Raw genomic sequence first — 144,179 nt, 5'->3', positions numbered from 1 at the left:
TTTCTCCGCCTCCCTTTCTCCCGTGATCCAGCCGCGGGTACGTTTCCGGCGCTCAGTTGGAAAGTTTTCGACCGAGGAGGCGGCAGGCGTGTGGGGCTGGAGAGCAGCCAGAGGAGGGCGAGAGATCCACCCCACCCCACCCCCGAAAAAGGCCAGGATTGGTGGGGGGGAAGAGCGGGTCTCTCCCCATTAGGAAACACAGTCGCGGACGAGTCAAGCATCCTGCAAGCTGCGGGCAGGGATGGCCAAATCGTGCCCGGCAGAAACCCGCTTCTGAAGCCGGCCATGGGGCGGAGTTGATGCTGGGGGTGGGTATTTTCTCTTTACCCCCCCCTCCCCGCCCTTGACTAGCCTGTGGATCAAGAGACCTTCCCTATTCCATCCTAGAATTGGAGGATCGTGCGCAGGGGTGCCTGAGGATGCAAGTTTGTTCATTTATTTTTTAAAAAACTGTGTGTTTGTTTGCTGCATTGCAGGGGGTTGGACTAGATGACCCCGGGGGCTTACCTTCCAGCTGTGCAAATCTAGGATTCCTTGTTAAAAAAGAGAGGCAGAAATCCTAAACAGAGAGAGAGAGAGAGCACATAATTGCATGCCACCTGTTGTTGTTCAGTCGTGTCCGACTCTTCGTGACCCCATGGACCAGAGCAGGCCAGGCACGCCTATCCTTCACTGCCTCCCGCAGTTTGGCCAAACTCATGCTAGTCGCTTCGAGAACATGCCACTTAAAAACACTGAAATGCTGAAGAACTGAAGGCCATTTGTGGGTGCCGGCTAAGAGGCAGGGGGTCTCCTTGGGTGCTGCTTTTGGACGGCTGAGATGCTGGGAATGGGTGTTCCCTGTTTTGGGAATGGGCACGGAGAATATTGGTGGGTGGGGCGTTAATTGGCAGAGGCCCACAGCGGAGAGAAGCAAGTCGATTGTGGTTAGAAACTCCTTCGCATTGACAGCAGCCGAGAGCAAGCATGCGCCTTCATTCTGCTGCTTTCAGGAACTGCCAATCTTTCCCAGCCTGCATCTGGATCGGAAATGTTTTGAGAAGTTTTTATTGCTAATCCGCGTTTGCCATCCTTGGTTCCTTGGGGAGGAAATCTTAACAGGTGGTACATGACAGTTCCCTAATGCTGTGCAGGTGTAGGAAGGTTTGGTGGTGATGGGGGAAATAAGGTTTTCACCAGGAAACGGGGGAAACATCTGGGATTTTATGTGTTCAGTTCCGCACATAGCTGAGAAAATATCTGAGATATTGAGCAATTTTTCATGCTTCACTTTGCCACCCCCTTAATCTAGTTTTTTTATTTTTCTCTCTCCAGCATTCAGATCCATTGGATTCAATAGATCTGCTATGTTGTGTATCACCCCTAGATTTTATCCAGTTGTCCCTAGATTTTATCCAGTTGTAGGAAAAACATTAACAGGTGTAATAGGTTTGGAATTTTTAATAGCTGCATTGGCATAAGTAGTAATATCTGGTTTTGTTTGTTTGTTTGTTTGCTTGCTTGCTTGTTTCTTGGTTCGTTTATTGTGCTCTGGATTTCAGCCATGCTCCTGAACTGCAGTCCAAGAGTTTCTAGTTTCTTCAGGGAGAGACACTCCCTTGTCTCAGGAATTTGTGACATCCATGTGTTGAGCAATTCTTGCAGCTCAAACATGTGAGCCACCTTTTAGCCAGAAGCTCAAGCCAAGAATTGATGCTTTTGAATGATGGTGCTGGAGGAGACTCTTGAGAGTCCCATGGACTGTAATAAGATCAAACCTATCCATTCTTAAGGAAATCAGCCCTGAGTGCTCACTGGGAGGACAGATCCTGAAGCTGAGGCTCCAATACTTTGGCCACCTCATGAGAAGAGAAGACTTCCTGGAAAAGATCCTGATGTTGGGAAAGATGGAGGGCACAAGGAGAAGGGGACGACAGAGGACGAGATGGTTGGACAGTGTTCTCGAAGCTACCAACATGAGTCTGACCAAACTGCAGGAGGCAGTGGAAGACAGGAGTACCTGGCGTGCTCTGGTCCATGGGATCATGAAGAGTCGGACACAACTGAATGACTAAACAACAACAACAACAAAGGAAGGATTTCAACCGTGAATTCTGATCACTTGAAGAACCTACCATTTTAACCGTTCTCTTTGCCAGGAAGGATTTCCTGTTCACCACTTGGTGCCTAAAAACTTTATTCCAAAGTGAAAAGCGAATTTACTTCAACACGTGTGTGTTTATCAAGGGCCCCTCCAGACAACCGTTTGACTGGTCATTCGTGATTATTTGAGTTCATAATGGTATCGAGGCATCGATCCTGCATTTAGAATGAACTGTATTCACTTTTATTTATTAAATACATTTATATTCCATTATTCCTCCCAAAGGAGCCCAGGCCTGCAAACGCATCTGTAATAAATGTGCTTTTATTGCTATTGTATATTTTAAAACAACTAAAACAGAGTTAATAGCAGTCTTCTCATCTCTTTAAAGTATCATTATGCCTGCTTTTACATATATGCAAGAGTGCATCTCTTTTAATATCACCTTCATTATCTCAGAGATTATAACTATAGAAACACAAGTATGTTTTCAGCTTTTGAATATGTTTTTTTTAAAAAAAAAAATCTCAAGAATGGCTAGGAAAACAATGATTTGGGAGTGATTTTCTTAATAGATAAAAAGCCTTTCAGAAGTATACATAATATGCCTTCGAAAGTACAATTCTCAAATTGTTAAATGTTAGGCACAGCACTGGGTTTAAATAAATATTATGGGAGCTTCGTGTCATCAGGCTGCTATTTAGATATATTGTACTGATGCTAATCTACGTACTGGTCAATTATCAGTCGACCACAGTAGCTGTAGTTTTGTGGTGAAAATTCTGCTCTAGCTAAGCCACAGAGGACTTTTTGTTCTCTCCGAGGCTGAATCACCTGGGTGCTTTTGCAGAGAGAGCGTGCGTGGTGGTAATTCGTTAGCTGGGTTACTTCCAAACGATGTCGCAAGCGCATGCCTTGGATGTGTGTGTTTGGGTGCGGGGGAAGATACTTTCTGGGATCTCAGCCCTCTTGAGAAATAACGGAAGTGGCTTTCTGCTGAGTTGCATCATTGGCCCATCTATCTCAGAATGGCAGAAACTCTCCAGGGTCTCGGGCAGTCATCCTTCTTCCCAGGCCAACCTGGAGATGTCAGGAATTGAACTCGGTACCAGGGTCAGAAACCAGGACGATTCAAGGTTTCAAAGAGATTGGAGTAAATTTGTGGATTATTTAAGATAAATAAAATCTTTATTACGGTCCAGAGACCCAACAATTTATTTAAGATTGAACCGAGGAAGTTTGAAAACACTAGTAGGATTGGAATAAACCTTTGACAGAGTTCAATAGATTGAAGTGGTAAAAACTGCGCGATAAGATTGGATTAGAAAACCTGCTGACGAGAGGGAGGGGAGTCGCAGCTCGGCAGAGCATAGATTTAAGTATGTATGTTTGTGGATGTTTTATTTGATGTAATTTGATTTAATTGGAAAACAATAAAAATTATTTTTTTTAAAAAAAAAAAGGAATTGAACTCGGTACCTTCTGCTTGCAGTCTCCACCGCTGAGCTTTGGCCCATACCAAAACATGAACCAATGGCTGCCTCCAGCCCAGACATCCTTTTTCTTGTGCATTCGTGACGATTCGTTCCTATGACACCATCTGGACGGCCACACACACTCCTGCTGTCGGTGCTATTTGTGCCTTCCAATGTGTAGGGCGGTCAGAATGCTCTGGTAACCTCTAGGTTAGATTACTGCAGTGGGTGATATGTAGGGCTGCCTCTGAAGATGGCTTAGAAACTTCAGTTAGTGCAGAACTGGGCGGCCAACCTGGAGCAAGATGGTTTGAGCATGTTACGCCGATCCTGGTCCGACTGCACTGGCTTCCAGTTAGTTTCCAGCCCCACTTCAAAGTGCTGGTTTTGACCTATAAAGCTTGAAATGGCTCAGGACCATAGCACCTCAAGGACCGCCTCTTTCCATATTGTAAGACTGTCAGTGGTTGCTCATGAGTAATCAGCCAGAAGCCGAACTTCTAACAACTAAGTTCTTTATTGTGCAAATATTTACAGTGGAGCTACAGTAAAAACGTCCATCTCATCCCTCAGCAGAGTCCGGGAATGACCGTTTCCGGTTCTTGGTCCAGCACAGGAGGCGCGGGATTCTGAACCCCCGCCTCCCCCTTCCACGTCCTTCCTCCCTTCGAGATCAGAGCGCGGGAAAAGGTCCCTGTTCCCCCGCTTCCTGCTTGGTGTTGAGGTTCTGTGATCCTGACACAGCCCCTGCCCCGACTCCCTGCTTCCATCTCCCCCTCCCCACTGGAGGAGTGGTCTCCTCCTCCAGAGGAGGAGGAAGACGAACTGCGGAGAGGGGAAGGTGGTTCCCTGTACCGCAACAGACCTGGGAATGCTACCTGTTGGGGTGAGGGGGGTTTCCTGACACATATGAACCTACCCGGACCCTGAGATCATCTCCTGAGGTCCTTCTTTGTGTGCCTCCTCCTCAAGAGGTGCGGAGGGAGGCAACACAAGAACAGGGCCTTCTCTGCAGTGGCTCCCCATTTGTGGAATGCTCTCCCCGGGGAAGTTCGCCTGGCGCCTTCGTTACACACGTATGGTTACGAGGCAAAAACGTTCCTCTTCAACCAGACCTTTGGCTGATTGCCATCCAGTGTCCTTTTAATTGCGATGTGGGAGAGGTGGATTATGGGCTGGCTTTTGTTCTTATTTTTTATTACCCATTTTGTGTTTATTAACGCTGTGATTTCATGTCATGAGCTGCCCTGAGATCTACAGACGAAGGGTGGTATCCAGGCTTAATAAATGAAAACCAATAATAAAACCACAAATTTCCAGTTAGCGCATGTGACTCTGTGACATTTCCTCTGAGTCGCCTTACAGCTTATAGATGTTTGCGTGCTCCTCTCTTTGCAGATCCAGCAACGCCGAGCAGAATCATTCCTCTTGCGTGGAGCCGCCGGCTGGGGCAAATTTACGTCGCACCTCTGCAGCTTTCCAAAGATGAGTTTGGAAGAAACGGCCTCTTACTCTCATCACGATGGAAACTCAGCCACCTGGTAATGGAGAGATTCTCCAACAAGGCCCTTCGGCGGCCCGCCCACCGTGCTTCGTGAATTTGCTGAAAGTGCACCGGGAGCTGCTGGTTGGCAAAGTCCGTAACACCCAGTGTTTGATTGACAACTTGATCAAGAACGAATATTTCTCTACCGAGGATGCTGAGATCGCGGCGCAATATCCTACGCAAGCCGACAAGGTATCTGCATCCATTTCAGACTTGTATTCGGATTCGTTGGCAAGGAGCTTAGAGGAGGTTGACTATTCTGTGAGTGTTCGTTCCGATTTGCCAGCAGAGAGGTTAGACCATGGGTAGGCAAACTAAGGCCCAGGGGCCGGATCAGGCCCAATCGCCTTCTAAATCCGGCCCGCGGACGGTCTGGGAATCAGCGTGTTTTTACATGGGTAGAATGTGTCCTTTTATTTAAAATGCATCTCTGGGTTATATGTGGGGCAGAGGAATTTGTTCATTTTCTTTTTCAAAATATAGTCTGGCCCCCCCCCCCACAAGGTCTGAGGGACAGTGGACCGCCCCCCTGCTGAAAACGTCTCTTTTCAAGCCCTCTGCACTCCTCCCTGCGTTTCCCCTTTGCACCTCTGACATTGGAGGGGTGGAAAAACAGGGGGACGACTGCAAAGGCTTCCTTCTCTCGCTTTGTTCCCGCTTCTCCGCCATCAATTTCTGCTGCATTGGGAGGGAGGGAAGAACGTCTCCCCTTTGTCTATCCCCCCCCCCCGCCCCTGTGAAGCAAAAGAAAGGATGCCTGCTTCTATCTGACTTCCCCCAGTGGTGGCTGAGCACCCGTGATGCCCACGAGGGATTCTGACAGGTGGGCGGGACAATCGACCTGACAATCACATGACATCACAGTGACATCACGTGGCACGGCAGATTTTGCCCGCAAGACCAGTCCTGCCCGTGGAGCCAAAAAAGGTCCCTCGCCTCTGCAGTACACCATACTAAGATCAGTACAAAAAGTGAGATGGGCCTGTATTCATGTGGATCGAGGACTTCTCACTGTTGTGGTTCTGGGCTCATTTGTCCCAATTGACAGAGCCATAGCCCATGTGAATATTACTCTCCTCCTGGCAACATCCCAGTAAGACAAAGATACTTTATACATGGTTTTTTCCTAAACACAGGTGGCGCTGTGGTCTAAACCACAGAGCCTAGGGCTTGCTGGGCGGTTTGAATCCCCACAACGGGGTGAGCTCCCGTTGCTCGGTCCCTGCTCCTGCCAACCTAGCAGTTCAAAAGCACATCAAAGTGCAAGTAGATAAATAGGTACCGCTCCGGAGGGAAGGTAAACGGCGTTTCCGTGCGCTGCTCTGGTTCACCAGAAGCGGCTTAGTTATGCTGGCCACATGACCCGGAAGTTGTACGCCGGCTCCCTCGGCCAGTAACGCGAGATGAGCGCCGCAACCCCAGAGTCGTCCACGACTGGACCTAATGGTCAGGGGTCCCTTTACCTTTAAGGGAGAGAAAACCTGTAGTTCTGGCCATAACTGACCCTTCCTCCAGCCTCGGGAGTTAATTCTGTTTCTCCAGTTAATAATTGTTAGTTTTCTGCAGCCTCTGGCTGATGGGCTTAAGGAACCAGTTATTCAACATTTGAAATTTCATTCCCTCACTGCGGTCGGACAGGATGTTTTGTGTACTCAGAGATTCTTCAGGGTGCCGATTCTCGAGGCTTGAAATGACTCAGGCTGTGTTTGTGGAAATGCATTCATGCCTTCCATAGTTCTGATTACAGGTAGGTAGCCGTGTTGGTCTGCCGTAGTCGAAACAGAATAAAAAAAATCCTTCCAGTAGCACCTTAGAGACCAACTAAGTTTGTTATTGGTATGAGCTTTCATGTGCAGGACTATTTAATTGCTCATCTTCTAACATTGTGTATGCCATCAAATGCCAACAGTGCCCTTCAGCTTTCTATATTGGACAAACAGGCCAAACCCTACGCCAAAGAATAAATGGACATAAATCTGACATCAGGAATCACAAGACAGAGAAACCAGTAGGAGAACACTTCAGTCTCCCAGGACATTCTGTACAAGATCTCAAAGTAGCCGTCTTATTTCAAAAGAATTTCAGATATAGACTGGAAAGAGAAGTTGCTGAATTGCAACTTATTACCAAACTTAAAACCATGGAGAGGCCTCGTCTGAATAGAGACATTGGATTCTTGTCTCATTATACATGATAAAGCTCTTTTCAGCCATCTCACCCCTTGCTTTTTCCTATAAGACCAATTGCAGTCGTTAACAGTCGTCAAGAGGTTTACCACACCTATCAGCCAATCACCCTTCTGAGTAATACCCCTCCCCACCCTCTCATTATATATTAGCGTCTGGGGACTTCTGTTTCAGTGTATCTGAAGAAGTGTGCATGGACATGAAAGCTCATACCAATACCAAACTTAGTTGGTCTCTAAGGTGCTACTGGAAGGAATTTTTTTATTTTGCATTTATGCCCTTTAGCCGGTGTTCAAACCGATGTGGCAAGACAGGCGGCCTGTTGCCGAATCTAACCATGGTTTCTCTGAAAGTCTGTGCATTTGGGGAGCAGATTAGCTTAATCGTATTCTTGGGATTAAGAGTTTGGCGTGTTTGCTTGTATGGTGGTAGTTCGGTCGATGCTTGTGCAAAGACATCTGGAGGGTCGTTTTCCGCATGTCACAATAATGTGAAGTTGTGGGATCCCTAAACCATAAAACTGAGAAGACACTCAGGTTGCATTCAGGCAGCACGTCGTTCCCTTTGTATGATCATCGAATCATAGAGTTGTAAGGGACTATGAAGGTCATCTGGTCCAACCCCCTGCAATGCAGGTATCCTTTTGCCCATTTGGGGGCTTGAACCCACAACCCTGAGATTAAGAGTTTTCCTTACCTGATAAGGGTCACATTTTATGTGACCTTTCACATGATGTAAACGCCACTTCTGGAAACCGAGTGGACTCCAGTGGAAGTTCAGCACTCGTTTCTGCTTTTTGAGAGAGAGAAAATCCGATTGCACTTCCATTTGGCCCGCAAAAACGTGGGCTGGAAGTTGGGGCGGTATCCCGCGACGTATGATTCTTTCCCACCAGTTTCATGGGTGAATCATGGGGAAACAGAAATGCAACATGTCGAATGATGTCTGCTGTTGTGTCGCGCCAGTTTGTGTCCCTCTACCTGCAACTGGTGCGAATGGAATTTAGCGCGACGTGGCGGTGTAGCCGCAGCTCCGTTAAAAACCATGCATGCAGGGAAAAAAACACATCATTGGGACGTTGTTATTGGTTCTGCAAAGAGGAAGGCAGATGGTGTTGCCCTACAACAGTGACTGGATCTAGAGTAGCTATTAATCCGCTGCCTCTGTAGATCTCTGACGCCTCATGTGATCTTTCCGCAGGTCCGCAAAATTTTGGATCTCGCGCAGAGCAAAGGAGAAGAAGTCGCGGAATACTGCGTCTATATCCTGCAGCAAGTTGCAGATGCTTATTACGAGCTGCAACCGTGGCTAGAAGAGATCGGGTTCCGCCCTTCAGAGGTTGTTGGTAATAAGCCCGTTGAAAATACCGACCCAGGTAGGATGCCCGCTTCTGGAAGACTTTCATTTCCTATAGAAAAAGCTTGCCTGGGTAATCCCATCATTCATTGCTTTAATGTTGGTTAAACGCTTTTTCCAGGAGAAATAAATAATAAAGCTTAACAGGGTGATTTTCTCAGGGTATGCGTCCCATAAACGGACTGGAGAGTGCCCCTACATGTGCAGAATGCGTCCTGCTTTTCGCATTTACCCAGCCTGAAGCTGGTGGCTTGTTCCTCTGTGCGTGAATCGTAGAAGCTCTAGCAGAGTATCTAATGCAGCCTTCTCCAATCTGCTAATAATAATAATAATAATAATAACTTATTATTTATACCCCACTCATCTGGCTGGGTTTCCCCAGTTACTCTGGGCAGCTCCTGACAGAATATTAAAAACAGGATAAAACATCAAACGTTAAAAACTTCCCTAAACAGGGTTGCCTTCAGATGGCTTCTAAAAACCAGATAGTTGTTTATTTCCTTGACATCTGATGGGAGGATGTTCTACAGGGTGGTGCCACTACTGAGAAGGCCCTCTGCCTGGGTCCCTGCAACCTCACTTCTCTTAGGGAAGGAACCGCCAGAAGGCCCTTGGCGCTGGAGCTCAGTGTCCGGGCCAAACAATGTGGGTGGAGACGCTTCCTCAGGTATACTGGGCCGAGGCCGTTTAGGTCTTTAAAGGTCAGCACCAACACTTTGAATTGTGCTTGGAAATGTACTGGGAGCTTTTTTCTTTTCTTTTTTTGTAATGGTTTTGTATGAAGCCCCTCTTCATGCTGGCTCCCCTGTGCTAGAATTTCTCCTCATCATAACCAATGCTACCTTTAGTTAGCAGGTACCGCCAGAAACTTAAAGATGAATTGGGCCGAGACACAAAGTTCATCATGTCGTATGCCCAGAAGGAGGACATGTTGCTTGAGGAGATTTATTCCTCCAACATTATGGAGTTTATCAAGGACAACAACGAGAAACTCGGCGACGTGAATCGCTTGGAGGACTTGCTTGACGTCAACATTGGCCTGATCAATGAAGCTGGAGAGGCGATCTATATCTTTGGCGATGCAGGGATTGGGAAATCCATTCTCTTGCAAAAGATGCAAAACCTCTGGTCCAAGGGCAAACTTGACGTAGGGGCCAAATTCTTCTTTCGTTTCCGATGCCGGATGTTCAGCTGTTTCAAACAGGACGAGGCCATATGTTTGAAAGACCTCCTGTTCAAGTACAACTGTTTCCCAGATCAGGACCCCGAAGAGGTCTTTGACTTCATCGTGAAGTTCCCTCACACGGTTCTGTTCACCTTCGACGGCTTTGATGAGATCCATTCGGACTTTGACCTCAACAGTGTCCCAGAGATCTGTTCCCCCAATGAATCGATCCACCCGCTGGCTTTGCTGGTGGGTCTCCTCAGCGGGAAACTTCTGAAGGGATCTCAGAAAGTCCTGACTGCCAGGACAGGGACAGAAGTTCATCGGAACATTGTCCGGAAGAAGGTGCATCTCCGAGGGTTTTCCAGCAGTAACCTGAAAGAATACACAAAAGTGTTCTTCAAAGATGAAGGGTGCAGGACCTTAGTCCTGAACCAACTGGAAGCCAACCCAAATCTGAGCAGTCTCTGCTTAGTGCCTTTGTTCTGTTGGATTATCTTCAAATGCTTTGACCACTTCCACTCGGCCTTCGACAGCCACGAGCTCCCGGATTTCACCGTGACCTTGACCGATATTTTCTTGCTCATGACGGAAGTCCACCTCAACCGAATCCAGAAGACCAACTTGCTGAAGAAGAACAACAGGAGCCAAGTGGAGACCTATCGCTCCAGCAAAGAGACGCTGTTTGCTCTGAGCCGAGTGGCCCACGCGGCGATGCAGAAGTCTCTCTTTGTCTTTGACCAAGAGGAAGTCCTTGCCAACCTCTCCGAGCAGGAGCTGCAGCTGGGTTTCCTCAGGGCGGTTCCCGACTACGGTGGCTGTGGAGACCAAGTCTCCTACGAATTCCTGCACTTGACCTTGCAGTCCTTCTTCGCCGCTCTGCACCTGGTCACCGACGAGAAGGTGAGCGCCAAGGAACTGCTCCGGTTTTTTGCCGAATGCTCCGCCTCGGATGCCCCTCTGCGCTCTTGCTTCCCGATCGCTTGGCGGAAGAAGCACCGCCCAGCGGGAGAGGACCCTTTCCGGAACAACGAGCACTTCCACTTCGCCAACCTTTTCCTCTGCGGCTTGCTGTCCAAGTCGAAGCAGAAGCTCCTGCAGCACTTGGTTTCTCCCTCGTCCCTTAAGAAGAAGAGGAAGGTGCTCCTCGCCTATTTCTTTGAAAGCATGAAGTCCCACCTGAAGGGGCTGAGCCGGGCGAGGCTGAAGGAATACCGGCAGGTTCAAGTGAAGCCCAATTTCATTTGGATGTTGAGGTGCATCTACGAGACTCAGAGCGAGAAGGTGGGCATGGGGGTGGCCAAGGGCATGGGAGCCAACTACATCAAGCTCACCTACTGCAACGCCTACTCCGCCGACTGCAGCGCCATCTCCTTCGTCCTGCATCATTTCCGGAAGCGCCTGGCCCTGGACTTGGACAACAACAACATCAATGATTATGGCATAAATCAGCTGATGCCTTGTTTCAGTAGGCTGGCAGTACTCCGGTAAGTTCCCGGGCTTGTTGTCTGCCATTAAGGGTCATCAGCCCATCTCTGATACAGCGGTACCTCGGTTTTCGAACGTCTTGGAAGTCAAACGTTCCGGTTTTCGAACGCCAAAAACCCGGAAGTAAATGCTTCCGTTTTCGAAGGCGCCTCAGAAGTCAAACGGCTTCCCCTGAGGGCCCCCCCTATTTTCTGTATTGAATTTGCAGACCGCCCGTTGCGCCTCGGTTTTCGAACGTTTCGGACGTCGAACGGTCTTCCGGAACGGATTACGTTCGAAAACTGAGGTACCAATGTATAAGACTGCCGGGCTAACAAACCACGGTTTGTTGGAGGGGAATCAAACAGCAAGGTTCAGCATGCTTTCTTCCTTTCTTCTATTTCCTCTTCTAAAAAAAATATTTTATTAAGTTTCAATATAAGCAATCAAAACCCAGTTTCATCTTTTCTCTTATTTTTGTCTACTTCCCACCCCGTTTTCCATTTTTTTTTATCCCTTTCTGCTGCACCCTATCTTCTAGCTATCAAATCATAACCACAATATTATAATCTACCGTATTTTTCGCTCCATAGGGCGCACCGGACCATAGGGCGCACCTCATTTCTAGAGGAGGAAACAAGATAAAAAAATATTTTTTTCTGGTTTTCCTCCTCTAAAAGCCCTGTTTTTTTGAGGATCAGCTAAAAGTTTTGCAGCTTTTTTTGCAAAGGGAAAAGCCCCGTTTTTTGATGATCAGCTAAAAGTTTTGCAGCTTTTTTTGGCAAACGAGGAAAAGCAAAGCTCCTTTTGCAAAGGGGGAAAAGCAAAGAGGAAAAGCCCCATTTTTATGGGGTTCAACTCACATTTCTGCAGCTTGTAAAGGAAAGGGAGCCTTTTCTACAGTTTCCAGACAGATAATCTAATCAGCCAGTCACATGTCGCTGGGGAAACAAACAACCTCCCTCTGTAGCACATTCAACAATGGAGGGCGGGGCGAAAGGGAGCCAGGACTCTTATCTCTCTCCCGATTTCTTGCTGATCAGCTGCTGAGCGGGGTCCTTTCAACACCCCCTTTTCTCTTTGTAAAATAAAAAGCATGATCCTCTTTTGGCCCCTGGGAAATTCGGCTCCAGGGACCACCATTCACTCCATAAGACGCACAGATATTTCCCCTTACTTTTTAGGAGGAAAAAAGTGTGTCTTATGGAGTGAAAAATAGGGTAATTGCCGTATTTTTCCATGTCTAAGAGACCCCCGTGTATGAGACGACCCCTATTTTTTTTAACCCTAAATTAAGAATTTTTTGGCGGCCGCCAAACAGAAGCAGAACGAGCAGCTGAAGCGCTGAACCGTATTTTTCCATGTGTAAGACAACCCCCTATTTTGGACTTTTTTTTAAAAGGAAAAAGCATTGTCTTATGCACGGAAAAATACCAGTACCGGTACTTCTTTTGCTTGTAGCTCCAGTCCTGTTCGCGAGTTCATCATACTGTAATATTTCTTTAAGTGTCTGAAAAAGGCATCCGTTCTTCCACAAAACACCCCTCCCTAGATTATCTTTATTTTTCTGTTAATTTTGCCAGTTCTGCACAGTCCATTATCATACTTCTATCTATTCTTCTGTGGTTGGATCTTCTTCCTTCCTTCAGAATCAGCTTTAAGGACGACAGAGGATACCAGTCTGCTTTTGGATTTTTAACCTGTCGAGTTAACCTAGAGAAAGCATTTTGTTCTATTTCTCTCTCATTTTTATTAAAATTTCTGTTTTACAATTTAGAATACTCATTTAAACATCCTTAAATATCAATGACTCCTCTTCCTCTCTTTCCATGGTTCATTTTGCATATCATAAATCCCTGCATATTTTAGGTAAACTAAACCATTCCATATTCCATTATTACATCCATCAAAACTTATTTTCACTGTTGGGTTTATCTTAAGGCTGCCAGCGTTTTCAAGTGCACACAATTCCTACCCATATATTCAATAAACATTTTCCAATCTTCTTTAAACGTATGTTCTTCTTGTTCTCTTATTCTATATGTTAGGTCCACAAGCTAAGCATATTCCATCAGCTTATATTGCCATTCTTCTTTAGTTGGGACCTCGCTCATTTTCTATTTTGGGGCTAACAAAACACAGTCTGCAGTAGTGGCATACATAAATAATACTGTCACTTTAAATCCCCATTTAATGTGGTTCTTCGTAGGTTATTTGTTTTGTTCTATTTCTTTGATGCTGCAACAAAATCTAAAGAGCACATTTTGGTGCCTATTAAAAGAGGATTTCCCAACTACTTTCCCCCCGGTGTATCTCAATGAGCCGTTTATTTTCTCCCGTCTGTCCCTTTTATTTTATTTTTCAGGTTAAGTGTTAACCAGATCACAGACCAAGGAGTCAGAGTGCTTTACGATGAGATGTCCAAGTACAGAATTGTGAGTTATTTGGGGTACGTATGAATGAGGATCTTGGATCGCTGTCACGTTGAGGGCCGGATCCCGATGACCGAAGGGAGCCTCGTGAACCTCGTGTGTTCGTGCGCGACTCTGCCTTGCGCCAAATCAATCCAGCAAGCACCTGGGTGCTAGCCAACACAAAATTCATTGCATCACGGCAAAGCAACGATATTTTAATGGGTTGCGGAGTAGACATAAACTGAGTCTGACACATGTCGCAGGCCCGCTGACGGATTCATTCGGCTTATCTGTTCAAGATGCCATTTCTGCTATAATGAATTGTCCCCTCTATAGGATCCTTTTTCCTTGTCACATTCCCAGTGTGGAGGGTTGACATTTTAGGTGTGCCATTCACATATTTTAATTTGTAGATGTTAAAGAGCTCCAAAGTGAACTTTTTTTTCTTTTTGCTTTGAAGAGAAGTGAAATGTTAAAAGATAAGGTAAGGTAAAGGGATCCCTGACCGTTAGGTCCAGTCGCGGACGACTCTGGGGTTGCGGCGCTCATCTCGCTCTATAGGCCGAGGGAGCTGGCATACAGCTTCCGAGTCATGTGGCCAGCATGACAAAGCCGCTTCTGGCGAACCAGAGCAGCGCACGGAAACGCCATTTACCTTCCTGCCGGAGTGGTACCTATTTATCTACTTGCATTTTGATGTGCTTTTGAACTGCTAGGTTGGCAGGAGCAGGGACCGAGCAACGGGAGCTCACCCCGTCACGGGGATTCGAACCGCCGACCTTCTGATCGACAAGCCCTAGGCTCTGGTTTAGACCACCCGCGTCCCTCTAAGTGAAACGTTGCTTAGGGGCTAATGCTCAATATAAGAGCTCATGCTTTGCATATAGACAGTCTCAGGTTCAATCCTGGCCATCTGTAGTTTAAAAGGACCGGGTTGTAAGGGAGATCTTGGAGAAACACAGCTAGCCAAGAGTAGCCAATACTGGGCCAAACTGGGACCTTCTGGAAGGCAGCTTCCTATCTTTTGTTTTGTTTTGCTGCTATATTGCTCTGGGGAGGGTGGGAGGAAACAGATCCATGGCTCTTTACTGCTCAAGTAGAATCGTGAAATTGTGGAGTTGTAATGGACCACAAAGGTCATCTAGTCGAACCCCCTGCAATGCAGGAAGCTTTCACCCAATGTGAACCCACAACCCTAGGATTAAGAGCAGGGGTCAGCAAACTTTTTCAGCAGGGGGCCGGTCCACTGTCCCTCGGACCTTGTGGGGGGCCGGACTATATTTGGGGGGGGGGGAAATGAACAAATTCCTATGCCCCACAAATAACCCAGAGATGCATTTTAAATAAAAGGACACATTCTAATGTAAAAACACACTGGTTCCCGGACCGTCCACAGGCCGGATTTAGAAGGCCATTGAGCTGGATCCGGCCCCCGGCCCTTAGTTTGCCTACCCATGATTAAGAGTCTCATGCTCTACCGGCTGAGCTATCTAGAAATTGGGGGGGTTGTGGGACATTCCCTTCTTCCCTTGTTAGGGCTTACCTGCACAATATTTATGCTTTTGTGTATGAAACTGGGATGCATGTTTAAAATCCCAGCTTCCTATTTAAAAAACAAACAACCCATGAATTTTAAGGAGTACATTTGCGATGATTCCCGCATTGGACTAGATGAGCCTTTGGGTTTATTCCCACTCTACACTTCTGTGATTCTAAGTTTGCAAATATACAGTATGGTTGCAACTCACACACTCCTGCACCCTTCTTACAAGGCGCACGTGTTTTGCACTTTGTTATGGGAGCGCTGTAACAAAATACCTTGGAGGAAGCTTTTCCGAGTGGGAAAGTGCCACCTAATCTCCCCCCCCCATTGTCACTCCTTCATCAGTGTTGGCCCCAGGGGGGAACTTTCCAAAGGAAAGGCGTTTGGATCCAGCTCCCACTCATTTTCCACCGAGTCTTGCAGTTGTCTTTTTTTAAAAATAATAACTTTATTTATGGTTTCCAGGTTTATACTTTTTTTTAAAAAAAATTAACAGTCACTTTAACATTTCAAAACTTGACTTCCTTCCCCCTCTTTCTGCGGTTCCTTCAGTTTATATTTATAATACCTTCTGCATATCTAAATTAACTTAATTTGTTCATCTAATCATCTACTTTAATATATACTCTTATTACAATAATCCTGCCCATGTTCTTATCTGTTTACAGATAATATTCCATAAACCATTTCCATTCTCTTATAACAAAGCTTGTTATCTTGATTTCTTATTTTTCCTGTAAGTTTCACCATTTCTGCATGTTCCATAAGTTTTTGTACCCATTCTTCTTTGGCTGGGACAATGACTTCTTTCCATTTTGGGGCAAGTGACATTCTTGCCGCTGTAGCTGCAAACATGAATGAGTTTCTGTACAGTCTGGGCCGCCTTGCAGTTGTCTGTGGGTCTTGCTCCCGGATGTGTGGGCACAGTATTGCAGCTGTGCAGCGCAATATTTATTTCTCGGCGTTCTCGTTCTCCGTCTTATCACACGCTGGCTCCAAGCCGGGTCTAGGTGCAGGTAAAGATGGCATTAATTTTCCCTGAATTGCACAAGAAGGCAGACTGGAATAGACACTGGCATGCGCATTCCATTCAAAGCCTCTCTAGAATGTGCAACTGATAAGGATCCATATTTTCCCATCCAGCAAGCAGTGCGCATACAGACCAGTACAGAACATGCTTTGCAGAATTGAGGCAACTGGAGCCTTAAAGCAAACTGCAAACCTCCTTCCTGAACTTGCACAGCTAATTTACCAGGTTCTCGTACAAAATAACTCAAAAAGTTGGAGTTCTTGGTGAATAAATGCGGGAAATAATGGAGTAACAAGAACTCAGGCCACAGTAATGGTTTGATTAGTTTCAGTTTTACAAGTCTTATGTAAAAAACACATTGGTACACGTAGACCTTAAGACTTCAATACTTAATTAGCTGAAGAATTTCCAAAACAGGGCCTTGCCCTGGTGCTTTGTTTCCACTCAACACACAAATACTAAGAAATGAATTTACAAAAGACTTGTAAAACTGAAACTAATCAAACCATTACTGTGGCCTGAGTTCTTGTCACTCCATTATTTCCTGCATTCTCGTAAAAAATGAGGTCTCTGACCCCCAAATGAATTATAGTGGGGGGGGGGGGAATCAGATCCCATGCATAGTCTACTCAGTTTGTAGCTGTTAAAAAGTTACACATCTAAACACCAGTTCCATTTTTTTAACCTTCCTCCCCAGCTTGTACAACAACCAGATTACTGACATTGGAGCCAAGTATGTTGCAAGACTCATCGAGGAATGTCCAAGCCTCATATATGTTAAGTATGTATTTCTATCACCCCCCTTTCTACCGTGTTTCTCGGTGTAGCGAAAGCTCGAAAGATACAAGCAGGACTGGAATAGCACTTGTAGTTTAATGGTGAATTTTGGACATCGTGGGAGATGTAAAAGATCTGGATTATTATAAAAGATACAGGAGGAAATTATTAACAGCAGGAGCCACAAAGGGGAGGAGGAGATTCCTTGGAATCTTGTTTTTTGGATATGTGATTGTAAAACTTGGATTTGAAAACCAAATAAAACAATTTAAGACAAAAGAAAAAGGAAGCTTGAAAGATACAGGGAAAGATCGTTTTTCTTGGATGGAGTCAAAACTTCTGCATGGATAGCTATGATGATGATGTTGGTGCATTTAGAATATTGGTACCCTGCTGTTCAGCCAAAAAAAGGCTTCCAGGGCAGCTTAAAGGTAAAGGTTTTAAAGGGACCCCTGACCATTAGGTCTAGTTGAGGACGACTCTGGGGTTGCGGCGCTCATCTTACTCTATAGGCCGAGGGAGCCGGCATTTGTCCGCAGACAGCTTCCGGGTCATGTGGCCAGCATGACTAAGCCGCTTCTGGTGAACCAGAGCAGCGCACGGAAACGTCGTTTACCTTCCCGCCGGAGCGGTACCTGTTTATCTACTTGCATTTTGACGTGCTTTCGAACTGCTAGGTGGGCAGGAGCTGGGACCGAGCAACGGGAGCTCACCCCGTAGCAGGGATTCAAACCGCCGACCTTCTGATCAACAAGCCCTAGGCTCAGTGGTTTAGACCACAGCGCCACCCGCATCCCCCCAGGGCAGCTTACATGCAGTCAAAACAAGACAGTGCCTCCCCACAGGCTTACATGTTCCCAATCTTACCTTAAATTACCATAATTCACATTTTCTAGCCGTATGGAGGTTTTTAAATATGCACATTTATTTAAATATGAGGAGCCCAAGGGCAGATAATCGGGCGACCAGAAATTCTTTAACCCACTTATTATGTTGTTTGATAAAGCCTTCACCGAAGTATCCCATTGTTGGAACCAATTCATTAACAGCTGTTCCAACGAGAGACATTCTGGTTACAAAACATCAAACACGTGTGGATCTGGTTTTCTTTCTAGAAGTGCAGAAAGAAAACACTAGCTAAAATGGAATTCCGTGGCATTGAGTGTGTTTGTTGGCTTGATTTCTGGCGAAACCAAAACCAAAAACCTACCCACTTGGCATTTCTTTGCAGAATAGGAGCAAACAGAATAACCACAGAGGGCGGGAAATGCCTCGCTGATGCCATCCGGAAGAGTAAAACAATGTATGAAATTGGGTAAGTTGGATCACTTTTCCCCCCCTTGGATTTATTATTTGTTGAATTTATATACCGCCTTATACTCGGGGGTCTCAGGGCGGTTCACAGAATAAAATCAAGATATAAAATCACAAAAGTCATAATAAAAATTAAAACAACAACCCAACAGTCCCCTCCCCCCCCAAAAAAAACACATTTTAAAAGGGCGACTGAGCTAACCTGTCCTGAGACCTACTGGTGGATGATAGTAATACTGTATATTCTGGCGTATAAGAAGAAGAAGAAGAAGAGTTTGGATTTGATACCCCGCTTTTCACTACCCGAAGGAGTCTCAAAGCGGCTAACATTCTCCTTTCCCTTCCTCCCCCACAACAAACACTCTGTGAGGTGAGTGAGACTGAGAGACTTCAAAGAAGTGTGACTGGCCCAAGGTCACCCAGCAGCTGCATGTGGAGGAGCGGAGACGTGAACCCGGTTCCCCAGATTACGAGTCTACCGCTCTTAACCACTACACCACACTGGCTACTTTTTAATCCAGGAAAATCTTCTCAAAAGTCGGGGGTCGTCTTATACGCTGGGTGGAGAATCTGCGGTCGAGTATATCTCAAACTCTATATTTCAACTGGGAAAGTTGGGGGTCGTCTTATACGCCCAGTCGTCTGATATGCCGGAAAATATGGTAGTAATATTTTCTGGGGGGATGCAGGGGTACACATACCCCTAAACATTTTGAGAATCTTTGTACTTTTGTCCATTTACTGTATTTATTTTTCCCAATTTGAACTATAAAATGGTGAGATTTTTCTTGAGTCCAAATGAGAGTACCCCTAAACATTTTTTTAAGAAGAAAAAAAACACTGGTAATAATAATAATAATAATAATAATAATAATAATAATAATAATAATAATAATATGTCCCATCTCTTTCTTTTTGACAGGATGTGGGGTAATCAGGTTGGAGATGAAGGCGCCAAAGCCTTTGCAGAAGCATTGCAGAATCACCCCACTATAACAAACGTCAGGTAAGGCCATATGTGAGCAGGGAACGACGGCTTAAACTCTTCAGGTGACCCATATCTTGAAGGATTATCCTCATGTCAGAAGAGTAAGCACCCCACATTTCAGAACAATGGAGCACCTTAGAATTGTTAAATGGGGCTGGTGAGGCTGGAGTCACCATCCAGCATATTGGGATAGGTGCCAGGGCTCGAGCCCCTCTTGCGGGGTCCACAACTGATAACCGCCTCAGGCGATTGGACCCGGCCATCCTTTTAATTTCCCACAATGCCCCACAGGGATGCTTGGACAGAGGCATTGTGGGAAATTCAAAGGGTGGCCAGACTCCAGGCCTAGGTAAATGGAGTTGGTTGTTGTCAGGATCTGCCTTGGGCAGGAACTGAATCATCCTCACAGTCTGTTGTAGTCGAGCAATACCAGTAGGTTGTTGGCAGAGAACCGGGGAGCCTAATTTAGAGCAAAGACCTTTTAAAAATCAAAGATGATTGATGTCCTAAATGGTGGCGTTACAGTACCAAAACAACATTGCCAGTCCATATTTGGCTGCGAAAAGCTTTAAAAAATAAAATTGGCGTTGGCAGCTGCTCAGAATTCGGAGAGGCGCTTTTAAAACACAATTTTCCTTAAGGGAAAAAGAAAAAGCTTGTCAATCAATTTTCTTTCATCTAACACGGGGGTCAGCAACCTGCGGCTCCGGAGCCGCATGCGGCTCTCTGACAGGTCTCCCGCGGCTCCGGCATGCCCCCCTTTCAATGCCCTTTCAATAATAATTAAATGGTTATCGGCAAAAAAAGGGCCAAAAAACCATGAATAATCCGCATCAACGTTGAACAGCTGGGCGGTCTTTCTCAGCCCTCTCGGGGTTCCTGAGGACAGACCCAAGATTGATGTCCACCTTGACCACTCCCAGAGAGAGGAAGCGACTTCTTCACACCAATAAGCGTGTGGGGAGGGCTGAGTTTTAACCACCTCGGCGTGCCGATGGGCAGGACAGATTGCCCGCCTTGGCGCATAGGCTCGGAGCCGGGGCCTTACCACCGAGGTAGCCACTGAGGATGAAGGCGGGAGGTGGGCACGGGAGAGCGATGCTTCGTCCGGCCAATGAGCCGCTGGGATGCCTGTTCCTGTTTGAGGGGAACATGCCAATGAGGGTGGCGTTAGGGCGGGGAGAAGAAGGAGCTGGGCTTTGCGAGTTATCGAGAGAGAGAGAGAGAGAGAGAAAAGAGTCGGGATAATAAAGGCGGCGGGAGGTGGTGGTGGCGATTGGAGCGGCCCCTGTTCTGAGCGGCCCCTGTCGGGCGGAATCCTTTTCAAAGCGGCTGCGCGGAGGGCGGAGCAGGCGAGCCAGGCGTCGCCGTGACGGGAGGGCGGTGATGGTCACCGACAGGATGAAGTAGAGCTGCTTTGGGGGGGCGGCGGCGAAAACGTCCGGGCTGCTTCTGAAACCTCCGCCAACCGGTGCTTCGCCAGCGCTCGCTGCGGGCGGTGTACATGCTCAAGACGGCCCCAAGGGCGGCTCGGGGGCCCGGAGCCCCGAGGCCGGCACGCTGCAGTGCCTGGCGTGATTCCCCCCCCCAAAAAAACCTGTTTTTTGCTTTTTGGCTTTTTGCCTTGCTCTCCCACCCCCCTCTCTTTTTCTTCCTCCCCTCCTTTTTTAATCCAAGGGGAGAAATCCCATTTTTAAAACAAACAAACAAACAAACGAAAAACAAACACCCCCCACAGCTGCTGCAGCCACTCTATTTGAATTTTTATTATTACCCTTTTCTCCCTCTATCCCCCCTTTTTCTTTTCTCTTCCCCTTTTGTTTTTGTTTTCAAAAAAAGGAAAAAGAAGAAAAAGATTTTTCCCCTTTATTTTTATTTTTTAAACTACTACATATTTTTAATAGATATTCTCCCCACCCCACCCCACCCCCAATTTATATTTTTCCACCCCACTTTTCCATTCCCACCCCCCTTTTTCTTTCTTAATTAGTTCGCTTGCCAACCTATCTTAGAGGGGGAAGCCCTCTCTCCCACCCACCACACCCCCCAAAAAACAACTTTGAGCTGAACCCCCAAAAACGGGGGTAGATCACTGCTGAAAGTAGATCACAGGTACTTGGGAGTTGGCCACCCCTGGTATAAGACATGTAACTAGAATAAAAATTTAAAAAAACCAAGCAAATAATTGTAATAACTACTGTAATAAAGCACTGCTATAATTATATATAATTTCCCTAAAATTTTGGTTTCATTTGCCTTTCCGTAATGAAATGTCACAACCTGAACGACCATGGCTTGCCCCCCCCCTAGTTGTGATCCTGGGTACGCCCCTGAGTCAATGCAAAAAAGTAATAACTTATTCTTGTTGTTTTTACTAATTATACTTTGCATTGGCTCCTATACGTTATTTATTATTATTGCATTAAGGTAAGAAACAATATATGCAGCATTATATTTGTTTTAAATGTCGCAATGGTTTTGCGGCTCCCAGTTGTTTTTTCCCCCTTTGGAAACGGGTCCAAGTGGCTCTTTGTGTCTTAAAGGTTGCAGACCCCTGATCTAACAAAACAAACCTTGACGGTTCTCTGCTAAGGAGAATGGCCGTTTTCCTTCTCCCACAAGATGGCAGACTTTACTGGATCTCATCAAGTGAAAAATCTCTAAAGTCTGTTTAGTTGGGTGAAAAGAGAGGGCCGCTTCTCTCAGCGCAATTTTTCTGAGAGTGCTCCAGTGTCAATACAAAACAACAACACACATTTATGCAAAAATAAAATATCATGCAAGGAAGCCATAATTGTTCCTAGTTCTTTCTGGAGGTACAAACCGTGGCAGACCCATGTCTCCCCATGCCGAATGTGTGAAACAGCTAAGAACCAGAGAAAATGTTTGAGTCTTTTGTGTTTGGAAATCTCGCTTGAACTCACCAGTGATCCTTGCTGGCTAGTTTTGGTCAAAAGTCGCTCTCTGTCTGCCTTGCCTTTGCAATGGTGTTGGAAGGTTCTGAGCTCTTTAGGGAGAAGGCAGCTGCAGGGAATGAATGGATGGGTGATGATGATGATGATGATGATGATGATGATGATGATGATAATAATAATAATAATAATAATACACAGCAAAAGCTTAAGATCCAAGGCATTGCACAGTTGAAGTGTCCAATATTGAATTAGAAGCCAATTGGAATAAAAATGTTTTTAAAAGCTTAAAATCCAAGGCTTTGTGCAGTTGAAATGTCCAGATTTGAATTAGAAGCCAGATGGAATAAAAAACATTTTCACTGCCTGCTTGAGAAAACTCAAGGATGATGGTGCTCATCTAAGCTCTCTTGGGAGGGAATGCATAAGTAGGGGGCTGTCACCAAAAAGGCCCTTTCCAGTTGTCCACGCTCCGCAGTAACACTTTACCCGATTGGCTCCTTGCTTGTCTTTACAGGCAGCAGCCAATGGAGGCTCAGTGAGGGCAGCCGACCTAGCCAGCACCCCAGTTCTGAGCTTGCTTTGTGAAACCTCATTTGGTTGCACCTAAGGGACCTGATGGGAAGCACTTTCGAGTGGTTTTCTTCTTCCAAGCCAGGCTCGAGCAGAGCGAGTGTAATAGTGGCCTTGCAGGATTGCGCTCAGGGAACCCACCTGCATCAGAGCCAGGGCCTTACGCGAGGTGGCCTCGGGCGCAAGAGTCATAAAACGGCAGCACCCCTCTCCATGCCACCTCGCAAACTCCATTCTGAAACGGAGAAGCGTCAAAAGCCATTTCTTGATGTGGCGTTGCTCCCCAAAGACCAAAAATGCTTACAGGTCTCGCTAGGAGACGGTTACAGCACAAATTCTGCAAGCCTCAGTTCCTTCCTCGCTTCCATTTAAGACACCCATTTGAGGAGGAAACTCCCAAGTGACTCGGTTCTCTTGTATATGCGGGTTCTCCTGCTTTGAAGCTTGAGTTTTTGGTTGCCACTGCAAGCCCAACCTGCCTCCCACCTCCTAAAGGGAGAAGGCCCACACCCTTCCATTTTGCTGTCTCTGTGGGGCATCATTTATCCCCCTGATGAGGTGCAGTCGTACCTTGGTTCTTGAACAGAATGCGTTCCGGGAGTCCGTTCGACTCCCGAAACGGTTCAAAAACCAAGACGTGGCTTCCGATTGGCTGCAGGAGCTTCCTGCACTCAGCCGGAAGCTGTGCCGGACGTTCGGCTTCCGAAAAACGTTTGAAAACCGGAACACTCACTTCCAGTTTTTGATCATTTGGGAGCCAAAACGGCACAAATGGCTGTTGAAACACCCACTCACCAGATACAGGTGCAAGAAAAAAATATATGAGAAATCTCAGAGCGGGGAGTGGGGGGGGGGAGGAAACCGCTCTGAGGCGTGTGGAAATAGCTGCTCTGCTTTTTTGGATCCTGGCCAAAACGAACAGCTTTTCTAATCGGCTTAATTATCTAGAATTGTCACTCAAACGGTTCAAATTTTACTCGGAAGAATTTCCAGACCCCAATTATCACGGGGTGGGGCTTTCCTTGCCTGCAAACATTTCCTCCATTGGCAGAGCGAGGCTGTCGGGTTGTACGGAAACTTTCTCTAGTTATGTGACCGTTATTGCTTAGTTTCAGGGAGGAAGTCTTTGCGGCAGATATCTAGGCATTGCAAATGTGGTTAGTGTGTGGGTGTGGGTGTGTTCGTGTTCTCTTCTTCACCTTCTCTGCATTTTCCTTATTGCTTATCTCCAAGTGGATTCTCATTGACTTCAAAATGCATACCCGCCAACATTTCTCCGATGAAAATAGGAACGTCCTATTCAAACAACAACAGTACTAATAGTTGTTGTTCAGTCGTTCAGTCGTGTCCGACTCTTCGTGACCCCATGGACCAGAGCATTCCAGGCACGCCTATCCTTCACTGCCTCCCGCAGTTTGGCCAAACTCATGTTAGTAGCTTCGAGAACACTGTCCAACCATCTCATCCTCTGTCGTCCCCTTCTCCTTGTGCCCTCCATCTTTCCCAGCATCAGGGTCTTTTCCAGGGAGTCTTCTCTTCTCATGAGGTGGCCAAAGTACTGGAGCCTCAACTTCAGGATCTGTCCTTCTAGTGAGCACTCAGGGCCGATTTCCTTGAGAATGGATAGGTTTGATCTTCTTGCAGTCCATGGGACTCTCAAGAGTCTCCTCCAGCACCATAATTCAAAAGCATCAATTCTTCGGCGATCAGCCTTCTTGATGGTCCAGCTCTCACTTCCGTATATTACTACTGGGAAAACCATAGCTTTAACTATACGGACCTTTGTCGGCAAGGTGATGTCTTTGCTTTTTAAGATGCTGTCTAGGTTTGTCATTGCTTTTCTCCCAAGAAGCAGGCGTCTTCTAATTTCGTGACTGCTGTCACCATCTGCAGTGATCATGGAACCCAAGAAAGTGAAATCTCTCACTGCCTCCATTTCTTCCCCTTCTATTTGCCAGGAGGTGATGGGACCAGTGGCCATGATCTTAGTTTTTTTGATGTTGAGCTTCAGACCATATTTTGCGCTTTCCTCTTTCACCCTCATTAAAAGGTTCTTCAATTCCTCCTCACTTTCTGCCATCAAAGTTGTATCATCAGCATATCTGAGGTTGTTGATATTTTTTCCGGCAATCTTAATTCTGGTTTGGGATTCATCCAGCCCAGCCTTTCGCATGGTGAATTCTGCATATAAGTTAAATAAGCAGGGACTAATAGTAATAAATAATAATAATAATAATAATAATAATAATAATAATAATAATAATAATAATTTTACTATTTATACCCCGCCCATCTGACTGGGTTGTCCCAGCAACTCTGGGCGGTTTCCAACAAACACAAAAACATAATGAACATTAAAACCATTTCAAAAAAAAAAAACCTTTCCTATACAGGGCTGCCTTCAATTGGCTTGGGGGGGGGACGGATAACTCCATACCCTCCAACATTTCTCCGATGAAAATAGGGACGTCCTAAGGAAAAGCGGGACATTCCAGGATCGAATCAGGAACCCAGGCTGCTTCTGTAAATCCGGGACTGTCCCTAGAAAATAGGGGCACTTGGAGGCTCTGACATAGGCTAAGCTAGTCCTACTGTGGTGGGGGGGGGGGTGCTGAGAGGGTCCCTACCCCCAAAGTCCAAACCTCATGACATGTAACAGAAGGAAGAGGGTTCCTATGTACTATATCTGTGGCACGTCCATGTGAATTGCTGTTTGTATACTATCCGGTCCTGTAAAGCCTTGTCCAGATGCAAGGTTGTCGCAAACAAACATTTGCCGCTGTTTTGTGTGTTCGCGCGCACATGCATCAAGTTTCCCCCATGTGTGCCTATGAAAATAAATCAACTGAATCTCTACAGCATGTAATGTTCAATTGCCCTATGTACAGTTCGATCCGTGCCGGTATATTAAATCCGATAATTCAGTCTATAGCTGATAAGCCAGTTGACCTACGTCTTGCTTGGGTTCTACAAGATGTGGACCCTTACATAACCCTACAGGTTGCTAGATTCCTAACAGCCGTTATTTCGTATAAGAGACGAAATGGGATGTTAGCTGATTAATGAAATTATAAATATGTTTTCCAAAATGAAATTAGTCACTGATTTTAGTTTGATGCTTCAATTTTAACTTTAAAATTTCTCTGAGATATGCTTTTATGGAAATATTAATATTGGTCCTTGTGAGTTGTGTTCTTATTTGCGGCTTGTACGGTGCCGTTGTTTTATTTGATTCTCTTTTGTTTGTTCTGTTTTGTATTGTAAGATGGGCGCAAATGCCGAATAAACATCTATCTATCTATCATGCATCTTTTAAATATTTGCCCTCTTGTCTTTTGCTTCGCAGTCTTGCGTTTAACGGCATCACCACCGAAGGGGGGAAAAGCATCGCAGAAGCCATGAAACACAACAGCACCGTGAATATATTTTGGTAAGGATCCGCTTGTCGGCAGACTCTGGGGAGGGGAGGAGCTTTGCGGGGCTCGCCTCTCCTTACAAGGAGAGGGGACATGGGTGCTAAACCCACAAACACTGGACGGAAGGGGTTTTACATGGCGGTTGCACCTCTCACAATCCGTACCAGATTCCAGAGCAGGCCAAGGTTGGAGTGGTGGATTTCTGTGCGAGCTACATGAGGGAACTGGAAAGGTCACTTCGAGCGCAGAAGAGGCCAAGGGACGCAGTGAGGATAACAAATAAACCACAGCAGGAAACTTTTCGGATTTTGTTTGGGGCATTTTTACCCTATCGCGTGAGACCAATAGCGGCCCCTCCCCTCCAGGCTGACAACCAAAAAGACGACGCAAAAGGAAAGAGGTTTGAGGAGGGAAGAGGAAAACAAGCAAACCCTTAGAAAGTTACATCCAGGCTGAGGCACAGGTGGCGCTCCAGCCGTGGTCAGGGGCAACTCCTCTTTATCACTGGCTGACAGGGGGCTGTTGGGTGTCAGAGTCGAATGACACCCAGAGGACCACATGTTCTCCACCCCGAGTTATGACATAGCTCTTACGATGACCAGCTGGAACGGAAACAGTGGTCCTGCTTACCCTCTCTCCCTCTGCTGCAGCTGGATAGGCTGAGTTTTGCATTCGGAGATCACCTCCCTTTTCCTTGTAGTGTGAGCCGTGGTCCTGTTGGAAGGAACATGTTTTTTTTGCAGCAGGACAGCCAAGCTAATGTGCCCCAGCCAGGAAGTGGTGTTGATCCAACAGCTTTGTATTTGTGAATTGGAAGAGCCAGTGTCCCCTCCCACTGCCATGTTGCTGAGCTCTCAAGGGCCTGAGAATCTGACCAAATATTGATTGATTGATTGAATTTATATACCAGCCTGTACCCGGAGGTCTCGGGGCAGCTCACAGAATAAAATCAAGATATAAAACCACAAAATACAGCAATCCGTTCTGGAAGACAGTACGACTTCCAAAACATTCGACGACCGAAGCGCAATTGCTGGCCGGCAAAATCCATTGAAAAAATGGAGAAACTCGCCTCAGAAGCCGTTCGACTTCTGAGGCGCGTTCGAAAACGGAAGCATTCACTTCCAGGTTGTTGGCGTTCGAAAGCCAAAACATTCGACTTCTGAAGCATTCGACAACCGAGGTTCCACTGTACATAATAAAAACGAAAACAACAACCCAATAGCCCCCCCAACAAAAAAACACATTTTAAAAGGGCACCCTCCAGACCTCTCAAGGAGGAGGCACATGAAGAAGGGCCCCAGAAGATGCTCTCAGGGTCTGGGTAGGTTCATATGGAAAGAGGTGGTTCTTGAAGTACAGTGGTACCTCGGGTTAAGAACTTAATTCGTTCTGAGGTCCGTTCTTAACCTGAAACTGTTCTTAACCTGAAGCACCACTTTAGCTAATGGGCCACGCCGCCAGAGCACGATTTTTGTTCTTATCCTGAAGCAAAGTTCTTAACCTGAAGCGTCATTTCTGGGTTAGCGGAGTCTGTAACCTGAAGCTTATGTACTGTAACCTGAGGTACCACTGTATTGCGGTGCTGAGCTGTGGTTTTGTGTGTGTGTGTGTGTGTGTGTTTTAACCCACCATGGTTTCCCTAGCATTTCAGTGTGTTCTGAGTAGTTTTGGGAGAGTAATTCACCACCCCAACCTCCAAATTCATATGGTTTCAATTCTTGGTTCCACATCCTCCTTAAGAGCACTTCCGCAGTGGCAGCCATTGCCTACTGAACATCTTTGCTGTCGCTTCTGCCTTCTGCTGATAAGACCCTGCGGGGTCATTCTAGCAGCCCAAGGATGTCTGAGCCAGCAAGAACCGGCATCAGAGCTGAGACCACATCCGACCCCAGGGAGCAGCAGGGAGTTTTTTAAAAAGTAAACACTTTTAAGTATCCCCGGTATTAAAAGCAGCTGATTAAGTTGACTGGCTGATGATTCAATGAATCCAAAATGAACTCAGGAGTGTACGGTGAGAGATTTAAATGTGGAAAGGGGTGGAAGGCTGGAGAGAAACAGTACTGGAGGGGAGTATAGCTAGATTTTTGAACCCCAAATTACAGATCCCTGGAGGAAAGAGACGTTTCCTCCTCCCAAACCGAGTTATCCAGGTAGATTTTTTTTTGCCCTAAAGTACTACACTTGGGCAAAAAAAATATCAAAGGCACAAATACAGGGTGGGTGACACCTGGCTTGAGAGCAGTACATGTGAAAAGGATCTAGGAGTCTTGGTAGACCACAAACCTGACATGAGTCAACAGTGTGACGCAGCAGCTAAAAAAGCCAATGCAATTCTGGGCTGCATCAATAGGAGTATAGCATCTAGATCAAGGGAAGTAATAGTACCACTGTATTCCACTCTGGTCAGACCTCACCTGGAATACTGTGTCCAGTTCTGGGCACCACAGTTGAAGAAGGATACTGACAAGCTGGAACGTGTCCAGAAGAGGGCAACCAAAATGGTCAAAGGCCTGGAAACGATGCCTTATGAGGAACGGCTTAGGGAGCTGGGTATGTTTAGCCTGGAGAAGAGAAGGTTAAGGGGTGATATGATAGCCATGTTCAAATATATAAAAGGATGTCATCTAGAGGAGGGAGAAAGGTTGTTTTCTGCTGCTCCAGAGAAGCGGACAAGGAGCAATGGATTCAAACTACAAGAAAGAAGATTCCACCTAAACATTAGGAAGAACTTCCTGACAGTAAGAGCTGTTCAACAGTGGAATTTGCTGCCAAGGAGTGTGGTGGAGTCTCCTTCTTTGGAGGTCTTTAAGCGGAGGCTTGACAGCCATCTGTCAAGAATGCTTTGATGGTGTTTCCCGCTTGGCAGGGGGTTGGACTGGATGGCCCTTGTGGTCTCTTCCAACTCTTAGGATTCTATGAGTCTTCATCCCATTGCGTTAACATACAAGGCAGACCAATGGAGCTTTTGTAGAGCTTGTTTATTTATTTGTTAGTTTGCTTTTTAAAAAAAGTGATGTTCCACTCTTCATTTAAAAGAAATCCCAGCACAGATGATGACAAAAATCAGCAAGCAGCGAACGATTTAGGTGTGTTCGCATAGCCTTTTGTGGCACGCCTGTAAGACACCCCGTAATTATCGTAAGGAATATCTTGCTACTCATTTGTGCCCCGTTCTCCCTCCTGTGCCTTTGAACCGGTTTTGAAGCAGGGGCACAAAACACTCCACCTGACGCACTGGAAAGCCAAGCCCTCTCTTGTTCCACCATCGTTCTAGCAATGCCTGGCTGATCACAACAACCGCGTTTCTGGAGACAATAAATTATTGTGCTTTTGGAACAGCCTGTCCCGGCGTTGACGGTAAAAGGGAGGCAACTTTGGATTGCTTCCCAAGTGGTGCCCGGGATCTGATGCAAGACGGCAGGCTGCAACACTGTCGATGGCTTGAAGAGCTTGGGTTGAAGGAACAGCACCAGAGCATCCTTTGTGCTAGGCTGCATTGCTCTGAAAAGAGAGCGTGGGGAGCCTATGGGCGGCCATGATCCTAGCTCTGCAAACGAGGAAGAGAGGCAGACTCTTGGAAGTGTAGCTGCTCAGAGAAGGGATCCTTCGGGGAACATGGATTTGAGGGAGAAGAAACAGGACCTGCTAGAACAGGCATAGGCAAACTCGGGCCTCCATATGTTTTGGGACTACAACTCCCATCATCCCTGACTACTGGTCCTGTTAGCTAGGGATGATGGGAGTTGTAGTCCCAAAACATATGGCGGCCCAAGTTTGCCTGTGCAAGAACATACCATCCAAGCAGACTTGGAAGGGTTGGACTAGATGACTCTCGGTGTCCCTTCCGACTCTACAATTCTACTTGTGTTGATAATTCACCAAGGGATTGACATAATAGGTGAACCGGGCAATAGATACAGTGGTACCTCGAGTTACAAACGTCTCGGGTTACAAATGCTTCAGGTTACAAACTCCGCTAACCTGGAAGAGTTCCCTTGAGTTGAGAACTTTGCCCCAGGATGAGAAGGGAAATTGTGTGCCGGTGAAAACACACCTCTAGTTAAGAACAGTTTCAGGTTAAGAATGGACCTCCGGAACAAATTAAGTTCGTAACTAGAGGTATAGGACATAATATAGATTTTAATCTCTGAGGGAAACTTTGGAAGAGCGATCTGAAGTTTACAGCTTGTTATTCCTTGAAGGAGAACTACCTGAAAATGATTTACAGATGGTATTTAACTCCAGGTAGACTTACTCAGATGTATAAGACTGAATTGGATAAGCGCTGGAGATGCAATGAGGTTGAGGGTACGTTCAATCATATGTGGTGGACTTGTAAAAGGGTAAAAGAGTATTGGGAAATAATTTATAATGAATTGAAAAAAATGTTTTAAAGTACTTTTCCAAAACAAAAAAACCTCAGAATCCTTTTTGTTGGGGGTAATTCAGGAGGAAATTCCCAGGTGTCAATAAAGGTTATTTATGTATGTCACTACTGCGGCCCGTGTTTTGCTAGCCCCAAAATGGAAAACGAGCGAGATCCCAACCAAAGAAGAATGGCAACTTAAGCTGATGGAATATGCTTAGCTTGTGGACCTAACATATAGAATAAGAGAACAAGAAGAACAAATGTTTAAAGAAGATTGGAAACCGTTTATTGAATATATGGGGGCGGGAATTGTGAATGTTTGAAAACGTGGGCAACATTAAGATAAATTCAACAGTGTAAATAAGTTTTGATGGATGTAATAATGGAATACTCAGTGGTTTATGTAAAATATGCAGGGATTTATGATATGCAAAATGAACCATGGAAAGAGAAGAAGGGAAGTCACTGATATTTTACGGTGGCTTAAATGAATATTCTAAAATGTAAAATAGAAAATTTAATGAAAATTAAAGAAACAGGACCTGCAACAAAGTGTTGCAGTTTATTCCCACATCCCAAGGGGAGTACTTCTGTTGTGCCAGCCAGCCCTGCTGCCCTCTTGCAGGCTGTGCCGTTCCACCTCCCCTCAGGGTTTTTTTTTTCCAATTTCTAGCTAAAGCTCAACGTTCTGTAGCTTCTGGGCATGTGTGACCCTCAGAGTTGCGCTTCGTCGTCGTCGTTCCCTTGGGTTGGTTGGTTCATTTTTAGGGCTCTCCCGGAATATTGGGGCCTAGAAGGGCTGCCTTGTGCTGAATCAAAGCTATCGGTCCATCTAGTTCAGTACAGTGGTGCCTCGCAAGACGAAATTAATTCGTTCCGCAAGACTCTTCGTCTTGCGGAAATTTCGTCTTGCGAGGCACCTTTTCCCATAGGAACGCATTAAAATTTAATTAATGCGTTCCTATGGGAAAAAAAGTCCGGGGGCCCCTCCCGACCGGCACCGGAGCCAAGCCAAGCCGCGTTTTAAGACTGCAGTGAGCGAACAGCAGCGCTGCTGTTCGCTCGCTTCAGTCTTAAAACACGGCGCCGCGGCTCCGGGAGGGAGGGAGGGGGCCGTGGGATGATGCCCGACATCGGGCATGATCCCACGGCCCCCTCGCGACCGGCACCGGAGCTCCGCGGTGCTGTGTTTTAAGACTGCAGCGATCGCTGCAGTCTTAAAACGCAGCTCCGCGGCTCCGGGAGGGAGGGAGGGGGCCGTGGGATGATGCCCGACATCGGGCATGATCCCACGGCCCCCTCCCGACCGGCAGCGGAGCTCCGCGCCGCCGAGTTTTAAGACTGCAGCGATCGCTGCAGTCTTAAAACGCAGCTCCGCGGCTCCGGGAGGGAGGTAGGGGGCCGTGGGATGATGCCCGACATCGGGCATGATGCCACGGCCCCCTCCCGACCGGCACCGGAGCTCCGCGGTGCTGTGTTTTAAGACTGCAGCGATCGCTGCAGTCTTAAAACGCAGCTCCGCGGCTCCGGGAGGGAGGGAGAGGGCCGTGGGATGATGCCCGACATCGGGCATGATGCCACGGCCCCCTCCCGACCGGCACCGGAGCTCCGCGGTGCTGTGTTTTAAGACTGCAGCGATCGCTGCAGTCTTAAAACGCAGCTCCGCGGCTCCGGGAGGGAGGGAGAGGGCCGTGGGATGATGCCCGACATCGGGCATGATGCCACGGCCCCCTCCCGACCGGCACCGGAGCTCCGCGGTGCTGTGTTTTAAGACTGCAGCGATCGCTGCAGTCTTAAAACGCAGCTCCGCGGCTCCGGGAGGGAGGGAGAGGGCCGTGGGATGATGCCCGACATCGGGCATGATGCCAGGGCCCCCTCCCGACCGGCATCGGAGCTCCGCGGTGCTGTGTTTTAAGACTGCAGCGATCGCTGCAGTCTTAAAACGCAGCTCCGCGGCTCCGGGAGGGAGGGAGAGGGCCGTGGGATGATGCCCGACATCGGGCATGATGCCACGGCCCCCTCCCGACCGGCACCGGAGCTCCGCGGTGCTGTGTTTTAAGACTGCAGCGATCGCTGCAGTCTTAAAACGCAGCTCCGCGGCTCCGGGAGGGAGGGAGAGGGCCGTGGGATGATGCCTGACATCGGGCATGATGCCACGGCCCCCTCCCGACTGGCAGCGGAGCTCCGCGCCGCCGAGTTTTAAGACTGCAGCGATCGCTGCAGTCTTAAAACGCAGCTCCGCGGCTCCGGGAGGGAGGGAGAGGGCCGTGGGATGATGCCCGACATCGGGCATGATGCCACGGCCCCCTCCTGACCGGCAGCGGAGCTCCGCGCCGCCGAGTTTTAAGACTGCAGCGATCGCTGCAGTCTTAAAACGCAGCTCCGCGGCTCCGGGAGGGAGGTAGGGGGCCGTGGGATGATGCCCGACATCGGGCATGATGCCACGGCCCCCTCCCGACCGGCACCGGAGCTCCGCGGTGCTGTGTTTTAAGACTGCAGCGATCGCTGCAGTCTTAAAACGCAGCTCCGCGGCTCCGGGAGGGAGGGAGAGGGCCGTGGGATGATGCCCGACATCGGGCATGATGCCACGGCCCCCTCCCGACCGGCACCGGAGCTCCGCGGTGCTGTGTTTTAAGACTGCAGCGATCGCTGCAGTCTTAAAACGCAGCTCCGCGGCTCCGGGAGGGAGGGAGAGGGCCGTGGGATGATGCCCGACATCGGGCATGATGCCACGGCCCCCTCCCGACCGGCACCGGAGCTCCGCGGTGCTGTGTTTTAAGACTGCAGCGATCGCTGCAGTCTTAAAACGCAGCTCCGCGGCTCCGGGAGGGAGGGAGAGGGCCGTGGGATGATGCCCGACATCGGGCATGATGCCAGGGCCCCCTCCCGACCGGCATCGGAGCTCCGCGGTGCTGTGTTTTAAGACTGCAGCGATCGCTGCAGTCTTAAAACGCAGCTCCGCGGCTCCGGGAGGGAGGGAGAGGGCCGTGGGATGATGCCCGACATCGGGCATGATGCCACGGCCCCCTCCCGACCGGCACCGGAGCTCCGCGGTGCTGTGTTTTAAGACTGCAGCGATCGCTGCAGTCTTAAAACGCAGCTCCGCGGCTCCGGGAGGGAGGGAGAGGGCCGTGGGATGATGCCTGACATCGGGCATGATGCCACGGCCCCCTCCCGACTGGCAGCGGAGCTCCGCGCCGCCGAGTTTTAAGACTGCAGCGATCGCTGCAGTCTTAAAACGCAGCTCCGCGGCTCCGGGAGGGAGGGAGAGGGCCGTGGGATGATGCCCGACATCGGGCATGATGCCACGGCCCCCTCCTGACCGGCAGCGGAGCTCCGCGCCGCCGAGTTTTAAGACTGCAGCGATCGCTGCAGTCTTAAAACGCAGCTCCGCGGCTCCGGGAGGGAGGGAGAGGGCCGTGGGATGATGCCCGACATTGGGCACGATCCCACGGCCCCCTCCCGACCGGCACCGGAGCTCCGCGCCGCCGAGTTTTAAGACTGCAACGATCGTTGCAGTCTTAAAACGCAGTGGCGGGGCTCCGGGAAGGAGGGAGAGGGCCGTGGGATGATGCCCGACATTGGGCACGATCTCACGGCCCCCTCCCGACCGGCACCGGAGCTCCGCGCCGCCGAGTTTTAAGACTGCAACGATCGTTGCAGTCTTAAAACGCAGCGGCGGGGCTCCGGGAAGGAGGGAGAGGGCCGTGGGATGATGCCTGACATTGGGCACGATCCCACGGCCCCCTCCCGACCGGCACCGGAGCTCCGCGCCGCCGAGTTTTAAGACTGCAACGATCGTTGCAGTCTTAAAACGCAGCGGCGGGGCTCCGGGAAGGAGGGAGAGGGCCGTGGGATGATGCCCGACATTGGGCACGATCCCACGGCCCCCTCCCGACCGGCACCGGAGCTCCGCGCCGCCGAGTTTTAAGACTGCAACGATAGTTGCAGTCTTAAAACGCAGCGGCGGGGCTCCGGGAAGGAGGGAGAGGGCCGTGGGATGATGCCCGACATCGGGCACGATCCCACGGCCCCCTCCCGACCGGCAGCGGAGCTTACCTGTGCGCATGCACAGTCGATCCAAAATGGCGGACGCGGACATCACCCCTCCCGACCAGAGCGAAAAGGTAAGCCAGCTTACAGTGGTACCTCGCCAGACGAATTCGTCTTGCGAAAAACAGGCATAGACGAATTCGTCTTGCGAGTCAACTAAAAACTCGCAAAACCCTTTCGTTTTGCGAGTTTTTCGTCTAGCGAGGCATTCGTCTTGCGGGGTACCACTGTATTGCCTACACTGACTGGCAGCATCTCCGCAGGGTTTCAGGCAGGGGGATGCTGGGATTTGAACCTGGGGCCTTTTGCTGCATCCACCCCTCTACCACATCATACATCACAACCGCTCCTTGTTTCTCAGCGGCTCCTCTGTCTTCATTTCTGTCAGCACGCACTGCCTGTTGTTAGAGATCTACGGTAATTTCTTCATTTCCCAGGGAGATTCGATTGGTGCCTTCATTATACGCCTTTAGGCACCAGGCAAAAAAACATTTCTCTTTAACCAGGCCTTTGGCTGATTGACATACAATGCCCTTTTAAAATGTGTCGGGAAGGGGATTTGGGGGTTGTTCTTGTTTGTATTTCTATTATGTATCTTGCGTTTTTAATATTGTGGTTTTTATCCGTCAACTGCCCTGAGGCATGTGGATAAAGGGCGGTGTAATTTTTTAAAAAAACAATGATTTTTATTTGATTTTACAAGTATAAGATTATAACAATACAAAGTACATATCCATATTTAGATATTCCTCTGAATCTGTGGACTTCCCACCTTCCCCCTCCATGGGTCCTATTGTCAACGTTCTCGACTGCCTGTTATTCAGTAATCCATATTTTATGTGACTCCATTGTCTCCATAGTGCTTGCTACATTACAAGTGCTATTGCAATCATGCTCATGTTTTCATCTGCTTACAGTGGTCTCCCATTCTTTATTAAAGTTTCAGTCTTCTTGGTTCCTGAGGTTTCCAGTCAGTTTTGCCAGTTTTTGTCTAACAGCTTGGTTTGCCATTCTTCTCTTTTTTAAAAAAGTATTTTATTAAAGATTTCTTGATTTACAAAAGTACTGTATTTTTCGCTCCATAGGGCGCACTTCGTTTTTAGAGGAGGAAACAAGAAAAAATTTTTTTTCTGGTTTTCCTCCTCTAAAAGCACTGTTTTTTTTGAGGATCAGCTAAAAGTTTTGCAGCTTTTTTTGCAAAGGGAAAAGCCCTGTTTTTTTAGGATCAGCTAAACGTTTTGCAGCTTTTTTGCAGAGGGAAAAGCCCTGTTTTTTTGAGGAGCAGCTAAAAGTTGCAGCTTTTTTGCAAAGGGGGAAAAGCAAAGAAGAAAAGCCCCGTTTTTATGGGGTTCAACTCACATTTCTGCAGCTTCTAAAGGAAAGGGAGACTTTTCTACAGTTTCCAGACAGATAATCTAATCGGCCATCACATGTCGCTGGGGAAACAAACAACCTCCCTCTGCAGCACATTCAACAATGGAGGCCTGGGCAAGAGGGCGGGGCTGAAAGGGAGCCGAGCAGGGGACTCTTATCTCTCTCCCAATACCTTGCTGATCAGCTGCTGAGTGGGGTCCTTTAAAGACCCCCTTTTCTCTTTGTAAAATAAAAAGCATGATCCTCTTTTGGCCCCTAGGCAATTCAGCCCCAGGGACCACCATTCGCTCCATAAGACGCACAGATATTTCCCCTTACTTTTTAGGAGGAAAAAAGTGCGTCTTATGGAGCGAAAAATATGGTATGTGCAGTGTCTCTCTCGTATTTTTTCCATGTATCATTTTTACAAATCCGTTTCATTTGTTGAGACATTGGGAAGAAGAGGGGGAAAGAGGTGGACGGGGGGGAGATGGGGGTGACGGTGTTTCTATTTTACTTAATATACGTAGGGTTTGATGTCAGCATTGCTTGTGCAGGTTCTCTGCTGTTCGCTTGTGTTCCTTTAGCGGTGAGAGAGGTTGCAGGGTTTGCCATTCTTCTCTGGTAGTGACTTTTATCTTCTTTCCATCTCTGGACCAGCAGCATCCGTGCAGCTGTTGTTGCATACATAAAAAGTCTTTTTCTGCTCCTTTGGAATATCGGTACCTATAATTCCTAATAGAAAAGCTTCCAGGTGTTTGTTTGTTTGTTTTTAAAAGTTATTTTAAACATTTTTTTCAATTCATTATATAAGGGCGGTACAGTGGTACCTCGGGTTACGTACTTAATTGGTTCTGGGGTGCCATTCGTAACCCGAAAAGTACGTAACCCGAACAGCGATTTCACGCTTTGCGCATGCACAGACCACGCGCACGGCGAAAAACACTTCCAGGTTACCAGAGTACGTAACCCGAAAATATGTAACCCGAAGTGGACGTAACCCGAGGTACGACTGTATAAAAATTTAATTAATTGATTATGAAAAATCGTGCGCAATGGGCCAATGGCCGTAATAATATCTATCTATCTATCTATCTATCTATCTATCTATCTATCTATCTAATTGATTAATAATTTGCAGCTAGCAACAAGCCTCCTGAGCTTGTTAAAATTGAAACAACCCGACGACTTGTTTGCAGTATTTGTAGCTTCAGTGTATATATGCTCCATTTTCCCCGTCCTAACCCCAATAGGAGGGTTGAGCCATACAACTTACAAAATAAAATAAAAGACTAACTTAAAAAATGGCAATGATTCTCCATAATTCTCCATTAACCCAGCCTGGGGTTGCTTGGTCAAGCGTTGAGCTATAAATGCCTTTAATCCCTATGGAGAGATGGTGGAAGACCAATTTAGGTATGGTCCAAATGGCTGCACCTATTTTCCTGTCCTCGCTGGGAGTTTTCCAAGCTGCCCTCCTCTCCACCTCTCCGCCAGCCATTCCCATGAATGCTTTCCATGGCAGCATTTTTATTTTTATTTTAAAAAAAGCAAAACCAGAAACCCTGCCTTGAGCACATGGAAATGCCTTAGGCATGTGGAGGTGAGTGGGTCTCCATCTCATTTGCATTTTAAGAAAAGTTCCTTTCTCAAATGAATGCTGAAATCTTAGCAAAATGGAAGTATGCTTGAACGCAGTGATGTCCACAATGGCTGTACTGTCAATCACTTGGCAGACCTTTTGGACATGCGCATCTAGCCAAAGAGTTTCGATTTCATTTCAGGCTAGCCAGGATCTTTAATAAAATTGCACCTTGCTGGCAGAGAAGAAATTCCTTCACCCCCCCCCCCAAACCATAGGATGACCATATAGTCTCAGGACTGAAAAAAGGAGGCTGTTTTTATCACATGTAGGCTTGTAGTAAGGTTAAAGCTTACTGGGAAATGATATATAACGAAATGAAAAGGATGTTTAAAATAACCTTTGTAAAAAAACAACAACCAGAAGCATTTATTTTGGGAATTATAGGGACAGAACTACCTAAACTATATAGAAACATATTCTTGTCTGCGACTACAGCGGCAAGAATTTTACTTGCCCCAAAATGGAAAGAAGCAGAAGTCCCAGTAAAGGACGAATGGATACAAAAACTTATGGAATATGCAGAAATGGCGGAACTTATTGGAAGAATAAGAAATCAAGATAACAAACTTTTTATAAAAGAATGGAAATGGTTTATGGAATATTTACAGATAAATTTCAGAGAGATAAAAACACTGGCAGGATTACTCCAACAACCTGCAGTTTCATAAGAGTATATATTTAAAGAAGATGAATAAATGAGCGCATTAAGTTAATTTGGACATGCAGAAGATATTAAAAAAATAAATTGAAGGAACCGCAGAAAGAGGGGGAAGGAAGTCAAGTTTTGAAATGTCAAAATGATTGTAAAATTAGGGAAACGTATAGACTTGAAAAGTATAAATAAAAATGTTTTAAAAAAGAAAAATCCCTTTTGCTTCTCTCACCAGGCTAACAAAGAACGAGCTGGATGACGAAGCGGCCGAATGCTTTGCCGAAATGGTAAAGGTCAACAAACGATTGGGTCATCTATGGTGAGTTGTCTTGGCTCGCGGAGAAGGAGCTCTTGAGTCACTGCCTCGGGCTACGAGTCACATTTCAGTCACTGTACATTTTCTACACAAGGACCCAACCCTGAGCTTTGGGCTCCTTTTGACAGAAAGGTCACCGGAAGCCCTTAATTTGCATCGAGGCATCAGATTCATGCTGATTTAAAGTTTGAGTGCCTCATTCTTCACAATTCCCAGAAGGAGTTGCTGAACCAGTGACTGGGCTGGGTGATTCATCACCATGGCGAAAACTAGGAGAGTAATTAGTTGGACTTTTGAAGGAGTCCTATGCAGATGACACGTATAAAAAGGTAGCAAACCGTCAAACGTTAAAAACTTCCCAATAGAGGGCTGCCTTCAGGTGTCTTCTAAAAGTTGTGTGGTTCTTTATCTCCTTGATGGGAGGGCGTTCCACAGGGCGGGTGCCACCACCGAGAAGGCCCTCTGCCTGGTTCCCTGTAACCTCACTTCTCGCAGGGAGGGAACCGCCAGAAGGCCCTCAGAGCTGGACCTCAGTGTCCGGGCAGAACGATGGGGGTGGAGACGCTCCTTCAGGTATACTGGGCCGAGGCCGTTTAGGGCTTTAAAGGTCAGCACCAACACTTTGAATGTAGGTATTTCAGGACTGGTGTTTATGGCCTTGGCGGCCACTCCCAGTCACCAGTCTAGCTGCCGCATTCTGGATTAGTTTCAGTTTCCGGGTCACCTTCAAAGGTAGCCCCACGTAGAGTGTGTTGTAGTAATCCAAGCGGGAGATAACCAGAGCATGTACCACTCTAGCAAGACAGTCTGTGGGCAGGTGGGGTCTCAGCCGGCGTAGCAGATGGAGCTGGTAGACAGCTGCCCTGGACACAGATGTCCCATGGACAGTGTGTTTAGTTTAATCACCACCAGCAAAATGTAAGGCTTGACTCTCGTTTGTTTAGGGACCTACCCCATTGTCAGTAACGCTGACATTTCCTTTTGTGTTTGTGTTTTTCCACATTATAAACAAATTACCCTTGAGTGACTAATGCTAAAGAAATAAATGTCTTGAAGCTTTAAAAAAAATAATAATTAAAAAATTGCAAAGAAAAACGGGAGAGATCGAACTCCAAGGTGACTTTATGTATTTTTGATGGTTGGCCCCTCTGAGCCGGTCTCTTCCTGCCTCCTCTCTTGCGGTGCCAGCCCAAAGTGGCCAGTGAATTGCCTTCCCCAGCCAGCCTTCGCTTTGGATCAGTCATGAATAATCCCCCAGACAGCTGCTTCTCCTGTGATCAGAGAGCAGCTGTGTGGTCAATTATACAATTAAGCTCAGTAACCCTGAAAGACGCCCGTGCACTTTAGACTGAAGAGGCTTGGAGCCTCTTGGCCGCGCTTCTATGGGGGGGGATTGTCTGATGCCAAGCAGGCCAGCCATGCAGATGGAAATCAGAAACCACCAGTTCCTGGCAAGAGCCCAGCCTTGTTCAGCAAAAAGGAGTGTTGATTTTCCGCTTCAGGCGCACCGTGCCCAAGCCAAGTGCGTGACAGGCAGGATGCTGTGGACCGGGCGCAAACAGAGAGTGTTTTCTCCGGCGCTGGGGCCTTTCCTTTCTGTTCTTTCTCTCTCTCTCTCTTTTTTAGGCTTATCCAGAATCAGATTACTAGCAGAGGTGCCAAGTGCCTGGCCGATGCTCTCAAGCACAATACGGCCATTAAAGAGATCTGGTAAGGACGACTGCTGTGCGGCGTTCCAAAGTGCGGCCGTCGCACTCCAACTGCCTGCTTAGAGTCATGTGCTGGATCTCGCCTCGTGAGACGGGGAGCCTGTGACCCTTTGAGATGCCATTGGGGCTTCAAGTCTCATCAGCATGGCCAGTGGCGATGAGAGCCTAACATCCAGAGAGCCACATGCTATCCATTTGCTGATGTACAACCATGTTCACGCACACGACACAGTGGCAAAACGCTGGAGAACTTCCTTTGCGCCTTGGCCATTTCCGTGCTTTGGCGATTGAACGCGCACCCAAATCCGTTGCACGTGTTTCGTGTGCCAAGAGAGATTGTGGAGCTGAGTTGGGCCGCTGTTCCCGCCACAGTCGCCCTGACTTCTGAACACGGGGATCCTTCAAACGCAAATCAGGAGTCTGTATCATTTGGGTAGTTGGGAGGAAGTAATCCCGCCCTGTGCTCACAGTCTAACTAAGGGAGGAAGAGCAGAGATCAGGAAGAAGTGTGTTGGGAGCCCTGCATGCAGTTGTGGGCCACCAGCTGGCTAGGCCTTAGCTGCCTAGCCACATCTTTAATTGGCAGTTAAATCACAAGTCTCTCAATGTGGCTTGCAGTAGTCATAACAAAGTCCCATAGAAACCTGTGGACCAGGTTATTCAGGCCCAAGGCCCAGTAACAGTTAACATTTTAGCTGGCTCAGGATCAGCGTTTGTCAGTTTTGCCTCTTGGTTTATGAGCCAATGCCGTAGGACTTACACAGCCCCCATTCATTTCAGCGCAGGAGGTTCTCCTCTCTTAACCTCAGGGTTGTGGGTTCGAACCCCTCATTAGGCAAAAAGATTCCTGCACTTGCAGGGGTGGGATTTGGCGATCCTCATGGTCCTTTTCAACTGTGATTGTCTCCGTAATCATTTCAGAAATAAAGTACAGTTAGTTAGTTTAATATACAGTCGTACCTCAGAAGTCAAACGCCTTGCGAGTCGAACATTTTGGCTCCCGAACACAGCAAACCCGGAAGTGAGTGTTCCGGTTTGCGGACGTTCTTTGGAATCCAAACGTCCGGCGCAGGTTCCGCAGCTTCCGATTGGCTGCAGGAGCTTCTTGCAGCCAATCGGAAGCCGCGCCTTGGTTTCCAAAAGTTTTGGAAGTTGAACGGATGTCCGGAACGGATTCAGTTTGACTTCCAAGATACGGCTGTACTGCCTTGTACACAAGCCCCAGGGCCGTTTAAAGCAGGCAAATCCATTAAAACCGCACAATGTTTGAAAGCAGGTTGCAGATCACTAAAGAGCAGTTACTAATTGCTGCAGCAGTCAAGATTCTCCAGATGTGTCTTGACCAGTGTTAGTAACCGAGGGATGAAAGCTAGGAGATTAATGGCACCTTATGAGCACAACAACAGAATGTCTAGGCATACTATTTTATAACAAGAATATGAAAATGAATGAACGGCATCTAAAATATTATGTTCGTTTTTCCCATGGTCTAGTCCTTCCCCTGCCCACCCCGCTAATATTCTTAAGAGGGTCTCTTCTCCAGTCTTCAGAGAGTAGCTGGAAGTGGGGAGGCAGAAAAAGGTCCTCCTTTCCTTCCACTCTTTCAGTTTCAGTCTGAAATCTTAGGCACAGGATTGCGCCCAGAGCTCAGAAACTGCTTGGGCTAAGGAAATTACATGTCGCAAAATGCACCTAGGACAATGGGAGTTTTGGACACTGGTCTTAACTAGCCACCTAAAACTGTGCAGAGCTGGGGCATTTTAGTAGGGAGGGAGTCCTACGGGTGAAACTCGAAAAATTAGAATGTCATGGGAAAGTCCATTTACGTAAGCAATTGTTTTCATTAGCTACTGGAGTTTTATATATGTGATAGACTCATGACATGCAAAGCGAGATATGTCAAGCCTTTGCTTGTTATCATTGTGATAATGATTATGGCATTCAGCTGATGAAAACCCCAAAGTTGAAATTGTTAATTTGGGGTTCTCATCAGCTGTACGCCATAATCATCACAATTATAACAAACAAAGGCTTGACATATCTCGCTTTGCATGTCATGAGTCTATCTCATATATTAGTTTCTCCTTTTAAGTTGAATTACTGAAAGAAATGAACCTTTCCACGATATTCTAATTTTTCGAGTTTCACCTGTATGTCTTGAAGGAGCCACCACTGACGAGGCCTTTTCCCAGGCCTCATCCTGAGAAAGGTTCGCCCTGATCTCAGAGCACAAGCAGGTAGGTGTGGAAGAAGGCATTCTTGCAGATAGTTGTGCTTCAGAGCGCATCAGCCAGGTGAAATTATTGCACCAGAAAGAAGAGAGCCTAGGCTTATATCTTGTGATCTAAAGGGATGTGTGTGACTTTCAATATGTCTTAGTACTGCCTGCTACTGGCTAAGCATTCCCAAGAGATGCAAAGCTCTTGGATTTCCCTAGGTGGAAATTTCACGTCCTCGTCAGAAACCAGGACTACCTTGTGCCGTTCGTCCCAAAACAAACAGGCAACAGGAAGAGTGCCAAAAAAAGAAAGAAAGCAAGAGAACCTGCAGAAACAGCTGCTTTATTTTAATTTCTCTTTCCCTCCCCCTCCCTCTTTCCACCTCCAACAGCTTAAATGGAAACCTAATAAGCCAAGAGGATGCAAAAACTTTTGAAGATGAAAGGAGGCTCATTTTCTTTTGAGATTGGGGGTGGGGGGTCACTTTGGATGGCTGTCAAGATGCCAGGCCTTTGGAACAGCGGTGGCTGAAGCCCGAATGCGATGCGCAGTTGACTCGAGGGTGGAAGACATGTGCCTTACATTGTGCTTAAAATTAAATAAAATATCTCCTTGGTGCTGTTTTTACATATTGTAACAGAGGCTTGATGGTCGTTGTTGCCTTAACTAACCATTTGCACCCTACTTCAAAGGGGGAATCGTGCATCAACCGACACAATCGTTTGTTGTTACTTTATTATGTATGTAAATGCTAAAAATTGTGTGTGTGTGTGTGTAAGAGAGATAGAGAAATTTATGAACCGATGTGGTTAAAAAAGTAGGACATTCACAAGCTAAGAGCAATCTCACTTGTGAATATCATTCATCCAAGTCTGGGATAGCTCACTCTATCCTTTACTATGAGACTCTTAACCTCAAGGCCATGTGTTTGAGCCCCATGTTCATCGCTGGGGGTTGGACTTGATGACCCTCATGGTCCCTTCCAACTATACAATTCTATGGTTCTATTTTCAATTACTCTGTTTTCAGTTCTTTTCTGCTCTAACCGCAATGACAGCATTTTGTTGACTTGAGGCTTCATCAGCCTTGACTAGCATGCGATCTGTTCGTGATCTTTGGCAGAAGGGGTCGAGAGTCCAATCTGCAGAGAGACAGGGAAGTGGGAGTGGGAAGAGAAGAGGCGCACTCCATGCTATAGGGCTAAGCGGAAGCTCCACTTTGGCCGGCAGAAACCCCTCACGCCATGCCAACAAACCTCTAGCGAGCAAGTGCTGTGTGTGCCTGTCATTGCTTGCCACCTCCTGGGATGCGGGTGGCGCTGTGGTCTAAACCACGGGGCCTCTGGGGCTTGCTGATCGTAAGGTCGGTGGTTCGAATCCCCGCAACGGGGTGAGCTCCCTTTGCTCTGTCCCAGCTCCTGCCAGTTCAAAAGCACACCAGTGCTAGTAGATAAATAGGTACCACAATGACGGGAAGGTAAACAGCGTTTCCATGCGCTCTGGTTTCCGTCACGGTGTTCCATTGCACCAGAAGTAGTTTAGTCATGCTGGCCACATGACTCAGAAAGCTGTCTGTGGACAAACGCCGGCTTCCTCAGTCTGAAAGCAAGATGAGCGCTGCAATCCCATATTTGCCTTTGACTGGACTTAACCATCCAGGGGGTCCTTTACCTTTACCTTTTTACCTTGCCACCTCCATAGTCCATAGAAACAAGAAATGAAGGCTTTGTATTAGTGCCTTAGTCCCAGTCTTTCCCAAGTTGGTGCTCCCCAGGGGGGGACACAGGCTGATGGGAACTGTAGTCCAAAATATCTGGAAGGCAGCTTGGGGGGTGGGAGGGTGGCAGTTGCCTTCGTCTGTGCTCCACTTGCAAACAGATCAGAACAAAACAGATTACGTCCTGCAAACATGGTGCCAGCAAATCAGGATAAAGGCTCCACAAACAGTGATGGTCACATCACCTCCCTGCAGACGCTGTGCAAACAAATCGGGGTGAATGCTCAGCAAACAGGTCGGTCTAGAAGCAACCCGGGCCCTTGGTCAATTTAAAAGTAGTGCAGCCATCCCCTTGGCGGCCAAGCAAAAAAAGCAGCAGAGTTTATGCAGATGTGTCGGGGATTGGGCAGAGGAAAAATGGTGGAGGCCGCCTCCTCATCCTGACTCTTCCAGGGAGGAGGAGGAGGAAGAAAGTATAGATTTACAACAGGGGTTTGAGGGAGGTCGCAGCTCAGAGGCAGATGAGGGGGAAAGCTGGAAAATCATGGGAGAGCCAGAACAACAGCCAACGTTGTCATAAGAAAGCATTCCAGACCCTCCATCTCCCAGAACCCGGTGAGCCTTAAAAGTAGGAGAGCAAAGGGCTCAAAGACAGGGCAAGTAGCGGCACCTGTGGAGGAGGTGATGAGGAGGATGAATGAGGAGATGGGAGGGTGGAGATTCACTCGGGACAACACCCTTATCCGAGAGGCTGGGTTTTATAGCCTCCCTCTGTAAAGATTGAAATAAAAGATGGTAAGAAACTTTCCCTTAACTTTATACTTTCCTGCACAACCAGCCGGGAGCCGCTGACAGCAGCTCGACATTCTACATAATAGGCACCCTATAGTATTCAGCTTGAAGTCCGCAGAATAAACCAGTGCCATTGGCTTATTCTCTTTCAAATGGCAAAATTTGGGTGTGAAAAGGTAACGCACCTATGAATGCAGCGCTGGCTTTCTGTAGCCTCTTCCCTTGGCTTTTTTTGTGTGTACTATGATGCCAACAGTTTTGCATTGTGATGTCACTCAGTTGCCATCCTCGTGGTTACAGCCATACCAGCTTAACCCAGGCAAGTAACCATCAACCGTGGGACCAAATGTGACTCACATTCTTTGTCCTGGTTACAGAAGAAGAAGAAGAGTTTGGATTTGATATCCCGCTTTTCACTACCCGAAGGAGTCTCAAAGCGGCTAACATTCTCCTTTCCCTTCCTCCCCCACAACAAACACTCTGTGAGGTGAGTGGGGCTGAGAGACTTCAGAGAAGTGTGACTGGCCCAAGGTCACCCAGCAGCTGCATGTGGAGGAGCGGAGACGCGAACCCGGTTCCCCAGATTATGAGTCTACCGCTCTTAACCACTACACCACACTGGCATTCCTTTTTAATTCAGTGTCAGCAAATCTGAGAGGTTAAATGTAGGAGGGGGAGGTCATTTGACCCCCAGCAATATGGGTTGCTCCTGCCATCACCCCAGACTTTGGCCATGGAGACTGAGCCTGGTGGGATATGGACTCCAACAACATCTGGCATTCCACAGGTTCTCCACTTCTGCATAGAAGTTGCATGGCAACACATCTTATATGGCTAAGTAGGACCTACTCTATACATTTAAATTCAGACATTGATAATAATCATCAACCTTCAGGATTTCCTTAAACCTTGGACTTCCTTACACCCCTCCATGGTTTCCATTTCAAACTTTTCCTACTGCATCATATATTTTCTCTGTTTTCTTAAAATAACCCATTTCCCCCTTAGTTTTTAATACATTAAAAGCATTACTCAAATCCTGCCAAAGTTCTCTTAAGTAAATTGTAAAATTTTCCTATTCCTTATTAAAGTTTCTATCTTCTTGGTTTCTGATTTCCCCAGTCGTTTTCGCCATTTCGGCATAGTCCATTACCTTCATCAGTCATTCGTTTCTGGTTGGGACTTTATCTTCTTTCCATCTCTGGGCAATTAGTATCTGTGCTGCTGTCGTCGCATACATAGACAATCATTTCTACTCTCTTGGTATCTCTGCATCCAGAATTCCTAAAAAAAGCTTCCGATTTTTTCACAAGAGTTATTTTAAACATTTTTTTCAACTCATATATCATTTCCCAGAATGCTTTTGTTATCTTGCATGTCCACCACATGTTCTGTGCACTTGATGATTTCATCCAGAGCCCAACTATGTCAAAACCTGGTCTAGATAAGAGCTAAATCGATGTGGAGTTAAAATAACTCTTTAGCTTTCTAAAGAGGGACACTAAGTTCTCCCAGGTCATTGGGGAGTGGAGAGCCTGAGTGATCTATTTAAAAATTCTGTGCTCATTTCACCAGCTCCATCTAAACTGTGCTTCTTAGAAAATACAGCTGGACCCCTTTAATCGTCTCAAAGAGCCTGGCATCTTGGCACAACAACACGGGGAGAATAGGCCTTTCCCAATGAACGGAGTTTGGCAGCCTACAATGGGACCTTGTTCGCCAGAATTCAGGTCTCTGGAAATAAAAATAGGTTTGCGTTCCAAGTTAATATAGACCGGTACGTCACAAGGATTGGTAATTTGCTCAAAAGCACTTTCCACGGAGGTAAGGGGCTCTTGTTAATAAATTCACCTTTAAGGTGAAGCTGACCGATTTTGCTTCGGTTTCTAGCCGTGCCAGACAATGCGTCGGATCGAACCCAAGCTTGATGGCGTCGTTCAAAGGAACTTGCTGGCGGGTTTAGCTGCTGCTGTTTGGTTCCAGATTGTGTGGGCTGAAGTGGGCAGCAAATACACAGCAGCATAAGGCGGCTCTCAAAATGCTTGTCCAAAGCGCCGGGGCTTTGAAGCAATGTTGTCAAAATGGGGGACATCTTTGGAGTTTACCGCTCAACTAGGGATGGCGAGTAAGGAATCTGGATGCAAATCTTATTATTACTACTAGCAGTTAAGTTTCTATCTCACTCTTTGTCCAAAAATAGCCCAGGGAGGCAAGTAAGAAAGAAGCAAAGCGCTACAATTAAAAATACAGTCATACCTTGGAAGCCAAACAGAATCCGTTCCGGAAGTCCGTTTGACTTACAAAACGTTCGGCAACTAAGGTGAGGCTTCCGATTGGTTGCAGGAACTTCCGGCAACCAATCAGAAGCTGTGTCAGACGTTTGGCTTCCAAAGAACGTTCGCAAACTGGAACAGTCACTTCCGGATTTGCGGCGTTCGGGAGCCAAAACGTTCGACTCACGAGGCATTTGGCTTCCAAGGTACCACTGCAAAAGCATTCACCGCGAGGGCCAGCCCAAGACATTTTGCCACCTGAGGCGGAGCCCTAAATGGCTTTCCCCTCCCTGCCAGGTAAGAAGGGGTGAAAGAAAACCTATGTCAGGAACAAGCAGGGGAAGAAGGATCTACATTGGGATCTGCTGCCACAGTGGGCTTTGCAGCTTGAGGCAGTTACCTCATCTTGCCTCATAGGTGGGGCGGCCCTGTTCACCACATACAATGAATCCTTCATTGAAGAGTCATAAATATGCGCATTACTAGAACAGGGTTGGGGAAGCTCTGGCTCATGGGCCAAATTTGGCCCAGGCTACGTCCCAGTTTGGCCCAAGCGGCTGTTTTCCCCTACACCTGATGTCGTTTCTGATGTCAGGTGTCAGGCAGGTGGAGAGTGTTAAAACCAGGAATGGGGGGCACTTAAATGACTCCCCCAAAATCCCAAGTCCCCACCACTGCCTCTAACTAAGGCCAGGCACCATACATGCACAACAGCAAAGAGGCTCAGAAAAGCAGTCTAAAATTGTAGCAATAAGTGAAATGGAAAAACATACCTCAATAAGAGACTTCGGGAGAGGGTTTTCACCCGCAGACTACCTGACCAAACTACAAATACCTAAATATAGACATTTCTTCACTTTGGTCAGATTCAACGTGTTGCCCTCTGCCCTGTTACTAGGCAGGTATGAAGGCAAACCGTATGAGTCACGTGTTTGCCCATGTGGCTCCTTGGAGGTGGAAACAAACCTGCATATACTGCTGCATTGCAGTTTCTACAAGGATTTACGACAGACTTTTATTACCCCAGTTCTTCACAAGTTTAAAAATGAATCAGAATCCCAACACTTGAGAGCCCTAGTAGAAGACAAGGTCTCTGAGACTACGATTATTGTTGCCAAATTCTGCGTTTCTGCTATTAGACGCAGGAAATATGAGCTCTCCATTGACAATGCGCAGGCGAAGGCAAACGTTTAATTTTATTTAAGATCTTAATTTCGAAATGCTGTTGTTTCGTGTTGTTTGTCTTGTGTGTGCTTCGCTGTCCAGTTGAAGAGGTCGATTTGGTCTGTGACCGTTTAATAAAATTTGATTCGAGCAATAAGTGGATACCCTGCGTCGTATTGTTTGCTCTGACTATCCAGTATAGAATCAAATAATCACCAAAATTCAACAGTTTGACCGATTTCCTTGGTTCCAACGGCGGCTTATGACTCCTCTGGAAGAGGGGAATCCAGGACTCCCCCTGCCTACATAACCCCTTAAGCATAAGGACACATACTCCTTGCCCCTCCACAAGGTGTGAACTTAGCCTCACGATAGGAGGCAGGAGGCGATCATGGGAGGCACATACCTCAGGCAGAAATCCATCTGGATGGTGGATTGAATCCTGACACTTTCAAAGGAGAAGCGCAGGAAAGCCTTGCAGCTAGGGGTGTGTGTTAAAACTAGGGTTACTGACGGGTGGGTGATGGGCTCATGTTTCTACATGGCAAGCACTCCTACTTTGTGACATATTTGTGATGTACTGATGATGCTGTTGAAAAATGTATTATGGGAAATGGGGAGAGGTCTTAAAGGTGCAGGCAACAACCCCATGCTCGGGGTTCCCACTCTTTGTGTGTTTAAACCTTGTTGCAACAAATAAAGATCGGGTCTACAGACTGCTGTTTGCTTCTTTAACTTGGCTGGAGTCTCCTTCTTTTGCTGACCGGAGAAACCAGCGGGGAGTGGCACCCCGACGAGCTGGGCAGCTGAGTAAATCCGCACCCCAGGATTTTTCCTTATCAAGACAAACCTGGATATGCTGTGTTACGGAAATTATGGGGGGGGGGTTCACCCAAGCAAATTCTCCTCCCGAGTAAACTCATTGGGGTATGGAGTGATGCCCTTAAGGGAACCCATCTCTCTGCCATGATCCAGTAGGCCAGAGACCAGTGCACAGGGAAATGCCTCAGCAGGTAATCTCTGGGTGCTTCAGGAAGCCACCGGGCTAATATCCCTCAGCTGGAATCCCATTGTTCTCTCCCAGATAAGTGCTCAAGGTATCCTTGCCAATACTTAACACCAATTCACATTGGCTCAGGGCTATCTCCCTGATATTGCTCTGTTTCCCCCATATGTAAATCTTGTTTTTCCTATATGTTAATCATGTATAACCCTTCCCTTTCGTGATGTAGTAATGATGTTTCCAAACTGTATTCTGGGATATGATAGGAGTTTTTAAAAGTTCTTGTAACGCTGCTCTGGGTGTGCAGTTTTGACTGTAACCTATTGCGCAACAAACCCTGTCTTGTCCTTGCTCCAGTGGCTGGACTTCTTTTATTTAACTCCGCAGAAACCAGTGGGCTTATCCCCAAGGGCCAGGTGCCTGGGCAGTTCCACACCTGGGATTTTCCGTTTACAGCTGCGCTGACAGGCAGCAACATAAAGGCTGCTGGATCGGCTGCTTTTCCATGTGCACTTATGTGAAACAAATGACTCAAACGACACACATTAAACTCCGCGTACATTACAAAGTCCACACTAGCTTCTTCTCCACTGCAAAACAAGTTGGGGGTAGGAGGCGATTTGCACTAGACCTTTAAATGGCATTCAGAGCATACTGTTTCCCTCAATGAATTATGGACACTATGGTTTGTTAAGGGTTGCTTCGAAGTGTTCCTCTGAACTACAGTACCCAGAATTCTTTGAGGGGAAGATGATCTTTAAAGGTACAGTGTGTACACACCTTAGCTGGGGGTGGAGTGGGGAGCAAGAGCATGCTTAACCCTTTCCCTACCAGATATGTTTTCTTTCCCCTGGGACCTGTCTGCCAATCCGATGTCACCTCTGCCAAGTATTCCCAAAGGAAGCTTTGTTCCTAAACTGACCTGGAATAGGGTGGGTGTGGAGAGGGGGAATTACAGACTCTAGCTCCCATTTGCAGAGTGTAAGGAAGACAGCCCTGGGTCGTTTGACCCTTTAATTAGTTCTCTTTTCCCTCCCATAAAAAATTACGCAAGGCACTCTCTTTTAAAGTTTAAGGAACAAATAACTTTTGCTTAGTATGCTTGCAGTTGCAGATTAAATATACAATGCGGGTGGATGTTTATTAAATTGCTAATGCAGTGGTACCTTGGTTTATGAACTTAATCCGTTCCGGAAGTCCTTTCTTAAACCAAAGCGTTCTTAAACGAAGGCGTGCTTTCCCATAGCAGCGGGGGACTCAATTTACAAACGGAACACACTCCACATGTTCTGCTTCCAAGGCAAAGTTCACAAACCAAAACACCTACTTCTGGGTTTGCAGCGTTTTTAATCCAAGTTGTTCATAAACTTAAGCTGTTCTTAAACCAAGGTACCACTGTACGTCTGACAAAGATCAAACTTGCAGCAGATTAGCTAACTCAGGCAGACAGCAGTACAACACAGCATACCTGCTGCTTTAACTGTTAAGACTAACTGCCATAACTTTCACAAAGTGTATGATATCACAGAGTCCTACAGCTCTTGCGATGGACCGTTTACACAGGCGTTTGGGATGCTAACATCCCACAAAAGTCAAACCAGCAGGGGACGGGGTAAACAGTCCTTTCTTACCCTAAATACAGATGCCATAAGAAAAACTGCTCCCTTTTCCTTATGGGGTATTGCAGAGCCCGTATAGAGTCCTTAAGTGGGTTCCCTATCAGTAGGAGAAAGCAGAGGCCAACTAGAAGAATAAGAGCTTGGATTTGAGATCCCGCTTTTCACTACCCGAAGGAGTCTCAAAGCGGCTAACATTCTCCTTTCCCTTCCTCCCCCACAACAAACACTCTGTGAGGTGAGTGGGGCTGAGAGACTTCAGAGAAGTGTGACTAGCCCAAGGTCACCCAGCAGTTGCGTGTGGAGGAGCGGAGACACGAACCCGGTTCCCCAGATTACGAGTCTGCCGCTCTTAACCACTACACCACACTGGCTCTCAACTAGAGGTATATTGAGAAGCAAAGTGGCTAGTAAGCCTGATCTTTATTAAAGAAACTGTTGCAACAGGGTCCCCACTCACCACATGCAGGGGGGAGGAGAGCCCTGAAAAATGGTGTGCAAGCCATTCAAAAGACTTTTGAAATTGCCCACCCTGTAGCCCAAGACCCCCCCCCCCAAAAAAATCATATGTATGATGTAGAAAAAAACTGCTCCTTTTCCCTTATGGGGTATCCAAGAGCCCATATAGAGTCCTTAAGTGGGTTCCCTATTGGTAGGAGAAAATAACAGAGGCCAGCCACAGTATGTTGAGAAGCAAAGCAGCTAGCAAGCAACAGGGTCCTCACCCACCACATGCAGGAGGGAGGAGGCACCCAGAACAATGGTGCGCGTGCCCTTATATAGACTTTTGAAGCTGCCCACCCTGTAGCCAGAGACCACCACCCCAAAACATCATACATACATACATCACAGAAGGAGGTGGGCTACAGCAGAAATACATCACAGAGGGCAGGCTACAGCACAAATCCTGTCTGGTAAATGGTCACTTGATTGCTTCACCTGGCCAGGCCAGCCATTCTTTTGTGATGGTGAATTCTTTAATTCCTGAATCCAGGTCACAGGCTCACCCTATTCATACACAAAGATTCCCTAAAGACAGGTAAGCAAGGCTTTCCCATTTCCTTCCTCGCAGAGAAACATTTGGGAGAGTCAAAATCGTTTCAGGATTGCTCTCCTGTACTATTTCAGACATATGGTTTAATATACTTATGTATGTGTTTGCCTTGTAAATTTACGAACATTTAATTTATATACTTGAGACCCTAAATTCTAATAACACATACATCACAGAAGGAGGTCTACAGCAGAAATCCTGTTTTTCAGGATACCTGATGTTGTTGTTTAGTCATTCAGTCGTGTCCGACTATTCGTGATCCCATGGAGCAGAGCACGCCAGGTACTTCTGTCTTCCACTGCCTCCCGCAGTATGGTCAGACTCATGTTGGTAGCTTCAAGAACACTGTCCAACCACCTCATCCTCTGTCGTCCCCTTCTCCTTGTGCCCTCCATCTTTCCCAACATCAGGGTCTTTTCCAGGGAGTCTTCTCTTCTCATGAGGTGGCCAAAGTACTGGAGCCTCAGCTTCAGGATATGTCCTTCCAGTGAGCACTCAGGGCTGATTTCCTTCAGAATGGATAGGTTTGATCTCCTTGCAGTCCATGGGGCTCTCAAGAGTCTCCTCCAGCACCATAATTCAAAAGCATCAATTCTTCGGTCTTCTTTATGGTCCAGCTCTCATTTTCATACATCACTACTGAGAAAACCATAGCTTCAACCATATGGACTGTCGGCAAGGTGATGTCTCTGCTTTTTAAGATGCTGTCTAGGTTTGTCATTGCTTTTCTCCCAAGAAGCAGGCGTCTTCTAATTTCGTGACTGCTGTCACCATCTGCAGTGATCATGGAACCCAAGAAAGTAAAATCTCTCACTGCCTCCATTTCTTCCCCTTCTATTTGCCAGGAGGTGATGGGACCAGTGGCCATGATCTTAGTTTTTATGATGTTGAGCTTCATGGATCACTGTCTTGTTGTGGTGAAGGGGCTTGAATAACTCAGAGAAGCTATGAGCTATGCTGTGCAGGGCCACCCAAGATGTACAGGTCATAGTGGAGAGTTTTGACTAAACGTGGTCCACCTGGAGCAGGAACTGGCAAGCCACTCCAGTATTCCTTGCCAAGAAAACTCCATGGACAAAGACAACAGGATACCTGATAATGGTCACTGATTGCATTACCTGCTGGACCGTTCTTTTGTTATGGTGACTGAATTCTGGTCACAGGCTCACCCTATTCATACACAAATACACCCTTTAGACGGGATTTGCAAGCAAAAAGACAATGGGAAGGCTTTCCCAATTTGCCTATTTTTACTGCAGAGGAATATTTGAGGTCATTGGGAGAGTCAAAATGGTTTCAGGATTGCTCTCCCATACCATGTCAAGCACATGGTTCATATATTTAGATATGTGTGCATTTATGAATATTTATTCTATATTTGAGATCTTGAAATTCTTCTAACACAGATCACAGCCTCCTAAGAACATTTCGCAAGGGAGAAGGGACTAGCTATGTTACGCCCTGGCACAATTTAAAGATGATGTTCGCCCCCTATGGCTTGTTTGCAGACCCAGCCCGTGCATATATTTTGAGCGAGGATTTTCCTGAAGCTTTAACGGGGTTGAACCCCAGAGGGCTGTGTTTTGATAAAAGTTAATTGGCTGGCCAGCAACATTTGCTGAATCAGAGATGAAAAAATAGAACAGGGCATAAAGGCAGCAGGGGTTAAGACAAATGGAAGATGACCCAAGGATTGCTAGTGAGTTAGTCTCTCCTACAGTCAGTAAAAGCTGAGGAGGAAAGGCTGTTTGGAGAGATTCCCCAAGCAAGACCCACCCCCACCCCCCACGACTGCAAGTAGCATGCTTCCTTAGAAACGAAGACACATGAGATGAGCATCCTTCCTTAGAAACGAAGACACCGTGAGATGAATACGACTACGACTCTGAAAGAGGCATGCACGGGATTTGAAGAAAAACTATCACATGCTGCAATGCAGCCGCGTTCTCTGCAAATAAACACTGTGGTTGGGTTTTTAAACAAGACGGGTAATTTTGTAATCTCCATCGTAACCAAAGAACTATCTGTACTATTGTCATGCGAAGTTAATGGATTTGTTCCCAGTCCCATCAAGAAATTTCTGTAGCTGAATTGCAGCTCAGATCTAAATACCAACTCACCAGTGGACCGCGACACCATTAAAGAAAAACCATTAGTACAGCAGAGCATTAAATCTAAACAAGACACCGAAACAACCCAGCATAAAATATTTATTCATTGGAAGCATTTTTTTAAATATAAAATAACCCTGCTTCTTAACTGAAAAAAAAAAGAATTTCCAGAACAGCTTACAAGACAAGTCCTTGCTTATGGTCAGGAGTACAGTGTAAAAAAAAACAACAACTCAAAAGGAAAGAGGATTGTGGGGGGAGGAGGAAAGACGTGAACTCAGGCACTAGTTCTTAATTACAGGGTTCTCGTAAAGATTGGCTGGAATGGAAAGAGTGCAAGGGAAGGAAGAGCTCAAAGTTGCTGGCCTCTCCACTGAGCTGATGAAAAGATTCGGCCATATTCCTCTCTCTGTTTCTCTCCCTCTCTCCCCCATCCTTCTGCTGATGGAATTGTTGACGCTAGATGACCACGTTCAAAATACGAAAAATCCAAAAGGAGCCTCACCGAAACAATAACTTCCAAAGGCCTGGGCAAATAAAAATAAGCACTGGTGGGGCATCCCTTTAAAGCAACGGTGGGGAACCTGAAGCATTTCTTTAAAAAATAATATTTTTTTATTAAGAAAATTTTAAATCCATACATTTTGTCAATGGCTGGGGAAGCCCAGCCAGATGGGCGGGCTACAAATATATTATTATTATTATTATTATTATTATTATTATTATTATTATTATTATTATTATTATTATTATTACAACCAATTACGTTTTACCCTTTCCCCTCTCCCCTCCCTCCCACCCCCTCCCTCTCCCACCCTCCCCAGACTTCCCTCAGCCCCCTTTTCTGATTTACTTATTCATGATATTTCTGCATGTTATAAAAAATTGTACATATCATTTCCCCGATTATTCATATTCTACTAATAAAAAGTTTGTGTATGTTTATTCAAAACCTGCCAATGAGTTTAAGTCTCTTTGTTGCTTTTTCAGATAGTTTGTAAAAAGTTCCCATTCTTCCTTAAAATCCCGGTTGTCCTTCTCTCATAGTTTATATGTCAGTTTTGCCAGTTCTGCATAGTTCATCAGCTTGTCTTGCCATTGTCCCTTCGTTGGGAGTTTCTTCTTTCTTCCATCCTTGTGCTAGCAAAACTCTTGCCGCAGTTGTAGCATACATGAATAAGCTCTTTGTTTTTCTTGGCAGGTCTTGTCCTAAAGAACCTGAAGCATTTCTGACATAGTTGGCCTCAAACTCCCAGCAGCCTCAGCTAGCAGTGTTTTTGGGCAGCCATGATGGGGCTCTTGGTCCAACACAAACTATCTGGTGCTCCACATGCTCCCCAATCTTGCACAGCTTGAGACCTGTCATTTTGTCATGGGTGGGAAACCACAGCTCAGGGACCACATACAGGCCTCAGTCTGGCCCTCAGGACTCTCCACAAACCAACGGCCTCACCATCCCTGCTTCGCATCCTCCCCAAGTGTTTTTGCTTGGTTGGAATGAGTCCTTGAAGCCAGACAACGCCTCTTGCTTGGATGAAAGATAGCAAGGGGTGTGAGAAACTATCCTACGACACCAGAGCTTTCCAAACAGTGTGTCGCGGCATGTGAGCGTGTCGGCTGCGGTGTGTCGCGAAATGATGCATGTCTAAAAAGTATGTTACCGGCACGAAAAGTTTGGAAAGCTCTGTACTACACAAGTGGCAGGGATTGCTCTGCCCTCCTTTCCTTCTGATCCCACCCACCGATATGTGAGCCAAAACAGTTCTCTATCCCTGTCTTTTTTCCTCTGGCTTACACACACACTGCTCTAAACAACTGAGCCTCTTGGGCTTGCTGATTGGCAGGTCGGTGGTTCGAATCCCTGAGAGGGTGGTGAGATTCCATTGCTCTGTCCCAGCTCCTGCCAACCGAGCAGTTCGAAAGCACGCCAGTGCAAGTACTGTATATTCTGGCGTATAAGACTACTTTTTAATCCAGGAAAATCTTCTCAAAAGTCGGGGGTCGTCTTATACGCCAGGTGGAGAATCTGCGGTCGAGTATATCTCAAACTCTATATTTTAACTGGGAAAGTTGGGGGTCGTCTTATACGCCCAGTCGTCTTATACACTGAAAAATATGGTAGATTAATAGGTACCGCTGCGTCGGGAAGGTAAACGGCATTTCCGTGCACTCTGGTTTCCATCACGGAGTTCCGTTGCGCCAGAAGCGGTCTAGTCATGCTGGCCACATGACCCGGAAAGCTGTCTGTGGACAAACGCCGGCTCCCTCGGCCTGAAAGCAAGATGAGCGCTGCAACCCCATAGTTGCCTTTTATGGGACTTAACCGTCCAGGGGTCCTTTACCCTTTACCTTCTGCGGTGAGAAAGATGGTGACTGGGGACAGGGCCTTCTTGGTGACGGCACCCTCCCTACCCACGGAACTTTTTCTCCAGGGAGGCTTGCTTCTTTTGGGTGACTGGCAAAGACCTAGGTTACCTTAGGGAAGTCTTGAAAGCCCTGTTTGCAGAGCTCCCGGATGACGAAAGTCACTCATCTCCCTGCTTTTCGCCCCCTGCATGATGTCCTGGCAGTGATTCCACTGACACCTTCCCCCATGTGTGGAGCTTCCACACCAACAGCAGTATCGGCACTAGAGAGGAAGCTTTCCATGCAATTCGGGAAGATCCATGTCGCAAATGGCATCAAACGTTACAGGTGGAGGACAGGAACAGGGCATCCTCTGGAGTTACAAAGGCGCATCCCTGTTACAAAGGAAAGCTTTATCCTGTCTTCTTTCTCATATACCCGAATGCGTTTGGCTACCTGAATGCAATTTACACACAGTAAATAATTTAAGCCAGCAAAGAGCTACATGCTTTATAGCTTAGGGCAAGTAAGAATTGCTTGTAAGCAAGGGAAGCTTTTTTCCCAATGAGAAGAGAGCTGGTTATTTCATTTTCCTTGCCCATCAACGTGCTGGTAAGTGCAGTTTGTGCCCTCATTTGTACCAGGGCAAAGGAACAGCCTAATACGATCTGTATCTTCACAGGCAAAAAAAAATGTATTAATGCCTAGACTCTGCAGCCTAGCACATCCAAGCTCTATTAATTAAATGCAACATTCTGCTGTGTGCCAGATTCCTCAAGCGTACCAGGAACTCATCTTGCAGCATCCCTGTAGAGAAGAAAGGCCCATCTTCTCCTGCAATGATGAAGTACTACTTTGAGAACCTATTGCTAGAGGGCTCCATCTACTAGCTGTCAGGATAGCTGCCTGCACGGGGAGATTTCTGTGCTTTGCCCTGACAATATTTACACTTTAGCTTCTTCCAGCCTTGAAGCTGCAGGCTAGGTGACAAGTTCCGGACCTCGCTGGTAGCTTGGCACAAGGTCCTTAGGCGCAGACAGCAAGATTTATTGAACCGTTGCTGTTTGAAGGTCCAACCCCGAACAGAAAGAAACACGAAGAAGCGATAAGGTGCGGCGCAGAAGTCCAAATTTGTGGATTAGTCATTCAAAGCATGTCTGCAGCGCAGACTAAACAAGAAAGCTGTGCGGTGAAAGGTTAAGGAATCCTGCCCAACGGGATGTGCCTTTTAAACTATTTGTCAGCCTAGTCCGCAGTAAAGCATCATTATTCTCAGGTTGGAACACACCGGGTTCAAAACACTTTCCACAATCAGGCAGGCAGGTTCGATTACAGTCTCTCACAAACCCTCCCAATATCTTCTCCAACAAACATACGAGTGTCCATCCATGCGAGGAGACCTGCATTACGCAGCAACCTCGTTTCAAAACAAACGTGAAGAGCAATTTAATAAAGTGCTCTTTGAATTCCGACGCCCAAACAGCGTAATAACTAAAGCGGCAATTCCATCACGAGGCTACGACGCAAGGATCTGTAGTTTTACCCCTCGCAGAGCTACAGTTCCCAGCACCCTTAGTAAGCTACTGTCCCCAGGATTCATTGAGGGAAGCCATGTTGCCTTCAATGTAGGGTGTGGATTTTTACATCCAGGAGTACCTCATTTTTCCCATGCAGGATTTAAGAAAAAAGGTTGAGAAAGAGAGTGTTTTTACCACACAATGGATTACACACCCACCCCAATACCTTTCCTCTTTCAGGGGTTGGAATATAGAGTTGGGTTGTCTTGAGGTGTACAGGCTACAGTTGTAAACTGCATACATGTCATAGAAACAGGTCATAGAATCATAGAAGTTGAAAGGGACCCAAGGGTCATCTAGTCTAACCCCCCTGCAATGCAGGAATCTCAGCTAAAGCACCCATGACAATTGCCCATCCAACCTGTTTAAAAGCCTCCAAGGAAGGAGAGTCTACCGCCTCCTGTGGGAGTCTGTTCCACTGCTGAACAGCCCTTACTGTCTGAAAGTTCTTCCGAATGTTTCGCCGGAATCTCCTTTCTTTCAACTTGAAGCCATTGGTTCGAGTCCTGCCCTCCACAGCAGGAGAAAACAAGCACGCTCCCTCTTCCATGTGACAGCCCTGAGTGCTCACTGGAAGGGCAGATCCTGAAGTTGAGGCTCCAGTACTTTGGCCACCTCATGAGGAGAGAAGACTCCCTGGAAAAGACCCTGATGTTGGGAAAGATGGAGGGCACAAGGAGAAGGGGGCGACAGAGGATGAGATGGTTGGACAGTGTTCTTGAAGCGACTGGCATGAGTTTGGCCAAACTGCGAGAGGCAGTGGAGGATAGGGGTGCCTGGCATGCTCTGGTCCATGGGGTCACGAAGAGTCGGACACGACTGAACGACTGAACAACAACAAGAGGGTGTCATTTGTCACTGTAAGCAGATGAAAACACTAGCAGGATTCTAATAACACTTGTAATGTAACAAATGTTATGGACAATAGGGAGAGACATAAAATATGGATTATGAAATAATATGCAGTTGAAAACGTTGACAATAAGACCCATGGAGGGGGGAGGGTGGGAAGTCTGGCGATTCAGAGAAATCTCTAAAGACGGATATGTATTTGGTATTGTTATAACTCTATATTTGTAAAATCAAATAAAAATTATTTCAAAAGAGAGAGAAAGGAGTAAACCCTACACAAATCGGGAGTGGAGTCCCTAAGGTGGTTTCATGGCGCCTTGTACGCCTCCTTCCTGCAGCCAAACTAGGGCCGAACATCTTGGTCTGTTTTCCTTTGGAACCCATCAGTGAGACCGCAAAGGGGTGGAGGCTGGCCAGCTCAGGACCTCCATGCACATGGACCAGGCTTGTGCTCAGGGAGGTCACTTCAGTGCTGCTAATATAGCGGTTTGTCTTCACCCCCACAGGTGCACTCCATCGTCTCTCAAGACCAGGGGTGCCCAATTTTTTTTCAAAGAGGGCCAGATTTGATGCAGTGAACATGCGTGAGGGCCAACCAAAGTTCATTCATTCATTCATTTATTAGATTTGTGAGGTCCATGCCTTTACACAAAATACCATGTAACATTATTAAAAGGGTAGAATTAAAATTATTAAAATAGGTTATAAAATTCATGCCGCGCTGTCCCAGCAAAGGAGACAAACAAAAACAAAAAACCCCACCAAACAGAAAAGAGGATACAACAACAGGTTAGGAGAGCGATGGGGGGGCCTTCACTACATCATCCAGGAACCCCACCGTGGTTTTCATAGCCCTCGCCACAAAGACCGCTACCATGTAGGAAATCCGTGGGTCAGCGTCCACCAGCAAAGTTGTTAAGCTTTTTTTAGGATTTTACCCCAGGACATCCCCATAAATTCAGGGATGGGGAACCTGTAGTACTTCAGATATTCTTGGGACTCCTAACTCCCAGCCAGCCAGCATGGTCAGGAGTTTGATCCCAACAACAGCCGTAGGTTAACAGGTGTACTAAACCTTGGTTTAGCGTTACATGTGAACCTGGCTAGTGTGCTAAGTTTCATGTGGACTCAGATGGCTTTGAGGTCTCTTACAACACTGTAGGATTCTGCGAAAATCTGATCTACCAAGTATGGATGGATTTGAAAGTTCAACATGGAGCGTTTAAGGACATTCTTTCCTCCTGCTGCCACTTTTCCTGGGCATCTACAATCGCTCTGGCTACTCTGCGTTGATTCAGATTCATAAATTGTGCTTGTCACACGTGGATCCATAATATGCCCGGCCAAAAAAACAACAACCCTAACTCCCTCAGAAGAAACAGGCCAAGATCCAAACATTGATCCGTGAGCAGATGAGTGGTGGGATGCAATCCAAGAAGAGGATGTTGTACTTTGCAAATGTATCTTGACTTCGGCACAAAGCAGAAGAGAATACCTAATCTGCCCAGCAAGGCTGTTCTCAAACTGCACTGCAGTGGAGCGCATTATTATGACCTTTCTGTTTTTTTAATTTAAGAGCGAGCCCGTTCTATATAGGAAAGCCTCTATAAACAAAAAGGCCAGAATATCCTGAGCCAAGGGAATATGATCTCAAAGAGAACTGAGCAAAGAATGCAATCGTGCAATAGTCTCCTGCTGGAACTGGGTTGTCTTTTCATTGGCACGTGAATATACAAACCTTTATCTTGAGCCAGGCACTGATGCTGGGCCCAGCGAGATCTTTAAAAAGAAAAAAGAGAGAGAAAAAGTTAAAGTCAGTCTGCTTTTATTATTTTAAACCCCAGGGATAGGCAGTCAGTATTTAATCAATTAAATCTGTAGCATAAAGAAAACAGGAATTGAGAAGCATGCTTATTTCAGACATCAGAATATTTGTTTTAATAAGAGACACAGAGAGCAATTCCAAGAGGGTGGCATATTGACCGACCAAATGCCTCTTTGTTCTGCGTCTATTGGATAATGCCCACTATCTGTCCACAGAAATGGAGTTACAGACAAACCCCATTGCGTCCTATGACTATGTACATTTTTTATGTTGATTGTACAGTCGTAATACCTTGGAAGTTGAACGGAATCCATTCTGGAAGCCCGTTCAACTTCCAAAATGTTCGGAAACTAAAGTGTGGCTTCAGGAAACTCCTGCAGCCAGTCGGAAGCTGCGGAAGCCCCGCCGGACCTTCGGCTTCCAAAAGAACGTTCGAAAACCGGAACAGTCACTTCCGGGTTTCGATCGTTTGGGAGCCAATTTGTTCGGGAGCCAAGGCGTTCGAGATCCAAGGTACAACTGTAAAAGCAAAAGCATCTGAATTATTATTATTATTATTATTATTATTATTATTATTATTATTATTATTATTATTATTAGTGTTACTTGGAGCAAGCCAATGTAAGTTTGCAAAGGACCCTTTATGCTTTGGCACTGGCACATCATCAGCCTGGTCCAGAAATCTAGATACTGCCAAATGTGTCCCTTCAGAGTGACCGTGATTAGGCTAGACAGCCCTTTTAAAGCATTAAATTGGGTTAAAGTAAACACATAAAAGGGGAGGGCAGTGAAAATGAGTGCATCAGCTCACCTACCACCATTCCTGTGGAAGGTCTGAACTGGGGAGCCTGCAGAAACCAGAGAGACTCTCTACTCCCCCCACCTCCCGTCTGTTCACACATTTTAGAACTGGGTAAAAAAATCAGTGCAATAAAGGATGGAGGGAACCTCCACTAATGCTCCCCTCTTCAGATCTCTGCCATTCATAAGGGGGCGGGCGCTAATATGCTCATCCCCGGTGCTCTCCCCCCACCCATGTGCTTGCTTTAATCTAATTGTGACTCCTGCCTAGGGCTTAAGGAGGGGTTTAAACCAGAATTTATGACATATTTATCCAGAGAGATTTGATACCAAGCTTGTAAACTATCCTGGACCTGAAATAAATAAGTATCTAAAAATGTTCCAGTTACAGGTAGGTAGCCGTGTTGGTCTGCCGTAGTCAAAACAAAACAAAAACAAAGAAAAAATCCTTCCAGTGGCACCTTAGAGACCAACTAAGTTTGTTCTTGGTATGAGCTTTCGTGTGCATGCACACGAAAGCTCATACCAAGAACAAACTTAGTTGGTCTCTAAGGTGCTACTGGAAGGAATTTTTTTTTATTTTTTGTTTTGTTTATATCTAAAAATGTGTTATATTTTTTTAAAAAGCAAGCAGGTAAAATATCTGTAAAATGTCCGGTTACTCCTAGATACAGTTTACTCAGGTGTAATCCAGGCTTGGAAGATCAATAGTATAACTGAAGAAGGGAACGTACTCTTGTCAGTCTTCTGTGTTGAGAGCGTAGGTCATCCAAAATCCTGTTAAAGTTTACACTTCTGTTATATCTACTGTTGCAGGTTGTAGAAGAAAAACATTTTGCTGGCTTTTCAAAGGGTTTTCTATCAACTGAAATGGCATGCGCCATTTTTGGTCTGCTTGCTTTTTCATACTGTTTGAGTGAGGGAAGTTGCCACAATTGTACTAGCGTTTGTTGTTTCAAGTGAATGTATTAAGCAAATCGCTCTTGACTGCATTACAGACATCCAAATGTACGCATTGTCGTTTTAACCTTATCTTGGTCTTTGGTGATGGCTAAAACTGGGAACTGAAACAAGCCCTCAAAACGATGTTCTCCAGCCTTGGGTCCGCAGGTATTGCTGAACTACAACTCCCATCATCCCTGACCTTTGGACTAAGCTGGATGGGGATGATGGGAGTTGGAGTCCAACAACATCTGGAGACCCAAGGTTGGCAAGCAGTAAAATACAGGGAGTTTCTAAGGGTCAAGTTTTGCATTTGGCTGGATTCCCTGGAAATGGTCTCCAAACATGGTACACAGTCAGCATGTTGCAGTAGTTAATGCTAGACTAGGAGATCAAAGTTCAAATCCCGATCTCAGACATGAAGCTCACAGAGGGACCTTGGGCCAGTCATACTTTCTCAGCTTATTGTATTACAGGGGGTTGTTGCGAGGAACCAGGGAACGGGGGGATGATGATGATGATGATGATTAGTTTATATACCACCCTATACCCAGAGGTCTCAGCATGGTTCACTGAAAAGATCACAACATATATAACCAGAATAAAGACAACAACCCAATAACACCCCTCCAAAAGAGCCACATTTTAAAAGGGCATAGAATGTCAATCAGATCAACCAAAGGCCTGATTAAAAAGGAACGTTTTTGCTTGGCACCTAAAGGTATATAATGAAGGCACCAGGCGAACTTCCCAGGGGAGAGCATTCCACAGATAGGGAGCCACTGCAGAGAAGGCCCGTTCTCGTGTTGCCACCCTCCAGACCTCTCAAGGAGGCACACGAAGAAGGGCATCAGAAGATGATCTCAGGGTCCGGGTAGGTTCATATGGAAAGAGGCGGTCCACAATGGAAAGGGGAAGAGGTCCCAAAATTACAGGAATGGCATTTAAGATTGGTAGAGTCTATGAATTTGGCAAGAATGATGGCAGCTATTAGAAATATTTCAAACCAAAAAGTGACAGGAGAATGGAAATATGTATAAGAATATATGAAAAGAGTTGAAACAAGATTGTTGATCTGTCTGGAATGATTCACTCACAGGAGTTAAGAAAATGTAGATATAAATAATAGTATTTGGATATAAGCTCGACTGGGAAAAATAAAATGAAATAAACAGCATTGACTGGGATATCTGTAAGGAACATGAAGTAGAACTTTAGGAAGTCTTTTAATTTATATCCGTAACTTTAATCTCTAATCTATTTATTATTATTTGTAATTCTTTTCTTTTTTGTAATTGGATGTGAGTTGTTTGTGTAACTTACCTTTTCTTTCGTTTTTTTTCTTTGTTTCTTTTTTTTGTAATTTTTTAAGTTCAATGTGACACTGTATGTAACTTATCTCTTTTTTGTTTTTTGTTCTTTTTGTAACTTTTTGAGTTTGAGTGGATATCCATACAATATTGCATTTTATTTTTAAGCATATTTCAATAAAATTGTTTTTAAATCTCAAAAAAAAGGAAAGAGGCGGTCCTTGAGGTATTGCGGTCCTGAGCCGTTTAAGGCTTTATAGATCAAAATCATGCATGACACCTTGAGCTCCTTGGAGGAAAAGTACAAAACAGGCCCCACATTTCCTCTGATTTGATGTCCTCTCAATCCTTTTAAGAACTTGCACTAGTAGCTCCTCCCAATCCAGTATGCCAAACAAGTCCATAGAGCAGTTTTCTGAAGAAAGCATTCAACAACAAAATAGAGCTACCAAGTTAATGCAGAGCTACCCAAGTCAGTGTGGGGATGCGGGTGGCGCTGTGGGTTAAACCACTGAGCCTCTTGGGCTTGCTGATCAGAAGGTCGGCGGTTCGAATCCCTGCGACGGGGTGAGCTCCCGTTGCTCGGTCCCAGCTCTTGCTAACCTAGCAGTTTGAAAGCACGTCAAAGTGCAAGTAGATAAATAGGTACCGCTCCGGAGGGAAGGTAAACGGTGTTTCCGTGCACTGCTCTGGTTCATCAGAAGCGGCTTTGTCATGACCCGGAAGCTGTACACTGGCTCCCTCGGCCAGTAACGCGAGATGAGCGCCACAACCCCAAAGTCGGACACAACTGGACCTAACGGTCAGGGGTCCCTTTACCTTTACCTTACCCAAGTCAGCAGATTCCATATTCCGTTTGCTCACCATCAAACCGCAGATGATTGCCTGCTACAGATCCTCAAAGTGCTGATAGCTGTGTGACAGAGCTCCTATCACACAGGCAGGGAAGCGGTGTGGCTTCTGAAATTCTGCCTTGGCAGGAAACGTCAAGACCCACATAACAATAATTTATCACACTTGTAAGTTGCGTGCTCTTGCTGGGAAACGGAGCGGTGACGACAGGCGTGATGCGTTTGTGTTTCACCCGGGTGATGGAGGGAGGGAGAGGAGTCATTCTGAAACATCGTGTTAAAAGAAATTCAGCTAGCATAGCCTAAAATGGGAGCATTTTGCTCCAGGGTGGGCAGGAAGACAAAGAGATACAACTGTCATTGGGATCAGCTAGGGGAGGGAGAAAAGGGCTTTAGAAAGAACCAGTCACATACAGTGGTCCCTTGGTTCTCAAACTTAATCCGTTCCGGAAGTCCGTTCCAAAACCAAGGCACACTTTCCCATAGAAGGTAATGCAAAATGGATAAATCGGTTCCAGACTTTTAAAGACAACCCCTAAAACAGCCATTTAACATGAATTTTACTATCTAACAAGACCATCTATATATATAAAACGCAAGTGTCTCTGCGTCCAGTCCCTGTATCTCTGGGTTTGCGCTACTGAGCATGTGCCCCAGGGACACAGGGATTGGATGGAGAGACATCGGGCCGCGAGCAGCGGCGGCAGTTGAAGCGGGGCGGTTGAAATGGAACGCTGGCGCTCCAGAAGAGAGGGGAGGCCAAGGAGGAGGGCCACGCTGCCGCTGCTACAACGAGAGCCCCGAGGCCTGGCGGCCCGGGAGCGGCCCAGAGCAGCCCGCCCCCGCGGAGCGCTAGTGTTCCGCTTCAACTGTCACCGCCGCGGGGAGGAGAAGGGAGGAGGAGCATTATTGTCATTCTTAAAGGCTCCAGGGTGCCGCTGCTGCCAGTCCGTGTAGGCCACAATGAGAGAGACGGCAGCCCCCACGGCGATTCTGAGGCGAGGCCCGGCCGCGGCGGCGACATGCCCGAGGCTGGCGGCCATGAGGCCCACGAGGCCACTGCCTGCGCCCAGCTCGAGCACGGCCTTGCGCCGGAGAGGGAGCCCCGCCAGGCCCGCCTCCTCCGAGTCCTCGGCCCCCTTCTCAAGGAAGCGCGCCAGCACCAGCGCCGCGTCCCACACCACGCAGCCCGTCCTGCCCGCTGAGCGCTGCCCAAGGCGGAGCCCCACCGAGCCATCCCGCCGGGCCAGGGCGCTCTCGAACCCCGGCCCCGTCTCCGGAGAAGGGGAAGAAGACATGATGGAGGCCGCGGGAGAGGAGACGGAGGCCGGCCGGGCGCAGGGAGGGAGGGAGGGAGGGAGGAGGAGCGGGAGGGAGGGAGGCGGCTTCTGTTCTAGCGCCCGTTATTTTAACGGGCTGAAACCACTAGTTGTTCCATAAAGTGAAAGCAATAAACAATGTACTGCAGTCACACAATCAGTAAATCAGTAGCTGAACTGGGTTCCACACAGTCTCACAAACAAAACACAAGAGCGGCAAAAACAAAAACGCAAAATAAATAGCAAAAAAAGACAGAAGTGTCAAAAAAAATAATCCTTCCAGTAGCACCTTAGAGACCAACTAAGTTTGGTCTCTAAGATCTGAAGAAGTGTGCATGCACATGAAAGCTCATACCAAGAACAAACTTAGTTGGTCTCTAAGGTGCTACTGGAAGGATTTTTTATTTTATTTTGTTTTGACTGCAGACCAACACGGCTACCTACCTGTAGACAGAAGTGTGGCACTCAAATCGGAAGTGTAACACTCAAAACAGAAGTGTGCCACTCAAAACGGAAGCATGGCACCCAAATTGGAAGCGTGGCACTCAAATCGGAAGTGTAACACTCAAAACGGAGCACGTTCGGCTTCCGAAAAAAGTTCGCAAACCAGAACACTTACTTCCGGGTTTGCAGTGTTTGGGTTCCAAGTTGTTTTGAGTACCAAGACGTTTGAGAACCAAGGAAGAAAGACACTGTGCTTTGATCCAAAGTCTGAAATGGAACAAAACATGTCCTACATCAAGGCATCTCTTGCAAATCAACAGTTTTAGCTAGTTTAAAGTTCCGGTCTCCTAGAGAGACACTGGAAGTGGTGTAGCCAAGACAAAAGACAGGGCAGCCCTAACCCCCCCACCTCCAGCCCAAATGCTTTGCATAGCCTTGTGGAGGAAAAGCATCAAGCCACTTTGCTCCTCACTCAAAACTGAAACACAGCTACACTTTTACCCATTACTTAGTAGCCAACAGAGGGATTAGGACAGATTCAAAACCACTTGCTCAAAGCTAATCATTCTTCAACATGCTCCTCACCACCCAACCATTGTTAAGTAGCTGGGCAATTAAGGAGTTGCAGAACTGTGGGTTGGGACTAATCTCCCTATGGGGGCCAAGTGGTAAAAACTAGTCTAGCCCAGGTGGATTGTGAATACAAAGATTTTAAAGGGTCCTTACCAGTTTTAGTACATGAAAATGCTATGTTTACACTTTGCCTCGTAGACAAGGATCTCGCTTTCAGAGAGCATTTAGCTCAGCAGCAAAAAGAGCTCTCACCTGACCCTAAAGGGTTAACTTTTTGGTGAATTGTCTAGCCAATGTGTTGAGGAGCCTGTCATTGGAAATTTAAATCAGTTTGATGGAGTCAGCAAAAATTTCCTTGGCAAAGTCTGGTGAGAATACTGTACCATGACATCTTCATGGTAGAAATTCTACCTTGAGGAGGTTTGTTCCTGGAGATAAAGTGTTGATTTTGCGTGGAGTTAAACTGCACAACAGGTTGGTCAGGATAGTTAAGCTGCACAGCCAAAGCTGATACGATATCCTTCAAACAATTTACATGGTTCTTCTTTGGCGATCACTGAGAGCCAGTGTGGTGTAGTGGTTAAGAGCGGTAGACACATAATCTGGTGAACCGGGTTCGTGTCTTTGCTCCTCCACATGCAGCTGCTGGGTGACCTTGGGCTAGTCACACTTCTCTGAAGTCTCTCAGCCCCACTCACCTCACAGAGTGTTTGTTGTGGGGGAGGAAGGGAAAGGAGAATGTTAGCTGCTTTGAGACTCCTTCGGGTAGTGAAAAGCGGGATATCAAATCCAAACTCTTCTCTTCTTCTTCTTCTTCTGCTTCCATAAACACGGTTTTAATAAAAGTGAGTCTGGAAGTGACTGTGGAGGCCAATTCTGGATTCACAGGTCCTTCCACAGTGGGGACATAGGTTTCCGGGCGGGAGTTGATTTGCCTTGAGAGTCTTTAAACCTCTTTTGTTGACCACCAACATTACGCTTACCATTTTTAAGTTCGGGATAGAGTAGTTGCTTTGGAAGACAACCATCAGGCATCTGCACAATATGACCAGTCCAATGAAGTTGATGTTGAAGAATCATTGCTTCAACACTGGTGATCTTTGCTTCTTCCAGTACACTGCCATTAGTTCGCCTGTCTTCCCAGGTGATGTGTAAAGCGCCTGACCGCCTCTCCATGTCCCACCCAATTCACAAAAAGCAGGCAGCGCAATTTGGATGGTGCAACTCACTCCAAAGTGCTGGGCACGGACAGCAAAGGGTAGAAAACCTTTGTGGCTTTGACACATCTGTGCTTGTTCAGGAGCGCAAGCAGTTTGAAGTTATCTGGTTTTGCATGCCATAATTTGCTCGAGGGCAGGCAGGAGGGGTGGGCAGGTTGCACCGAAAAAAGGTATGATGTTGACACAAGATTCTCCTGTACCTCATCAGGCCTAGAAGGATAGCTTGTTGATCTTCCCCTCCTAGCGCTTGATAGAGAAGGCAGGAAACTCTCCGGCTGACTGCACCCCGAGCGATATTATTCATCTGTCCCTGGTTTCCCGTTCTATGCAGATTAAGTCCAGCCAACAGGCCACGTTCCATCCCTGGGATAAGGAATGTATTATCTAATCAAGTCTACAGGCACGTACACTACATTAGTTGAAGACCAATGAAGCACAACCCTCGTAATTTGAAGGCAGAGCCAATACAGAGCGGGGAGAGAGATGGTGCGGAGCCCACAGGTGCTCATTTAAATCCCACACATGAACTTCTGCACCTACTGGACTGGAGTAATTTCCTTTTGCAAAGTCAGAACGTGGCTACTCCCAACTACCGAGGGTGCCCACAGTTGATTTTCACTGCTCTCATAGTCAACGGGGAACCATAGCCAGTGGCAATAGAAGACAACCACTTATGCCCTATACAAATTCAATCAATCAATCAATTAATCCATTAATAAAAATGTTGGCTGCCAGTGGAAGCTAGAAGCTTCAAAAGGTTTCACAGTAGTCATAGGCTAAGAGGTAACTTTCCTTTTGAGGATATAAGGGTGAATTCAGTGCATTGTGAATGTATTATAAACTGTATTGATGAACAATAAAATAAAGTATTTTAATATTTTAAAAAAAGAATTCAGTGCATGCAGCATTAGAACTGTGGAAGTTAGAGCATGGTGCCGGCAATGCATGTTCCATCCTTGTGTGGGACAAATGCATCCCTTCCAACTCTACAATTTTATGATTCTATGTTGTTGCAATAGGTTCCTCCCCTTCCTCTGCATTGTCTCGAAAACTGTGGTGGGGTTCTGTCATTTTTAGCAAGGAGGGGAATTTAAAGATCAGAAGTCAGCTGGTCGAGCAAATGAAAGGGTTTGTTGTATCCAAATGCAATTAAAAATTTTAATTTCTAATTATGCTAAGTTGCCTTGCGACACTTTTCATATTACCTTTCTTCAAGCGGTGCACAGACTGAAACATTTGCAGGCTTGCATTTAACAAACGGACAAGGAGTGAATCTTAAGGAGTTGGACCCGTTCACACAGAACGCTCTTCAACAAATTATTTTCTGCTAGGACTCTGTTTGGACAGACAACAGGGGAGAGATCAGAGGCACCGATGAGGCAGATGAACCAGAGATTGTGTAACATTCATCACTAATCCCCAGTCAGCTCCTAGCTCCACCCACCCAGCTCCAATTGGATTTGGTTCTTGTGTGATCACATTGCCTCCTTGACAACAGAGCCTGGTGCAGCAAGTTATGGTCAGCAAACTTGGAAGGTGTCTAGCAAAACTGCTGAGCAAGGTTTGCAGAGCCTTTAATTTATTAGAACAGATTCAAAATTATAGAACATAGAATTGAGAGTTGGAAGGGACCGTGGAGGTCTTCCGGTCCAAACTGCCTTCTACCAAGTTAGACCAGGTTGCTAAGCACCTGTTCTAACTCCTCTTCATGTTCTTTCCCAGCTGTATTTCTCTCTCTTTCTCATATATTTAAATTAGACACTAGGAAATAAATCTGGGGCCTTAATCCAGGATTAGGGTGCAATCTTTAAAACACAATGATGCTTACTGATTTAATAAACATGCATAGGATTACACTGCTAAAACATGTGCTCTACTACTGAGCTATGATAATGATAATGATAATGATAATGATAATGATAATGATAATGATAATGATAATGATAATGATGATAATAATAATAATAATAATAATAATAATAATAATAATAATAATAATAAAAAATTATTTATACCCCGCCTATCTGGGGAAACCCAGCCACTCTGAGCGGCTCCCAACAGAATATTAAAAACACAATAAAACACCAAACATTAAAAACTTCCCTAAACAGGGCTATCCCCCGAAGGTACTAGACCAGGGTTCAGAAAACTTACCGCACCTTGGGCCGGTATCTCCAGCACCGATTGCGCGGTGGGCTGGAGGGCAGGGGAGCGTGCACCCGTACGCATGCGCGCACACACTATTTCCGGCGCACTTCCGGGTCGGAGGAGCACCGGAAATAGCTTGTGCACATGTGCATGGGCCTCCTCCAACCCGGATGTGTACCAGAAATAACGCTTGCGCATGCCCTCAAGCTATTTCCAGTGCTCCTCCAACCCGGAAGTGGGCAGCCACACAGCGCAGCGCCGGTAAGAGCAGGCGGCTGCAGCGGTCGCTGCGGACCAGATAAACAAGTCCCTCGGGCCTTATCCGGCCTGCAGGCCTTAGTTTGGGGACCGCTGTAGTAGACAGTGGCGGCTCTTGGCATGGGGTGAAGGCAGGAATTGTACACCTGGAACCAACGGCTGAACTCGGACCGAATCTCTCCATATGAACCTGAGATCATCGTCCTTCTGCATGGTCCTCCTCCACAAGAGATCCCGAGGGTGGCAAAATGATAACGGGCCTTTTCTACAGTGGCTCCCTGTTTGTGAAATGCTCTTCCTCGGGAGGTTTGTCTGCCGCCTTCATTATACATCTCTAGGCGCCAGGCAAAAACGTTCCTCTTTAACCGGGCCTTTGGCTGACGTGACATCCAATGCCCTTTAAAAATGTTTTGGGGAGGGGAGGGATTATTTTTAATATCCAATTTGTGTTTTTATATTGTGCTTTTATGTTGTGAGCCGCCCTGAAACCTGTCAGTATAGTGAGGTATACAAATTTAATAAATAATAATAATAGTAATTACAACTAAGCCATTGCCCCATAGCAGCTGGTGAATAGGGACCAGAATGAATTGGGGCGCAGCTGAAGATACACCCACTTCTCCTTCATTACATGTTTTTCTAACAGCGAAAATCCAGAAACACAACATAAAATCAGATAGTTCAGTTTCCTGTTTTAAAAAGCCCAGAAGACACCCAGTCATAATGGAAAGTGTGCTTCAATTTTTTTTTATTAACTTCTTCTTGTACATAATTTTACACAAATGGAATGTTAAAACATACAACCTAGATCAGTTAAAAAAAGGGGTGGTGGAATCAATGATCATTTAGCGGCAGACCAAGTACACGACGAACCTTTTAAAGCATCCTCATTTCCCCAACCATACAGCTCAATTAAAAAAGTTACGTGTTACATTAGACGTCGCTAATTGCATTCTGGTTTATTAGCAGGGTAAGGAAGGAAGACTTCTTGCCCACCGCCACTACCAAACGTTAAGCTGCGTCCTGCTCACAGTTCCATCTAACGTGTTGTGGAAACGAATTAGTCCAAACAGCTGATTCATAGCGTGAATCTAACGGTTTGAAGAGCACAAACTCTTGGTCAGTACAGATAGTCCTGAATCATTGCTTGGTAAAAAAGATAGCCTTCCAACTTAACTATGCTCAAATGCGCCTTGTAACTGCTTAGTTCCCCCCTCGCCATTCTTCAAATTATTCTTGCATCTTCTCAAAGCTGGGGAGATGGTGGGAGGTGCAATCTTGCTTCATACACCAAAATAAAATATTTCAGTCCCTGTTTGATGAGTGCACCCCTTATCTCTGTGGTTTGCATGCTATGCTTCAGAAAATACCGGGAAGTCTGTTACATGTTCTACAATGAGAAGATAAGGGCAGAGAAGTTTTCTGTTCAGACACTGTTACCACCCACTATAAATCCTGGCCTACCATGAAAGTTCTGGGTGTGTTAGAGGACATTCCCTCAGTTCGTCAGAAGGTGTGGCAAGGCCCAACGGGACTGGCCTGTAACTCATGTCAACTGTCTTAGTATACTCTTCCAGAATTCTTTCCAAGGCACAGTGGCTCCTTGGTGGCAAAGAAAGAAAGAAAAAAGACAACAGAAAAAGGATTCCCTGAAGGTTTTTAGTTTGAAACTGCAGACCATACAATTTGTGAAGGAGCCACTTTTTGCAGCTTGCATGAACATTAGTTTGCCACTGACAACACTAAAGAGTGCAAATGTTTTGCCTAACGAAAAGGGGTTTAAGGATTCAATGAGGATTCACTCTGTATCTCTTTCAAATGTGTACAAACAAGGGCAAGCAGTTTGCTAGTTGATTGACGCCTTCTGACTGATAAATCCACAGAATTTGGATACACTGACATTACTGAAAAATTCAGCATTGGGTATCTTTTGAGATGTTTAAGGGAAGTGCAAAGTAACCAACTACTTCATTCAAAAAGCCTCGACTTATTAGAAGGCCATCTTTAAAATATTTCCCTTTCCCCTATCACACTACAGAACAAAAAACAGCCTAAAAAAATGAGCAACAGTACCCTTAACCCTCTGCACCTCTGCTTAATGTTCGTTCCAGTAGATCATGTTTACCTCCCTTAATCAGTCAACTAATATTGTAGTCAACTAACCCGGCAAGTCATGTTTGCAGGCTGGAATGCAAAGCAAAATCTTTGCTGAAGCACTTAAACAAATGCCACATATATAAAGAACTAGGCTGACAGCAAGCAAAGTCTGCATATCATTGATGCCACGACTTTCAAACAGATAGGGAGTCTTGCCTATTCGCAACTCAGAGACACAAAAAGTATTACCAAAAGCAAGTCAATTTTCCAAATAAATGCTGGACACACAGGCAGCTTTGAGTCTTTAGCACTGCTTTGCATTACTTTTACAGTTTCCACCACTGTGGCACAAAACATACCAATGTACATTAGAGAATGCCTTCCAGCAGCCTGAGAATTTTCCAGCAGCAGCAACTTACATTGTTCTGCTTCTGAACTGCAACCACAAATTTGGCCTCCTGACTGAGTTAATTTAGAACAACGCACTTCTGTCTTTTCAATATATCCAGCAGAACACAGAACAGACACCGTACTTAAGAAAATAACCTAGCTTTTGGAGCTATTTGGTTTCTTTGCACAGGGCTGGATCAGAAGCCAGAGCCATCTAAAGAAAGCTACTCCTACTGGACACAATGAAGTGGTTGGGCCAAAATGATTGAAAAAGCTCCTCCTCTGGCGAGATCTGCATAATGGAGCACTGATTGAGGTCAACAAAAGAGTTTGCTCAAATAAAAGAGGCAGGGCAGAATAAGGCTCAGGACTGCAGTGTGCAATGACTTAGGAGGAGGAAGTAAGGAGGAAAGAGATTTGAAGCTTAAAGTCTAAGACAAGGAAGTATAAATAGCAAGTTATGCTATCAAGAAGATCAGCACTGAGATTAGCTCATTGGCAACGCAGAGTGGGGACTTTCCATACCAGCATGTCTGCTTGACAAAGCAAAATCGTATCTGGAAAATCCCACTCTGGCTCAAAACCAGCCAAGGGAACAAATGACAGTAAAAGACAGGTTTCTTCCTTTTCTTTTCTTTTCTTTTTTTTAAGTGTACTGGAGTAAAGCAAGCAATATAAACATATATTTCTGGACACACCTGTTTTTTGTGTTTTTGTTTGTTTGTAAGGAGACTGAATGGAATAAAAGCTTTTGAGACCTCAAAGGAAAAAGGTACTTCAATTAATAGACACGTGAAGAAACCTGACTGAAAAGTGCCCAGTCTGAAATATTCACATTCCAGGGCCATTTACAAATTATATGGAATCAAACTCCAGGTTGCTCAAGAGTCACAGCCAATCCTGGCTCCCTGATATATGAATAGGTATATTGATAAACTCTTCCTCTTAAGAGCTCCTGCATACCAGTGTTATATGTACATCTAAAAATGTAAAGTACCAACAGGACACTGGGGAAGGTGGAGAATGATAAGTTAGTGCAGAAAATCGCAAGTACATTTACATTTAAATTTAAATTTAAATTACTGCCTTGCTTATATTGTCCCAACCTCAGCATCTGGTACCAGCAGTAATGATCCCTGAAAAAAATAATCATTGAATCCCAGCAGCTGCAGCAGAATATCTGATTTAAGTTCAAGGGAAAGAAAGTCCCTGAACAGTAGGACACATGAGATGGATACATAATTTAAAGCCAATGAATGCAAGTCTTTACTGTCAGAAGGTAAAAAGAACTTGAGATACCAGAAAGGAGTAACAGACTGCCTACAGGCTAATAAAACTCCATTCCATGCTCTTTTCTCTCTATCCAATATCCTAAAGCTACAAGAAACCTCCATATTGCTTCCTTTCATTTGAAGAAGTAGGTATTGGGTAGCAAAGACAGGTTGCCTTGAAGGTGCAAGGTGGGATGAGGGAGACATTTGCAGGGCAGACATAGAAGTGGGCTACTTAACCCTTCTCCATTTGCCACTTTTTTTGGGGGGGGGTTGTCTTAACAGAAGCATAATTTAATTCTTAAGAACGAAATAATGTGAAATACATCTTATTTTTTGCTATATAAACATGTGAAAAGTTCCAATCACCTTTATTCAACGCTTTTGTTACAAACTTTACAAGGTACTTTTAACAGCTTCCAAAACGGGTCCCCTTTTTTATGGAAACAGATATATTATTAACAGCTCACAATTTTACTTAGTGAGCTTCTTCCCTACCCTATCCCATACCCCTCATTTTTCAATTTATGGTAAGCCACAGTAGTGTAAAGTTTTATTGGTTCAAGAAATATAGGTGGTTCCTTCAAACGTATGCTCACAGTTATGTATGTTTAAACCCATTTATACCAATGGGATGAAGGATGAGCAATTGGGTACAGAATTATAGCTGTCAAAAGCCTGGCTAACAGCACTGAACATGAACTACTATGATCTGCCACTGAGACAACCTTGAATAATAATAATAATTAAAAAAAACCACACAAAAGTCAATCCAGGTCCCATCCCTATGAAATGTCTCACTTTGCCCGCCTTTGTGACTACTCAGCTAGAGAGAAACAGCCTGGAGATTAAAGTAGTACAAGAAAATAACTACCTGAAACATGTTTAAAAAATACCCGTTAAATTACCTTAACTGGCAGCACTTGAGATGGTAATTTTAATTTCCCTATAATTTTTTTTAAAAAAATATTGCATAGCTGCTAAATTATGCTCTTTTCTTTTTTTAGTTTTGCTGCTGCTTTGATATCCACAAGCAGTAAAGGTGAATTTTAGTATATATTAGAAATGAACACAGTATGCGGATTTCAATTAACTCTATAGCCTGATCAACGACGTCAATTAATGATCTGCCTTGATTACATTTTGCTCTTTGGGCTGCACTCTGGCAAAGCTTTACTTTAAGAACAAAAAACAAAAAACCTAAGTCAAGGAATGTTGCATTCTTTCACAGAAAAAATGTGAACAGCATAAAGGGTGCAAAATTTCATGAGGAAGTTCACACCGCTTAACTGTATGTACTTCATAGATTGCTTTTACCCCCAATCCCAAGCTCATGGTACACAGTGGGAGTGGGGCGGTTTCCAACTCCAAAATGGCATTTCCCTTGTACAATGTCCCAGAGTCTTGATCCAGAGCACACAGCTTCCATTCAAGAAAGAATGTGAGAACAAACTGCTTCTGTAGACAGTTTTCTTTTTAAAAAAAAATTAAAATGAAAGTTAGTAACTTTGGCCTGTAGATATAAAATGTTGTCCGTAAAGTCTGTGGGAAGAGGACTTTTCCAGGATGTGCAGCATTTTCAAGAATCCCTGTGTCTCCTTTAAGCTGAGTGTCGGTACACTGAGCTTCCAGCTTTGCATCATTTGTCCCGTGTCATGTTCCATCTCCCTCTTAACTTTCCGGTACAAAGTGAACAGAAGTCCAGTCTCACATCGGCCTCTGAAGATGGAACGCCAAATCCTTTACACGTGATGGTCCGTGTCAGAGACTAGAAAGAAATTCACAGAGAAGGAAGTTAACTTTCTTGGAAGTGGAGTGTGTTCTATAAACAGCAGTTTTGTTTTCTGTGGGGGGAGAAAGTATGAGTCTCTCTGAACACCATTTAAAAATAAGTTGCCCTTGTGCACCAGCCATAAGCACCAGCTGATCCTGAGAAAACTATTCACTTGTATTTATCCTGTAATAGTGGTGTATTGGGGATTTTGAGAAGGAATACTTCTCTCCTTGGCATTTCCCATAATTTACCACCAAGATGTGCTACCCCCGTCCTTCATACAGAGCAACCGGAAGCCAAACCCTTCTGCATTTCACATGATGGCAGGAGGAAGGAGAAATAAGAGGGAAGCAGCCATGCAAATTCTCCCCACTATTGCCCACCATTTTCTCAGAGCCCATATGACGTCTCTGGGCTTGGCCAAAAATGAGTGAGCTCCATAACTCATTTGGGCATGAAAACTTCTTCTTTTGTTCTTGGACTACCTAAGCAGGAGAGAGCAGGAGAGAAACCTGCTCTGCAAGTAATGCCAAGCCGAACTATGCCCAAGTGAGTGGGTGCAAATTTAGAAAATTCGTCCCTCCTGCTGGTCCAGCAGCTACCATGTTAGTGCTATACGTGAGTCCAGGCTTGTGGTTTGTCTTGGTCCAAGCAAACCACAAGCTGTAACCAGAGTTAGCTCTCGGCTTACTGTTCATGGTTTGTTTGGAGCAAGACCAACTATAAGCCTGGGCTTGCACATATAGCTAATCCAAACCATGGTTCACCTTCTGGAAGTAACAGCAGCAGCAGGACTGGCTGAAGAGCAAAGAGGCTGTGATTTTCTAAACATGCACATGCATGCTTGCTTGTTCATGCCAAGCCATAGTTTGGCTTAGCATTATGTGTGAATTGAGCCACAATCGCCCCCGCCACCTTTTGTCAAAATGCACTAGTATTTCAATACTGTATTAACTTGTGGCACAGGGAGTATTTTTAAATGGCGGTACCCATCATTCAGCGCTGTAACTCCTCCCCACTCCCACCACATCTATATTGTGGTTTCTAAGATGACTGAAGAATGCAGAAATAGTAGATGAAACCTGGTAAACAGTAAAAAAAGGGGGAGGGGGAGAAAGGAAAAAGAAAGGGCCTTCTTTGATCAAGGCTATGATGATTAACAATCAAGAGACTTTTCACTATACATTTCCATTAAACAGACATTCAAGAGCAATTTTTGATACAGCATGTGAGGGCTGCTGTTCAGGGTGTGTGTGGAGAGGAAAGCCTTCCTGGTACCTGCGAGCCTAAAGGAGTTATTTGTAGTGTGCGCCAACTCAAGTAACTTGACACAAATGCCAGCAGGCATTTAAAAATAGGAAGCTTAGAAAGTATTGCTGCCCCCTCCACCCTGCTCTAACAGAGTTGTTGGTTTTCAAGTTTAAAAAAAAATGCCTGAAATATGACACAATATTTTTTTCCTTGTGGGGATAAAGTCATGAAAAAGATGTTACTGAATAGTAACATGTCTAATCCCTGCAAGTCAGAACTGAATATGCTAAGAGACAAATCTTTAAAGAGCATCTCAAATGGCACCAATTGCTGGTCTACAAAGGGCGTGTCAGTTAATGCCTAGTGAAAACAGCCTACCACTGTCATTACCAAGCATTAGGCACCAAGATGCTAAGTGCTACATCTGGGAACACAAAGGGTAAGAAGTGGTGTCTGAATGGTGCAGATAATGCCTTTATAAAGTGTTTGCCATAGCAGGGCCGCATTTATTTACATGCCACTTCAGGCAGCAAAATGTCTTGGGCCAGCACTGCTGCCCAGAATAGTAAGATGGCTCAGGCAGAATTGGATAAAGTAGTAACAAAGGTGGTTTATAGGGTTGAGACAGGAATTTCTTGACACAAAAATCCCCATGGCCAGAATAGGAAGCAGGTGGTTCAGGCTGCAAGGATTCAGCATTCATCCCCATCATCAGTGACAGGATCAATGATCTGAAGTCTCTGGCATGTGCAAGAATCGAAAACATTTAACAACTGTGTCCAATCCCAGAAGTTATTGTGCCAATGTACCATTTAGAAAAGTAGCTGGAGCAAAAGGTTACTGGAGCACTAGAACTCACGTTGTGCTACAGCCAGATATTGAAAGCTACTCAGCTTTATAGATTGGTCTTTGGGGACAGCAACCTATATGGCAGTAGTTACCTACACAAAACAGGAAACTCTGACGTTAATCTGAGGGATGCTCAGGACAAGATCTGTTTACTTCAAACCATTCGTCTATGCATCTACGAGAGAGCAAGAGAGAGAAGAATTATTTACTGCAGCTGAAATACAAAGAGAAGTCTGCTTATCAGTCAGCTCCACAGAAACAGAAAAAATTATTTTCAAGTACAGTAAATGCTTTCGTTATAATGAAAGCATCATGTTAACTAGGGCAATCATTCAGAAATTGTTTTTCCATTACAGTTAACAGACTTGTAATTGATTAATCAATTAAAAAGCTATATATTGGAAAACCTCAATAAAGGCGTCTTTTTGAGGGTCCTTGCATACTATGAAGTAAGATTTCAAAAGAAAAACAATTAACAGGGAAAGTGAATATGCGGAGGGGGTAAGCTCTAGAAATCCCGCCTTGTCAAATCTCATTTTTGACAGTTTTTAAATGCAAACCTATTAAAATTATTTCAGTGAATTATTAGAATGGTTAAGTGGAACAGATTCCCCCGGGAGGTTGTGGACTCTCCTTCCTTGGAGGTTTCTAAGCAGAGGTTGGATGGCCACCTGTCATGGATACTTTAGTTGAGTTTCCTGCATTGCAGGAGGTTGAAGTGGATGACCCTTTGGGTCCCCGCCAACTCCACAATTCTATGATTCCAAGTCACAGCTGCTGAATTCTGTTTCGCATGTAACTTACCCTTTATGATATATGCATAGACAAGGCAATCGTGCTATTGTATCCCCTTGCTGCAGCTCTTCCAGGCATATTGCACACTCCCCAGCATCTTTACTCAGCACATCCTCTACAGACACAGGCAAAACACAACAGAGACAAAAAATATTTCATTCCCAGTATTGACAATACAGTATCCTTTAAAAAAATGGCAAGGAAGATGAGATCTATCACGTTTAACATTCAATGAAGTTAACATTCACAAAATCAAATCATACTGTGGTTTGATTTAGTCTAATGGAATACTGTTGTGAAACAAGCTATTGGAATGTAGGGCTAAAGATTACAATACCTCACATGCTTGTGCAGATCGAAAACAACAAGGAATACCTGCATCAAAGCTTTCCAGCCAGTCAGCCAGCCATGCCCTCTTCCAGTAAACTCCAATGCATCCCACGCCCTCCCTGTTTTCCACCCTCGAATAGTTAGACAGCATTCTGTGACCACTAAGCATGCTTGGTCCTCTCAGGCTCTTTTGGGGTTTTCCACCTCTTAGGGATTTCTTCCAAAGCTTTTCTGTGTGTGCGGGGTGTGTGTGTTGTTGCTTGGGGGTTTCTCCCCAAGCCTACCAACCTTCATGTTCTAAAGTGATGGTACCCATTTGGCTGCTAAATATCCACACTTGGAAAATGAGTTATTTATGATGGTATAAAATATATTTCAACTCAGATATATAAAGAAAATAATACAAACGCTCTCTCAGCCTTCCCCGTAATTCAAAAATCAACATTTATAGTATATATCTCCTTATGGAACAGAGACCTTAATCACCTGAAGCCTGAACATGGAAAAGAAGCACCTCTGACATACTAGATTCTGTACATCCTTACTGCTGAAGTGGTGATCATAAAAGGCAATTAAACAGCAACACTAGATGCACTCATTCGCTTCCAGATTGCAAGTTGTGCAATATGGTTTCCAGATGACATAGGGTTGGACAAAACCTGAGGCAGGATTTCTGCAAAATAAGCTCATGCACTTGATTTCTGTAGCTTTACGTCACCAGATTTCGCTCAAACTGGCAGAGGTTTGCTAGATCCAACCACTACTCCTGTGCTGAACCTGGAAAGCAGTGTTCCACAGGCACCACCTGCCAGGCTTTCGGAGCAGCAGATGAATGTGAAAGAGGTTTAAATTCTGCACAGCATTGCCAATTTTGGATTAAATTGTGCTGAGTGCCTATCTGGGTATGCTGCACCTAGAAACTGTCTCTTACGAGAAGTGAATTGGCCTTGCCTTCTGCCTTTGCAAGCTAGGGATGGCTAAATCTATGCCTGCCATATCTAAATAACAATGATATTCCAGAACCAGTGTGACCCTCCCCTTTTCCTTGCAATCCATGTCTATTTCCAATTGATTAGAAGTTCAAAATCAGCTCCAGAATTTGGAGACATCTCTTTTTGTGGAGTGAAAATGAGTTCTGATGGTGTAAAAACAAAGGCATGTGACAACATGCCATAATTTAATTTCAAAGTAGGTTAGGAATGATGGCACATAGATACCTTAAATGGTTTTCTTCCTTGAAAGATTTTCACTGCTCCACTGAAGAAGCAGAAACTGGAAGTTTACAACTTCTTAACTAACGAAAGAGTAAAAAGTTTGTAAGTTATTCATACAACTGAATAACTTTTTGAGCATGCTCTCTGTTTTCCCAGCCAAGAAGGGGAAACTGAGCATTTTCACTCTTTCTCAATAATTTACTACTTGTATTGGATACAATGATCCCCCAAATGGGGATGTTTTTGTAGGTGAAAAAGCTGTAATACCAATGTGACAACAATTCTGTGATGAATCCTTTGAATTAATGTCAAGATTTACTATAAACTGACCTCTCAGTGTTGAGATACAAATCAATAAGGAAAAATCAGAATTGCTAATTCACTCCACAGAACTAGGGCTTGAAACAAATTCTTAAGTATTATACCATGCATAAAATTCCTGTGAAATCTTTATGAAATACTTTTCAGGCAATTTCAGTAGAAAAGTAACAGATATTCCTATTTCCACAGTATGAAGAATTCGCAGAAGCTGGTCAAGTTAAAATGTCCTCAGTTTATAGGAAGCAATTTCTACCTACACTGGCATGGTTTTATGAACCTTCCGTTTCTAAACATGGACTGTATTCACATGTAATACTAAACCACAATTTAGCACTATGTCAACATGCCTGAATGGGCCCGAGCCAAGCATTGGGATTACATGCTCCATTCGGTATTCCTCTTCCCAAATGGCTAAGATAATGATTTTGGCAGTGTTCGTTTTAGTTGGTAGGATCCTGGTTTAAAAATACACTTTGGTAAGTTTCATAATATGCCAACTTGAAACCAAGTTAGCTTATTAGAATATAGTCGTAACTTGGTTTTCAAACAGCTTAGTACTTGAATGTTTTGGCTCCTGAACGTCGCAAACCCAGAAGTGACTGTTCTGGTTTGCAAACTATTTGCAAATGTCCAATGGGGCTTCCTGCTGCCAATCAGAAGCTGTGCTTTGGTTTCCGAACATTTTGGAAGTCGAACGGACTTCCAGAACAGATTCTGTTTGACTTCCAAGGTACAACTGTAATTAGATTCTTTGTTTGAATACACAGTAAGGCTGGGCTTAATTAAACCATAACTAAACTCTGCCAAAGTAACCATGGCTCTAAAGGAGAAGGAGCACACAACCCTGACAGTTCTCTTGTGCTCGTCTGAGCTCATCTAACACTAAAGCAGGGGTGAGGAACCTCCAGACTGCAGGCCAAATTTGGCCTACACCCCAAATTAGCCAACTAAGCTGTTTTCCTAAAACCACACCCATCATGCTCATGGGTACAGATGTGGCTGGAATAGCTGCGCAATCTAACTTCCCATGGGGAAACTTGATTATGCAGCCGATCCCTGCAGAAAGCAGCTTTTCTGGCCCTTTGCTCAACTCTTGGGAAACACAGCGCTTGCAATGTGCTTTGCACAGCATTTCCCAAGCACCCAACAGCCAGTTGTTTGGCTATTGGCCTGGCAAAGTTGGTCTGTGGGAATGGAGACAGATAAAAATCTGGTCCACCAGGTCAAAAAGGTTCCCCACCCCCTTAAACTCAGCCATGATCTAAAATTATTGCAATCCAGCCTGTTGGCAGGGTATGAACTCCAAGCTTTTGTGGGATACTTAAAAACCAAGGGGAACCTGATTGGCTTGGACAGTGAGGCCTAAGTGTCTTTTGCCTACACTATGAAGAAGCTCACTTTGTTTTACCAATTGATTCACTTGGCACTTTAATGGCATTTTCTCTAAATATTTATTTATCTGATTTATATACCACTCTACATCACAAGTTCTCAGGGTTGTTCACAAGATAAAAGATGCTGAATTTTCTGTCCAATCCCCAATCATCTCTGAGCCTCATCCTGGCAGGCTTTGAGCTTGCACAATTCACTGTTCTGAAGGCATAATTTTTAGAAGCAACTTTAAAATTCAAGTCTCATTTCAGATCAAATTGATGTAAGTGCCTAATGCATTTACAGAGTTTCCCACAAAGAGCCATTTCCACAAGTCTACTCTACCGCCTCCATGGTGGCCAGATTAGCTAAGACTCAAATACCACAAGGCTCTCCTCAGTCTCCTCTTCTACATAGCAAATGTTGTCACCATAACATTGACGTACAGAGAAACTATACCCGAAGCAACTGCTTTGAGTGAATCAATGTCAGGATTCTGAGCAGAAACCCAACCACCTCTGGTTTATCACCAGTGTGGCATGATAAATGCAAAGAGAACATGACAAACAGAGAGAACAAAGTCGTACATGAACCTTGAAGCAAACCAATTTGTACTGCTGCAGAGGTTTCTGTACTTGCCATGATATCACTACCTGCCTCCACAAGGCAACCCAGACTGTGCAGACAGCACTTAGTCACATCCTTGCTTAGCAAGATCTATGATAAAGAAATAGAAACCCCAGAGTTCTCTCCTACATCTGACCTGGCCTTGCTCAAACCAACTTCAGGTTCAGCTGCTTACTGTGGAGGCTAGTCAGGCATAACTTATTATATGCTTTGATATTTAGTAGTTGGGTATGTAAAGATTTTACCACTGGAGAAAAGGAGATAGCTACTTAAAGGCCAATCAATTAAATGCTGCTTGTGCGTCAGTGACCTCAATATACTAGGTGTTTCTGTAGACATTTATATCAAGTCTGGAATCAGTAGCTTTCATGCACCCAAAATGCAAAATAAAAAGCTCTTCTTAGTAAACGTCTATACTAATGTAGGTCAAGGCAGCATGAGTAAAGCAGACAGCAAAACAAAAGTCTGTTATCTGCAATATATATTGGTTTTAATGAAAGCATCCAACAGGATTCCATGCTCTGCTTCATAACAGAAATATTTGCCATTCAGACGAAGCATCCAAAACAATTCATCTGTTTCAGTGGAAATGGGGGCGGAAAAGGGGGAGGGAAGGAGAGAGACAGACAAGCACTACAACTTGACTGATGAAAGATCAGGCATGTTACCTGAATACTTTTTTGTTCTTGAACCCTCAATGATAGCAGACCACCACAAAAGCAGCACACAATGTGCACTCCCCTAGAAAAATCAAGAGTGATAATAGATTTTATTTTAGTAATAGTACAGAAGCCACCGAGAATAAAATGCTATTCCTTGGCCAGTGACAGTTGCCCTAAGTTGTGGAGATACTTCTAATTTCCATAACATGTAGATTTTTTTTAGTGCCTGACATTTTGACCCCCCCCCCCAACTTCATCTCCTTTGTGCTTATTTTACATTCCAGGGCAAGCAACAATGGACTCAAGTGCTTAGGTCCTCAAAGCAGAACTCTATTGCATGCAAACAAAAGAGAGATGCTTAATAAAATGTGTGTAAAATTAGTGGAAAAGCTTGTTGTTGTTGTTTTTGTTAATTATGTACTGCAGTCACTGATACTGGTAAATTAAGCAAACATCTTGTATGCCAAGTTGATTTCATACAAATATAATTTGACAATGATCAAACCAATCTTAAAATCTGATAACAATGCAGGTGGCATAGCCTAATGAAAGTTATAACATAAGGAAGAATATAAGAAGAGCCTGATGGAACAGGAAAATGGCCCTTCCAGTCCAGCAGCCTGTCCTCAGAAGTGCCAAAGTGATACCTATCGAAAGCCCACAAGCAGGACCCAAGCAAAAGAACACTCACTCCTCCTGAAATTTCCAACAACTGGGATTCAGCAGCATTCTGTCTCCAACCAAGCTATGGCAAGAAGCTCTGGATGTTTTGATTTTACTCTTAACGAAGGACAAGCTTCAAACCTGTCTGTAGCTTTATTTTTACATATTTAGCAAGACTTCAATATGGCTAAAACAAAATAAAAAATTCCTTCCAGTAGCACCTTAGAGACCAACTAAGTTTGTTCTTGGTATGAGCTTTCGTGTGCATGCACACTTCTTCAGATACACAATATGGCTGTTAGCAATGCATTTTCTTCCTGGCAAGTCAAGGGGTTGTGATGAGTTAATATGATCATGCTTGCCTCAACCTCTCTTTGTTGGCATGTGTGCCTGTAGAACCCTACCTCCCAAAATAGGGAGTGAGTTATTAATTCTTGCCTTTCAATCAATTGACCCTAAGTTATGGTCTTATGTTTTCATTTGATGGACTCTGTAAGCACCCAAGTAGACATTTACAGCAAACACATGGACAGCAGAGTAGGGTGGACTCCAGGAGGTGGTCAATGCTGCATGTAACCATTTTTCTAAGGATGTTTACCCATTCTGAGTGCTTACATAGAGCAAGAGGCACAACGAAGACGGGAATACCAATATAAAAGACATATGACTGTCCTGAAAGTTTTAGACCTCAACAAATAAAGCACTAAATCACTTCACAAAAGAAGAATGGTTTGCGTACCTGAAGACCAAAATTCAACCCTTAGCATCTCCAATTAAGGGTCCAGGCAGGTCTGAATAATGTCTCTACCTTAGACCTTGGAGGGCCAGCCAGGTTAGACAGTACTGAGCTACATACATCACTGGGCAGATTCAGGGCAAAACAGTTCTAGCACCATATAGACAAACCAGTGTACTTGCAGAACAAGTTTTTGTAGTTTGAAATATAACCCCTCTTCACTGTCACTTGGTAAGCACTGAAGTCCTCAGATGTCATAGCTGTTTTCACTGTGAGAGTTACACCAAAGTTTGGCTTAGCATGTCATCTGAGCCCAGGCTAGCAGTTTGTCATGAGCTGTAACCAAGATTTGTTCTTGGTTTACAACTTGTGGCTTGCCTGGAGCAAGACAAATCACGTGCCTGGGTTCAGACAATGCACTAAACCAAACTGTGGCTTGGTTCAGAGCAGCGAGACAAGAGGAAGAGCAAAACAGCTGCGAGCTACAATCTACTCTCTGGGAGCCTGCACCAAGTCATGGTTTGATTTGGCGTTGCACGGAAACCGAGTGAATATACATCTGTGAGGGGAAGTAGCTACGAAGGCAGAAGCTAAGGCAGCACCCACGTTCAGAATCCTAACCACTAAGATACTGACACTGGGTTGATCTGAATCTCCTAGAGAGAAGATTTTGGGGGTGTTTACAGGAAACCAAAAGCACTGAAAACATGCACAAGGGATCCATGCTAGCTAGTCCAGTCCCACCCCCCAATGTCCATGACAGCCATGTCCCTCACAGCCAGGTGTGGGGCTCCTCAATATAAGGGGAAATACTGAGTAATTGCAGTAGTGGAAGATAGTGGTGTGTGTGTGTGTGTGTGTGTAGTAATCAGGAGGTTTCCAACAAATGGGGGTACATGGGGGGCTCCCCTTGGTCGGGACTCTGCTTCATCTGTTGCAGAATATGGTGGCTTGTGGGGGAAAACTGCTGCCAGGACATAAAATCTTGCTTGCAGGATTTTCACCGACTGCCATTCTGCTACTGGATCAAATTCAAGGCATTGTCACTATAAGATCCTTTACATCTCAGGACCAGGTTACTTGAGAGACAACCTCATGCCATATATACTAAGTGGGTCTCTGCTGACTTCAGGAGAGCTTCTCCTTCAAGTTCCAAAGATATCAGAAGCCCACTCCACAGTAACTTGGAACAGGCTACACCAGTTTTGTAGAGCAGTATTTCTGTCACGTTATATGACAAACACACACTGTACTTTCTGGAAGCTATTGAATATATTTTTGTTCAAGGAAGCTTTGCAGGAGGATGGAAAGCTCTCTGCCTGCTTAGGATGTGCTTGTGTTGTTTTTATTGTATTTTGTATATCACCTTAAGGTATGTGTGTGGAAGGTGATTAAATAAAACAAAAGCAGTAGCACTAGAGTGCCCCATTGAATGAACTGGTCCAGCCTCAGACTGACTAATGTAAAGGAGACACTTGGGAAATTCTATCGTTGTGAGCCTGGACCAGTTTATCAACATGTAATTTTCTAGACACTACTGTGGCAAAACATTATGGACATAAGCACTGTCTGTTGGAAATCTACTGACAACTATATATATCTACATGTTTTGGTGTAGAACTGCCTCTGTTCTGACTCACAACTAAAGGATTTACACCAGGTGTTTCAGTCTACAATACCCATCCAGTGAAATAAAAGTTCCACAGAGTTGGAGCCAGAAATAAATCTACTACTACAGGGCAGACCTAGAAGAGGAAAAGGAATGCCACTTGTCACCCAAGTAAAACATAAGGTGCCACAAAAAAGTTGTTAATGCATTATACAGTGATACCTCGAGTTACAAACGCCTCAGGTTACAAACGCTTCAGGTTACAAACTCCGCTAACCTGGAAGTTACCTCGAGTTGAGAACTTTGCCCCAGGATGAGAATGGAAATTGTGTGCCGGCGGCGCAGCAGCAGCAAGCGGCCCCATTAGCAAAAGCACGCCTCTAGTTAAGAACAGTTTCAGGTTAAGAACGGACCTCCGGAATGAATGAAGTTCGTAACTAGAGGTACCACTGTAGTTTAAAAATTTCACAAGGGAACCTCCCTTTGAAGTTGTTTTGTTGAAAATGGGGACCAACAGGAATAGCTGTAATCCTGCAAGTTCTGAATTATTTGAATGTAGACTTGCTATGGTAAAAACCTGCATAGCCACCTCCATTAGGAGATCACTCCAGTTGAGTTGCATGTGTACACAACTGTTCAGGCACCTCTCTTCCACTGTTATTGTGGATGTTAGGTTCTATATTCCACCATACAGTATCTCTCAGCCTGACATTTTGTACATAATTCCTCAACAGGATGCAACCAGGGCCATTGGATAAGCATTTCAAAGGTAAGATTAACACATTAGCTTAAACCCCTGTAAGTAAGATGACACTGTTATGCAAATTATGGAAACACTGGATGTTTCCAGTGTTTAAAATGTAAACCGTCAACACCATATGAAATAAGCTACAATGTTAAACAATGTCACAATTCTCCGTCTTGGCGCAGCAAGCATTTTTTCAATCAAAAATTCTTCTCAATAGTTCAGAAATTCCTACTTGGGTTTTAACATAATCAAACCAGCAACACATACACACCACTTCCTGGAATAAAAATTGATTTAAAAAATAAAAACAAAAACAGGTATAATTAACAGTACTATATTTTCATCTGAAAGACAAAATATCATTTCAGTATGCGTAATTCTGTCACAGAGTCGCAACCCTGGAAAAAACTGAGGCAGGCATAAATTGCAACCCTATCTGGTGTCTAAGCTGTTGCAGAAAATGCTGAAGTCAATAATTTCTTTTGCTATTGACTCATACCACATCACCTTTCAAACAAAATCCACATTGTGAGAGATCAATTACAGCTTTATGATTGATTTATTTTTTTAAAAAAACCCAAAACACTTTAGCTAACCATATACTCATCTTAGACCCTTTGAAAGCAACACTTAAACTTAAACCTATTGCTTTCAATAGGTCTGCTCCAATTATGACTAATGTTGATTTATTTGTTTATTTTAAAAAACCAAAACACTTTAGCTAACAGTATACCAAAAACGCACACTCAGCTTAGACCAGGGGTCAGCAACCTTTTTCAGCTGTGAGCCAGTCCACCATCCCTCAGACCATGTGGTGGGCTGGACTATATATATATATATTTTGGGGGGATGAACAAATTCCTATGCCCCACAAATAACCCAGAGATGCATTTTAAATAAAAGGACACATTCTACTCATGTAAAAACATGCAGATTCCTGGACCGTCCACAGGCCAGATTGAGAAGGCAATTGGGCTGCATCCGGCCCACGGGCCTTAGGTTGCCTACCCCTAGCTTAGACCCTTTGAAAGCAACAGACTTAAACTTAAACCTATCACTTTCAATAGATCTGCTCCAATTATGACCAATGTTGTTTAAAGCTGCAATCTGATACACACTTAACTGGGAGTAAGCCCCATTAAGCAGATTTCTGAGCAAACATACATAGGGCTGCAATGTAAGGTATAACAACTGCAAACCTACAAAATACAGTCATAAGGACAGAGAAACCCTGAACAAGAAAACTGCTTTTATTGATTCAAAGAGCTACATCAACAAAATAATTGTGGTCTCTTGTGAGATGCTTATATAGTCAATCAAATAAAATTACTCCATAAACATAGTGAAAGATAAGGCTCAGGGTTTGCCCTCAGGTACAGTTCCTAGCAGTCATAAGACTGCAGCAGTTGCAGACACAGTTTATGACATCCTCGGAATGACCTTTAAAGTTAGAAACTGATTAAGTGTAGGACATTCCAGGTAGTTCTTATCCAGCAGAATCACGAGGTACAGAAAACAATCCTTGTGCATTTCTCATAAGAAAATGTACACATACTGTATTGTAAATCTACACATGCAAAAGCGCTCTACACCCTTTTCCCCCTGAACTGTTTCCAGTGACTTTTTGCATACCTTTCTTAGTAACTCATTCTTATTTGTGAGATTATCAATTCCAATGGCAGAAGCATTTCAGTTAATGGCAAAAGTAAAACATTTGCTCAAGGGCTTATTATTTGCTTAATGTGTGGGATTCTACCTAGGGTTAGTAAATCAAAAGCTTTACTGGTACCAACCAAAACCACAATGTACTTGTGCAAGCTTGTGGTTTTTCAGTTAATTCTAATACAACTGTTTTACTACTCCTGCATGGAATAGTCTTAACAGTCCAGATGAGCCACCCTAGCTTTTATTGCGTAGATGTAGAAACCTCTCCAATGCAGACGCAGAGCTTGCCTTCTTTCTCCTATGATCAGGGAACAAAACTACCGTAAGCTTAACAGAAAGCTGTCATAGCATTTCCCTAAGCAAAATTACTTTAGGATGATTTATCTATAATGCAGATAATAAAAGTTGTCACCAACACACATGTTAATATGGCTAAATATCCATCTGCAGGCCAGAACAACAACAAATTTAAGTTAGATATTTTGCACCAGGAAAGCATTAGAAGATTATTACAACACTGCACAGAAATTATCCATATATCGTACAGATGGCATATGATTTCTTCTATACAAGCTTCTTCAGTCTTGCAATGCTGTTTTACAGATTGGGGAAGTCAACACCAAGGCTAGCAATTTGGCCATCCTTGGTCTCATGCATTTAAAAATATGTTTTTATTGCTTTACTCCCTGCATGTTGTCTCTCTCCCCAGTATCTTAAAAATGCACTTTGGAACAGTCCACAGAAGTTTACAAAGAGGGTGTCTTAAGTGTCCAAATGAGCCCCAGTGCATGATGCATATTTTAATCCCTAATTCCTATCAAAAGAAAAGAAAGATGCCCCTTCAGTCTTTAGGAATCTAAAAACTGCTGGCAGTAATAGTAAATACACCTTCTCCTAAAAGTTTTTTTTAATGCTAATATTAGTACGAATACACAAATAACCCAAATTAACCCTTTGAATTTTGTTTTCAGGTCACTTATGCAGCTGATTATTTGCCATAAACACTCGTACCCTTGCTAATGAAAAATCTTATTTTCCTGGGGGTTTTTCCATATTCCATTCCATATTCCATTCTGCTTATTCCTCTATTTTATCTTCAGATTCCTAGCACTTTTGCCTAAACTTAACTACACCAACCCCATTGCTTCTCAGATCTGTGTAACCTTTAACTGCATTTGTCCCTACAACTGCTGGCACCTAGATAATGCTTTTCCAAATACTCCAGTGGTATTCAACTTTGAGTAGACCCACTGAAATTAATGAACAAAATGTCCATTAATTTCAGCAGGTTTATTCCGAATAAAACGTAGTTGAATATCACCCTATAAAGGTGCAATTTTAAAAACTGGTTACATGATTATGGTGAAACCAAATCTAAGAGTTATTATAGAAGACACTGCAAGACGGAAACTAGGGTTAGCAAATGGTGGAAGAAGCAAGTGTCATTGGAAAGCAGGGCAGCAAAGTCAGGGGTGACTTACCCAAATAATGAATATGCAGTATCACCCAATTACATATTTGTAATACTGTACTTTAGTCTGCATGATGGCTGAAGTCTGCCTTAGAGTCTAGAGATTAGATACTATTACTGTATATGAAAACAAACAGGAAAATTGCAAAGAATGGTTCTTGTGAGAGGCAGAACTGCAAAAAGACAATCAACTGGAGAATGAGGAGAAAGGAAAACCAAACTAAGTCTAATGGCTCTGATAAGAAACTCAAGTACAGTCAAAGCAGAAAATAATGGGTCAGAGTCTGCAGCCAACTTAATTCAGTTGCTTTTATCAATGTGACAGCTTTAAAAAGGATAGAAGTATCGACATTCAAACCTTGTTAAATATTTGGATCCACTTCTTTCTCTCAGCATATTTTAGGAGCATGTGGAATGCACGACTGCATGTGTACATTTTAGACCATCCTAACCTAAGTTTTTGGAGACGCGGGTGGTGCTGTGGTCTAAACCACAGAGCCTAGGGCTTGCCGATCAGAAGGTTGGCAGTTCGAATCCCCGTGATGGGGTGAGCTCCCGTTGCTTGGTCCCTGCTCCTGCCAACCTAGCAGTTTGAAAGCACGTCAAGTGCAAGTAGATAAATAGGTAACACTCTGGCGGGAAGGTAAACAGTGTTTCCGTGCGCTGCTCTGGTTTCGCCAGAAGCGGTTTAGTCATGCTGGCCACATGACCCAGAAGCTGTAGACTGGCTCCCTCGGCTAATAAAGCGAGATGAGCACCGCAACCCCAGAGTCATCCGCGCCTGGACCTAATGGTCAGGGGTCCCTTTACCTTTATCTAACCTAAGGTTTGCATCTGGCATGGAAACAAAGCACCCCAAAGCTCCCAATTGCAGCAGAACAAAACCATGCTCCATTTTACAAAATATAAATTTATAAAATGCAAAATGCAAAGTTTCATTCGGGTTGTTTATAGCATGTGTGATGCCTTTCCCAAGGACTCAACTAACTGCAAGACAGCAGATGCAGCAACTGAGGAAAACTCCTAGGCGCCTAGTTGCTCAGATTCCTAGAAGTGTTGTGCTAGTGCCAGTAAGTTCAGAATGTTTGTTCTGCTTGCCTCTAAATGTATGCTATTGGCTCCAAAATATGGATGCTGCTGCCTAAGCATTTAAAACATTTTTCCAGCACCAACAATCCAGAATTGCAACTATTATTTTGCTTGATTTGTGTGTGGCATGAGCTGCTGCTCATAATGAGCCCTGTTGTTCACAATGCTAATCAAAATAGGTTCCAAGAGTCAAAGGATAAAGTACAACATTTTGTGATTCCTGGACTGCCAACATTTGGTGTATGCATGTTGGATCTTCACTTGTAGGGGTACAAAGCACAGTGCTCAGGTTTTTATAACCATGAATCCTTGCCTGTGAATGAATTAACATTCCAAACAAGACAGCAAGCTGCCCTAGAACATTCTCTTTTCAGTTTTGTGCTGTTTTCTGTCATGCTGTATAGCACATCATGGTCAAGAACATTTACTATACTAATGCAAGAGACCACCATGGCAGAGCTGCTTGAGATATGGCTTAGACAGAAACTGAAACAGCTTTCAGCAAGGCACAAAAAGGTAACTATCCGCTCAGTTCAGAAGGCAGTTTCTCCTCTGAATAATCCATTTCAAAATCCTAGATAATGGAAATCATCCGGCCAACTCTCTACTTTTTAGGGCAATCATTAGTTAGTAGGACCTAGGTTCTATGTGGAAAACATCATCCAAACCAGCACAATATGATGTGCATTATACAAACCTTCCCAGGAGCCTATGTAGTCTTCTGGGAGCTCTAACCCTTTGTGGGTCATCACTGCACGGTACAACATCAGCATGTCATCTACTATGGATTTTGGAAAATGGTTTGTTTGTCTGCCTGTTCATTCTCTTGTTAATTCAGACACATCTTTAGATAGCATCACCAACTAAGCACTAGGGTTCCCAAGTTGGGGACGGCAGCTTTTATAGATACTTGGATGCTAGTCCCCAATATTTTTTGCTTTCCGAAAATTCGTGGGCAGCACTGGGCGCTCCCCACTATCAGGAAATAAAATTAAATATAGGCCTGAAGAAGGAAGGAATGCCTCCGATTGAATTACTACTACATGTGTGTCGCACCCTCCTCAGGACTCTGTATGGTGCAATTCCACAATGCGGTAGAGAGTACAGAAAGCAGCTTCCTGCAAATCTCAGCTTTTTCTTTTTTAAATAAAAAGTTTCTAGAACTTTAGAAAATGTTGTGAAGTGTGCCAGCTAAAATCTCAGAATGAAGAAAACTGGCTGAGAAGGACTCAGTGTGCTGGGCTGCAGTGTTGTTAGCCCCTCCTTTGATTTGCAACAGTAGAAACAATTATGTAAATCAGGGGTCCCCAAATCCAGCCCATGTGAGCCAATTATCCGGCCTCCGCCACCCGCTCTTACCGGCACAGCTGCCCATCTCTGGGTTGGTGTGGCACTGGATATAGTTTGTGCGCATGTGTCATTTCCGGCGCACTTCTGGCACGGCACGGGAAATAGCTTTTGCACATGCACAAACGTCATTCCCGGCGCACTTCCGGGTCTGCAGAGGCCCATGTGCACAAGCTATTTCTGGTGCCGCGCCGCACCAGAATTGCGCCGGAAATGACGCTTGTGCATGTGCACAAGCTATTTCTGGTGCCATGCCGTGCTGGAAAAAGCAAGTGTGCGCGCATATGGGTGCGCGTTCCCCCCGCCCTCCGGCTGCCGCACGATCAGTGCCGAAGGAACCGGCCCGAGGCCAGGTAAGTTTGGCGACCCCTGACGTAAATCAAGAAAAACTATGTACACTTGCTCAAATTCTATTATTTATCAGGGTCATGGAGCTCAGCATTTCTGAGTACTGACTTTTTAAAAAAGAAAATTGCAGAGTATAACCACCATGTTTTTAAAGAAAATTGGAGCAACAATACAAAGTGTCTCGAACAGAGTAAAAATGAAATGCTATTCCTGCCCTCTGTTCCATCTCTTCAGTACCAAGTGTATCACTAATAGTTTTAACTCCTCAGCACCGAGATGTAGTTAAAAGGCCATTACCTCAGAAGCCAGAAATAGCACAAGGTAGGTATATCAGAAGGGTAATATGCAAGTAGAAAACTCTTGAGAACTTCACAAGCTATACAGATAGTACTAGCATACTGTCATGAGCTACACACAGTATAATAAGCAAGCAAGGTGGGGGGGGCACTCTCCAAATAGGGAACCTTGTTACTGGTATCATTACTTGACATCTGAATCACCACTTTAAGGGGCAGCGATCAGCAGTCTTTCCGTATTGCTAAGTAAGGATCATTTTCAGGGTCATTTTTTTTGGTGAGGAGCAAAGAAAAGAAAGAAGAGAAGCAGTCTGAAACCAAAGTTTCAGCACAATATACCTCGTAGCCAGTGTCATGCTTCAGGCTCTGATATTGGGGGAATATGGAAGAGCAGGTAGAAACTTTCCATGATGTGCAGGCTACTCAGTAACCCAGTTGTTCAAATCATCCTGCAGGGTGGTGAAGATACATGAAGCACCCTCCTACTTTCTCAGATTTCTGATCAGGTATGTTAGTGCAATTATGGGGTGTTATGAGGTGGTTACATGCAACAATTGACCAAGATAGTCTTGGCTTATGAGCCAGCCTGCGTGTGTGTGTGGTTGCCCACAAATCTTTCCCCATCCCAGCTCCTCCAGCATGCGCAGAGAGCTTGGGGAAGAGACAGGATTCCTCTCATTTGCAGTGTGGCAGAAAAAAATGGAAATAAAAGAGCATTATGGATTTATGCCAATTTTTAACCTTCTCCAACCCTCAGTGCTAATGAGATTTGATAGCACTGCTTCCCTGCTTGAAGCATTTGACATTGAAAAGATGTAATATGAATCCACACATGTATTTGTGGATGCCTGGCTATATGCACAAAAAGGTAAGTGGCAATCTTCCTTGGAAAAGGCTGCTTTGTCCACCTTCCCTTGCTATCAACAGCAGCAGAGGTGGATGACTTGTTTCCAATGTGGCATTATACTTCACATGGGGCAACAATGAGGCTCAAATCAAATTTTATTAAACGGTCACAGACCAAATCGAACAATGAGGCTCAATAGATACGGCTGATGTTCTGCATGAACTGCTAGCACCAACAGGTTTTATCTGTCTTCTAAGAATATCATACTAAACACTATTGTGGTTGTACAGTAGCTTTACAAACTTCCTTGCTGTAATAGCTTTACATTTCTAATCTGTTTTAAAATCCACGTTACACAATGGCTTATTTAATATCAAACCATCTAAAAAGATCAGCACAACAGTTCTCCAAGAGTCAAATAGGAAAAGGCTCTCTCTAGACTAAATGCCTTCACCAATGGCTTGGAATAATTATTTTAAAACCTTGTAAAATAGCATGATTTACATACTGGGCAAGACAGCAAGAGACCCGAAACATTATCTTAGCATAGTTATAAAAGGCTGGAAACACCACTGAGTATAGTGGAAAACATGAGTTCCCGGCATGCACAGCGGGAGGATGGCGGACTTTAACATCTTTGCTATCTATCACGAGTTAATTTGGCGGCTGCGATGGGAGTAAGCAGCCTCCCACCTCCCCGGGACGACGGGGAGGGCTGCCTTTGCCCACGGTACTCCTTAACCCGCTTTGGGTCCTTCGGGACCGGTGGGGGAGTCTGGGCACATAGGGCTCGTTTTCAGATGCAGCTCCTGGAGCCGGCCCCGTTCGTGCACGCTCCCTTTAATTGGATATATAAATTTGTTTAAAGATTTTGGGCATGTCTCGGACAAAGGAGTAGGAAGAATGTTGCTAACTGCAGCCCTGAGTGATTAAGAATGAAGATTGGAAGAAGACGCGGACTTTACATTGGTATGTGAAGGGGGGGTAAGCTCTGGAATCTCCGTTTGTTTTGCCTCAATATCTACTTAACACGGGCGAAACCTCCCCTGGAAAATCCACTTTCACAGGCAAATGGCAAGTGGACTTTAAAGACAGATTGGAAATTAGAATGGAAATTATAAAAATAAACTGTGTGGAGGTGAAATTTGATCTGGACTTGACTCAACAGAAATGGAGGATCCTCGGCTGGATGTGACGCAGCTAGAATTAACTGCCGAGTGCTGATGATAGCCTGTGGAGCTGTACACCACTTCAAAGGGAGAAGCCGGATTTGATGGACGATCGATAGTGGAATTTACGAGGGTCTGGCCCTCCCGGAAAGGAGTGGGGACGGCTCACAGGGGAAGAAATTGGTGTGTCGCAGTTTGATTTATGAGAGACTTTCAAGATGGCGTCAGCCGAAATGCGATATTGGGAGAGGATGGCTTTTTCCACACAGAGACATTATTTACTATAAGAGTGTCTGCTTGCTGGCATTTATCAGAGGCTGTGAAAATATTGACTTTATGAAGCAACTGGAAAAGATCATAAGAAAGCGCTCCGGAGTCCGAGACATGGGGAATTCACAAGTTAAAATGTTTGCATAATTGGAATTGTTATAATTGGAATTGTATAATTAATTTGGCATTGTAATTTGTTTGGTAATTGGAAATATATATTGGAAAATCAATAAATATGTTTAAAAAAAAAGAGTATAGTGGAAAACATGGAAATTTAATAGTTGTGGAAGAGAATGAATTGCACCGATTGACCAGCATGTTAGAAAACTATCAAATACAGTATAAGTAAAAACCTTTATGTACAATACAACAGAAAGTATCCCAAAATGATGCTGCAATAAGTTGTTGCAGATTTATACTTTGTAATCTTTCAAGAGATCCAAATAAAATAAACATATAATACTTAACTAAAACACAACATTTTGTGTGGTCTGAGAACTTAAGATGTTACAAAAAGGAACTACTTGTCACCAACACATGTTCTATGCAACAGAAATATTCCTGTATCTACAGTATACCCCTCAAGCCTACACACTTCTCCACATTGTAGTTTTAAGGAAAAGATATGGACTTAATGTCTGACCACAGAAAGTGGTACATACAATAGGACTCACTGGATCACACAAAATGCTAAACCATAGTTTGACATTATATGGATGAGACACACTGAACCCAAGCAAGCATTGGGCTCACATAGCCCCCCTTCCTCCTTCCACACAACCACAAGAAAGACTTCTGTAGTGCTTATTTTTATTTCCAAATATTCTCAACTTGGCGTTATGTGAACATGGAATCCTAGTTTAAAGCAATGGTTAATTCCTAAACAAACCAAATTCAAACCATGGGTGATACAAGTTATATTGTTTGGCAACTACAATTTGTATTAAACCAGGATTCCTGGTTTGCAAATAACATTAGGAAGATATCCTTTTAAATTGAAAGTAAACTCAGTAGACATTGTTCTACTGGCCACACAGGAGAAAGAGGGCAAAATGAGAGGGGTGTATGTGAACCCAATGTTTTGCTCAGGATTGCTCAGGCTCACCTGTAATGCTAAAATATGATTTGTTAATTATATTATTTCTGTACTCTTACAAGAAGTTAAGTAAGTGTGCATCTGGATAAAAGAATCTGGGAACAAAACAGACAGAATCACCAACTCCTGGTTTACTAGCTTAAATCTGCTGTTTGTGACCCGCAAATGTATCTGCTCTTCAACTACTCAACTTTTTGTTTTAGACTTAATGGTCCATTATTGCCAGGATTTCTGAAATAACCAATTTTCATTTTCAGTACTCTACTCCAGAGGAAGGAGATATTTTAGTGCCCCATTCAGTCAATACCAAAAAGTCAGGAAACTAGAAAAGACTCACTTGCACGACTGAAACAATAATTGTATCCCAACTAGTTTCCCAACTAGAATGATTATGGCTCTTGAAGAATGAAATGAAAGCAAAAACATTTAAGAGAGGCATCAAGAGCAGACTAGAAATGAAATGGATGAAATAATTAACAGAATGGGTCAGCAGAAATGTGAGGTATTTATCAGTGTCAAGTAAGCATTAGTAAATTGTTCTTTGTATTTGCTGGTTTAAATAATTGTATCAACTTTCATAGCTGATCTTAATTCAGTTACGTACTACAAGCAGTAATTAGCTCACTTTCTTACCATTGTAGGTTATCCTTGGTTTTGTCAAACACATCACAAGATGCAAATCCATTTCATCTGAAGAGACAAACTTGGAACAAACAGGGCACTTAAATCCTAAAGTAAAAAAGAAAACAGGAGAGAAAAATATTGAGAAGTGACAACTTTTGTATAGCTCCATCTTTTCATGATATGTAAATCAAAATATTTCTTTGGTTTATGAAAGTGTTGTTATACACAGGTATTAAAGGACAACACTGCTTTAGAGGACAGGTGCTTTGCGCTTAACACAAGTCAATGATGCAGGCATACCAGGTACTTTATTCTTAGTAAACTCATTTTGATACGAACTGGGAAAAGAGAGTGTGTGGAAGCAGTTCTGTTCTGGGCTAGACTAAGTTGGCTGTCAGTTCAAAATAAATTGCACTGCACTAACAATGAGAAACACAGAGAGTCAACAAGGACATTCTCAGTTCAGAGGAAATGCCACAAATTTGGACAAGAGAAGAGAACTGTATACGACACTGATAATTCTTAACTCAATAGGGAGAATTAAATAAAAATTTCACCTTGTGAAATCTGGTAGTGGCCTACGACAAGAGATGGCAATCTAGCTAATATTCACTTCCAATATGAGAGAGAATGAGTCAAGATTCAAGTACAGTAATACCTCCCTGAATGTCCGCCTTGTCTAGCGTCCATTCCGGCAAATGTCCGCGGCAAACCCGGAAGTACGTGAACGGGTTACTTCTGGGTTTGCCACTCCTCACGCTTGCGCAAACGCGGAGCTTTGCCATGCATCCTTTTCGGCTAGTGGCCTGGGCTCCAGAACAGATCCCGGGCACAAAACAAGGTACTACTGTAAAGATGGACTATATAATTGCAGATTCACATTGCCCAAGTAAGGGGCAAAACTAGGCTTTATTTCACATGGGACAAAAACCCAATTTGGTACCCCCATGAATATTTGTGTGTGTGTGTGTGTGTGCGCGCGCACACACACACACACACATACACACGCACACACAGGTTGGGAGCATCAATGGCCCTCCTCTGGCGGCTTCACCCGGGGTAAAAAACCCAGCTAGACACCCCATAGCTACGACTCTGCCCAAGGAACCAGTTTCTCACAATGTAGTCTCTGAAAATCCTTGTTGTGACCTTACCCTACATATGTAGGAATCTCTCTATCCCTGTCACATACTAGCAACCCCATAATTAGGACTAGGAAGGATTAAATCAGTTTTGCGTGAAACTAGGTCAGAGAGGCTAGACATCTGCATGACCACAATCGCAGAGTGAATTGTGGTGTCTGATTTCCAGTACAGCATCTGTTGTATACTTCACTTCTGAGAATCTTAGCTTTGTTTAAGAACAATATCAGCAAGTAATAAGCCCTTCTGGCTTTATAAAATGAATATGAGAAAGACAGTTCCACTTTTACATTAAAAATGCACAAATTAAAACTTGTCAGATGTCCAATAAATGCTAACTATACTTATGAAGATTTAAATATTTCTATATGCTTAAGACTTTCTGTCCACCAGATTAGGCTGTTTTGAATGTTACACAAAAGTTCAAGAAAAGTCTTGACAACCCCAATACTGGAATAGATGAAGTTCACCATTGCTCCCCCTCTCCTGTTAAATCAGAAATACTAACTTGGAGATCCACAGAAAACACGTTTGCCATAGAAATATAAAAGAAGTTAAATATTATGATCCTGCATATTATATATATTATATATATTGGCATTGTTACTGTATGTCTAGATACCATGGTAAACCCCATTATCAAACAAAATAATGGAATAAACCATATTTAAAAAACAAGCAAACAAACAATCGTGATTTTACACTTACATTTTGTTAGCATTAAAAGGACATGGGAATATTGTATGTGAGTACAAGCTTCTGTTTGGAAGTCAGCATGTTTGCATGGTTATGGTAAGTTACAGTTTGAGATAAATCAGGCAATCAAGGCAAAGCTTCCATTTAAAAAAATATATTTAAAAAATTCCTTCCAGTAGCACCTTAGAGACCAACTAAGTTTGTTCTTGATATGAGCTTTCGTGTGCATGCACACTTCTTCAGATACACCGAAACAGAAGTCACCAGACCCTTATATATAGTGAGAGAGTGGGGAGGGGTATTACTCAGAAGGGTGGTGGGAATGGGTGATTGGCTGATAGGTGTGGAAAACCTGTTGACGACTGTTAACTTCCATTTTCAGTCACTGTATGACATCAAGGAAACTACAAAGTACAAACCAGGATGAGAGACAGTAAAATACTACTCTGGAATTAATTTTGTTTCGGGCAACATGCTATTGAACTCTAAACAAATCCACCTTTCATGAAGAAAAAAGAGGAAACAAGCATTTTATTTTACACAAAAAAGTGGAAGATGACAGGGCATAATGTTTTGGCTACTTCAGTTTCTGCTTCATCACCCTGAACCAGAAACCTGTATCGTTTAAATGAAAACCATCATCACTGGGCAAATTTGACCACTGCAGCGACCTGACCTCCCCTCGGGAGCATCTTAAATCAAAACTAGTTGGAATCCATCTGCAACCTCATAATAATGTAGCTAGGAACAAGGAAGGAGACTGGGGATAATAAAAGGCTGCAGAGAAAACTACGCACTCCACAGTGACACTTGAGTTATTGTCCCAAAAGCACTTTAAAGAAAATTAGGCTAAGTTGGAGCCTACCTAGTGAAGACTAACAAAATTGGGTCCGATTTGGCCCCATCTTGCTGACAGGCAAGCCAACTGTCTCAGCTTATGTCAGAGATGGGCAACCTGCGGTCCTTCAGATGTTGCTGGACTACAACTCCCATAATCCCTGACCTTTGGTCCTGCTCCCTGAGGCTCATGGTAATTTGACAACCTCTGAAGGGCCGCATCTTCCTCCATCTCTGGCTGAAGGGAATATTCATGGACATTCTTGCAATAGCTTTTTGATCTACTTGTGTTGTGGTTCAGATATGATGATGCAATGATGTAAGTTCTGTATTGTGTAGGGGGGCAGGAGTGTGATGTGTGAAAAATTGCAGAGAATGACTCCTGGATATCTCCTGAACCCAGCTCCTTGATAGCCAGGGAATCTGTTTTGAATTGACGTCTAGTTTTGTTTTAGCTTAGCTTATGAAAATAACTGCCACAGCTTTGTCCAATGTAATAAAGAGGGAAGTGTCTTTTTCATTTGAAAAAAACCAAGTAGGCACATAAGATACATGGGGCAGGAAGGTGTACATTGGCAAAGTCTTCTGAATTCCTAATCTGAAAACTGGTAGAAAATAAGGCAACATTTCCTTCAAGTGAACAGGCCCCTTGCCTAACCAACAAATCCAGAAAGCCTTCTTGTCAAAAGAGGAACATCACTTGACCAGTATATTTATTCTATACTAGTAACAGGAACAGAACCAGAATGAGAACAGAGCAGTATACAAACAAAACTCAAAGTGGGAAGTAGTATTACATGCTGACAACTGTAGGCTTACTGAAAATGTGCTAGGCCCAGAGAGGAACTTACAACCCTTTTGCTACTCCCTGGTCCTATCATCATCATCAGTTAAATTTCTATACAACCCATCATCCAAGGATCACATGGTAGCTTACAATATAAAACCACAAATAAAATACATATCATCATAATAAACTGAGTTTAAAAGGCCATAGATAGTCAAAGGCCTGAGAGAAGAGGAATGTTTTTGCCTGGCACCTAAAGATACATAATGAAGGCGCCAGACGAGCCTCCCTGGAGGGAGCATTCCACAACAGGGAGCCACCACAGAAAAGGCCGTGCTCGTGCTGCCACCCTCCGGACCTCTCTCAGAGGAGGCATACGAAGAAGGGCCTCAGGTGATGTTGCAGGGTCTGAGGCAGTTCATTTGGGAAGAGGCAGTGCATCTTGGCAGCGAAACCAAAAACAAACCCTGGGCACAGATTGTGGTTAGGAAGAGAGTTCAACCACAATCCTGGGTTTGGATAACACACTGGGCCAAACCTGCTACACCACACTGAACTAAAGGGGCCAGGGAGGAGGAAAGTGGGCACATTCTTCCTCCTGGAGCCAGTAGTATGGCTTGGCATTACATGTAAATATGGCCATCCAGTATCTTCAACAAAACAAAAGCCTTCTAGATAAAGTTCCACGGGTGATTTAGATAATTTAGTTTTCATTTAAAAATAGAAGGTTTTTAAACCCTTACCGAGAAAAAAAGAAGAGTATATAGAGCAGTGTATCCTGCTCACTCAAAAGCCAGAAGACAGTTAAAATGAAATCAGGCATGCACACGCATACACAAGCAGACCCATTAGCTGCTTCAAAAACTCAGCTTCAAATTTTACCCCTTGGTTTTCAAAGGTTCATTTGGTTCAGAACACACCTGATGAGAGCAGAGTGTCACAGCTGGTTTTGAAGGGCTCACAAATGAGGGGTGTATTGCAGCATTTTATTTTTATTTAACAAAATCTGTATACTGCTTAACTGTAGATAAAACCTCCAAGTGGTTTATAAAAGTGGTTCTTCCTATTTACACAACTAAAAACTTGCAAGAATGGCCTGGTTTTCACAAAAACACTAAGCCACTAAACCATACTGTGGCTTAGCATTATATGCAAACCTGGCACAGCAACTTAACTAAAGTTTGATTATTGCCAACAAACCATTTTCTGGAGCCACCGTTTGCTGTTTTACAAGGCAAGTTAACACAGCATTCTTCCTTAACTATTGTTAGTTGCCTACCCCAGTGTTTTTCAACCTTTTTTGGGCAAAGGCACACTTGTTTCATGAAAAAAATCACGAGGCACACCACCATTAGAAAATGTTAAAAAAATTAACTCTGTGCCTATATATATATATATATATATATATATATATATATATATATATATATATACTGTATATATATTAAGACTGTTACAAATCTGAATCTTTATTGTTCTGAAATGCTAGAAACTTAAGACGAAACCCTCCAATTTTCAGTCTCAGAAGAGGTGTGGTTCAATGCCCATTTCACATGTAACAAGGCTTCCTTTAAAAATAAAAGGAAAAAAAATGACTAAAGTTCATAAGGATGTGAACGCAACCCTTGGTTTTGACTCAGTTTTTGCAACATCACAAGATCCAGCACCTTCTTCAAAGCTGCTCTTGCTATGATGCTTGGCGAACCTTTTGCCACTCCACAAATTCATCAAGAAGAACAGGCCATGCCCCATCTTCATCATAGTTGCTAAGATCTGCATGGACAGTTCTGCTGAATTCTAACACATTGTACCACTGATCTTTGTTAATTACTCTGTATTTTGACTGCTCCAAGTATTGGTAAAATACTGAAAACAGAGGCCACGTTCTTCCAAGCAGAAGAGCTAACATAGATTTTGCAGTGTCAATATCCAGACTTCTCTGGTCTTTATCCCTTGCAAAATCGAAGGCATATCTGTAGATATTCTTAAATGTTGAAATATCATTCAGTTGCGAGCGCAAAAAATCAAATTTACTCTGCAGCTTTTCTGTGCAGTCACATTGTAATGAGGTCATCCCCTTTAACCATTCTTCCTTTGTAAAAAAAATCCCATGCTTTCAGCCTCCAGTTTCCAGGCTAAAACTAGCATAATAATATTTTCAGGTTCAATGCCAATGTCCTCACAGAATTTCTCCATTCCTTCTGGCCCTACCACTTCATCATCACCTGCATATTCATAAAACCAAGCCAGGGGCAGGCACTTCTTGCTTGAAAAATGCTCCTCACCGCTTATCACTTTACTAGAAGCTTGAGACCTGCAGTAGCTGCTGATTTTGCACTTCTTGAGGCCCGTCTCGTCCCCCGCCTGCCCCGAGGATTTGCGCTTCTTCTTCACGGGCATCTCCCTCTGTTCGCCCCGGACGGGGGCGCGGAGACGGAGGGCCGCGGGGCCCCTCGGGAGGAGGGAGGGAGCCGCCGCCTCTTCCTTCCCTCGCGGCTGAGGAGGAGGAGGAGGCGGAGAAGCTGCCGGTGCCGTCGCGGCTCTTGCCTTCCTTCCCCTCAGCTCGCCACCGCCGCCGCGCCTGGTAGATTCAGGCGTGGGAAGGGATACTGTGGTGGGGAGCGAAAGAAAGAGCTTTCCTGAGGGAGAAGCGGCGGCGGTGGCGGTGGCAACGCCGGTCCTCTGTGCCTATATTGACTATATATAAAATAATTTTTCCCACGGCACACCAGGCAACATCTCGCGGCACACTAGTGTGCCGCGGAACAGTGGTTGAAAAACACTGCTCTAGGCATTTCACGGTCTTTTATGCCAGTGTTTTTCAACCTTTTTTGGGCAAAGGCACACTTGTTTCATGAAAAAAATCACGAGGCACACCACCATTAGAAAATATTTTAAAAAATAACTCTGTGCCTATATATATATATATATATATATATATATATATATATATATATATATATATATATAAAGACTGTTACAAATCTGAATCTTTATTGTTCTGAAATGCTAGAAACTTAAGACGAAACCCTCCAATTTTCAGTCTCAGATGAGGTGTGGTTCAATGCCCATTTCACATGTAACAAGGCTTCCTTTAAAAATAAAAGGGGAAAAAATGACTAAAGTTCATAAGGATGTGAACGCAACCCTTGGTTTTGACTCAGTTTTTGCAACATCACAAGATCCAGCACCTTCTTCAAAGCTGCTCTTGCTATGATGCTTGGCGAACCTTTTGCCACTCCACAAATTCATCAAGAAGAACAGGCCATGCCCCATCTTCATCATAGTTGCTAAGATCTGCATGGACAGTTCTGCTGAATTCTAACACATTGTACCACTGATCTTTGTTAATTACTCTGTATTTTGACTGCTCCAAGTATTGGTAAAATATTGAAAACAGAGGCCACGTTCTTCCAAGCAGAAGAGCTAACATAGATTTTGCAGTGTCAATATCCAGACTTCTCTGGTCTTTATCCCTTGCAAAATCAAAGGCATATCTGTAGATATTCTTAAATGTTGAAATATCATTCAGTTGCGAGCGCAAAAAATCAAATTTACTCTGCAGCTTTTCTGTGCAGTCACATTGTAATGAGGTCATCCCCTTTAACCATTCTTCCTTTGTAAAAAATCCCATGCTTTCAGCCTCCAGTTTCCAGGCTAAAACTAGCATAATAATATTTTCAGGTTCAACGCCAATGTCCTCACAGAATTTCTCCATTCCTTCTGGCCCTACCACTTCATCCTCACCTGCATATTCATAAAACCAAGCCAGGCACTTCTTGCTTGAAAAATGCTCCTCACCGCTTATCACTTTACTAGAAGCTTGAGACCTGCAGTAGCTGCTGATTTTGCACTTCTTGAGGCCCGTCTCGTCCCCCGCCTGCCCCGAGGATTTGCGCTTCTTCTTCACGGGCATCTCCCTCGGTTCGCCCCGGACGGGGGCGCGGAGGCGGAGGGCCGCGGGGCCCCTCGGGAGGGGGGAGGGAGCCGCCGCCTCTTCCTTCCCTCGCAGCTGAGGAGGAGGAGGAGGCGGAGGAGGAGGCGGAGAAGCTGCCGGTGCCGTCGCGGCTCTTGCCTTCCTTCCTCTCAGCTCGCCGCCGCCGCCGCCGCGCCTGGTAGATTCAGGCGTGGGAAGGGGGATACTGTGGTGGGGAGCGAAATAAAGAGCTTTCCTGAGGGAGAAGCGGCGGCGGTGGCGGCGGTGGCAACGCTGGTCCTCTGTGCCTATATTGACTACATATAAAGTAATTTTTCCCACGGCACACCAGGCAACATCTCGCGGCACACTAGTGTGCCGCGGAACAGTGGTTGAAAAACACTGGCCTACCCAAGCCATAACGGCATCTGGCAAGAGCACATATAAAGCAAATGAACTTTGGAGGGAAAAGTCATTGTTTGACCATCTGTGGTACAACTCATTGTTAACTTGTGGTTTGTTAAACTATGGCTTGGACAAGCCATGGTTTTGCATTATATACAGTAAGTACAGGCCTTCTCAATAGATGGTCTACTCTACATCTTGTTTCCAGATCATTCTAATAACCTCCATTTGCTCTCTTCACCCAGAAGCCTGTTAAGTGGCAATACAAAAAAGAAAGTAGTAAGTTTAATGGCTATGATTAGGCATTCAGTAGGTTTATGTTAGTATTCTTATTTCATCCTTATTTATGAAATTTATATACCACTCTTCGTCACAAGATCTCAGGGTGGTTCACAGAATAAAATAGAAGATGATGAGCTTAATTGAGAAAGGAAAGCCACTTGTGCAATTTCAAATACAAGTAACTGCAGCCTTCGCCACATAACATGCCACCAGTATTCACCAAAGTGCCACAGGGGTTAAAAATGCACAGTAAATCACTTCCTTCAGTCGGATGCTAAAGGAGAAAAGCATACAAACACACTTCATACATGGAGATGCTTGAGACTTCAGGGATTAATTACTATTTTTATCTCTCTTTGCTTGCCAAGAATTTTCTATCAATAGCCTAGACTGGCTTCTTTTGCACTGGATATAGGGTAAAGAAAGATCAGTTAGGATGCACTATTACTGGCTTTGCTGTCCCACAGGGACAACATACTGGTTGTAAACACTGCTTGGGAACCATCAGCATCCTACAAGCAGTTAAAAAAGTACTGTACTTTGAAAACTGTTACTGAGAATCAAGCAGCACATCCCCTTTCACTATGAGAAGCACAGCCTTCCATTTCTGCCATGGCTTCAGCTACAGTTTGCATAATTTAAGCTGCTCACAATATTGTTCGTACTGCGCTCTCTCTCTCTCTCTCTCTCTCTCTATATATATATATATTAAACTGCAGTTGATCAAAAATGGAAGCTTTGAGGAAACCAAGAGGAGAGGGGATGGGGGAGCATGCAAGCCCAAAGCTCAGTGCTGCTTTTCCCCTTCACAATAAACCATGGTCTACCATGAAGTCCAAACACAGACTTCAGTGTCCTGATTATTCTTACTTCCAACAATTTCTTCAGCTGGGTAATAGCAACTACCTGAGAAAGCACTGAAGGTAACAGACGTGTCCATCAGATACAAAGTTTTCACTGAAGTCAGCAAGGGTCTAATGTCCTCACTAGGCAAAACTTTGTAAAATCTGATTTAATTGAAATACTTACCAGTAGCTAATGGTTCCTGGAGGAACACAGCAGCAATAAAGAAAGAAAGGAAAACCTTATCAATGACAAAAAAGTCAGAATGTAATACATACATATGTGATGGAAATTTCCATTAGATAAATGCGAAGGTCAGGTTCTGATGCAACTTTTTGCTTTAGGCCTAGTGCAGAAATAGTGCTAGCTCCTACAGATTTGGGTTTGTGGGTTAGAAATCATGCTCAGGAACATGCACTTCCTTCCCTTGTCCAATTAAACCATAGTTTAATCTATGCACCGATGCTAATAATGGTTAACAGCATCTAGACTCGCTTCCTAACAAAAATGTAAAACTACTGTTTAGTGGGTTTGCAAATTATGGTTTAGAAGGGAATGTGCTGAATTTTGACTATGACTATTCATAAAATATATCAAGGCAGCTTACAACATAAAATACAAAAAATAATAATCAATGAACATATTAAAAACATCAATGAAAAAGCAACAGATACCATTGGTTAAAAAGAAAAAAATCATATTCTGAAAACCTGTAGAAAAAGGATCTGTGTCACTACAGGATTGGTTCCTAATGAAGGCCAATTAAACTTCAAGGTCATGGAGAACCCCCAGAAGATCTCTGTGACTGAGGTGGAGTTGTTCAGGGCTTTGTGAATTCACAAAGGAGCCTTGGAATTTGTCTGATAGCAAACTGGCAACCAGTGCAGTTCTCTCAGCAGTAGAGTAACATGTTGTATGTAATTTGCTCCCATGAGGAGCCTGGCTAATGCATACTGTACTAGTTGCAGTCTATGGACCAGATACAAGGGAAATCCCACAAAAAGTGTGTTACAGTAATCCAGCCTCTCCTGACTCAGATGAAATGGATAAGTAGAGTTGGGTATCATCAGCATACTGCTGATACCTGGCTCCAGAGCTCCTCATGACTGCTCCCAATGACTTCATACAGATGTTGAATAGCATTGGGGACAAAATAGTGCCCTGTGACACCTCACAGCGCAAACATCAAGGGGTCAAAGAGCAGTATCCCAATGTTACACTTTGTTCATGACCCTTCAGCCAGCAATGGAACCAACGCAGCACCATGAAACCAATATCCATCCCACAGAGTCAGTCCAAAAGGATATCGTTTTCAACCACGGTATCAAAGACAGTTGAGCAGAAGGAACAGGATTGCACTCCCACTGTCCTTCTCTCTATAAAGGTCATCCACCAGAGTGACCAAAACAGATTTGATTCCAAACCCAGGTCTGAACCCAGACTGGCATGGATCCAGACAGGCAGTCTCATCCAGGTATGTCTGCAGTTGTTCTGCCACAACTCTTTCAATCCCTTCCTCAGGGATTGCAACTGGGTGATAGTTGTTACAATCCATTGGTTCCAGGGTTGGCTTTTTCAATAGTTGCCAAGCTGGTGCCAAATGTATTGCTCTGCTTTCTTTTGGACATTAGCAGACCTCCATATACACTGTCAAGGCTTGCGGCCCAAAGGGGCAACACAGCAAAAATAATGTGAGACACATCAGTTACAGGTTATGGGTCTCTGCAGTCACAGCAGCCACTGTGATTCTCCAGAGTTTTGACTTCCCACCTCACCCTGGAGGAACGATTCATAGTCTCTCAAGACAGATGCCAACAACAACTATAGGGTAGGTTCAACAAGAACTTTAATTAACTTTAGTTTTAAAGCTGAATCAAAACACAATATTTCATAGCTGATCACATAGGTGAGACAGGTGACAATGCATTTCTTTCCTGCTCCTTCTTGGCAATTATTTGTAAATCAAACCATTATTCTTTAATTACCCAAATGTCCATATTGGTATCTAAAATAGATATGTTATCTACTTTAATGTGAGGTATCTAAAAGCCAGTCTAACCATAAAGCCACAGCTGTCATGCAAAGGGGGGGGAGAGAATAGTTCTCAAACAAAAAATAGATGGTTCATCAGCATGCTGCCTAGAAACAAGAACAGCAGAAACAGTGCATCAGGGCAATGCTGATGTCTCTAAAGAAAGAACCTTGAGGAAGAAAAGGGAGGGGGGAGATGGGGTCACCCGAGAAAAAGCCATCGACGCAAGGTAGGATGCGCACCCATCCATTTGCACTGCACAGTCAACAGAGTGCCAACTTGCACTCTCTATCTGGTGAGTAAAGGCAGAACAGCTGTATCATGCATTACCAGGGTGGCATGGAAGCTTCTCCCCCACTGTCTGGTCCCACACCAAATGGCTCCTCTTACAGATAATCAGATCTCACATTACTCGAGCCTATTAGGAAACAGCTCCCTAACTAATGAACAAATCAGCCTAACAGTGCTTTTCCACCAGTTTCCTCCCATTCCACCCAGAAAGCAGCCCCTTCGCAGTAATTTTTTTCTTTTCTTTTTTTGGCCCCTGCTTAAATCGAAGACAGGTATAAGTTTCACGTGTTTTATTTCTTTTCAGTTACTATTGATTTTAATCATCTTTTGAATAACTATTGATCATTTTAATGTTTTATTTTATATTTTGTGTAAACCACATTAATGTTCTCTTACAACCAAGCACTACATTTTTTTTTAAAGTAAGTTGTAACAAACAACTGTAAAACTGACAGTTAATAATCAAGCATCTCCACTGACAGCAGTTGTTTTTGTACCAAGTTTGATCGCTAAAGGGAAAGAGGAAACGGGACTGTCAGAGCCCGCAGCAAGTTTTAGCTAACACAACAAAGAAAAAACATAAGCTAGTGAAAGTTGGTAAAAGTATTTATTTACCAGAGGGGCTGCCCTATTTTACCAGAGGGGCTGCAGGAAACAAAATATTTGTGTGATGAAATTGACCCTAGTCCATGAATGCTTGCACCAGGGAAAAAATGCTTAGTTTTAAGGTACCACAAAACTCTGTTGAAAGTTATTCAGAAATAAAAGAGAACCAAGGTCACTTGAAAATGTATTTAGCGTTTTACCTTTATTTCTTAAGAAATGTTATCCCACTTCACTTCATTACTACATGCAGTAGAACAGTCTGGCTGCACAGGGCTGGCCTAAAACATTTGGTTGCCTGAGGCAAAGAACAAGAAGCTGCCCCTTCCATTCCATGGACAGAAGCTGACTGGGCTGGCAGCTGAATCTTGATTCAACACTGGCAATGGGACAGCATCCTTCAGTGCACCCAAGGGAAGCAGGCTAGCTTAGAGAGTGCATGACAAGCTCGTGGCACACATAGTTCTGATCTTTAACAGAAGCGAATAGCCAAGGAGTTCAGGTGATTGGCCTTGTATTTTTGTGCACACTGGTGATTGCCTCACTATGACTAATGGCAAGGCTGGCCCTTAGGCTAGCACGTTTCATATTATATCAGCAAAGGTATGAAGCAGCTTCAAAATGCAGCACTTGACCTCTTTACATTCACTATTTCGTTACGTGCGTTGGTGCAGAATATGTAAAGCACAACAAAGAGTAAAGGATTTTTGAATGAAGCAGGGGCAAAATGCAAATACGGCCTCCTTCATCTTGTGGTTGTCGCTGGGCTAAAGGCAAATGCTAAGCAGGAAAAAAGCATCAGGTACCCGATGCAAATGCAATCTTCAATAACAATAGTTTGAGACCAAATTTATTCGGGGGGGGGGGGGGTAGCAGACGTGTACTATATAAGGGTCAATTTATTTTCTCATACAAGTGGTTAAGGAGTGTCAACACAACTACTTTAAAAATGTTGAAGAACTGGCTCCTGTGGGAAATCAGACTTTTAATCCATTTCGGGTCAAAAGTAGAAATAGATAACATAAATTATTTTGTGGTATTTTAACCTGCTCAACTCCTCAACCATTTGTGGACGTTTCCCCCCTTAATTTACAATGTGACCGTTTCTTATTTGCTTATTTAACTAATTTATGAATCTGATTTCATAACTCAAAGAAGCATGAGAAAAAAATTAACAGACAAAAGTTTAACACTGCTTTTGCAATATTATAACTGTCCTTATACAGTTTCTGCATTTTTGGAATATAGATGGCCCATAGGATGACCTTTGATGTTTGGTAGGATTTTTTTTTTTTTTACACTGTGGTCATTGCAAATTCTATTGGACTTCTTTATATAGCTACATCCCTGTATTGAAAGGAGTTAACTCTTCATTAAAAAGTATGTATACTGTACATTAAACTGATTTTAGCATCAAATGCATCTGACTGGGTTTTCAAGAGGTCTATCTTACCAACACCTCATTAATAATGTGCTTTCCCCAAGCACAGAAGAATCAGCCATGAGCAAAAGTAACATCAGTCGTTATCCCAATCAGCTGAAAAGTATACTAGGAAATAACTTGGTTCAGAACCCATTAAATGCATTTCAGAATACTTTTTAGTGCTTGGAAGCTCACTACAGGGCAGGCAAACCACTTTCAAGGGACTAGAAATTCATCAAGACCTCTGAGGAAAGCACCCAGAGTCTGGCTTTCACCAAAGGTCGATTTTGAACAATACATTTTTTACCTTGTTGACACACAAACTTACTGCAGCTTGTTATGAAGGACAAGCACATGTAATCCTCAGTGATAAAACCGTATGCTTAGCATCCAAGGGGTTTCAGAATCAATCCTTAACATTACCAACGAAAAAGATCTTAAATAGAAGTCAGAGGAAACCTCTGCCAGAGATCCTGTATATGAAACTATTCTGTTCAAAATACTCATGAGTGACAACTGCGACATTCCAGCTCCTACTTGCAAATGTTTTGAAGAAAAAAAGCTACAAATCACATAACAGTCCCATCCAAAACAGACCCTTATATTCCTGCATATTGTTCCCTGGTACCTGATTGCAAAAAGCAGTGAACATATTTCACTGAAAGTGAAAAGAAATCTGTGTTGGTGAAGCATATAGTATAGCAATTGCTCAAGGTGCAGTGACAAGACATTTTCTTGGCTTTGATTTCAGTGCCAAGTAGGCTATATATATTGACACAGATTCTCTCTCTCTCTCTCTCTCTCTCTCTCTCTCTCTCTCTCTCTGTGTGTGTGTGTGTGTGTGTGTGTTCTGCATATATATTCCAATATTTTCCTATTAAAGTGTAAGACAACTGGAAAATCTCCATGTCACAACTTTTTAGGAAGGAGAAGGGACATTATGTGGGGCAGCTCTCCATCTCTTAAAGTATTCCACTTGATTTTGTTGAATGTTCTGTCTGCCTGGCAAAGTGACCAGTTTAACTAATTCAAGCAACTGGAACCTCGAATTAGCAAGATTTTGTGCTTTCAGGAGCTAGCAATCTGACCGTGAAATAACCAGAGTCCTTTGGAGTTTTTTCAATGGGAAATTATCTCTGTTCTGTGAACCGCCCTAAGACCTCAGGGTATAGGGCGGTGTATTAATTCTAACAGCCCCAACAACAACAACCACACTGCCAACCCCCCACCTTGCTAGATCACCTGCTTCCAAGCGGCTAAAAGCATCTTGCAGCCAATCAGAAATTTTGGTTTCCAAATGTTTTGGAAGTCAAATAGACTTCCGGAATGGATTCTGTTTGACTTCCAAGGTACGACTTGGTCATGAAGTCTCAAAACCACCTCTCATCACATACAATGAAACAATCAGCTTCTGGAACACACATCCCATGCCAGTCTCCATCAGTGCCTGCAGCTACAGACCTTCTGCTCAATAACTAGCATACATATTTCAATCAACCACAAGTATCTGAAATGCAGGAACAGAGCACCTGTTTTATCTAGTCATTCCCTACAGTAACTATTTATATACATAAGTGGAACCTGCACAGCAGTATTATTGGAAAAGCACCAAAGCAAATACGTACTGAGGCCAGTACTGTAGTATAAAAATCTGATGTACTCCTTGCAAAACTAAGTTAAAGACTTACAGGTTAAGGATGTGCTTTATTGACTGCTTTCTACCTTCTGTTTATGCTCTACGGATCAGTAAACCCCACTGGACTTTGAACGCATGAACTTCAGTGGTGAGAGAGAGAGAGGAGAGAGAAACAGTGAGTCAGCACTTGTCCCTTGAGTTGTGTCAGGGTTCACTTTTTCTTTCAGTGCTGCATTTTGCATGAGAAATATTTTGTGCTGCAAAATTTTTGCCTAAAAGAAATCTTAGTCAAATGTAATTTCAGTGGTATAAAGCTATTTGTTACTCCCTTGTCAACATGCAGAGGCATGAAATGAAAAGGGCAGGGCACTTGTAGGATTAGAAGAGGGCTTCTGCAGAAAAAAGATTTGGAAACAATGTCCCTCAATCTAAAAAATGACAGGCCAGAACGTTGCATATGTGCAATTTCTCCATACCATTCGGGTATATATGTTTTAACAACAAGATGATTCCCCCCCCCCCAGAGTACACTATAAGAAAATGTATTCAGTACAAGACCTACAGAAATGAACAAACTGATGAAGAGCAAAACTGTTAAGAGGCATCTATATAAATGCAGTATAATATGGTAATTTTATATTTTTAAATTATGTCTGCATTTCTCCCTGTAAGGTTTTGTATAGGTAAGATTGAGAGTGCTTTAAATAGGCAGGGATTGCACAGGGACAAACCTCACTGTTCTGAATCATGCCAAGTCAGCCTTCTGAAGCAGTAATTTTAATTAGGGAAGATTTTACTCATGAAGCTTGGAAAACAGAACATGAATGGAGATCACCTCCAGGTTTTTAAAGTGTGTAGAATAAGAAATTCAGCAAGGTTACACAACCTCCGCCATAAACATAAGCAAACCAAAGTTACCAGTATTTTATTTTTATTTCATAAAACAACGATTCAGTTTTATTGTAGTCTCTGTAGGTGTAAACATAAGGAACTTCCACGTAGTCAACTATTCTGCATTGCTATTCGGTTTTATGCCAAAAAAAGTGGTGACTTTTTTTAGATTGCATCTGACCATCTGCGCCAATTGCCATGCTTTCAAATGCATTTAGGATGCTTTCGAGGACAATCCCAATAGTTTCGATAAGATGTAAACAGCAGTCCAGCACCATTGTTTCATGGCTGGGATTCTATGCCATCCAGACATACAGTCCCTGCATGTGATATCACTCTATTTGACAGCTTTCATTCTTCCTGCCACGACAGACAGAAATATATGTTAATAGCTTGCATGTACCACTTCCAATGCTTCAATTTCCTTACTTTCCAAGTTGCACAAATTAAACTTTCAGTTTTCTTTAGATTTGGCTCTATGGACTTAAGTATCCTGGAAAATGACAGTGCATCCTTCTACTGCTGACTGGAACTGGACTCACGATGTTTCACGGCATTCTCTTGAAATAAGGCAGTTCTGTTATACACCTCCCTTTGTTTCGATGTGATGAGAACACAGCACCAGGTGCACAATTCAAAAGAAAAGGCTAATGATATCGGTAATCAGAACTTTTAATAATCTAGCTGGTATTGTGGTTGCCATGAAATAGATAGCACAGAAGCCCTAACACAAATCTTGGGTGTTCAGTATCTTGAGTGACACAACCAAAGCAAATGGTAGAGGAAGGAAATGCTTTGTGGCACTGGAGGGAAGGGTGGATTGAAGGCTGCAAAGAAATCGTGTCTGCTCTTGTTCACAGTAGGAAAAATATTTAACTCTCCACCAATATGAAACATCCTAAAGGAAGAAATTTATTCTCCTTTTCATTTTAGTCATTAGCAGAAGCAATTACTTCAATACTTCTGTGGTACTGCCCTTCAGCAGATGTTAATAAGTAGTTCTTCTCTTAATGCTGACAAACCCTTGTATCAGAGCACACATCTTAATTCTTTACTCTCTTGCATATGTCACATTCTTATTTTGTTGTGTTTGGTTTTTGTTTTTTAAAGTTTTTTTTATAATGGATCATTTTACACATTATCCAGGCATAAAGGGAACTAATCAGAAACCACATTGACAATGTCACAGAGCCAAATCCTTATTATCATTTCATTTTTTTACTCATTTCCCATAAGGCATTCAGCAGCAATTTGCAGGGCAGTATAACATATTCAAAACAAATTAAACTAGAAGTAGCACATACATAAAATCAATTCAAATCCAAGAGAGATGCCAACTGGGGTGTTTTTTAAGCTTTCTTGAAAGAGGAATGTATTTAGCAGGCACCAAAGAGACAACAGAGAGGACACCTGTCTGAAATGCAATGGGAAGGTAGGTGTTCCCACACTAAAAGCCTGATCCAGACATTGTGCAGAATGGACCTCTTGATAAGGATGATATCTGAAGGATGCCCTCTCCTGCAGAACACAGTGATAGGTTGGGTATGTAGGGGATGAAATAATTTTTTAGGTACTGTATTCTGGTACCAGGCTGCACAGGACTTTGTACACCAATGCTGCCACCTTGAATAGCCTGGTAGCTAAATGACAGCCAGTGCAATTCTTTCAGCAGTAGCGTAATATGATGGTGATATTCCGCTCCAGTGAGCAGTCGAGCCATCACATTTTGCAATAACTGCAGCTTCTGGGTCAGCCTCAAGGGCAGTCCTCAAATTGTCTTGCAAACAAATAACAGCAGGATCCCACAGAATCTAGAATTCCACTGCCTGGATCAGAAGTAAGCAGACCACGTACAAAAAAAAAAAATCCACCGGATGGCTGCCTGAGGATGCAAAGCAGGCAGAAAAGTGGGTGTTCTTCACCATCTTCACTGTTATGCAGTAGGCACGGCTATGTGTTCTCACTCATGTTCAGTCAGTTTTGCAGCACATCTTCTACGTTCTGCACTCTACTTGTCATCCAGTTTGTTTCACTACCATTAGGTCTCTGGTAACCCAAGATGCAGAATGTGTTCCACAATCCTTATCCTCTGCCATATTCCATGCATAAACATACAGCCAGGAAGTGCCCACAGTGATTTCCTCATAATATAGCTGGCAAGGGTGCTTAGAAGACTTGCAAGTTGAACCTGCAGACCAACCACCCCATCGTGGGGGACCCCAGATGTTGTTGGACTATGTATCTCCCATCATCCTTAACCACTGGACCATGCTGGATGGAGCTGACAGGAGCTTCAGTCCAACAACATCTGGAGAGCACTGGGGTTATGTCCGGGAGTCCACAAAGGCAAAATCATGCAAAGTCAGAATGAACCCAGGAACCGCCCCAGCAATTTGAGATCTCACAACGTCTTGGACAGCCCCACAAGGGCCTTGTACAACCACTTGAGAGCCCCGTAGGCAAGGCACATGGCTTAAAAAGCTGTTTCCGTGAATGAAAACCCTTCAGATGGCCCCGCAATATCTTGCGAGAGCCTCCAGAGCCTGATAAGCTAAGGTCTCCCTCCCCTTTTCTATTTATTTATTTATTTATTTATTTGTGATTCATCTAAGCTGTGATTAGGTAAGAAAAAGAAGCATAGGTTGTGGACCTACTGTACTGTGAAGAACCAGTTAAAGAGGTTGTTACCAGAAAGTAGGCACATGATGTTCTGCCTTATCCACATGGAGGAATTCAAACAGTTTGAAATATAGCACTATAACACACTATTTATGAGATTTACTACAGTTCCTGATGAAGGTAGACACCAGAATGGGAGAGGATGATCTGTGTGCAGGGCTTCCTTCTGCTAGGACATAGCAAAAATGTTGGGTTCTGAAATTAGACACTTTTCCTTCTTACTACAGAGTGACAGCAAGCAACATTGCTGCTAGTAAGAGACCAAAGCCAACTCTCTCACCCTGCCTCCAACATCCATGGAGTTTTGCTACAAACCAGTAGGATAGTCTGCCTTATTGCCCTTTGCCAGCATGGGGATCAGTAGGTATGGAGAAAGTAGATATGAAAGAGGCAGAAACACAAAATGGGCATTGGCAGTCTATCAGCCACGGCAGCGGACAAAGAAAGATGGGTACATTAGTTCCTGGCTCGTAAACTACACCTATCCTTCTTTCTTACTAGTCTAAGAAGAGTGCACACCAGGACAGACAGTTGTATGAGAACAGTGCTTTTAATTGATACTTCTTTACCGTGTGAGAACAAAAGCCCAGAAGGATCAATATTAAAACACAAGGGTTTACCAACTCAGTGAAGGATAAAAGTGGTCCCTGCAAAAGCATCTTAAAGCTTAGAGAAATTGATGGAAACTTCAGAATGACTGATGTTAATGACAGTTATAATCATAATAACTACTGTTTTGAGGACCCTATAAAACAAGATGTACATAAGGCCTTAAGTTCAGCTCCTACCCCTCCAAAGCCTATTTATTCAAGACTTAATAGGTATCCGGGCTGCATATGGAAGAAAGAAGAGAACCACTCCTAAACAAGTCCATTTCTAAGATGACAGGAGAGATGAAGCATTCAAATATGGTGCAATAGTTTCTATCTGACACAAGAGGAACTCAGGATCAAAGCTCCCACACCCCAGAGTATTTTCCAGTACATTTCCTGTCTTTTCCAGAAATACTGGTTTCAGCAGCAGTGTTTCAATTTAGGTTACAAATCAGGTTTACTTTAGCTTTTCTCAAACTTCTTTGCACAGTATGTGCTTAAGTAAATGGCCCAAACCAGTGTTTTTCAACCTTTTTTGGGCAAGGGCACACTTGTTTTATGAAAAAAATCACGAGGCACACCACCATTCGAAAATGTTAAAAAATTTAACTCTGTGTGTAATTCTTGAATAGGAATCAAATAAACACAATTTTTCCCACGGCACACCAGGCAACATCTCGCGGCACACTAGTGTGCCGCGGAACAGTGGTTGAAAAACACTGGCCCAAACGTTTACTAATTTAAGGAAAGCTTCTGACAAACCAGTGTGAGGTCTTACAGGTTCTAGGAGTCCATAGAAACCTAAGCAGGCCCATATTAATATTTTCATTACATCATTTTTTTACTAGAAACAGATTTTCTTGTGCAAAGACAATAATCTACTATTTGATGGTTTGGGAGTACAGTTCCCCCAAAGCAACTCAATTAATTGTCTCCAACAGAAGCTTCCATAGAAGGAAAAAAATAAATTTAAAGTACAGTACTGTATTGTAAAAATAGTGACTCAGAACTGCACAGCATATTGAACATATGCTGAAACCAGCGACAGGCAAAACATGAAGCACTTTGGACATAAATTAAGATAAATGCTCTTCCATGAACTACAATTTCGTGGGAATTATTCTAATTTATGTCAAGTGAGGAAAAAAAGGAATTGAAAGGAATTTAGCTTGGGTCTTCAACCATGTCTTAAGGAGTAACATTAAATAGAAAAAAACCTAATTTTTAAAAGAATTTAGCAAGAATTCCAGATGTCAAAAATGAACAAAGGTTTTAAACTTAAACATCATGGCCTTCATGTTTCCAGTCCCACTCCACCCTATAAACAATGTTTTTTAAAGCATAAAATATTCACAAAATTTAAATTCACTTATTAGGATTTATGTAATTGTGCCTTTAAACAGTCAGTTCAATTTCCAAAATAACATTCTTACATAGTTAAAAAGTAAGGTTCTGTCTTTCCTTTCTACCATACATAGTCTTTATCTATTTGAATTCCTAACACATCTGCTTATCTATTTAAATAACAATATCCTGGAACATTTCAACTTTAAAAGAAGATTGCAGGATTTTTCTTGAACGGCTATCTGAGAATTAGTGTCTGCTACCGTACATGGGCCAGTACACTGGTGTGAAAACTCGCAAGGAGGCGCACAAAACCTCTTCCTCACATAACTTATTTCCAAACTTAAGACTTGAGTAGGCACATGGAAAGTTCTTATTTGTTGAAGGATATTTCATGTTTTGCAAATGGGGGCCCATCAAGGTAATGGTCAGGCAGAGAGAAGACACAAGATAGCCAGTCCAGCCACAGCCCACTAGGATGACTTTCATTCAAACACTTAATCTGCAAGATGCGTGAGGTGAAAAGCAGGCAGGAAATTCTGAGATAAACTAGCTGCTTATGACAAGGTCTCCCCCTTCCCCTCTCCATTGGCATGGCTTTCCAAAAGGATAGAAAAGGTAAAGGTAAAGGTACCCCTGACCGTTAGGTCCAGTCGCGGACGACTCTGGGGTTTTGTGTGCTCATCTTGCTCTATAGGTTTGTGCTCGTGTATTCTATATACCACCTTTCATTTGAAATCACAAGGCAGTGAACAGTTTAAAAAACCACAATACCAAAAAAACAACCAATTGGCCAGGGCAGAAATGACATTAACGAATACAGTGGTACCTCGGGTTACATACGCTTCAGGTTACATACTCCGCTAACCCAGAAATAACGCTTTGGTTAAGAACTTTGCTTCAGGATAAGAACAGAAATCGTGCTCTGGCGGCGCAGCGGCAGCGGGAGGTCCCATTAGCTAAAGTGGTGCTTCAGGTTAAGAACAGTTTCAGGTTAAGAACGGACCTCTGGAACAAATTAAGTACGTAACCAGAGGTACCACTATACAACAAACTGGTATTAAATGGCCAGCAAAGGCTTGAAAAAATAAGTGAGTTTTTGGCAAGGACAGAAGTGATTTCAGTGTTATTGCTTGCCTTAATACAAGGGCAGAGAAGGGTAGATTACACAGAGAGGACACCACAACTGAAAATGTGCTTTTTATGCTCAAGGGCAAGCATAAGACAGTTTCTCAGTATTAGATATACTTATAGGCGAACAATATGAGGTTTTTGCATTTCCCCAAAGCTGCCACTCAGTAAGAACTCTTCTCTAATTTAGACTCTAGTCTAGGCCAACACAGAAGGTAATACCTACACATACATGAACCCAACCACCTTTATAGCAACCACTGGGGGAGAATCTAACTTCTCCATGACTTTTTCCACACTCATAGATAGGCTGATTGGGATGAAAGCAGTTCACTTCTAACTTCTCAAAATATCTGCACTGCCAACTAACTCAAATCCCATTAGATAAAATTTAAAAATATTTTAGGAGTGCTTCTGTCTCCACCTCCTGGGATTTTTAGTTTTTGAAATAAGCAGTTTTAGCATCCATGGGTATTTTTTAAGGGGGAAGAGAAAAACAGGAAATTTGGTGAAAGGAGAAAAGTGTTACCTTAACAGATCTTTTAACACATAATGGTCTGCCAAAGCCACTTAGAATGAGAGCCAGGATAGTCAATATGACAAAATCCATCTGGAGCTCTTTTTACAGTAGCACTCTCAATGTATGAAATCAAGACTCTATTTTAATAAAAGAAAAACATTAACTCATTTTGTTAAAAAAACTTATTAAATTTATACAGTATCCTTCCTTTCCTCCAAGGAGCTCTGGGCATCATATATATTGCCCCCTATTTTATCCAACAGCTCTGCAAGGTATATTAAGCTGAAAGATAGTGGACTAATTCAGCATTATCCAGGGTCGTTCAGCAAGTTTTAGGACTGAGTGGGCATCTAGCCACTGTTGCCATGCTGCCCTTTAGGGGAAGAGGGAGGAGGTAAAGAAGAAATCACACTCTCCCCCAAGTCAACAAGAATAATTCCTCCCTTTGTTTAAGCATGTCTATTTTACCTTTTTAAATTCAATTTAAAAAGGAGGGGGGGAAGCACCACACTTCCCACAATGCTTTGGATCACTGCTATAATTTGAATACTATCTTGCTTGATTCCTCCAGGTCTTCCATCCATATCTTCTCATAAACTTAAAACTCAAATCATTTGGAGACTTGAAATAGTCACATTTTAAAATAATGCTGTAGTTATCCTCCTAAAGTCTTAGAACATGCCGAGGCAGAAATAAAATAAAGTTAAAAGAATAATTGTACGGTTTGTATTTTTTTAAAAAAAACTATAAATATCATGAAAATAATTGTAGATTAACTCTCATGACAGAAGTAGCTACTCATATCATAGTTTCAATTGCATATAGGCTTAAATATTGGTTTTTAAATCTTTTTCTTATACAGTAATTACAGAAAGTAAACCACAAATTGACTGCAGTCAAACTCGACATTAACTGCAGAAACAATTAATTCAGCACCAACCACTATAAGCAACTTAAGTTAGCTGTCTAATTAGCAAACCTTTTACTTAATGCTGCAATGCAAATGAAAGTCCAAGTCACATTACGCCTTTTTTTTAAAAAAAGAACACTTAATTTAAGACTCCAGCTTGCAAAAACAGTATGTACCAGAAGTATGTTCATAGTGCGCAAGGCAACTGCTGGGAGCCCCACCTAGTCAGGCTTGAGTGAGTTAAAAGCAGTCCTCCAACTCAATCACCACCAAGACAAATTTTATTAACATATGAATTACTGAAAGCTCATGTGTAAAAAACAAGCATTACAATAAAATCCTGTGATTAAAATTACAACACTGCTTATTTACATTGAAGTGCAAAGGTAATGTAGGGAATGACACAAAAATAAGAAAAACTCAAGTCTGAATTATCGGGTGCCATTTCCATTTTTAAAAAAATGAAATTTCTAAAGTTGCAGTCCTCTGCTGAATAGCACATAACTGTTTGGTACCCTGTAGCACAAACCCAAAGCAATTATTAAAGCAAAAGATGTAGGGTAGAATCCAATGTACAATGTTGTGACATCCGCTTGCTCAGCAAGACTTCTCCCCTACAAAAACCCGGGGGGCACACAGAGGGGTACAGATAAGGCGAGAGAAAGGTGAAACTCTTCTGAACAGCATAGGATACAGGCCCTAATGTCATTCAAAAACATGTCAGTTTAAACCCAGAGTTAAGTGTATCTGACATTGGCCAAGCCCCAAAAAGCTGGTAAATTGGAAGCTAAGGCCAATGCTTTAACAGACTCCCTCCATAATAATCAATGATGATGGGCAATGTCAAGAACTGTGCTTGCTTGCTTACAACTTTAAGTCTCCATGCACACACCACTTCTTGGTCTTTCTGGCCGAAATCCAAAGGGGGAAGGTACGAGTGCCTGAGACCAGCAAAGATGCTCCACACTGTCCTTGTCCTGTATCACCTTATGGAGCATCAGAGCTCGACAGTGTAAGGCCCCAGTGTAAGACCTCCACATGTTTTCCCCACCACAGTGGAAGGAAACAGTGAGCAGGGCCCACTTACTGCATTTATGCCTTCAGAAAGGCAGCATGAGGCCCCCAATCCATACTTTCTTGTCCTACATCAACATAAACATAGGGTGGGAATGGGAGCCCTTACACTGCAGAAAGGCAGTGTAAGAAAATGATCCCTCCATTTCCTTCTCCCACCACCTGGAAAGCAAACCTGGAGACCTGAAACTCTGTCCTGCCTTTCTGCCTTCATTCTACACTAGTGGTAAATAAATGCATGTCATGTATCTCAGAGAGATACAGTGCCACAGTCACCATCCCTCCAGTTATATGCCAAAACCCAGGAAATAATCATGAACATGTCCAGCAGCTCCAGCAAGCCAGGAAGTCTCTACCTTGTGTACTACAGTCTAACCACTGCACCACACTGCCACACTCCACAAATAAAAGAATGGGCATTGCACATAGCATCCACTAGACGACTCCGTTTGCAAACACTGAAGTCTGGTGGGGGGGGGGGAATCGCTTCAGAATTAATCTCAGCATGCACTGTAACTTTGCCAGCTGTTGCTGCCATAGGTTTAATGGAGCAGGATAAGCTTAATAACCTGACCAAACCAATGAAAGTGTGCTTCCCTCAGTGCCCTGAATGTCAGCAGTTTTCACCAAAATTGGAAAGAAATGATATGCCTGTTTGAAAATTGGAGTAAACAGTAAGTTGTCCGTTTGCAGCACAGTACCTCTGGAAATTTTTATTGGATCTGTTTTAACCTTGGCACATTTGTACACTTCACCAGGTATTCCCTATATTTCAAGTTTCAAGTTATTACATCAAGATGTCGTTTTTTATGAGCAATAGAATTTGAGGCTTATGATAACAGAACCTTAACTTAAAGAGCACTCTTGTGCCTTCTGACTTACTGAAAGTACAAAATGTTTTTATCATATTGGACCAAAAGAATAAGAGATATAAGGTGCTGCTTTATTTTACAAACTGATGAAAATTATTACATAAGTTAACACTCCCATTCAGAACAAGTGTAAAATGCATTATTCCCATTAGGATTCTTTCGCATCTTCTTTACACAAGGGTACAAAAGTTTAAAAAGGTACTGTTTAATTAGAATAAAAAGTTAAAACCCTACTATTTTTTAGAATGAGAAGAGCTCAATTAAAACTTTTTGGGGAAACTTGCAGTTTTATCCTGTCTGAATACATTTTTTGGGGAAACTTGCAGTTTTATCCTGTCTGAATACATTTTTTCTGTGATGTGGTGGAAGTGAAAACTTTTTCCAGTCCTTTACTTTTCTGTGGAAAATAAGCATGCTAAATTAGATCATTCTTTGGGGCGTTAGAAAATTTTCCAATTCTATTTCTTCCAAAAGCCCTGCATAACTTCAATTATTTGCTCTCTTTAAGGAAGGCTTAAATGCCTATTTCATTCTTACTCCCTTCCTGGGGACAGGCACTGCTATGCTGTTGTACAAATGTTGGTACTAGGGCACAAGATTCATTAAAATGCTACTGTTTCCACAAAAAGGAAGTGCTTTTCAGAGTGCTCACATGGGTGCAGTAACATCTAAATTGCAAGATGTGACGATCCATAAAAAGCCTGAGCATATTCTTGTAGTACTTGTGGTACAATTATACTCATACAGTAATCACAGTACCTGTGAATATGTAGGAAAACACTACAACTTCCCTTGATACAAGATACTGCTGATTCTAAGCCATGGGTAGGCAAACTAAGGCCCTGGGGCCAGATCTGGCCCAATCACCTTCTAAATCTGGCCCGGATCAGCGTGTTTTTACATGAATAGAATGTGTCCTTTTACTTAAAATGCATCTCTGGGTTATTTGTGGGGCCTGCCTGGTGTTTTCACACGAGTAGAATGTGTGCTTTTATTTAAAATGCATCTCTGGGTTATATGTGGGGCATAGGAATTCGTTCTTTTTTTTTTTTTTCAAAATATAATCCGGCCCCCCACAAGGTCTGAGGGACAGTGGATCGGCCCCCTGCTGAAAAAGTTTGCTGACCCCTGCTAAGTAGTCAGAAGCAGTGCCCCCCCCCCGCCCCTTCCATTCCTAGCTCAAATTTAAAAACAAACATCCATACACTCATCCCTCGAAATGGGGAATCCTTCATGGTAAAGCTGCTCCACACACATTGAGTAAAATTATAGAACTTTTATTCAATGCAGAAAATAATAATCTGACAGAAACACTCTAATACGAGTTACACACTTATCACTTTATTAAAAAAAAACAGTTTATATAAAACTGCTCCTTCGAACATAGGCTTACAGTAAGATCCAAACATGTTGCTTCAGAAGCCCCATTGAGTTCAATGAGATTTATCCATTGAATTCTATTCCTAAGTATCATATTGGAGCCTTCATGTACCACCACAGTTGCAAGTGGAACTCTAAATTGCTTGTCTTCATACAGCCAGGCAGCCAACATAAGAATCTATCTATTGAATAACTATGTCACATGTATGTGGTCAGCAGATGTTGAAAAGGCTTTTCATCCGATCTACTTTTGAACAATCCTATTCCACTTATCAAAAGCTTTAAAATAAGGATATCTCCATTAACAAGATATCCTAAAGAAGCAGTTATTTACACATCATTAAAGCAGTTCAATTCACCAGAAAACTACAGGAAAAGTTATATTATAGCTAAGCATAAAAGCTGCTGGTTGAAAATCTTACATTTTGATCATTTATTTTATGCTTACAGGGAAAGCACATGATATACTACATTAAAATAAGCAACCCTCAGTCTGCAGTCCTATACCCCTTACCTGAGAGTAAGTCCTATTGAATTAAATGACACTTCTGCATATACATGTACAGAATTACATTCTGAAGTTTTATGAGAGGGGAAACATAGCTGCAACACTGAACTAGCCAGTTGCACCTACCATTATTTATCCTAGGAGCCCCACAGTTTTGAAAAGGATGTCTCACGAATTTTACATCATCCCATTTGCTCACAAGATGAAACAAGCACCTTGCTGCTTCTCCTATGCAATCCTACACAAGACTGCTATCATACAGGCTTCTCACAGACTCCTCAACACAATCATGGTTTTAGAGACCTCACACAGGTAAGCACCATTAAAAGCAAGGGAGACAACCAAATAGAGATCCACTTGTCCAACATGTTACCCATCCCCAGGCAAGGTGAACTGTTATAAAGATAGGGCTGCAACAAAATGTAGTATTTCTGCATGAGTTTGGAACCAAAATATGCCCTATTCTTATAAATGTCATATTAATTAAAACAAGCTGCCTTGTAGATTTTAAAATCCAATATTCTTTTTAAGCTGAATTCCTGTTGAATACTTGGATTTCATTCCATGCATATATGCACATACGATTTTGTTGTAAAATGGCACAATTAGTTTTTATCCTTCACTATCTTCAATTTTACACTACATAATTAGATCTGTGTACTGTACAACTTTTGTTACTAGAACTGCTCTTACCCCATCTGCATGTTTTTGCCTATGGACAGAAACTTTCTTTCAAATCTGCTGCAGTTCCTTTTTAAATAAAAAATTGTAAACACCCTCCGAATTCATTAACCTAAAATTAGAAACAAGCTGCTTCTATTCTTGAATCAGCATCTAAATAGAGACTTTGGTCAGATTTAAATACACTGCATGGATGTGCAAATACATTATCCAATTAAGTCCTAATTATATAAATGGTTGGTAGGGAAATGTATAGAACTACTAACAGCTATTGAAGTTGCAGGCCAAATAAATACTTGCGATATTGTATAGTGCTGAAAGTTAGTTTTTAGTTCCTGTTTCAAGGGCATTTTAAAATCCAAACCAGCAAAGCAGAAGAACACACTGGTCAGAGAGCAGAAGAATTTCCCTAATCTGCTGAATTTAAGAGAACACTTCTCAGTACAGTAGCTACTTCCAAAGAAGCAGGAAGCAGCAAAAATCTGTGAAATACAACCCCTGCCCACCTGCCACCCTTGTAACACTGTTATATGTGAAGCACAAAAAGGAGAAAATCAGTCAATGAAACAGTGAAAAACTTTGCAGTATTCTTCAGGCGATGTTAGCAAGCAAAATCCATGCAAAGCACACTGCCATTAGGTGAGAACACAAACAACCCTCCACACATCTGCTGAGAAATAAATTCCATGGACGTTGCTTCTCACTATGCATGTGTAGGATTACAGTACAGTCTTAAACTGCAATCCTTGACACACCTACTTGGGGGGTGAGTCTCTCTCAACTCAGTGAAACTTCAGAGCAGACATGCATAGAGCGGTTAAGTCTGCAAACCTGGCCAAACTTAACAGGAAGCAAACCCTACCGACTTCTGTGGGTTTTATTCCTAACCATATATGGAACCAGCAGCAACCTTATACCCCACAATAGAAACCTTGCTACTGCTTGTCAAGTGGACTTACAACTCCTCTGTATACATTTACATGATAGAGAGGAGACAGAGGAGACCACCTTCCAGTATCTAAAGGGCTGTCACATGGAAGATGGGAGTAAGCTTGTTTTCTTTTGCTTAGGAGGCAGAATCTAACCAAGGATTCACGTTAGAAGAATGGAGATTCCAACTAAACACCAGGAAGACCTTTATATCCCACCTTTCCTCCCAAGAGCTCAAGGTGGTTCTTCCCTCTCTCCATTTCCTCCTCACAACAACCCTGCGTGGTAGGTCAGGTGGTGAGTCAGTGGCTAGCCCAAGGTCACCCAGTGAGCTTCATGGCCGAGCAAGGATTTCAACTTGGGTGTCCATGGTTCAGCACTCTATCCACTACAACACACATGTGGGTAGGGTGGCTCTACCACCAGTGGGGTTTAGAGAGAAGATGTACAGTCAAAACAGCAAGCACAAAGTCAGAGGAAGCCCTAACTACTAGTCACCAAACTAGCAGCCCCCCCCCCGCAAAAAAACAAGGACATTTGGGCATGGTGGGTGAGAAATGTCGCTCTAGATCCGTGGTTCTCAACATGGGGCACACGCCCCACAGGGGGGCAATTTGATTTTTAAGGGGGGAAATTCAAAGATGAGTTATTTAACAGTGAATGGCCTTTTAGGCTTCCTCCACATGAATAGGAGTTCACTTTTTGAATAATAAGAATTATATGGGGGGGTTGGCATCAGGATTTTAGAGATGCTTAGGTGGGGCATGGCCAAAATAAGGTTGGGAAGCACTGGTCTAAACTAAGCACTAGCTCAGTTGGTTAGAGCATGGTGCTGAGAATGCCAAGGTTGCAAGCATGGGGGGGGGGGCAGCTGCTCCCCCAAATCAAGAAAAAATCCTTGAGTAACTGAAGTTCTGGCACTCCTAACAAAGGTTTGCCCGCCCCCCAACAAAAATCCTGGCTACATCCATGGTTGCGGGTTCGATCCCGGTAAGGGACAGCTGCATATTCCTGCACTGAACTAGTTGATCCTCACGGTCAATTCCAACTCTACGATCCTGACAGCTCTCATTTTGTAAGAACCATAGGAGTCGGAAGGGACCTCGGGGGTCATCCAGCCCAACCCCCTTTGCAATGCAAGCATCTTTGTGCCCGGCGTGGGGTTCAAACCCGCGACCCTGATCTCCTTCAGAGCCTCGCGCTCTACTGACCCCCGCCCGCCGCCGCGGCTCCCCTTCGCTCTCCGCGCTCCTCTCTTTCACGCATCCACCCATCCACACGTGTGTCATTCCTCCGCGTTCTCTTTACCTCCGAACAGGTGAGGCGACAGGTGGGCGGGCAGTGAGCCGATGACGAGCCGGGGCCCGCCGCCGCTGCCATGTCCTCCTCCAGCACCGCCGCCTCCTCCTCCGGCCGCGGCCCGTTCCCTGCCCCCTTCCTCGGGGGTGCTGCTGACCGAGTCCTGCGAGCCGTAGAGGCCGCTGCTGTTGGGGATATTGAAGGCAGAATGAGCCGCGCGAGCTCCGGACGCGCCCGGCCCGCCCAGAGACCTGCTCCGGGGCGCCGGCGCCGCCGCTCCGCTGGGCCCCGCGTGGTGCTGCCCTCCCGGGGCCAGGTGCGTGTACCTCGCCGCGCCGCCTGCCGGCCGCCCGTTCGCACCGCCGCCGCTACTGGAAGGCAAGTCCCCTCCGGAGTAAGCCCGGGTCCGGCCATTGGGGGCGGCCGGGCCGCTCTGCTTGGCGCCCATCGCCCGCCTTTGCTCGTCGCCGCCGTCTGGCTGTGGTTCCTCTCAGGCTCGGCTGCTTCCCTGTGCGGGTCCCGCCGCCGGCGGGGCGGGGTGGCGAAAGCGCGCCGCCCTCGCTCCTTTCCCCGGACCCGGCAGCTGAGGGAGAAGAGCCGCGGCTTTCAGCGGGCGGGCCCGGCGCTGAGGCGGCGGTGCCTCCGCCGCGGCGAGTCCCTCAGAAGAACGACGACGGGCGAGGGAGAGGAGGACGGGAAAGCAAGTGCCGCTCCGCGAGGGAACGCAGCCGCTGCCCAAGCGCTCGGCCCCGCCGCTCCGGCCATCGTCGTCGCCGCGGTGGTGGTCGTCGTGTGAGGAAAGCGGCGGCGGCGGCGGCGGCGGCAGCAGTAGCCCGTCGCCCGCCTCAGAGGCCGCTCGCGCGCTCGCTCAAGTGTGAGGCGAGGGGGGCGGCACCTCTGCGCAGCCGCGCCTCCCTCGCTCGCTTGCCCGGCCGCCGCCGCCGCGCCGCCATCATGGGAAGCGGGGGGGGGGGGAGGGGAGGCTCGAGGGCCGCCGCCGCCTCCCGCTCCGCCTCCTGTCTCCGTTGTCCGTTCAGCGCCGGGAGGTGACAGGCGCCGCCCGCTTCTGAGGGGCCGCGAGGGCGGCCTAGACCGCTGGTTGGCCTGTCGGAGTTGAGGAGGACGTCCCTTTCTCGACGTGCCTTTTCCCGCCACAGAGGTGTGCTCGAATTCATCATCATCATCATCATCATCATCATTATTATACCGCCCTACACCCGCTGCTTCACAGGATAACATCTCAACACAAACACACAAAACACATAATCGAAATAGAAACAAAAACCACACAGTAACTCAAAATAAAATGGGGGGGGGGAGATGCTTAGCATATCTAGGTAGGAGCCAATTCCTAGGGGCCGAAATACCTTTGCTCCCCGCTCCCAATTTGAGGGGGCTGCCCCACCAAGTGGATGGGCATTGCTATTCTAATTGTGAGTGTGTTCCTTGTGATCAGTTATGCAGGGCTTACCTGTCCGTCCGTCCCACAATATTTGATTAAAGTTGGCAACCCTGGCATACATACATACATACATCATTTTATTTGTATGCCGTCTTTCCGTAATTCAGCCCATGCTCAAGGAGACTTGCAGGGGGGGGGGGGGATCACATAAATACAAACATAACCAGAAGTAGTTGCAAGCAATAAAGGAAACATCAAAAAGTGCACAGCCCAAACTGAACAATTTCCACATAATTTATAATAAGAGCTGAAATAAAGTTACAAAAGATCAATATCAATAGCAGCCATAAGGACAGGCCAAGAGTCTGTTCAGCAGCCTTCTGTTTTTTGTGGCTGGAGTCAGTCAGGGCCCTGCCTTCCCAGGCCAGGTGGGGGGGAAAGCCTGCAAGGCAGGGAGCAGATCTTCCAGGGCTCACAGCCAAAGTATCTGCCTTTCAGGCAACTGTTAAAGGTAGAGCAAGTGGGGTGGGGTAGGGGAGAAGGCGACAACTCTTAAACAGCAGGTTTACGTACTGGTAATTAAGTATTTACTGGTATGAGGGAGGGGAGGGGTTGTGGTTACATTGCAGAGCTTGGGTTGGCCCCGCAGGGTGACCTTGGGCTGGTTTGCTGTAACTTCGCCAAAACCACTGAACAGGTTTGAGCTGTTGGGTGAAGGGTGGGCTGAGCATGTGACAAACCGTTGCCGGGTGTGATAGGTACACGCTGCTGCTGCATTTCTTAAAGTGAAGAGGGCTGCAGTTCAAGCCTGCTTGGAGTCTCACTCTGGAAACCCTAATTACGTTTCAGAACACAGAAACATAAGAAGAGCCCTGCTGGATCAGAATATCAGGTCTATGTCTATCGGGTCATTCTACAATAGCACTACCAAGCTCATGATCCCCATCCGCTTCCTCAAAGGCATCCTGGGTCACGTATTTCATTTTTGGCCAGCAATGGATGTTCAGGAATCGTCAAACATATTTGGTCAGACAAGTGCACTCTACGTATGCTCGTGCCATTTATTTCTGACGCTCCTAATTCCTAATCATGACATACAGTCAAACCTTGGTTGTTGAACTTGGTTGTCCATTCGACTCCCGGAACGGTTCAAAAATGTAAGGTGCAGCTTCTGATTGGCTGCAGGAGCTTCCTGCACTCAATCAGAAGCTGCGTCGTACGTTTGGCTTCCGAAAAACATTCGCAAGCTCACTTCCGGGTTTGTGGTGTTCGGGAGCCAAAACGTCCGAGTACCAAGGCGTTGGACAACCAAGGTACGACTGTACCTGGGAGTGATCCCCAGGGAATTCAGAGGTTCTTTCCTCTGAGTAATGTATGGTTGTGGCATCAAACTACACTGGAAATTGTGACAACAGGGACCCCGTCTGAACCAAGCTAAGACGCACCAGTAATGGGTTAGTTATTAAGTATTAATAAAACTTCAAGTGTTCACTCTTTCTTTGCAAAGGAGGAGGCTGGAGAGATAGCCACACAACTTTTGAACGGTTGAAGGCCACACAACTTTTCTCCCAACATATAAGCAATTCTGAGCTAAGATGCTTCTCAGTTTTGATGGGTGCTAAGTATCTGTGCAACTGTAATGCTTAAGTGACCACAATGTCTTTGCAAGGGAAGAGGATGAGTAGGAAACCATAACAACTTGGCCATGTCTCCCTAAACTCACTTGGCGTGGTCACATCTCAACAGCCTCACCAGGTCTGCTGGTGGCTGTAAAAGAGCAAGCACACTGCACACAGCATGCAGCAAAAATTGTGCAGCATTAGCAAACTGGCCTTACTTGCAATGGGGGGGGGGGGGTGGTGTTAATTTAAGAGAATTAATTTAAGAGAAACTGAAAGACTTTTCAGTGTACTGAAATCCCAGAAACCAATCTAGCATCTATCCCTGTGATATAAGCAAGAAGTTTTGCGCTAGCAAGACTCCCATCCTATGCATGCTTACCTGGGAACAGGAAACCCAGTGAACCTAAGCTAATATCTATAGGATTGCATTGTTCATGGGTTCAGATTTTGTTCATTCACTAGGAAATCCTAGCTTCAGCTGTTGCAACTCTTTTGTAGCTTCTTTTGCTTACATTTTTGTACAGTACTGTATAAATGCTGAACGACACTGTACAAAATTTGTCTTCGAGTGAGACGACTCAAAAGCATGGCAAAGAAATGATCTGCAAAGTTATCCTAGTGGGAGAATGACATTTCAGTTTTAAAGCTTGATAATGGGTGTTTGAGTCATGGTGGAAGTTATTGCATAAGTTAATTAAAAATTAAAGGCTGCACTTTCATATTAGCTAAGCTGTATAGCAAAATCCAAATTGCATCCCCTGAAATGGAAACTTCAGCAAGATGAAGGGGGTAGAGCTGCCTTTTTACACAAGTCTGGTTTTCAAAGAAATGGTGTGAGCATCTTTCATGCTTTTTCCTGCAGCGTTTAGACGAATATAAAAACTTTATTGGAGACCTCTGAGACACAGTAATTGAGTAAGTCATTATCTATGTTCCTATGGCAATGTGAACAAACTGTATTTCCGAAAATATGTCCCACCGCAAAAGGAAGAACAGCCATTGCATTCTGCATATATGGACCTTGGTTATAGTAATGTCCCTGATTTTGGTTTCCATTTCATGAAAGAGGTACCAACTTGCCTGCAATGTTCCTTTGAGTTTGCCATCTGCAACACTAAATCAATTACTTGCCATGCCCTTTAGTATCTTCTGGTACAAAGTAGACGGCCCAAGCTGTGAGCCAAGTTAACTGCTTTGTCACAATAATAACTATTTTTATTAAGCTAAAGTCACAAATTCTTCTAAAATGTAGGTGTAAGCCATTTCCCATTCACTACTTCTTCCTCTGGTCCATGGGGTCACAAAGAGTTGGACACGACTGAACAACAACAACTTCTTCCTTCTTCCTTGAGCATGTATTCATGATTTACTTGTAAAATTAACAGTTCTTTGAAAAATCTTTTTTTATTCTTTGACTCTCCTAATTTCCTGGGGAAGGAGGCAAGAATATTCTGTCAAAACAAAAGGCAACAGAGCATGATACTATATCGTGAATCATCAGGATAACCCACAAATCCACCCAAGATACTCTGTGTGTTCTTAAAGCGCTTCATTCTCCATAAAATTGGTAGGACTAAGCTGTTTAACTCTAATTGAATTTATCACATGCTAGAAAAGAAGACGTTTACCGGTACTTGATCATTAAGGCCCGATCCTATACTAAGGATCCACCAGCTGGGGTGCCATGGGAATCAGTGGAAGCCTCACCATACCCCAGATGTGACTGCAGAATTAGTCCGCTGGCAGAGTAGTTCAACTGTTTAAGATACTGTGATGGAGAGGGGGAGACATGGCAGTCATGGGCAGGACATGGGTGGCAAAGAGCAGTGACACACATGCCAGATCCAATTCCCCTTCAATCCATAGCCAATAGAAGGTGTAGCTTTACACCAGACCCAGATCTGGCATTAGAAAAGGTTTCCTCCCATGCACTTTAATGAAATGCAAACAAACTCCAAAATAACTACAACCCCTCATCAGTGACCACCCCACCCATGTCATCACAACAGATCGAAGTACCGTATTGGCCTGAATATAAGCCTCACTTTTCCCCCCAAATTCTGACCGCGAAATGTTAAAGCGCTGCTTAAATTCGCGACCTTACAAAAATGGGCTTTTACCATATCGCTGCTGAAACAGGTGTGAGTGCCTGTGGAATTTTAAGGGAGTGGCTTATATTCAGGTATTATCTTTTTCTCTCCCCCCACCAATGAATTTTAAAGGTGCGGCTTATATTCGAGCCAATACGGTATATGGTGTAACTGAGCAACACAGCACAGCACACAACCACCAGTATATAAACTCTGTGCAGAAAGACCATAACTCAGATGATAGGGCACATGACTTGGGGCTTTAACTCCCTTGCCTTGTGTTGAACACCGTTAGAGCTCAGACGGGGCAACTCTGCTGATGGGGAATCATGGAGAAAGAGCACTTTGCACCCAAATGAGCATTTTTCACAAAGCAGCCTGTTACCAGAACACAAGCTAGGCAGGATGTTTTTAATTCCTTTTTTTCTCTTGGTTTTAATGTATTGGGTATGTGTATGTGTGTGTGTGTGTCTGTTTTTTGTTTTAAAAAACTTCCCTATACAGGGCTGCCTTCAGATGTCTTCTAAAGAGCCAGACACTGGAGAGACCTGTCAGGAGTCAGCATGGACAAATGGTATCAAATAGTATGGGAAACAGCCCTACTAGAAAAGACAACAAGCAAATAGTAAGAGAACCCACACAAGTGACGCTGACACAAAACCCCACACATACACTGAGTAAAAGAATAGAAGCATTGCCACCCAACCCCATCCCACTCACCATCCCCCCTCTTTCCCCTTCTTTTCTTCCTAAACCTAACACACACACATACACAGAGAGAGAGAGAGAGAGAGAGAGAGAGAGAGAGAGAGAGAGAGAGAGAGAGATTCTTCTAAAGGTTGTATAGTTTCTTATATCCTTGGTTTGGGGGGGGGGTTGCATAACTCTATACCCTCCAACATTTCTCCAATGAAAATAGGGATGTCCTAAGGAAAAGCAGGACATTCCGGGAGCAAATCAGAAACTGGGATGGTTTATTTAAACCTGGGACTGTCCCTGGAAAATGGGGACACCTGGAGGGTGTGCACTAACTGCTACTGGCAATATGAGTGCATTGTAGATTCCAGTACCAAAGGCTGTTTTAAAAGTTCTAAAATTAAATGAAATAATTTAAAGGAACAATAAATATATAATTTGCTATATAATGAATATAACTAGTTGCTTATTGAAAACTACAAAGCATTATTGTCAAATGTTATTCTGCCCCGTATCAGAATCCAAAGGAAGGGTCCCTGTTCCAAGAGTTTTGAACATATGTTTAGCCAATTTGTTCATGTCTCTGCCGTTGACAAGCTCTTCTGCAACCGTATCATTAAGAGCTCTAGAATGCTGTCCATGTGGTGGCTCTTTGAGCATAGCAGCTTGTGGAATATTACATTTTTGTATAAAAAACAGCAATGCAATTATTGGGTAATAGCAGTCTGACAAGTAAAACAATAGGTCAAAACTGCAAGAAGAGCTCTTAATACATTCAGCATTAAGTGCTGTGCCCTGAAAACTGACAAGGCCACACACCCGACTTTTCCTACTACATCTGCTGTTGTTGTTTGATTACATTTATACCCCACCTTTTTCTCCAAAGAGATCAAGGTGGGGTACACAATTCTCACACTCTCCATTTTATATTCACAACAATCTTCTGAGGTAGGTTCATCTGAGAGACAGTGACTGGACCAAAGTCACCCAGTAGGCTTCATGACTGAGTGGGGGTTTGAACCCTGGCCTCTCAGGTCCTTGTTCAGCATTACAACCACTGCACCTTCGCTGACTCTCTGACAACTACTAAGGTCCCACTTGAGACCAAGCGCAAAATGCTATACCCATTTCATAGAGAAGGAGATGCAATTGATAAATGCTCTTTGATTCAGTGCAGAAAATGAATGTGGCTGGGAGTAGTCAAATGCACATAAACCGATGCAGGTAGCTCCTCACTGCAGTATACCAAAGGGCTACTTTGCAGCATGGGCCAAAATGTTGTTGTTGTTGTTGTTGTTGCTGCTGCTGCTGCTAATAATAATAATATTGTTATTATTTATGCCCATCCAACATATTGTTGTTCAGTTGTTCAGTCGTGTCCGACTCTTCGTGACCCCAAGGACCAGAGCATGCCAGGCACCCCTATCCTCCACTGCCTCCCGCAGTTTGGCCAAACTCATGCCAGTCGCTTCGAGAACACTGTCCAACCATCTCATCCTCTGTCGTCCCCTTCTCCTTGTGCCCTCCATCTTTCCCAACATCAGGGTCTTTTCTAGGGAGTCTTCTCTTCTCACGAGGTGGCCAAAGTACTGGAGCCTCAACTTCAGGATCTTTCCTTCCAGTGAGCACTCAGGGCTGATTTCTTTAAGGACGGATACGTTTGATCTTTTTGCAGTCCATGGGACTCTCAAGAGTCTCCTCCAGCACCATAATTATATGTCCAACATATAAAAACATCATATAACATCAAACTAAAAGCTGCCTTCAGATGTCTTCTAAAAGCTGTATAGTATACACCTGATGGGAGGGCATTCCACAGGGAGGGTGCCACTACCAAGAAGACCCTCTGCCTGGTTCCTTGTAACTTTGCTTCTTGCCAGAAGGCCCTCGGAGCTGGACCTCAGTGTCCGGGCTGAACGATGAGGGTGGAGACGCTCCTTCAGGTATACTGGTCTGAGGCGGTTCAGGGCTTTAAAGGTCAGCACCAACACTTTGAATTGTGCTCGGAAACATACTGAGAGCCAGTGTAGATCCTTTAGGACCGGTGTTATATGGTCCCGGCGGCCACTCCCAGTCACCAGTCTAACTGGCGCATTCTGGATTAGTTCCCCCTCTATAAAAAGTGCAGTGACCTCAGACAGACCGTTTCAGGGCAGGTTCCAGGAAAAAAGAAATAAAGGGGGGGGGGACCTATGACGATTAATTCAGCACAGGTCACAGCGTTGTGCCTTCCTGAGAATCTCAGCTTTGGTTGTGTAAAATGCCTAACCTTCACCACTGCTGAGTAAGGTTTTAGAAATGTGCTGTTTGATAATGGGAACATTGAGCACTATTTCCAGCATCCAGGGAGAAAACAGTTGTGCCTTTTCTATTCACTTCCTGCAACACCCCCCCTTCAAATATGGAGAACGAAAGAGTAAAAGCAAGAAAGGAATGTGAGTAAAACATTTATCCTCCCTCCCCTCCCCCCATGCCCAAGGGATCAAGGTGGGTTTACAATGCAAGCTTATCTTATTTGTTTTTACAGCAATCCGGTGAGGTGGGTTATGTTAATAATTTGCTCCAGGCCATCTGGTGAGCTTTTGTAGTTGTCAGCACTGACATAGCCAAAACTTTAAGACAAACTATGAGACCAAATATCACTTAAGACACTGCTTGGGAGACACAAAATAAGGGGAGTGAGATATTTGACTTCTTAGTTATTTTGTTTTCAAAAAGTAAAACTCAAATCAACACCCAAGCAACAGACAAACTGAACCAGCAGATGAGCTTTATGGTTAAACAGAATTTTCTGCAAAGCAGCATCTCAAGATAGGTCGTTCACAATCTGAGCATATTGACTTATTATAGCAGAACCTTTAATGCTCAATGCAGACCCTTGATCTGCCCCACAGGGGGAGAGGTATTACCAGTGAGAGTCAAAGAATAATAGCATCGTAGAGTTGAAAGGGTCCACGGGGGCTGTCTAGTCCAACCCCCTCCAATGCAGGAATCTTTTGCCCATGGAAAGCTCCAAAATGGGGCAAGGAGGGGCAAAACCTGCCTGGTATCCACTGGATCCAGAGCCAGCCCCGGTGCTTGGATCAGGATCAGGTCTGATCACTGCGCCAGCTCAAAACGGGTGCAGCACAGACTGGGGTTTGCTTGCCTGTGTATCTGGCAGTGGCTATGCCAGTTCATCGTGCCCCACCAGGGTTAGGATTGCTCTGCAAGCCATGATCTTGTAGGAATATTAATTCCGTTTAAATCAATGGAACATTCTTTCCCATAATGTCTTTATGCAGACACCAGTCATTTTAGGGACTCTGGAGGTTCACAGAATGGGGCTATCTTGCCTCCCCTTCCCCACTGAAGTCCCTCCCAATCTATTCCTAGAGTATACCTGAAGGAGTGTCTCCACCTCCATCATTCTGCCCAGACACCAAGGTCCACCTCTGAGGGCCTTCTGGCGGTTCCCTTGCTGCAAGAAGCAAAGTTACAAGGACCCAGGCAGAGGGTCTTCTTGGTAGTGGCGCTGTTGTAAGCCAATTTTGGACAAAAAAGGCAAAAAGGGGCCCGGTTTTCCCAAGGAGGAGTTCCGGAAGTTTAGCCCTGAGAAGCCCACACCTTTTCTGAGCTCCCCACTTACGCTGGAAAAACAGAGGCGACACCGGAGCTGGTAGAAGGGAAAGCAAGGCACAGCCCTCCCGTTTATTTGGATCTGTTGCAACAGAGGTTCCCCTACGTCGTGTAGAATCACGAAGAGAGAGAACCATGAGTATAGTCACAGGGAGGGTTTTATACATTTTTGTTCCCATACAGGTGAATGGAAGGAAAAGAGCAGGAAGGAGGGATTTACATAAGGTAAGTACAAGGAGATGGCTTATACAATAGTGACGAAGTGGTCTTCCTGCCGGTTCTTTGGACTTGCTAATACTCCTGTTGTCTTCTGTCCTGCAGGGTGGAGTTGGTGATCGGAACTTCCTGGAGGGTGAACGTCCGTGTTGTTTTGTATATGAATAAAGGTGATTCTCTTTGAATGGCAGATGTTTCCATTGTCTTTTATCCTGCTGCTTTGGTGGTAGACCCAGTAGATGGCGCTGTGGTATAGGGGAAGCAATTTGACAGTTCATAGAATGTTGAGGACGGGAATCTGACAGCTCCCGGATGAGTGGCAGTTGGTCTTTATGAAGGGCGGCAGCTAGAGGAAGCCCTTTGCAACGTAATTTTGATACAGTCAGAGTGCAGATAACCTTATAACCTTATAGTTGTTACAGAGAAAAATACATGGAGTGCAGGGATACATTTAAGGTACATAGCTGGAGAATCAAGAGTTACATTTTGGATACAATGTCAGAGACCCACACACAACGTAACGATACATGACATTTTGGAGGTGAAAAGGGCACATTAAAATCAGCGATTACAGAGGGGAGACATCTGCTTAGCAATTAGGGGAAAAGGCACGCCTTTACGGTGTTTTTGCAGGTTCGGGTGGGGTGCGCTGAGGAAGGGCAGCCCCAGCGATAAGGATGTTTATTTCGGTCAGGACCTGAGGCAATGTTTGTCTATTGTTTTCACTCACTGGGTTTTGGCTGATGCATTTAGATATGCAAACGGTGGAGGGGCTGGGTGGGGAAGCTAATCTGGCTGCAGGTGATGGGTGGGTGCGGAGATGTGGGTGATTGGATGATAATGAGCGGTCAGATTTGCATCTGAACATCCGAATTGTTATCGCCCGCCTCCCCCTCCCCTCTCTGGCCAACTTGTCCTTCTGCTTCTGGAAAGAAGTGGATCTAAAATGGCGTTGCAGTGGATTTCAGGTCCCCTCTCTGTGCGTAGGGGTGGTGGTGGGGCGAAGATGTAGGTGACATGGGTATACTCCTATTACATTTCCCCTCTCTGCGGCTTAATTTTGGCACAAAATTATGGCCGCACATCCTTAGTGGAGTAGACGCCGCCCCCTAAGTGGTACATAGGAATTGGTACCGGGTTTCCATGGAGCTGCACCAAGGGGGCTTGGACAGGAAGGGGGGGGGTCAAGCTGAACGCAGTGCAATGGGGAAACATTGGAAACAGCAGCAGAAGAAGGCAGCTATTGCAATCACAGAGGCAGTTATAAAAAGTATTCCTTTCACTGTTTCACGTATCCACGATGTATTAGGGAGCCATGACCATGGGTCCCAGTCGGATATACCCTCATGTTGGATGCCTTTAAGGTTACCGGTGAGGGAGGCAATGGCGTTTAGGTGGGCTGAGATGTTGAAGGTTTGGTCCGTGACATAAGAACAGCACTCTGCCCCGATGAGCTTACACGCCCTGCCCTTGGATGGAAGAGGCGGAGGCGGAGTCACTGCAGTAAAACCCATAGGTCCAATGTTCGGTGTAAAAAGAATCTGTGTGGCCCTCCCAAAGTCCATGTCCTTGGTCCTGGGGGAAGTATGGGTGCGTGAATTCCCCCCCAACGACCTTGCAAGGTAGTCCCATTGTGGCAAGTCAAACGGTTCCACTGCTGGTCGAGGGTGAAGAAAGCTCTACCAAAGATTTCAAAGGAGCTTGACCTGACGAGAAGTTCCCAGACCTGTAAGCCTTGGAGACAGGGTCGGAACGCGTGACGGAGCCATGTCCTGGTTCCCGGCAGGCAGAATGGGAAGTCACCGAAGGAGTTGTAGTTGGGCTGGCCTGGGGTTCCAAGGGCGGTCTGGTCTAGGAAGAAGTGTTCCGACGGGTTTCTTCCACAGTTGTAGGGCTGGGTGGTGCTCTCGAGGGTATAGCCTGGCAGGACGGCGGCTACGATGATCCTGGTGAGCTTCCGGCTTCTTACATCCATGGCGAGGTCTACCTGTGAGGAAAGAGAGCAGATTGACAGACAAGGGGGAATGAGACAGAAGGGAAGGAGGGGGGTGGTGTTTTAAAGGGAAGAGGGGAGGGTAAGGCTCGTCACGGGCGAGCCTCTTTCCGAAACTGCATTCTGATGGGAGGATGGTCTGGATCTTCTGGGCTAGGATCGATAAGTATCCTCGAGAGCCACTTTTCTTCAGGGTTCTTCCAGGACCCCTCTCCAGCTGCTAGGGGACTACGATTACCCCCGCTGTCATCTGGGAACGTTGGTGGGAGGTGTGGTGAAGGATCCGGGGATGACTCTACGGTGTCTGGCACAGGCGTGGCGGTGTGATGCAAAGGAGCTGGAGCCGCGGAGGTGTCATCTGGGTCGGTGGCTGGTTGTTCCTGGTTGTCTCTTGTTGCCACGTCGTCGTCGGGAGGCGAGGCGTGTTTGCACCGGGTATAATGTATCCAAGCTGAACGTTCAGCCACCTTGAGGGCGTTTGGAGTTGTAAGGAGAACCTGGAAGGGACCCTCCCACTGTGGTTCGAGGGTGGATTTCTTGTGGGTCTTCACCCTGACCCAGTCCCCTGATTTGAACTGGTGAGCGTCAATGTCAAGGGGGATATTTTGACAATTTGCGGCATAGTGATGCAGTTTCTTAAGGTGCCGCTGCAATTCTGACACATAAGTGGCTAGTTCAGCTTCCCCAGCCTTGAGCTCAAAGACGGGGAGTTGGGAAGTGTGGGTAGGGGAAGGTCTCCCAAATAAAAGTTCATACGGGGAGAGCTTTGTGGGTCCCCTAGGTTGACTTCTGATGTTATGTAGAACTATGGGTAAAGCGTTAATCCATTTGAGGTTGGTGGCCTTACACAGTTTCCCCAACTGAGTTTTTATGAGTCCATTCATGCGCTCAGTCTGGCCGGAAGACTGAGGATGATACGGGGTATGTAATTCCCATTTTATCCCAAAAGCTTTGGTAACTGCTTGGACGACTTCTGCAGAGAAGTGGGTTCCGCGGTCGCTGTCAAGTCGTCGTGGAACCCCATATCTAGGAATGATCTCTTGCATAAGGATTCTGGCCCCAGTTTGCGCATTAGCTTGTCTTACAGGAAAAGCTTCAGGCCAGCCTGATAACTTATCCGTGATAATGAGAATGTACCGATAGTTTTGACATTTGGGGAGCTCGGCAAAATCTAATTGAAGACTCTTGAAGGGGATATATGCCCAAGGTCGGGAACCGGGGGGACCTCGGGGTTCTCTCTTGGGATTGAAGTCTGCGCATATGGGGCAGTTCTTTGACACGGATTTGGCAAATTGATGTGCACCAGGGGCATACCAATTCCTAAGAAGGCTGTCTGCTAGGCGATTGGCTCCCCAATGGGTGAAATTATGTAACACGCGCAAATGTCTAGGGACCCAGGCTCGGGGCATAATCATGCGACCATCAATCTTAAGTGTACAGATGGGATCTTGCGAGGACAACAGGAAAGTCGGGCAAACTAGGGCTGGCTCTTCGGGATTCCCTGCTAATTGTCAATAATTATAGGGTTGTGGCGGCTGTGAGGCTTGGGTGCGTTGTTGCGTAAACTGGTTATGAAAGGGATTTCCTCCAGTTGGGCCAGCGTTCGGTGTGGGGTTCTGGGGTGGTGGTAGGGTCTGGGTTACCATCCCTTGCGGATTCGCCGACACCATATCTTTATAGAAAATCGGACAATTTTGGCGGAAATGGCCCTCCTGATTGCAGTAATAGCATAGGTAGGGGCCGGGCTGGCGGCTGAACCCCGGTTTCCCGTAGGGGGCTGGGCCTCGGTTAAAGCCGTTTCCCCTGCCTTGGGGTTGCCCTCGTAGGTTTCCAGCGGACGGTTGGAAGCTGGGGTTCCCGGGCGGACCTCTGTGGAAGGGAACATTATTCCCTGTCGGGGCAATCTGTGGAACGCCTAGGGCTAGGGCCAACACACGGGCATCTTCCTCCTTTTCCTTCCTAGCCTCCTTTTTCCTTCGTTCATCTCTTCCGTCAAACACAGTCTTTGCTATGGCCAGGATTTCACTGATAGGTTTCCCCTCATAGCCAAGCTGTAGGGAGAGGACCTTCCTAATATCTGCATTACATTGGTCCTTGAAAAAGCTTTTCACAATTATTTGGTTCTCCGCTAGATCGGGGTCGATGCCTCCCCACGTCCTGAATGCATTTATGAGACGTGTGTAAAAGGAGGATGGGGTCTCATCAGCTCCCTGTGTTATGGCTTGTATTTTTGTCCAATTTATCCCTTTCTTCTTGGCTGCTCTTATTCCTTCAATAACCGCTTTCCTGAAAACCCTGAGGTGCCACTGGTCTTTTGCTGAGTTATAATCCCAGTCAGGTTCATTCCTGAGTTGGTGCGCGGTAACTAAAGCGGCATCGGCAGGTTTATTTTGTCCATCCTGAAATTGTGGCAAGATGAGCGCTTCTCCTGCCTTAGATAATATTTCCTCCCTGTCGGGGTCATCAAAGAGGGCTTCTAGCAGCATGTGGACATCTGCCCAAGATGGATTATGCGTCTTGAAGATAGAGTTAATAAATCGGACGCATTGTCCGGGCTCATCTTTAAGGGTGGCCATCTTATCAGCCCAATTCATTAGATCCGATGATGTAAAAGGGACGTGAGAGTACACGAAGGTGGCAGCTCCCTGATCTGAGGCGGGCGCTATGGGTACATGCCTGAGGGGATACTGTCCCTCAGGGGTGTCCATTTCCGCTGTCTTAGTCGGAGTGGAGTTGGTACCCTCCCCGTCGCTGCGGCTCTGGTCCGCTGTCACTTCCTTCAGTGCCACTATGAGCTGCCTTATGAGGGAGTTACTGCGGGTCCTGCTGGAAACGGGGCTCAGGGTTGGAGGGGTAGTACGTTCGCTCCGGGGTCTATTAGGAGATGGTGACACAGGGCTGAGGACGGGCGGTGCGGTCTCAGGTTCATCATCTGGGTTGTTGGGGACGGATGGGGCTCCTCTTACTTCCCCGAGTCTACAGGTTCGGAGGGGATAGCTGTCCTGGATCTCATCTTCTGTAACTTCCCGGTAGGGAGGCGGTTTAACTTCCTTCTTCCCTAGCACTGACATCTGGTGGAAAGCTTTAGGGGATTTGTTGCTCTGTAAGACGTCTCTTGCTGTTACAAAGAGGTCGAGGTATTGGACCTGTAGCGGGTATTGATCTTCCAGGACGGTCCGTAGCAAGGCGAGACGTTTGATATTAAAGGAACCGCCGGATAGCCAGATTTGATCTACGGGGTGGTGGGCAGTAGCCCTCACCCAACAGGTCCTGCATAATTTCTTTAGCTTCCTTTTGTCAAGATCATGTGTCCCTGGCAGCTTCGCCCAGTTCAGAAGGACGAACTGGAGCGGGCTGTCAGACTCAGAGTCCCGTCCCGGGCCAAGTCGCAGTTGCGCTTTGCCCTGCTCGGGAGTCTGGTATTGGAATTCCTTGGACTGAGGTGCACCCATCTTAACTATAGGGTCGGCCTTTTATACTGCAGTTCGGGCTGGGGAAACCCTGAATTATCGGACACTCACTAACACTAACCCTGGGACTGCACAGTCCCTTCTTCCTGCCTACCGTTCGTCTGCGCTAACTACTAGGCGGCCAGCCGTTGGCTCCTTCGCTACTAGGCTGTGGTGCGATCAAGTACCTTCGAGACCCCCCTTACTAGTGTCAATTCAATTGCTGAGGGTCCGACAGCAACGTTCCTGCCTCTTACACGCTAAGGAAGGGGCTACCTGCCTTCGAACGCTTGCGTGTGCAATGCCGAAGCGGTAAGCCCAGGATAGATTTTTGAAAGGAAAAGGTAACCTTGCGTTCTGACAGCAGTCCGTCACGTCTTTTCAGATCAGAACTGCGCAGGGGCGGCTTTACCTTCAAAGATTAAAAGAGGAAAGGAGTAAGATTTCGACAAGAGAGTCAGGGTAGATTTTGGGTCAGCTGTCGCGTTTAGGACGGAAGCGCTGTACCCAGGACTTTGGTTCTGCTTTATCACTTTGCCCTGCAGCTGTGCTGCTAACCAAAGTCCGAGCCAAGAGAAAGAAAAGGGATAGAACAGAGTTTTTCGTTGCTGCGGTCACTTATCCACCCGTTATCCCGTGTCCCCTATACTCACTTAGCGCTCTTTCGATGGCTTTCCCGGGTTCCTTTAGCCTTCAACCAATGAACGAAATGACAAAAAAAACAAATTTCCTTCCCGGTTGCGTTGCTTTCCTCCGGTGCGTCCCGCTGGAACTCCAAATTACTGCCGGAGATCCTGGTCCCCGGGGCGGGGGAATGCTCTCCCTGCAAAAGGCTGGGTGCGCGCTGAGCTCCCTCGTCCCCAGACCCCTCAGATCACCGGGAAACTTGGGTCCCTGGAGTGGTTGCCAAATGTTGTAAGCCAATTTTGGACAAAAAAGGCAAAAAGGGGCCCGGTTTTCCCAAGGAGGAGTTCCGGAAGTTTAGCCCTGAGAAGCCCACACCTTTTCTGAGCTCCCCACTTACGCTGGAAAAACAGAGGCGACACCGGAGCTGGTAGAAGGGAAAGCAAGGCACAGCCCTCCCGTTTATTTGGATCTGTTGCAACAGAGGTTCCCCTACGTCGTGTAGAATCACGAAGAGAGAGAACCATGAGTATAGTCACAGGGAGGGTTTTATACATTTTTGTTCCCATACAGGTGAATGGAAGGAAAAGAGCAGGAAGGAGGGATTTACATAAGGTAAGTACAAGGAGATGGCTTATACAATAGTGACGAAGTGGTCTTCCTGCCGGTTCTTTGGACTTGCTAATACTCCTGTTGTCTTCTGTCCTGCAGGGTGGAGTTGGTGATCGGAACTTCCTGGAGGGTGAACGTCCGTGTTGTTTTGTATATGAATAAAGGTGATTCTCTTTGAATGGCAGATGTTTCCATTGTCTTTTATCCTGCTGCTTTGGTGGTAGACCCAGTAGATGGCGCTGTGGTATAGGGGAAGCAATTTGACAGTTCATAGAATGTTGAGGACGGGAATCTGACAGCTCCCGGATGAGTGGCAGTTGGTCTTTATGAAGGGCGGCAGCTAGAGGAAGCCCTTTGCAACGTAATTTTGATACAGTCAGAGTGCAGATAACCTTATAACCTTATAGTTGTTACAGAGAAAAATACATGGAGTGCAGGGATACATTTAAGGTACATAGCTGGA

General features: G+C 44.7%; 3 protein-coding genes and 1 pseudogene across 4 annotated transcripts in view; 1 reads left to right on the top strand and 3 right to left on the bottom strand.

Moving 5' to 3' along the window:
* Window positions 1-43,191, top strand: part of NOD1 (nucleotide binding oligomerization domain containing 1) — a 43,251-nt gene extending 60 nt beyond the window's left edge. Inside the window, exons 1-12 of the mRNA XM_033165334.1 lie at window positions 1-308; window positions 4,957-5,296; window positions 8,491-8,665; window positions 9,495-11,298; window positions 13,644-13,727; window positions 16,963-17,046; window positions 18,274-18,357; window positions 19,279-19,362; window positions 26,176-26,259; window positions 38,556-38,639; window positions 40,263-40,346; window positions 42,956-43,191. The exon at window positions 1-308 is cut by the window's left edge and continues 60 nt beyond it. Coding sequence (XP_033021225.1) covers window positions 5,081-5,296; window positions 8,491-8,665; window positions 9,495-11,298; window positions 13,644-13,727; window positions 16,963-17,046; window positions 18,274-18,357; window positions 19,279-19,362; window positions 26,176-26,259; window positions 38,556-38,639; window positions 40,263-40,346; window positions 42,956-43,028 — 2,856 coding nt within the window. The 5' untranslated portion in view covers window positions 1-308; window positions 4,957-5,080 and the 3' untranslated portion in view covers window positions 43,029-43,191. The remainder of the gene's footprint in view (window positions 309-4,956; window positions 5,297-8,490; window positions 8,666-9,494; window positions 11,299-13,643; window positions 13,728-16,962; window positions 17,047-18,273; window positions 18,358-19,278; window positions 19,363-26,175; window positions 26,260-38,555; window positions 38,640-40,262; window positions 40,347-42,955) is intronic.
* A 31,680-nt stretch (window positions 43,192-74,871) lies between these two features.
* On the bottom strand, window positions 74,872-128,118 carry ZNRF2 (zinc and ring finger 2). Of its 2 annotated transcripts, none has more exons than XM_033164895.1 (5): window positions 127,404-128,118; window positions 97,699-97,794; window positions 79,196-79,301; window positions 78,484-78,566; window positions 74,872-76,285 (listed from the first exon to the last, which is right to left on the bottom strand). In XM_033164895.1, exons 1-4 carry the CDS (start codon window positions 127,840-127,842, stop codon window positions 78,509-78,511), a joined length of 699 nt encoding a protein of 232 aa, XP_033020786.1. In that variant the 5' UTR covers window positions 127,843-128,118; the 3' UTR covers window positions 74,872-76,285; window positions 78,484-78,508. The 2 variants fall into 2 exon arrangements, with proteins under 2 accessions (XP_033020786.1, XP_033020785.1); XM_033164894.1 differs by having other exon boundaries at window positions 78,488-78,566.
* LOC117055403 lies at window positions 102,631-103,691 on the bottom strand (annotated as a pseudogene).
* LOC117055404 (DCN1-like protein 5) lies at window positions 104,205-105,067 on the bottom strand. The gene has a single exon (XM_033164892.1). It carries the CDS (start codon window positions 105,065-105,067, stop codon window positions 104,363-104,365), a length of 705 nt encoding a protein of 234 aa, XP_033020783.1. The 3' UTR covers window positions 104,205-104,362.
* Window positions 128,119-144,179: the final 16,061 nt, after the last annotated feature.

This window comes from Lacerta agilis, chromosome 12 (assembly GCF_009819535.1).
Source record: "Lacerta agilis isolate rLacAgi1 chromosome 12, rLacAgi1.pri, whole genome shotgun sequence".
Lineage (NCBI taxonomy): Eukaryota > Metazoa > Chordata > Lepidosauria > Squamata > Lacertidae > Lacerta > Lacerta agilis.
Note: the sequence above shows the minus strand (reverse complement) of the source record. Positions and strands in the feature narration are given on the sequence as shown.

Excerpts from the sequence above, each read along its gene's own strand:
- LOC117055404 (XM_033164892.1), bottom strand. The coding sequence starts at position 105,067 with ATGCCCGTGAAGAAGAAGCGCAAATCCTCGGGGCAGGCGGGGGACGAG.
- ZNRF2 (XM_033164895.1), bottom strand. The coding sequence starts at position 127,842 with ATGGGCGCCAAGCAGAGCGGCCCGGCCGCCCCCAATGGCCGGACCCGG. Across the intron at positions 79,302-97,698 it reads ACCAAGGATAACCTACAATG|AGGATGTGCTGAGTAAAGAT; the intron begins GTAAGAAAGTGA and ends CTGTGTCTGTAG. Across the intron at positions 78,567-79,195 it reads CTATGCATATATCATAAAGG|ATGCATAGACGAATGGTTTG; the intron begins GTAAGTTACATG and ends GCTCTCTCGTAG.